This window comes from Taudactylus pleione, unplaced genomic scaffold, assembly GCF_031769625.1.
Source record: "Taudactylus pleione unplaced genomic scaffold, aTauple2 ptg000421l, whole genome shotgun sequence".
In the NCBI taxonomy this organism is placed as follows: domain Eukaryota; kingdom Metazoa; phylum Chordata; class Amphibia; order Anura; family Myobatrachidae; genus Taudactylus; species Taudactylus pleione.
Window position 1 is genome coordinate 734,107 of NW_028284823.1, and position 144,179 is coordinate 878,285.

General features: G+C 45.1%; 2 protein-coding genes across 3 annotated transcripts in view; both read left to right on the plus strand.

Annotated features, from left to right (window-relative positions):
• Positions 1 to 14,778: 14,778 nt before the first annotated feature.
• On the plus strand, positions 14,779 to 71,244 carry QSOX1 (quiescin sulfhydryl oxidase 1). 2 transcript variants are annotated; one of them, XM_088447152.1, is made up of 12 exons: positions 14,779 to 15,147; positions 37,857 to 37,957; positions 38,128 to 38,176; positions 39,463 to 39,562; positions 40,486 to 40,576; positions 51,320 to 51,465; positions 51,540 to 51,668; positions 54,724 to 54,853; positions 61,992 to 62,114; positions 63,874 to 64,024; positions 65,419 to 65,595; positions 70,234 to 71,244. In XM_088447152.1, exons 1-12 carry the CDS (start codon positions 14,904 to 14,906, stop codon positions 71,043 to 71,045), a joined length of 2,253 nt encoding a protein of 750 aa, XP_088303278.1. In that variant the 5' UTR covers positions 14,779 to 14,903; the 3' UTR covers positions 71,046 to 71,244. The 2 variants fall into 2 exon arrangements, with proteins under 2 accessions (XP_088303278.1, XP_088303279.1); XM_088447153.1 differs by having other exon boundaries at positions 14,780 to 15,147; positions 39,466 to 39,562.
• A 65,592-nt stretch (positions 71,245 to 136,836) lies between these two features.
• LHX4 (LIM homeobox 4) overlaps positions 136,837 to 144,179 on the plus strand; it is a 130,789-nt gene continuing 123,446 nt past the window's right edge. The window contains exon 1 of the mRNA XM_088447135.1: positions 136,837 to 136,912. Within this exon, the coding sequence (XP_088303261.1) occupies positions 136,837 to 136,912 (76 nt within the window). The remainder of the gene's footprint in view (positions 136,913 to 144,179) is intronic.

A 144,179-nucleotide genomic window follows, 5' to 3' on the forward strand; every position in this document is an offset into this window, starting at 1 on the left:
TTTTTTTTAAGTCTAATCTGACCTTTCTATTGTTGAGGCTTATGAATGATTTGCCCCGGGTTGGTTTCAAATCCCTACAGGTGAAGGTAAGTAACCTAACCCTCCCATAGTGGTGCCTAACACTAACCTCCCTGGGGGGTGCCTAACCCTAACCTCCCCCTGGTGCTGCCTAACCCTAACCCTCCCCAGGGGGTGCCTAACCCTATTCTCCCCCCCCCCCCCGGGGTCCCTAACCTAACCCCCCCTTTTCCGGGCTAATGCGATCACTTACCCGGATCCTACGTTCGGGATTCCGACAGTAGGGATGCCAACGCTGGTATCCTGATCCCATTCGGGATAGCAGCATCAGCATTTTGCCGGGCAGCAGGATTCCGGCGTTGGTATATCGACGCCTGGCATCCTGTCCACCGCCATATTCACTAGATCCAGTTTGCACCTTGTTGTGATCACTCTGGATTTGCTCTCGGGAAGTCTTCCCTTTATGGTAAACTTGGATAACGATAGCCTACCTCCTGGAGAGTGATCTTCACATGGCTGGATGTTGTGAAGGTTTTTTGTTTTTTTTTACCACGGAAAGGATCCTGCAATCATTCCCCGCTGTTATCTTCTGTGGGCGTCCAGGCCTTTTTGTGTTGCCGAGTTCACCAGTGCATTCTTTATTTCTCAGAATGTACCAAACTGTGGGTTTGGACACTCCTAAGGTTCCCACTATCTTGCTGGTGGATTTTTTTTGTGTTTGCAGCCTAAGTTTGGCCTATGTCACTTACATTGAGAGCTACTTTGACAGCATGTTGTGTGTTTGCAACAACAGCTTCCAAATGCAAATGTCACACTTGCAAACAACTCCAGACCTTTTGCCTGCTTAAATGATAAAGAAATAAAGGAATAGCCCACACCTGTCCATGAGACAGCTTCTGAGTCAATTGTCCAATTACTTTTGGTCCCTTGAAAAAGATGGGGCTACATATTAAACAGTTGTGATTTGTACACCCTTCCCCCAATTTGTATGTGAATACCCTCAAAATATAACTAAGGGGTATATTTACTAAAGTGGAGGAATTTAGAAATGGAGATATTACCCATAGCAACCAATCAGAATCTACTTAACATTTATCTAGCACCTTCTAGAATAGCTAGAATATGATTGGTTGCTATTGGCAACATCTCTACTTCTAAAAACCTGCACATAAATATACCAATAATAGTCTGTACTTTAAAAACATTTGGATTATATAACTGTAACTTGAATATGGTTTGGTAAACAGCTAAATGAACAAAAATTGTGTTAAGGTGCCCATGCATGGTACGTTTTTTTGCATGATGTGTACGATTTCGATTACGATCAATCGTGCACATTGTGTTTTGTTTATGTACGTTTACGATGCCGATGCACGTCCCCGCCGTCGTAGAGCTGGATCGTAGATTTTAAGGCAAAACCGTAAGATTGCGATCTATTGTGTAGCATGTGACACACATCGTATGGTGTTTTGGTGTTTCAAATCCAGAGATTATAAAAACAAGCACAAGAGAGCTTCTGCGATAGATGACATGGTCACCTTCAGCCTGTAGTTTCATGATGAGGCATGACCAAAATCGTTAAAAATCGGATTTCTGAAACCTCAGTAGCCTTCTATGTCAAAGAGAGAAGGAAGGAGAGTGAGTTACGGGCAACAGGAGCGGCTGCACATGAGCTGTACAACAGTACCCTTTGGTATTATCATCTGTTGGAATTCCTCCATGAAGCAGAGCCCCAGAGAACATCTCCAAGCCTGTTAGTGGATACGATCCCCGAAGATGAGGCATTGGAGAACCCTGAGTGAAGCATTATCCAGTTTGGAAGTTGTATTATTGGATACTGTCCTCCTGCCATGGTACTGCCCCCAATCCATTAGAGTAGGCCAGGTATTGCTCCCTGACCTGTTTTGCCAGCGCACTCGCTACTGTCTCCCTCACTGTGGGTGTGGCGTCAGAGGGCATTTGGACACCCTCAAGACCATCGCGACCATCTTCCTGGCCACTCGCTATAGCTGTGGGTGGTCACCCACAGCTATGCGAGCGGCCAGGAGGCCGCTCTAAAAAAACAGAAGGCCGGCCCTGATTCAAAGCGAGCGCTCTGTCAGAGCGTCCAGCTCTGAATCAGGCCCAGACTTCACAATATGTTAATTTCTAAAAATTACATTATTACAGTAACAGACGGTGTTTTGACTCCCAATACCTGCTGCATGGTATGCGTTGCAGATGATGCGGATTGGACAGGGTCACTAAACGCATGGCGCAAGGACAGATTGATGTTTGCGGGGGACTCAATCTGCACTTGCGCCATGTGCTTCTTGATCCTGTTCTAAACGTCATCTGACACAACGCATACCATGCAGCTGGCTATCTATTGGGGGACAAAAAACTGGTTGATATTAGCAGTTATTGATATATTAAAACCATGGCCCGTATTCAATTTGAGGCGAAAAGTCAGTTTCCGCGATACTTTTTCGCCGATGACGTCATTTTCGCCTGTTTTGACTTTCCTCCGTATTCAATTTGGAAGACTTTTCGCCTAGGTGGAAAGTCAATGCAATGTAATAGGTGGAAAAGTTTCACCTATGAGTAGCAGGCGGAAAAAAGTGCAGAATTGAGGTTTTGGGGTGCAACATTGTGGGAACCCCCCTGCAGCCTTCAGACAGTCCTCCAAAGGTAAACTACGTCAAAAAATAATAAAAAAAACACTTAAGGACACCACAAAAAATAACTTTGCATTCGGGGGCGAAAAAAAAAATGTTGGGGGACAAAGATAAAAACTAGCGAACTTGAGTCTGGGGGGGTTCCCAAGTATGCTCCAAGTGTTTTTTACATTGCAGGGGCTTGCGGCAGGTGGATTTTTCACGTTTTTTTCAACTTAACTTTAGCAATTTTAAAATATGCTGGCCCCCATTTTCAAGTACCCCAAACTTGCTGGGATAAGTTATTTTCTGCAAAAAATACTCCTGAATACTATTCTGCACCACGTATACAAAAACGCTATTTAGCAGCTATTGAGCCCGTTTAAAAACACCAAATACCTTCAGCAAGCCAAATGGGGGGGGGGGTACCATAGCTAACCCCCATGTCAGAGCATCTTTTGGGGGGTGTCAGGCTGATTTCCCCAAATCTGACAGTACTTTCCGCCTGTTCAAGTTTTGCCGGGTCCCCTTTTCGCCTACTTTCCAATTGAATACGGGGAACGGGGGCACGCACACAATACTTTTCCGCCTGCAAAACAGGCGAAAAAGTATTGCGGGTCCGCTCAAATTGAATACGGCTCCATGATGGTTTCAGTAAACATGAAAAAGCAGACATGTTGGTTACACTTAAGTTTCTATATTTTCCACATTATTTACAGCCATGTTGGTTGTTGCATTTACCAAATGTGTAAAAAAATATATATATTTTTAACCAAAACAACAAATTTGTGTTTTTACTCACCTTAAAATAGTGAAACTTCAGCACTTTTACAATGGCATCACAGGTGTCCGGGATGATGCAACCCAACGCCTGGAAATAAGGGTCCCAAACTTCAGGTCTCCAAAAGACCGTCCTTTAGCCAGGTATCTCAGTGTCGCAATGAGCCTCTCCTCAGCCGGAATGGCTCTCCTCATAGTGGTGTCCTGTCTCTGGATATAGGGGGTCACCAGACGCAGCAACCCCATCCGCAGGTAGTTGCGAAAATCGTCTGGGTTGTTCTCCCTAATCTCCATCAGCAGGACATATGGGAGCAGGTCTCCCTCCTCATCAGCCACTCCTTGGTCCAGCAATACCGCATCCTCCTCCTCTCCTCAGGTCCTATACCTTTCAGCCTCAGATAGCCATATGCTAGCAGAAGCTTATGGCGTTAGGAGTCCATCAGAAAGCAGAATAATCACACTTTGTAAAGTCAAGCCTTAAAACAAAGCAGAACACGCTAGCAAAGTACAGCATTCAGCAGGGTATAAAACCAAGCCTCACTAGTCACTGAGCAGAGTGTGCACAGACTATTATTACCATTTATTATTATTATCACCATTTATTTATATAGTGCACACATATTCTGCAGCGCTTTGCAGAGAATATTTGGCCACTCAGCGCTCGCGAGCAGGTCTGAATCAGGCCCTATGGCCCTCATTCAGAGCCGCTCGTTAGCGGCAGTACGCTCGTTCCGAGCGATGTTTGCACATCTGCGCATGCGTACGGTTTTTAGTACGCATGCGCGAACCAGTCAGTACAGCCGAAAATCGTTTGTACGCTATATAGCGAGTGCCTGCTATTTTGAGTGACAGAATGAGGCGTATGTGGGTGGTAACAGGGGAAGGTGCTTGAAAATGGGGAGTGGAGATCCGAACGCAGGCGTGCTTAAAGGTCAAAACGGGCGTTTTATGGGTGTGTATATTTAAAACAGCAGCGTCATTGACCACGTCACTGGGTTATTTTATAGCCAGAACTGCTCGCAAATTTGTGGTAGCAAACACCAACCACAAGAATAGCGAGCAGTTCATACGCTGGTCGATGTACTCGATTAATCTAATAAATAGCGGACATGACGTATGGTGCGAGCGGCCAGGGGGCGTTTTTAACAAATAAACGAGCGTATGTTTTGCTCGTTCGTTCAGACTTAGAGGTGTGAACAGACTGCAATGTGCGTACGGATCATTTGAATAGCCACCCCTTGTTTTTAAACGAACGACCGCAAATAGCGAACGGCTCTGAATGAGGGCCTATGTTCCTTATCACATGCGCACACAAATACACTCTAGGGTTAATTTTGTGTTGGGAGCCAATTAACCTACCAGTATATTTTTGGAGTGTGGAAGGAAACCGGAGTACCCGGAGGAAACCCACGCAAGCACAGGGAGAATATACAAACTCCACACAGGTAGGGCCGTAGTGGGAATTGAACCCATGACATCAGTGCTGTGAGGCAGTAATGCTAACCATTACACCGTCTGTGCTGCCCTAGATCTAAAATGGATGCAGCCTTTTATACCCCTTAGATAAGCCCTCTCCTATTCAGATTCCAGCAGATTCATCATGAGATTATGTGCAGTAAACAATCTATCGTTTACAATTTACAATCGTGTAGGACGCATCGAATCGTATGATTGTAACGATCACTCATACTCCATTTGACCACATTGTATGGAGAATTTCAAGGGAATTCGTACAACACATCGTGATGTTTCTTAATCGCACCGTGTATGGCCGGCTTTAGTGTCCAAATATATATGGACCTAACAGTATATATGTGTGTTTTGTATGGAGATCAGTGGGTCTATTATAATTATTATTATCCTTTATTTGGCGCCACAAGTGTTCCGCAGCGCCTTAAAAAGTACATAAATAAGTGAACAAGAAATCAGTGACTTACAGTACAATGCAGAACAAGGACAAGGTTTATATACATTGCTACATTAGTGATCATAACACTCAAATAAACAACCAAGCGATAGGCGTCCTAGTGGGAAGTAAGAAGTAAATGAAAGTATAAGTAAGGCGAAGCACAAGAGGGCAGAGAGCCTTGCTCATGAGAGCTTACATTCTAATGGGGAGGAACAGACAAACATGTGTGACACAGATGGGGTAGACAGGGAGGAAGGAGCATGTAGCAGTGGGTTAGGATGAGAGCTGGAAGGCTTTGATGAAGTAGTGGGTCTTTATAGCCCATTTGAAGATTTGTAGAGTCTGATGGGGAGAGGGAGAGAGTTCCAAAGGTGGGGAGCAGCACGTGCAAAATCTTGGAGGTGGGAGTGGGAGGAAGTAATCAGTAGGCAGGCGAGGCGGCGTGTATTTGTTGAGCGAAGATAACAGTTGGGAGTGTGAAGGGAGATGAGTTCGGAAATGTAAATGGGAGAGGAATTGGGTGAGGGCTTTGTAAGTGAGTGTAAGAACTTTGAATTGGGTTCTGAAGGGAAAGGGGAGACAGAAAGTATTGGAGGTAGGGGGAAGAGGAGTCATGAGAGGAGACAGAGAAGGAACGTCCAGAGAGGTAGGATTACAGCCAGGAGAGGGCAGCGTCACATAGACCAAGGGTGTGAAGGATTTGCAGAAGGAGAGTGTGGTCCACAGTGTTGAAAGCATCAGAGAGGTCGAAGAGAATGAGCATAGAGTAGTGGCCCTTGGATTTGGCAGCAAGGAGGTAATTGCTGACTTTCATGAGGGGCAGATTCAGTGGAGTGGAGAGAATGGAAGCCAGACTGAAATGGGTCAAGCAGGGAATGGGAGGAAAGAAAAAAGGTAAGGTGTTTGTAAACAATACACTCAAGAAGTTTGGAGAGAAAATGGAGGAGAGAGATGGGTCGGTAGTTGTATATAGTGTTAGGATCAAGGTTAGATTTTTTTTTAAGAGTGGGGGAGACAAGGGCATGTTTGAATGCAGAAGGGATAGTGCCAGATGAGGAGACATTGAGATGGGAAGACGGGAACATGCAGGAGAGATGTAGCAGCGGAGATGGGAAGGGATAGTGTCAAGGGGGGAGGTGGAGAGAGGGAGGACCGGATAAGGGCCTTGACTTCCTCTCCAGATACAGGGGAGAAAGATGTCACAGTTGGTAAGATAGATGTGGAGGGGTGGTCGGGAAAAGAGGGGGTGGAGAGCTGAGGGTATGGTGGCATATGATGTCCTGACGTACGGAGTCAATTTTAGATTTAAAGCAGGTGGCAAAGTCAAGGGGGAGAAGAGGACAGGGTGCGCAGAGGAGGGAGTTGAAGGTGGCGAAGAGACGCTGGAGTTTGAGGACTGGGAGATGAAGTTCTTGAAATATGACTGTTTAGAGAGGGAAAGAGCAGCACTTCAGGATGAAAGCATACATTTGAAATGGAGGAAGTCTGCCTTAGAGTGTATTTTTCTCCACTGTCACTCGGCGGTAAGTGAACACTTTTGCACTATCTGGTGCATTTGGAATGCCAGTCAGTTTGTCTCTTTCCTTTGTATACTGTAGGTTGGTCATCATCCATTGATAGTTAGCAACCATCGATGGCTTGATAGCGATGGTGTTTTCATCAATGGAAGGCCACCAATGGTAAACATCTGTGGCTGATCCCCGATGGTGAGTGCTGGCCCCGCTATGCGCATTTGCAAGCGCCATCTGCGCTGAGGCAAATCATCATTGGCTACATACCCATGGTGGACAAACATTGATGGCAGAGCCATTCATGGCCATCTCTACCCTGTATAAATGAATTATTTGAAGGGCAGTCTGTCTGTCTCCCCTGTAGAAATGTATTATATGAAGGGCAGTCGGTTTGTCTCGTATATATGTATTATATGGAAGGCAGTTGAACTGTCTCTCCCCTGCATACATGTATTTGTCATATGGAAGGCAGTTTTTGTCTGTCTCTCCCCTGTATATATGAGTTATATGGAGTGCAGTCGGTGTGTCTCTCCACTGTATATATGTATCTGTTACATGGAAGGCATTTTGTCTGTCTCTCTCTCTCTCTATATATACAGTCAGGTCCATAAATATTGGGACATTGACAGAATTTTCAGATTTTGGCCTCTATTCACCACCACAATGGTTTTGAAATGAAACAAACAAGATGTGCTTTAACTGCAGACTTCCAGATTTAATTTGAGGGTAATTACATCCAAATCAGGTGAACGGTGTAGGAATTACAACGGTTTCTATATATATATACACACACACACACACATAACTCCCAACATGACCCTCTCCAGGAGGGACACAATGCTCTGGTCCTGGACCTCCCTGGTAATTTGATTGGTGGCGGCTCCAGAGGTGGGGCTGCAGTACAGTCCAAGCTTCAAATAGGGGAGTCACACCAACTGCCAGTGAGTCCCAGCCAGTGATGTTTGGCAGTGACCTGCGCTGCAGCCCCACCGCTTACCAGGGAAGTCCAGGACCAGAGCATTTTGTCCCTCCTGGAGCGGGTCATTTTGGGACAAAAGTCCAGGAATGATGATGTTCGTCCGTGCAAGATGACGTTTTGCCTCTTTCTGAGTTCCGTTTTTTTGGAGGGAAAAATCCGAACTCCACGTGCAAACTCAAACCTATCCGAGCCTGCACATCCCTAATATATATATATATATATACACACACATATGCACACACTCACACACACACACACACACAAGTACCAGTCAAAAGTTTGGACACACCTTCTCATGCAATGGTTTTTGTTTATTTAAATTATTTTTTAAATAGTAGATTAATAATAAAGACATCAAAACTATGAAAGAACACATATGGAATTATGTTGTAAACAAAAAAAGTGTTAAACAAATCAAAATATGTTTTATATTTTAGATTCCTCAAAGTAGCCCACTTGTGCTTGGATGATAGCTTTGCATACTCTTGGCATTCTCTCAATCAGCTTTATGAGGTAGTCTCCTGGAATGGTTTTCCAACAATCTTGAAGGAGTTCCCAGAGGTGCTGAGCACTTGTTGGCTGTTTTTCCTTCACTCTTTGGTCCAACTCATCCCAAACCAGCTCAATTGGGTTTAGGTCGGGTGATTGTGGAGACCAGGTCATCTGACGCAGCACGCCATCACTTTCCTTTTTGGTCAAGTAGCCCTTACATAGCCTGGAGGTGTGTTTGGGGTCATTGTCTTATTGAAAAACAAATGGTCTCAGTAAGCGCAAACCAGATGGTATGCATGGCGCTGCAGAATGCTGTGGTAGCCATGCTGGTTAAGTGTGCCTTGAATTTTGAAAAAATCACCAACAGTGTCACCAGCAAAGCAGCCCCACACCATCACACCTCCTCCTGCATGTTTCACAGTGGGAACCACACATGCAGAAACCATCCGCTCACTTTCTCTATGTCTCACAAAGACACGGCGGTTGGAACCAAAAATCTCAAATTTGGACTCATCAAACCAAAGTACAGATTTCCACTCGTCTAATGTCCATTCTTTGTGTTTCTTGGCCCAAGCAATTCTCTTTTTCTTGTTGTTCATCCTCAGTAGTGGCTACTTCGCAGCAATACGACAATGAAGGCCTGATTCATGCAGTCTCCTCTGAACAGTTGATATTGAGATTTGTCTGCTATTTGAACTCTGTGAAGACTTTATATGGTCTCTAATCTGAGGTGCTGTTAAGTAGCGGTTTCTGAGGCTGGTAACTCTAATGAACTTATCCTCTGCAGCAGAGGTAACAATTGGTCTTCCTGTCCTGGGGCGGTCCTCATTAGAGCCAGTTTCATCATAGAGTTTGATGGTTTTTGTAACTGCACTTGAGGATACATTCAAAGTTTTTGAAATTTTCCGTATCGACTGATCTTCATGTCTTAAAGTAATGGACTGTTGTTTCTCTTTACTGAGTTGAGTGTTTGGTGCCATAATATGGATTACAACAGTAGTCAAATAGTGGTGTCCACTGTGTACTAACCCTACCTCTGCACAACACAACTGATAGTCTCAAACACATTAAGAGGGGTATTCAATATGGGAGCGAAAACATCGTTTTTGCGTTAATATCGCACCTATGACGTTATTATCGCAGGTTTTAGTTTTACATTGTATTCAATTTCAAAGACTTTTCGCAGGTTCAAAAAGTCTTTGATACAAAACGAGGATAACTTTTCACCATTGAATAGGTGTCGAAAAAAAGTGCAGAATTGGGGTTTAGGGGTGCAGGCTTAAAAAAAAATAGCCTGCACCCCTGGGAATGACATTTAAAAAAGAACTGTGTCAAAAAAAGTTTTAAAAAAAATAGGGACACCCCAAAAAATAAATTTTAAAAATTGGGGTGCAAAAAAAAAAAATGGGAAAAAATTGTTTAACAATACGGAAATAGATTCAGGGCTATTCTGCAAGTATGCGGCAGATGTTTTTTATAATAGAACTATAGCAGCAGGTGCACAAATGCAGAGTTTTTAAAAACTTACTTTAGGGACATAAAAATATGCTAGTACCCATTTTCATGTACCCCAAATTTGATGGAACCATTTAAAAAAACGAAAAAAATAACCTAAGTGCTCTTCTGCATCGCTTCTTCAATGTCAGAAAAAAACACCTGCTGCGGTTATTTAAATCCCCGACTTTCAATTAAAGGCTAAAACGGTGGTACCCATAGTGTTCCCCCATGTTTTTACTACTTTAGGGGGGTCTTACAATTTTTTAAGGAAAAATTCGTAACTTTACGCAAATCCAACTTTGGAGCTTCCCGTTTTCGTTAATTTTATATTGAATATGGGTATAAGCGGGAGCGCGCCCGATACTTTAACGCAGGTAAAAACTCCGATATGAAACGTTAACTTCGACAGTGAAGTTAACGTTTCATATTGAATACCCCTCTATGAAGGCAAGTAATTCCACAAATTGACTCTTGACAAGGCACACCTGTTAATTCAAAACCATTCCAGCAGACTACCTCATGAAGCTGATTGAGAGAATGCCAAGAGTATGCAAAGCCGTCATCCAAGCAAAAGGGGGCTACTTTGAGGAATCTAAAATATAAAACATATTTTGATTTGTTTAACATTTTTTTGTTTACAACATAATTCCATATGTATTCTTTCATAGTTTTGATGTCTTCAGTATTAATCTACTAAGTTGAAAATAATTTAAATAAACAAAAACCATTGAATGAGAAGGTGTGTCCAAACTTTTGACTGGTACTGTATGTGCATACATAGGCGTCTTTATAATGGGTGCAAGGTGTGCAGCCCACACCTCTCCACAGATTTCAATGTGCTGCTCCATAGCGCCGGACCGATGCTGTAGAGCAGCAAAAAAAAAAAATCTCAGGGAAAATGGCGGCGGACATTTTCCCAGTGATCTGCACACGCGCAGAAATATGTCCCCGGGAAAATAGGCATTGGCACCATTTTCCCAAAGACTCTTGACTTTGGCCATCCTGCTGCTTAGTGTATTTGAGTGTTATCACGGCTGTTGCAGCAATATTTATAAACCTGTACTTGTCCTGCATTGTACTGTAAGTCACTGTTCAACTGTTTAAGTACTTTGTTAGGCGCTATGGAACCCTTGTGGCACCATATAAATGGATAATAACAATAATATGGAGGACATTCAGTGTGTGTCTCCCCTGTATACTCGTATGTACAGTATGTGTTGCATGGAAGGCAGTTGGTCTGTCTCTCCCCTGCATATATGCGTTATATACAGGGCAGTTGGTCTGTTTCTCCTCTGTATATATGGAAGTATCTCCCTTACATATAATATATATGTTATATGAAGTTATATACAGGGAAGTTGGGATGCGGTCATAATCCCAACTGCTAGCATTCCGGCGTTCAGAATATCAACGCGGAATGCCGAAGGTGGGTCGTGGGGTTAGGCTGTGTGTGTGTGTGGGGGGATAGGTTTAGGTTGCGAGGAGGGAGGGTTAGGGGTAGGTTAGGATTACTTACCTGGAGGCGTCGGAATTGTAACCTGGTTGTGATGCCGGTATCGGGATTCTGACTGCCGGGATCCCAAGTGCCAGAATCCCATGCCCATCCCGGCCTGTCTCTCCCCTGCATATATGTATGTGTTATATGGAGAGTAGACGATCTGTCTCTCCTCTGTATGTGTTATATGGAGGGCAGGCGATCTGTCTCTCCTCTGTATGTATGTGTTATATGGAGGGCAGGCGATCTGTCTCTCCCGTGTATGTATGTGCTATATGGAGGGCAGGCGATCTGTCTCTCCTCTGTATGTATGTGTTATATGGAGGGCAGTCTGTCTGTCTCTCCCGTGTATATATGTATGTGTTACATGGAGGGCAGGCAGTCTTTCTCTCCCCTGTATATATGTGTGTGTTATATGGAGGGCAGGCGGTCTGTCTCTCCCTTGTATATATGTGTGTGTTATATGGAGGGCAGGCAGTCTGTCTCTCCCGTGTATATATGTGTGTGTTATATGGAGGGCAGTCTGTCTCTCCCCTGTATATATGAATGTTTTATATGGAGGGCAGTTTGTCTGTCTCTCCCTTGTATATATGTATGTGTTATATGGAGGGCAGGCAGTCTGTCTCTCCCGTGTATATATGTGTGCGTTATATGGACGGCAGGCAGTCTATCTCTCCCGTGTATATATGTGTGTGTTATATGGAGGGCAGTCTGTCTCTCCCCTGTATATATGAATGTTTTATATGGAGGGCACTGTCTGTCTCTCCCTTGTATATATGTATGTGTTATATGGAGGGCAGGCAGTCTGTCTCTCCCCTGTATATATGTATGTGTTATATGGAGGGCAGGCAGTCTGTCTCTCCCCTGTATATATGTGTGTGTTATATGGAGGACAGGCAGTCTGTCTCCCCCCTGTATGTATGTTATATGGAGGGCAGGCAGTCTGTCTCTCCCTTGTATATATGTATGTGTTATATGGAGGGCAGGCAGTCTGTCTCTCCCCTGTATATATGTATATGTTATATGGATGGCAGGCTGTCTGTCTCTCCCCTGTATATATGTGTGTGTAATATGGAGCGCAGGCAGTCTGTCTCTCCCCTGTATATATGTATGTGTTATATGGAGGGCAGGCTGTCTGTCTCTCCCCTGTATATATGTGTGTGTAATATGGAGCGCAGGCAGTCTGTCTCTCCCCTGTATATATGTGTGTGTAATATGGAGCGCAGGCAGTCTGTCTCTCTCCTGTATATATGTATGTTATATGGAGGGCAGGCAGTCTGTCTCTCCCCTGTATATATGTATGTGTTATATGGAGGGCAGGCTGTCTGTCTCTCCCCTGTATATATGTGTGTGTAATATGGAGCGCAGGCAGTCTGTCTCTCCCCTGTATATATGTATGTGTTATATGGAGGGCAGGCTGTCTGTCTCTCCCCTGTATATATGTGTGTGTAATATGGAGCGCAGGCAGTCTGTCTCTCTCCTGTATATATGTATGTGTTATATGGAGGGCAGGCAGTCTGTCTCTCCCCTGTATATATGTATGTGTTATATGGAGGGTAGGCTGTCTGTCTCTCCCCTGTATATATGTGTGTGTAATATGGAGCGCAGGCAGTCTGTCTCTCTCCTGTATATATGTATGTGTTATATGGAGAGCAGGCAGTCGGTCTCTCCCGTGTATATACGTGTGTTATATGGAGGACAGGCAGTCGCTCTCTCCCCTGTATATATGTATGTGTTATATGGAGGGCAGGCAGTCTGTCTCTCCCCTGTATATATGTGTGTGTTATATGGAGGGCAGTCAGCCTGTCTCTCCCGTGTATATATGTGTGTGTAATATGGAGGGCAGGCAGTCTGTCTCTCTCCTGTATATATGTATGTGTTATATGGAGGGCAGGCAGTCTGTCTCCCCCCTGTATATACGTGTTATATGGAGGGCAGGCAGTCTGTCTCTCCCCTGTATATATGAATGTTTTATATGGAGGGCAGTCTGTCTGTCTCTCCCTTGTATATATGTACGTGTTATATGGAGGGCAGGCAGTCTGTCTCTCCTCTGTATATACGTATGTGTTATATGGAGGGCAGGCAGTCTGTCTTTCCCCTGTATATATGTGTGTGTTTTATGGAGGGCAGTTAGTCTGTCTCTCCCCTGTATATATGTATGTGTTAAATGGAGGGCAGACAGTCTGTCTCCCCCCTGTATATACGTGTTATATGGAGGGCAGGCAGTCTGTCTCTCCCCTGTATATATGTGTGTGTTATATGGAGGGCAGTCAGTCTGTCTCTCCCGTGTATATATGTGTGTGTTATATGGAGGGCAGTCTGTCTCTCCCCTGTATATATGTTTTATATGGAGGGCAGTCTGTCTATCTCTCCCTGTATATATGTTTGTGTTATATGGAGGGCAGGCTGTCTGTCTCTCCCCAGGTATATATGTGTGTGTTATATGGAGGGCAGTCTGTCTCTCCCCTGTATATATGTTTTATATGGAGGGCAGTCTGTCTATCTCTCCCTGTATATATGTTTGTGTTATATGGAGGGCAGGCTGTCTGTCTCTCCCCATGTATATATGTGTGTGTTATATGGAGGGAAGTCTGTCTATCTCTCCCTGTATATATGTATGTGTTATATGGAGGGCAGTCTATCTCTCCCTGTATATATGTATGTGTTATATGGAGGGCAGGCAATCTGTCTCCCCCCTGTATATATGTATGTGTTATATGGAGGGCAGTTAGTCTGTCTCTCCCCTGTATATATGTATGTTTTATATGGAGGGCAGTCTGTCTATCTCTCCCTGTATATATGTATGTGTTATATGGAGGGCAGGCAGTCTGTCTCCCCCCTGTATATATGTGTGTGTTATATTGAGGACATGCAGTCTGTCTCCCCCTGTATATATGTGTTATATGGAGGGCAGTCTGTCTATCTCTCCCTGTATATATGTATGTGTTATATGGAGGGCAGGCAGTCTGTCTCTTCCCTGTATATATGTATGTGTTATATGGAGGGCAGGCAGTCTGTCTCTCCCCTGTATATATGTGTGTGTTATATGGAGGGCAGGCAGTCTGTCTCCCCCCTGTATATATGTATGTGTTATATGGAGGGCAGGCAGTCTGTCTCTCCCCTGTATATATGTGTGTTATATGGAGGGCAGGCAGTCTGTCTCTCCCCTGTATATATGTATGTGCTATATGGAGGGCAGTCTGTCTCCCCCTGTATATATGTGTGTTATATGGAGGGCAGGCAGTCTGTCTCTCCCCTGTATATATGTGTGTTTTATATGGAGGGCAGGCAGTCTGTCTCTCCCCTGTATATATATGTATGTGCTATATGGAGGGCAGTCTGTCTGTCTCTCCCCTGTATATATGTATGTTATATGGCGGGCAGGCAGTTGGACTCTCCCCTGTATATGTGTGTGTTATATGGAGGGCAGTCAGTCTGTCTCTCCCCTGTATATATGTATGTGCTATATGGAGGGCAGTCTGTCTGTCTCTCCCGTGTCCTGCCTTCTGCGCTATGTGGGCAGGACCAGCGTCTCCTCCACCCCTGGGATGTCGGGCTCTCTCCGTGGGAATAGTCAGAGGTGATAATGATGATGCCGGTCCCGGTCTGGCTGTGTGTCTCCGGGGTACTCCTGGTTATACTCTGCGCAGCAGCACCGGGCAAGGCCCACATGTTTAGCGCCAGTGACCCGGTCGTATCCCTGGAGAGCGGGGCCAGTACGCTGCTCCTCAACTCCTCCAGCTCCTGGGCCACCCTGTTCTTCGCCAGCTGGTGCGGCCACTGCAGGAAATTCAAGCCGGACTGGTTGAAGTTGGCGCACGATGTGAAGGGTGAGAGCCGGGGCTGCAGTTATCACTGACAGACCCAACAGACATGGGCTGGGACATGTTGGACATGTGTGTAACATTCCTCAGACGCTGCTGTGTACTTACACCATTGAACCCATGCAGTGTATCGTTGCCTCTACTGCCTTCATGGATGTTATCTTGCATTTAACTAGTGCTACTGCCATGGGATCCGTGCAGTGTGTCTCTTCGCCTATTGCTAAATGCTGTCATGTCTACGTGGGTGTTATTTTACATATAACTTGTTCTCATGTAGTGTATCTCCTGCTATTTCTGTCATTTAGTTATGAATGGTATTTTATCTATATCTTCATGTTACCGTTGCTCTTTTACTATGGCTGTCATCTGTTCAGGGATGTTATCTCACATTTAACTCTGGGGTTGATTCTGCTGCTTCAGTATCTGCGACTGTATGCTAATGCTAGTATAAGCCTTTCCCCTGGCGTACAGGCATGCGTCTGAACGTGCAAGGACTGAGACACTCATTGTGACCATCCTTAGGCGCTGTAATACAGCTTGGTGCATCTTTAGATGCTGCAATTGGACGCCCCATTGAAACTTGCTCCTGCCCTTTGCTAGCTGCAGATTCTCTATCAGATTATGTCCTCCAATGTTAGCGATTTAGCATCTGTAGCTAGGTACACACCTGAGCAACCAGCAGACGGTCCTTCCGCTGGTGCAATCGTATGTCCCCACACTGTGCAACCATCGTGAACGACGCCTCTGTGAACTCCACATTGCACATATGCAGCACATCAGATAGGACGATGCGTACAAAAGAAAGATTGAGAGTACACACTACATACGATGGTTGTGTAGAGTGGTCAAAGGTATTATGGCCAGATACACATTAGGACGACCCGTAATCGTGCAGATGGTCGGGGCGGTTTCCCTTTGCCCCAGACCTTCACAGGTTGCCGGTACACTAGACGATTTAATGAGTGACAGAACAATGCCTTATTCCGTCCTTCATTGAGATGCACTGCCGCACACACGATATAGTTTGATTGACCGTGCTGCGCAGTCAATCAAACAATGTCGTAAGTCCAAGGCACTTGTTTTCATGTCTGCTAGTGGATGAGCACCTTAATTGTCACCTTAAAACCTTGACTGTTAAGATGGCCACACATCTAAAGATTATCTGTCCAACCAACCAACTAGTTGATTGGTTGGAATGAAAATCTGGTAAGGTATGAGAGCAAATGACAATCGGCAATTTGCTCCCAAACGCCGGAAAATGGACAAAAATTGTTGTTTGAACAAATTGTTTATATCACACATTTAACAAACTTGCCTGAACGACCATTTTCATCTGTTTTCTGGCATTTAGGAGCAGATTGCTGATCGCCATTTACTCCCATACGTTACCAGATTTTCATTCCAACCAATCAACTAGTTGGCTGGCTGGGCAGATAATCTTTAGATGTGTGGCCAGCTTGTGTGCCTTGAGGACCGTGGTTGGGAATCCATGCACTAGACGATTTGTCATTCCACTATGACAAATTATCCCGATATCGTCCTAGTGTGTATACACCCCATGATTGCATGATAACTTAGTTTTCCTACCATAGGACGTGGCCCTTCTGTTTATTGCTGGCATTTTTAGTGGATGTTATTATAGTGTACCCCTGTCTTTTATTATTGCTATCATGTGTTCATGGATTTTATTTTACATATAATTTAGTGTTCCCATGTAGTGTATTTGTGTATCTCTTATTATTGCTGTCATGCGTTCAGGGATGTTATTTTGCATATAACTTAGTTAACCTACCATATGACCCAAGTAGTGGACCCCTGCCTCTTTTATTATTGCTATCATATGTTCAGGGAGTTTATTTTACATATAACTTAGTGTTCCTACATTTTTGTGTAATATGTGATGTGATTGGCTTTTTTTGCACTATAGTTGTAAAGATGCAACAAGGGTGAGACTTTTATGTAATAAGTTTCTCCTTCATGGGAATTGAGAGGTTAAATAGGTAGTTGCTTCTGTAGCTTTTTTTATTATGCTGTGATACTTATACCCCTTTTACACCAGAGCAAAAACCTGGTTTTTTTCTGGGTCTACCTGGGTCGCAGCTCAGTGTAAAAGGGTCCCTGATAAATTACCCGGGTCAAGTGACCCGGCAATCCAACCCAGGTAGCTACCAGGGTCGGACCCAGGATGGACCTGGGTAATGGTGCAGTGTAAACGGTGCAACCCGGGTTATCCGACCTGGGTCATGACTAAAATTAGCTGATTGGTGGTTGTGGAACAGTCACCTCCCACTTTTTATGACCTTACAAGTTTAGCAGGGCAGATACAGGTTCAGTGTGATCGGGGCTGACCTGGGAATAACCCAGATAGATGGTGCTGTGTAAACAGGGTCTGACCTGGGTTGGAACCATCTCTGAAAACCCAGGTCGGACCTGGGTTTTTGGTGTAAAAGAGGTATTAAGCTGGCCACACATCTAAAGATTATCTGTCCAACCAGCCAACTAGTTGATTGGTTGGAATGAAAATCTGGTAAGGTATACAATCAGCAATTTGCTCCCAAATGCTGGAAAATGGACCAAAACTGTTGTTTGAACAAATAGTTTAGATCAAACATTTAACAAACTTGTCTGAAGACCATTTTCATCTGTTTTCTGGCATTTAGGCGCAAATTGCTGATCATCATTTACTCCCATACGTTACCAAGTTTTCATTCAAGCCAATCAACAAGTTGGCTGGTTGGATGTAAGTTGGTCTAGTGCAGTGATTCCCAACCTCGGTCCTGAAGGCACACTAACAGTCCTGGTTTTAGTGATATCCATGCTTGTGCACAGATGGTTAAATCAATATAACTGAGGTACTAATTAAGTCACCTGTGCTCAACTATGGCTATCCCTAAAACCTGGACTGTTAGTGTGCCTTGAGGACCGTGGTTGGGAACCCCTGGTCTAGTGTGTGGCCAGCTTAAGATAAGTTGCACTGCAATCATAAATGTATGATAATTCACGGTAGTTAACTCTTAAATTAAGATATTCAGCTAAAAATGAGTTGTAACCCATCCATTGGCCGAGGATTACTGGATAAACGACCAAAGCATTACCTAAGGCAGTGGTTTCCAAACATGTAGCCCAATAGTATCAGCATTTTTTCATGGCACCCCTAGGCCAAAAAGTTTCTTATTGAGAGATTCAGCAATAATTATTAAAATAAATTGTACTTACCTGTCACCCTCAGGTTCAGTTATGTGTTGGTGGAAAAGGTTTATCTTCTGTTTGTCCATATTTTTATCATTGGCAGCCACCAGCACTGTTCCCGCTAGGCTGTTTTAGCCCCTTTTGGCGGCACCCCGCTAATACAGCTTTCCGGGTGCCGTCCCCACCTGCGGGCTGCAGTGTCCGGTGGATGGGGAAAACTGCAGTGTAGGGATCATCTGCCGGTGAATAGATGCCGCGAGCATGCGTCTGGCATCTATTCACAGAGAAGGGAGAGCTTGGGGGCAGCCCGGCATGTCCATAAGTACTGGGCACGACCCCAAGAGTGATGACAAGGGGTCGCGTTTTAAAGACACATCCCCTTTTCTCGTGGCCATGCCCCCTTTTTTTTGCGCGCGTGCTGGAGTGCCCTTTTTCTAGTTCCGGTGCCGGACCTAGAGTGAACACCAACGTGGCACTCCTGCAAGTGCTCCGTGGCACCCCAATGTTCAGTCGCCTTTGCATGGCAGTGTAGTCAACTCTTTTGTTTGCAATGTAAATGTTAAGTTTGAGTATGCATTTACAAAGAATAAAAAAAGTTGGTAAAATGCAAACATGCAGATAAATTCAAATAATTATCCTTGTAGTGCACCTGATGTTTGTTTAGCTGCTTCCGTACTTCTTATTGTAAAATAGGAAGTGGCAAAATATATGGTAAGAGGGAAGCGCTTTGTATAAAATTGAAATTCAGAAGTTTATTGTTACGTACTGTAAATGGTGGCTAAAATGTAATGTATTTATATGCGAGAATATCGTGAGTGCTAGTGTGTTTGTACGGACCTGAGATCACTTGGGATAATGATATTAAAACAATTATATGAAGAGGTCCCAGTAAGTGTGTGAATTAAAATATAAAAACCAATAAAAATAAAAAAATAACACTAGTAAGAATGAGCATAAGAATAAGCTATGAGAAAAGAAAATAATAAAAATATACAAAAATAAATAAATATAACAAAACAGAGATGGGAAACTAAATGAGAAAATACAAATATAGCTGGAGTAAAAATAATGATAAATTTAAAAATAAATAATTAAATTAAAGATAAATTCAATGAATCAGCAGTACACATTGGAAATGTTTGAGCTCTTTTGTCGGTAGTAAGGGTGCCCGCTGCCGAGGTGCAATGCTGCAAGCAGCTGTCCTTATCTTGCCCTAATCCTTGTCGGATGTTTGATGTTCTCAGTCTTCGCCTGAACCTTCCGCTGGCTCCGGTGGTATGAGCGATCACCTGTCGGCGCTCAGTTGTGAACGGACGCTTAGCGCTGCGTGCCGTTCTTCTGTGCGGGGGTGGTGGCGTGCTGCTGATGTGTTAGAAACTACCTCCGGCGGCTTCTTTGGCTTGCTGTCCTTATTGGAGCCGTCGGTGGATTGGTTGTAAGGCTCAAACGCGTTTCATCCGTATGCTGGACTTTATCAAGGGGAAGAAAAAAGCCAACATGGTATCCTCGCTCTCTCCGTGTAAAAGCTTTGTCTGCCTTAATGTTGGATATTCCCTGTTTAGTACGCAATGTAATCAATTTGGTGTGGTGTACCTTACATAAAGCAGATCATACTTGAATTCATCTCAAGATCTGGGTTTACTTTTTGTGATAAAGCAAATGGTTCTATAATGAGATGCACGGAAATCGGGCAAATGTGCACTAGAGTAATTGCATACTAGGGGCCTGATTTAGAGATACGCTAATTCCACCGCAGCTGCGAATTTATACGGAGCGGTTGTGCGAAACCACATTGTTTGGCAGTTGCATGTGTGGTTTGTAATCCGTGAGTTTAATGAGGCAAAACTGACTTTTTTTTACACATGTAAATAATAGAAATTGTGCAGTGTATCAAGCTGCAGTTTTCTCTTGAAAAAGCTTCATATGAAAGACGAAACGCGTTGATCTTTAGTGGAGGAAAGGATACACTTACCTATTATCCACTTTTCAGACCTTTTGATTTACGCATCGGCACATGCTTCTTCTGGTCCATTTGCACAGTATATAGCTGCAGCTGCATGTGTACCGGCCAGCGTTCACGATCCAACAGACTGTGTTGTGTATCTACATAGAGAGCCATACAATTCGGTGGTCCCTTGGCCTTTAAGGACTTTTAGATAATATTTGCTGTAAGTACAGCGAAACACATTGGGACTGACTGTTCTAATCCACGTTGGCATGGCATTGATTATTTTATATCTTCAACAGTCCTCTGTGGATCCTATCTCTATTGCTTTGGGACAATCAAAGACCCTCTGCTGTCCAATATATCATGGATTTTTGCCTTACAAGCATTCCTTTCCTCCCTCCCAATGCTCTATATTAGTGTGTTACATGTTTATTGATCCTGTATATTATGGTAGTTACCATTTATATGTGTCGAACAATTATATTTTTTAATGTATTTCTAGCAGGGCCGTAGGTAGGGTGGTGCGGCCGGTGCTGACGCACAGAGCGGAGCAGTCCGGAGGGCGGAACCGGCCGCCCACCGCAATGTTCCCAGTGCCTCCTCTGATACTGGCCATGCTAGCTGAGGGAAAGAAGGGAGGGGACAACCGAAGTTAGGGTGGTGCAGCCAATGACTCAGCCGGACCCACTCACCATGCTTAGCAGCTGCCGCCCCCGCCGCAAGTGGAGTTGTCACGCTGGGCTGGCTGTGACAAGAAGGGGGCGAGGCAAGTGAGGACAGAGACGAGGAGCCATTATTAACAGCAAGCCAAGCAACTTCAAATTATAACTTGCCTCTGGGATGAAGTTATGCCACGGTCTGAGGGCGAGGAGGTCTTTCTCTTGCCGCTGGGGATGAGGTCATGATTTCGGCAGGGTGGATAGGAGCTGACCTGCCTCTGCCTGCAGTGCCAGCCATCTCACAGCCTGATCCGAGCCAGCTACGCTGTTTTGGCATGGGCCCAGGCTCCGACCCTCAGCTGTAAGTAAACCTATGTTTAGTCACACTGTGTAACTGGGTACCCCTGCCTCCTAGCCACCTCACAGCTGAGCCAGCCACGCAGCTATAGTGTAGGCCCAGCTTCCCGGGTACCTCCATCATCTCCCCTTCCTCTGGGCAATGAGCCCTATTTTAATTCATTCAACCCATAGCTCTGGGTCTGAATCTAGCTTTTGGCATAGGGGTGGCGCAGAAAAATTCTGAGACCATGAGGGTGCTATGAACTGAGAAAGTTTGGGAACTACTGCCATAAGTAGTGTTCACCATAAGATTCAATTAGGGTAGGGTGCTGATAATGGAGTGGGCACTTCGGTTTGCGCCCGAAAGGGGGCATGGATTCTCCGGGAGAAGCATTGTGAGACACCTCCCTTTCCATCATTCAATGGGGCTACGCGCAAGCTCTCCCCACACTGTGAACAGATGTGTTTAACCACAACTCCCCCCCCCCCCCTCCAGTGTGACAGTGTGGCCCGCTGTGGTGACTGAGGAAGGACACAGGGAGAGGCACTTCGCCATTATCAGCCTGTGATCAGCGGGGGACCTCCATAAGAGCAGGGTGTGGTGCCCTGCTGAAACAACATAACGGGAACATTACCGAAGTGTTTTTGGGTTCCGTTGTTCCTTAATGTACTGTCATCCATCATACTGTATTATAAGCATATTTCTAAAATATGTTTGTGTAGGAGAGCATTTTAATTTATTACAATGGACAATGACTATCTCTCGCTATTTTTGGGACCTGTCCAGGTTTACTAGAATTTGCTTTCTCCATAAGAGTCACACAATGGTGCTTTTTTGGGAACCAAGTGGAAGCCAAATATACACTTAGGGCCTGATTCAGACCCACTCGCGAGCGGCTGTCCGCTCGCAAGTGGGTCGATGTTATGCACTGAGCATGCGCACGACGGAGGGAGCTCCGTCGTGCGCATGCGCCAGACGCGACGAGCGAAGGAAAGTCCTTCGCTCGTTGTGTCCGATCAAAGGGGGCGTGCTGTCAATGTTGATTGACAGCACGTCCCCTTTGGTGGGCGTGCCGGGGGCGTGCCTCCCTGACGGGGGCGTTCCCACGGGAACGCCTCCCGTCAGAAGCCGGCCCACTGACATCACTAGTGATGTCAGTGGGAGTGATTTTGGCTCTGATAGAGCCAAAATCACTCCGGAGCTTGCGGTTGAAAACCTCAACCGCAGGCTCCGGCTCGCAATTTCGATGGTCGCGATGGTCTCGACCATCGCGGCCATCACAAAGCACGCTCGTATAGCCTGTGGAGGACGCTCCATGAAAATGGAGCCCGGCCCTCATTCAGAGCGTGCGCTCTGCTCAGAGCGTACGGCTCTGAATGAGGGCCTTATTCTGTTATTTTTGTTTAAGTACTTCAGAGGTCTGTATCTTATGTAAATAAGCTTTTATTCTAGTGCCAAAAAAAGGGATAACTGGCACCCATGGGTGTCATAATGTATCGTAAAGCAGTTTTACTAATGCATTATAATGGCATAGAGACCTGGGAGATATTTGTATTAAACCTTGGAGAGATATAAAGTACAAACCAATCAGCTCCTAAGTGTCGTATTTCAAACACAGTCTGTAAAATGACAGAAGTTGAATGGTTGTCTCTCTCCAAGGTTTTATACATCTCCCTATATAAATTCCACATCACAGAGAGTATTTAGCCATTCACATCAGTCCATGCCCTGGTGGAGCTTACAATCTATGTTCCCTACCGCTTGCACACACACACAATACATAAAAGGGTTAATTTTTGTTATTGTTGCTAGCCACTTAACCTAATAGAATATTTTTGTATTGTGGGAGGAAACCGGACTACCCAGAGGAGACCCACGCAAGCACAGGAAGAATATACATACTCCACACAATTAAGGCTATGGTGGAATTTGAACCAAATACCTTTATGAGGCAGTAATGCTAACCGTTACACCATCCGTGCTGCTATATACAAACCTGAAGAGTAATAGAAAATGATGTCCTCACTTTCGAATGGGATGTAGTGAATATGCAGGCGGACGGGATGCCAGCCGTCGATATATACCGACACCGGAATCCTTGCACCCGACAAAATGACGATGCCACTATACCGAGGGGGATCAGGATACTGGCGTCTGCAATGCGAACGAAGGATCCGCAGTAAGTGTGAGCGTTAGCTCGGGGGAAAGGAAGATTAGGTTTAGGGACCCCGGGGGGGGGGGGGCGGTGGGGGCAATTAGGGTGAGGCACCACTAGGGGAGGGTTAGGAGGGGGGGGGGAGAGGGAGAGGGTTAGGATGGGCTAGTCAGCTGCCGGTGTTCATGCCCAACCCCTTTGTAATGTAATGGCAATTGGTATGACCTTTGACCCCTTCGACCTGTGTCAGTGATCTCACTTCTAGAGAGTTCCAGCATAACACACATCTACAGTCTCCAAACACTTCTGTTATTTCCCATAATTAAGCCGGGTACACACTATACAATACATCCTACAATATATTCTGCGACACGGATCGAAACAATATATATTGTGCGGATCGTATAGTGGCCCTGATTCAGAGCCGGACCCTCTGACAGATCGCTCGCTCTGAATCAGGGCGTCTTTTTTATTTTATTTTTTATGGAGCGGCCTCCTGGCCGCTCGCATTGGGCTTGCAACGAGACCCTTGTGGTAGGGTCTTGTGGCTGCAAGCCCCAGAGAGCTTTCGGCTCAAACAGAGCCGAAAGCTCTCCCACTGACATCACTTGTGATGTCAGTGGGGCCGCCCCCCAAATGGTAGGCTGGGCAGCCACCCCCTCGGCCCGCCCACCAAAGGGGGCGTGCTGTCACTCAACATCGACAGCACGCTCCCTTTGGTGCGAGACCCAGAGCGACAGATTGCCCGTCGCTATCCGGGTCTCGCACATGCGCACGACAGAGCCGGCTCCGTCGTGTGCATGCCCTCTGGGCCACCATCGACCCGGTTGTGAGCGCTCAGCGCTTGCGACCGGGTCTGAATCAGGCCCAGAGTGTTCAGTCTATTGCCTGTGCACGCCGTTCGTTCATCGCATCACAGCAGAAGGGACAGTGGGGTGAAAGATGCTATGATGCTAAATGCAGCATGGAACATTATCTTGCATGGTCATACACCGGATCGTGTACTGCATATGGCCGATAATAACAGAAAGAAACATAGATGAGGGGGGAGTGGATGGAGGAGAAAATAGCAGGGGTGTTAAAGGGAGAGAAGAACAAACACCCAGGCAGCCGGTAGGAACAGCTAGTTTATCATATTGTTAGACATGGAAAATGTAAGGCGTTACACAGAAGGAAATCTGTATGCTATATTTGTCACGGTTACTGTAAAAAGACAGTGCTGTAACCCTTATAGACAGATCACTGTCTTAGAAAGATAAATATTTCCTGTGCTGGCTATGAGGGCTCAGACTGCACACGTGGAATGGAACAAGTGGGTCACATACTGTATTTTATGTCGTACTGTACTTGGTAGGAGAGATTTGTTTCTGTAGAAAATATATACTAATATACTGTACTTATGTGGGTGTAATATAACATAAACTGACTGAACTTGACGGAGGCCTAAATCTTCCTTTTTCAAGATTATGTTCAATTTCGGGTTTTAGTGCATGGATCTGGTTCCCCTAACACCACTATAGTGATGTGAGTCTTGTGACAAAATGCACCTCCATACCCCTTATTTTTTTACTTAGATAGTAAGGGGGCAAATCAATCAGAAGCAATGGGAGGAATGGTCGTAGCACTGACACCTCACGGTCACCAACATTGCAAATGTTTTCTCGCACTCCATAAAGGTGCACAGGGCAATGTGGGATAGTCTATCTCGCTGATGTTCTGAGCTGCACATCGCCAAGCACTGAATTGCCCCTAATGCTGGGTATTCATTAGCCGATATGTACCCAGCACGATCTCATAGGCAGAGGGTCCCGGCATCGGCAAGTGCATACACACTTGCCGATGCCGGGAGCGACGGCACAACAGCGGGGGCCATGCTGCATTCGACAACATGGCTCCCACTGATGATATCGCCCGTCGGACCTGCATGCAGGCAATGTCGCTGAAGACGTGCGGGAGCGTTCATCGTCAGCGACATTCAGTAGTGCATAGATACTGCCCAATGTGGATGATATGTCGTCCGATCCGCCGGGTCGGACGACATATCGTCTAGTGTGTACCCGGCTTTAGAGTCTCCTGTTATAGGATAGTGGGCTGCATTTATTAGTCAATATATCTATGAATAATTAATTCTGCACTGTTTATTTCTGTGTATGGTTACATTTATTAATAGGATTAATAGATGACAAACAGTTAAATACACGTTTATGTTGTTGTGCGACAGATTCGCAGTGACTTGCAAATTAATTTGATCATATTTAGTTTCCTGTTATACGCATCAAGCATCGCATCCCACCACTTATCGCATGCATGCTGGCGTTAATAATGCTGCTATGCATGAAGAAAATTGCAAAGGACCACTCTCCCGATAAGACCTGTCCTTTGCCACAGAGGAACTACTGGGTTTATGACGCAGAAGTCCTTATGTACATGTGCAGAATGAAACGTGCACCACAGGGGACGCTGGGAGGATCCCTCTCTGTTCAGAATGTTATAAGAAGCCTATAGGCTTCCGTTGGGCAATGCCAGCTTTGCTTTGCTTTCCCAAGCTTGGTGCATATGAGATATGCAAAAACTGGATTTTTGGGTAGATTCAACCGCATAACGCACAAAAGAGAATGGAATCGGTATGAAATACCGCCGTCCCTCTGGCCGGCAGTTCGAATTCCGGGCGCGGCAGGCCGACAGAAGCAGAGATCTCGGCAGCTGAAGTCCGACAGCGCTGGAAATCCCGATCGTCCGCAGGTAAGTAAAAACTAACCTAACCCTAACCCTCCTTAGGGGTGCCTAACCCTAACCCCCCCCCCCAAGTGCCTAAACCAAACCCCCCCCTATAAGTGCCTAACCTTAACCACCCCCTTCCCCGCTGCCTGAACCTAAGTCCCCCCCGGGGGTGCCTAACCCTCCCTCCCCCTAGCCTAACCCTCCCGGGGGGGTGCCTAACCCTAAGTCCCCCCTGGGTGCCCTAAACCTAACCCAACCCTCCCCCCCTGTCCGCTGACGGCGCCCGGCATCCCTTCGATCGGGATGCCGGGCGCCTGTCTCCCGGCATCGGGAAAATGGCATCCTTATATTGACAGGTGTATGCATTTTCAAAATTATATCCAATCAACTGAATTTACCACAGGGGGACTCCAATTAAGCTGTAGGAACATCTCAAGGATGATCAGTGGAAACAGGATGCACCTGAGCTCAATTTTGAGCTTCATGGCAAAGGCCGTGAATACTTATGTACAAGTGATTTCTTAGTGGTTTTTTTTTTGTTTTGTTTTTAAATTTGCAAAAATCTAAAAAAAAAATGTTGACACATTGTCATTATGTAGTATTGTGTGCAGAATTTTGAGGACAAAAATTAATTTATTCCATTTTGGAATAAGACTGTAACATAACAAAATGTGGAAAAAGTGACGTGTTGTTAATGCTTTCCGGATGCACTGTATAAGTCCCCTTTAAAATATATTTTTAATATACTATCCCTTTAAAAAAAAAAAAAGCATGATAATTATAAAAGATTTTACATCTTCGTGTATAAATAATCAGACCTCAATAGTGCAACTTCAATAGGTTTTCAGTAAAAATAGGCAAAACTTGGAAATAACCTTTATAAATGGCATGTTTTCACTATTACTAAATTTATAACGAAAACTGCTGAAATTAAATCTAGTTGAATGTATTTCTTTGTGGCAAAGCAAATGTTTGCACATGTGTGTGTTCTCTGTGTGTACAAAGAGGGTGGACACGTGTGCTAGGAATCAGAGGAGTTCCCACCAATTATATTTTTAGATGCCAGGATTAAAAAGCAAAGTCCTTCAAATTAGTAATTATTTACAATTCATTTTCAAAGACGTAAAAATATAAAAGAGCTATTGGTAATATTTACAAATATATGTCAGAGTATCAGGAGCTTGTCTGTACATAAGATATTTTACATAACAGTGTGAACACAAACTACCCTTTTTTACAAAGAACTATAGGGATCCTTTAGAAAATGACATGAATTGACACCAGAGAACAGTACCTGGCAACGAAATAGATAACTTGGGGGGGGGGGGGGGGGGGAATTCTTCAAAGCAAAACTTGTAGAGAGAAAGTGCCAAGCAATCGGCTTCAAATATCCCTTTCACACTGCCAGCAATAACTCTGGTTATTGCACGTGAAAGCGCAGCAACCCGGGTTACTGTGCAGTGTGAAAGGGCCAGGTTGAAATAACCCGGGTTGAACCCAGGTAACGATCTCAATCCCAAGCGCCGCCTCGGCATGTGATGGCGGTGACGTCATCAACCTGGCAGTAAGCCGGGTTGGGCCGCTAGTCTGAAAGGGGTCTCACCCGGGTCCCACCCGGGATGGACCCGTGTACAAAATCCCGGGTGCGATCCGGGATAGCGTTGTGAAAGGGGTATAACTCGCTTTACAAGCTACCTTTGAAAAATGGCAGTTAAGAGCTGATTGGTTAGTTTGGTTCAGCATTCAGATATTTGATGTTTATGCTGAATAGAACATGTCAGTAAGCTCACATTAGACTTGAGTTTGTACACTGGCCTGATTCAGAGCCGCTCGTAAGCGGCCGCTCGTTCGCTCCGAGCGATGTTTGCCCAACTGCGCATGCGTACGGATCGTTATACGCATGTGCGAACCAGTCAGTGCGGTCGAAATTCATGTGCTCGCAAAATAGCGAATGCCTGATAATTTGAGTGACAGAATGAGGCGTATGTGGGTGGTAACAGGGGAAGGTGCTTGAAAACGGGGAGTGGAGATCCGAACGCAGGCGTGCTTAAAGGTCAAAACGGGCGTTTTATGGGAGTGCATAATGAAAACAGCAGCGTCATTGACCACGTCACTGGGTTATTTTATAGCCAGAACTGCTCTCAAGATTGTGGTAGCAAAAACCAACCACAAGAATAGCGAGCAGTTCATACGCTGGTCGATGTACTCGATTAATCTAATAAATAGCGGACATGACGTAGGATGCGAGCGGCCAGGGGGCGTATTTATCCAAAAAACGATCGCAAGTTTTGTTCGCTCGTTCAGACCTAGAGGCGTGAACAGACCGCAAAGAGCGAACGGTTCATTTGAATAGCCACCCCTATTTTCTGGACGAGTGAGCGCTAATTGCGTCCGGCTCTGAATCAGGCCCACTGTTCAAATTGTAATTGGGTGTGGTTATGCAAAGTAATGTGTATAGTTTCATACTGGATGTCTGTGTATAATATTTTTAAAAGCATTCATACATACATGTACTTGACAGTATAACACAATAGAGTCGAACACAGTTGTTCACGCAATAAATGTTTATATTCACCCGTATGCTTATTTGTATGGATCTTTGTAGCTGGATCACCCCTATATGTCAGTTTTGGTTTGATCACCATCATCCTCACTGGCACCAGCTCAATCCCTGTTGCAAAGATCTGTCATATTTATGCGTACAATGTGGAATACTGTCTGCAATTGTCCTATATAAAAGATCTAGGCCCTCATTCAGAGCCGCTCGTTAGCGGCAGTACGCTCGTTCCGAGCGATGTTTGCACATCTGCGCATGCGTACGGTTTTTAGTACGCATGCGCGAACCAGTCAGTGCGGCCAAAAATCGTTTGTACGCTATATAGCGAGTGCCTGCTATTTTGAGTGACAGGAGGAGGCGTATGTGGGTGGTAACAGGGGAAGGTGCTTGAAAACGGGGAGTGGAGATCCGAACGCAGGCGTGCTTAAAGGTCAAAACGGGCGTATTATGGGTGTGCATAATTAATACAGCAGCGTCATTGACCACGTCACTGGGTTATTTTATAGCCAGAACTGCTCGCAAATTTGTGGTAGCAAACACCAACCACAAGAATAGCGAGCAGTTCATACGCTGGTCGATGTACTCGATTAATCTAATAAATAGCGGACATGACGTAGGATGCGAGCGGCCAGGGGGCGTTTTTAACAAATAAACGAGCGTATGTTTTGCTCGCTCGTTCAGACTTAGAGGCGTGAACAGACTACAATTTGCGAACGGATCATTTGAATAGCCACCCCTTGTTTTTGAACGAACGACCGCAAATAGCGAACGGCTCTGAATCAGGCCCCTAGTTGCTGACACAAGGTGATCAGGTATCCCTACCCTATTTATTGTACAAATCAAATGGAAATAATTCCTGGCCCCATAAGAACAACATATTTGTAATATTAATGTTAATAATAAGTGGTGTAGTTTGTCAAGTTAGTGTTAAATCAGACACAGTGTCGTATCTATAATGGGTACAGTGTGTGCGGGGCACACGGGCCCCGCACCGCACACACTGCACCCATATTTTTTTTAAACTTACCTGTCCGAGGTCCCGCGTCTGTAATGTCTAAATCCCCTTCACCGAGAGGACCCTGACGTCATCAGCCAGTGTCCAGCGTCATTCCCTGCCATCCAAGTGGGCATAGAGGGGGAATATAATCATGTGGCGAGCGTAGTGAGCCACCGTGCCCAAAGCTTGGCGAGCGCAGCGAGCCCACGAGGGGACAACAAACTTGTGTGAGTGGGGACAAAGTACTTCTGTAGCTGGCACTTCTGCCCTCACGTCACTTCCAGGTCCCTAGCGCGAAGGGGAAATATAGCCTACCGTCCCGCGTCAGGTGTCACTGCTGCTCAGAACACCGGCAAAATGGCCACAGCGGGCATTTTCCGGTGTTCTGCGCATGCGCAGTATACTTCGGGCACTAGAGTGTGCCCAGAGTCTACTGCGCATGCACAGAACGCCAGAAAATGGCCACGGCGGCCATTTTCCCGGCATTCTGCGCACGCGCAGTAGACTCCGGACACACTCTAGTACCCGGAATCTACTAATGCTCCGGTAGCTGGCCAGCCGCGTCAGTCGGCCGCCAGCCACTAGGGAGAGAGGAGGGGGCCCCGCACGAGGAGTGCACACGGGCCCCTTCCTCTCTTAAAACGCCCCTGATCAGACATGAAGATGGATGTTGGTATACAATGTAAATTTCTAAATGCTTGTTTATGGTACGTAAATACTCCACTTATCAACACTGTCTAAGCAGCAAGTACTGTAGGTACAGCAAAGTACAATGTGATAATGAGCTTCTCTATGGTATGTAACACAGGTATTCTGGTATCTGGTTCTCTTTCCTCCTCCTCATTCTTCTGGTTCTCCCTCTTTTCCCAGTGTAGTTTTCTCTATTAACCTCTCTTTCTTGTACTCTCTCCTATTCTATCAGGATCTCTTACTTGAGCTGGGTACACACCTATACAATCGTCAGGCCGTTCTTTCATGTCCCGACCCATTCATACGATATCTTAAAAGTGTGTACGCACCTTCCATTATGATTTCTGGAAGAACATTGGTAGCATCGAAAGGTCGGGTTTTGTAGGTTGTATAGTTTAATTTTCATCCATTTCGATGGTACAATATCGGACAAAAAGTGAAGTGTGTTTGCTCTTTTGACCATTCTGTCCGATCCTTCTGCCCATACCCCTCCAGCAACAGCGACACCTTTGTGTCTTTTCAGTAGATATTTTAGACAGATGAGTTTCCTGGATCATAAGTTAGATTGTAAAGGAGTGTGCGTATGCATTGACACGTTGAGCGGGACGGACTTCTGAACATAAATGTAATTGAAAGTAAAATCGCATCGACAGTATGATTGTATAGTTGTGTACCTAGCTTTACTCCAAAGTTCTAATTATCATTTTCCACTTCTCTGGTTCTTCCTCTCTCTCCCTGTCGGGCTCTCTTCCCCCTATCTGGTAATCACCCACACCCTTTTCTCTTACTTTTTCCCCTCTTTTTTAACTCCTCTCTGGTTCTTTCTCCTCCTTTTGCCGGCGCTCTAGTTTGCACTTCTTTCTGGTTCTTTCCAACCCACTATGGTTATTTCCCTCTCCCCTTTCTTCTATTGCCCATTTATAGTTCTCTCCTCTAGATCCTCGACTCTGAAATATCTCCACCTTCTCTGGTTTTCTCTTCCCCCTCCTATCAGGTACAGGCCTCTCCTCTTCCTTCCTCCTTGCTTCTCTATCAGCCTTTCCCTCACCCTTTTAGTTTTCTCTCCTCCATCCTCCTCTAGTTCTCTTTACTCCACTCCCCTTCTTTTTTTTCTTCCCCCTTTCACTATATCTGTTCTCTCTCCTCCCTTTCCTTCTTTCTGGTTCTCTCCCCCACATCCCTCACTGCATCTTTTTCATTTTTCCTTCCTCTCTGGTTCTGTTCCCACATCTGGGTCTATCTTTTTCCTTCTCTAATAAATACCCCCTTTTTTAGCTGCGGTAATTAATGGGCTCCCAATGTAGCTATGCAATTTGTTTTTGAGAGCTCATTAATTATTGCGCTTGTCATGCCGAATTAGACTGGGCTTAGCCACGTAAAATGGCTAAACCCATCCGAAGTCCCGGTTTGGGCACCCAAACAGACTTATTGCACATTTCTGCTTGCCACCTCAGGAGACTGCGAGGTGAAATTCCGGCATCAGCAGCTATCTTGCCCAAATGGAGTAACAATTGAATTCCTTCCTTACTGTCTGGAGTGGTGTCAGGGTTTGAGACAGGAACAACCAGGGGCGTATCTATAATGGGTGCAGGGTGTGCGGGGAACACGGGCCACTGGGTCCAGGGGGGCCCCACACCTCACACCCTGCACCCATAATAACACTTACCTCTCCGGAGTCCCACGTCTGCGCGGGCGTCCGGCGCTGTAAAACGGCTGAAAAATGCCTGCCGCAGCCGTTTTCCCGGTTACCTGTGCATACACTATAGACTCTGGGCACAGTCTAGTGCTGGCCGCACACAGCTCAGTGCGCTGCCAGGCGGAGAGGAGGGGGTCCCGTGTCGGAGACTGCACACGGGCCCCCTCTCTAGAAACGCCCTTGGGAACAACAATAGTCAATGTACTGTTACTACTTCTATCTAGTCATCATGTACACATTCTCTGAGGAAGCTATCTATCTCTCATTGTGGTAAGTGCAGTCTGGTTGAGGAGCTATGATTGCTCACAGCTGCTTTATTGTTCTAGCTATCTCCTAATTTGACCCAGCTTGTTTTTGACTGTTCTACCTGTAAAGCTGGGTACACACCTAAACAATTATTGGGCCGTTCATCCAATATCGAGAGTACGGCCGTTGGATTGTATAGGTGTGTATGCTGTCCCGATGCAGGATCGTTTGCCGATAAACGGCTTTTAACGCTCCTGCAATGGTTGGGATTGGGAGGTCGCATCTTATGTACGGTTTAATATTTATCGGGTCGACCACCCGATCCCATAGAAGCCCGTACACATTGTGCTAGGTTTGCACATGTGAAGTGACTGACAGGAGGTCACACTGGGGACAGATTGCACGGCTCATCGGGACAGTTTTACCCGATCAGCCTGCAATCGTGTGTGTACTCAGATTTATTCTCCTGACATGAGTTTATGATTATTCTGTCTCATTTGTCCCAGTCGAGATTGTTCATGGACTACTCTCTGTTGCTGCCAGCATTGAACATTGATAGTGTGCCATTTTGCTCCTTAGCCACCTGCCCTGACCATTTTCTTGTTTCACTTTGTGTTTGCCATCTGACTTTTAACTTTGCTCCTTTTCTCACTGTCTATTGTGATGTTATTTTGTCTCATACACATATATCTTTTGTTGAGGGCCTCAGTTTGTTGTAAACTTGTACTACCCACATTAAGTTCTGGGGGCAGCAGAGTACATGTTTGCAGTGGTGGATTTCTCACTAGGAACATGAGGCATGTGCCTAGGGGCGCCACTTACTGGAGGTGGCACAGCATGGGCCCCTGCATCAGACTCCTTGTGGGCCGCTGGCTTGATGGGACCACCTGGGTGATCCTTATTTTGGTAATTTTTTGTGATTTTATTTGTATTTTACAACCGGCTTGGGAGGAGGGGGGGTGGTCATGGGGAGTAGAGGTTGGTGCTGCCTTGGCTGTCCACAGGCATCAGGACAGGTGCTTGGACTTGTACTAAAATGGGCTGGCAATGTGGATTGGGGGAGCAGCTAATAATGTTGTGCCTAGGTGGCCAGACCCCTAAACCCACCCCTGCATGTGATAACATCATGCTCTATGGGAATAGAGGCGGCTATAGGTAAAAATCAGAGGGGGATGCGAGCGTAAATCTGACGAAAGTCTCGGCACGAGGCTGTTTTCTGCCCTTCGCGCCTGGAAAACAGCATCGCGCCAGGAAGTTAGGTCGGGGAATGCCCGTTCTCGCACTTTACACAGGGTGTTTAGTCGCGAGAACGGGCATTCTCCGACTAAACACCGCGCACAATTGAATAGTTCCGGGAGCTATCTCCCGGCGCTATTTACATCGTGGGCTATTGAATCGAGCCCACTGATGTCTGTTATAATCGGCATAGGGTGAAAAGATTCATGATCTCTATGGACATCAAGGATTGCTACTTACATGTTCCTATCTGGCAAGATCACCAGTGCGTTCTCAGATTCGCAGTTCAGGATCTTAGTTTAAAATTTGGGGCTCTGTGTTTAGTGATGGTAACAGTGCAGAGGGTGTTTACAAAGTTCTTTTGTGGTTGTGGCTGCTAATTTGTTCCTTACCTGCATGACGTGCTGATCAAGGCAGTGTCCTTAACATTACTTCAAGCCCATGTACGGGAACTGGCCGAGATCTCAGAGTTACATGGTGGGTTATCAACTACCAAAAATCTGACCTAATACTTGACCAGCGAATTTTTTCCTAGGGCTGCGGTACCACACCTGACAGCAGATGTTACATTAAAGTCTTAATTAGCTCTGGGCCTGATTCAGATATGGATGGTATTGCACAGCTACAAGGAAGCGTCTGTACAATACCGTCCAGAAAATATTTAAATACTACAGGAGACTATCTGTAGGCAGCAAAAGCCTCCTGACGGCAATTGTGGACCGAGTGCATTGTCCGTCGGGTTTCTGTACTAATCTGAATCAGGCCCTCTGTTTTGTTTTGCCTGAATATCTTCAGAAAGATGGTATTTACCTTTGAGATGGTGTAATATGTATGATTCCATACAATGGCATTCAAGATTGAGCTAATATCAAAATGAAACCAGCCATGCATTCACTTGACCAGCCCATTCATCAGATTTTCTGCAAGGGAACGTTAGTCACTTCTCTGGTGACTGAGGGTCAATTGATACTGGCATTCATGGCTGAGCAACCGTAATGTTTCAGAGTTGTTGCCTTTGGACTCAATCAAAACTCTCGATAAATGTTTTAGTACTGAGAGCAGTATTTTAGTGTAAACATTCTATTCAGAAGACAGGGCCATGGTGTTACTGAAGGTCAACATTGCCGTGTAACTGGATCATGTAGCCCAAGAACTTCTGAAATCTGATTGACACAATATGAAATTATGTAGAACCTATCCTTGTGCATCATTGTCTATCATCCTATAGATTGTAAGCTTCCGAGCAAGATTCCCTTCTTTGTATATTACCGAGTCTTGTTTTTTAACAATTTGTAAAGGTATAGGTCTTGTTTCTTTTATTGTTTGCATTAGGGTCCCCGTATTTTTAAAAGCAGCACTGGCTTCAAACTAGCCGGGGTGTAATGCCACAGCCAGGGAACTGTTTCACAGGGTCACCCCTAGCCAAAGCATTAACACCCCAAGCTAGTCAGCCCAGGCCGGAGATCCCAGGGGAGGTGGAGACCCCCCAATAAAGGGGTCCCCTCTCTCCTGAGCACCCCAAGCCTAGGCTGAAGTCCGGGGCTCTTCCCTGTCAGCTGGCCGGTAGGTGTTTTTTACAGTGGGACTGCAGGTGCCAGCGTGCCTGCCCTTTTGGCACTTGTGGAAATACAAGTGACAGCAGGCGGCCGGCACCCGTAACCCCACTGTAAAAAAAAAAATAAAAAAAAAAAAAAACACACTACATACATACTCATCTTGTCCCCTGAATCGGTCCCCTTGTCCAGTAGAAATCCATGGTTATCCCTAAAAAAATGAAATAAAATACTTGCCAACCTCCTGGTGCTGGTTCATAAAATATGGGGAAACCCTACACACTTTGTCCCCCGTATTTTTAGAACCAAGACTGGCTCCTAGAAGTTGGGGGACTGGTTATGCTTTTCGGGGGGGACACGTCGTTTTTTTCTATTTTGTAATAAAAAAATTAACACAAAATACATGCAGTCTCTGGAGCCCTGGACTGGTTATTCACGTGTTTTGGTTTTTTTTTCTTTTAATAATTTAACCCTTTTTGTCTAATTACAGGCAGAAACCTGCACAGATTACACTGATCTGTGTATTTTTCTGCTAAACTCACAGCTCAGGAGGTAGTCTATTTAAAACTTCTATTTAGGAACGAGTTTGTTAAAATTACACCCATGATTATAATCACGATTCTTGGTAAATTCACGAGTTGTATTCATGTCTGTGGAAAGTACCTGTGAGTTTGGCCGATGGTGTATTTGTCCATTTGTGTTTTCACCCAAGTTTTGCAGAGAGTTTGATAATCTTTAACTAGGGTGGTGCGACCAGTGCCATGGCACAGGGCACCGCAGGGCAGGTGGCGCTGTTTGGGCCTGTCAATTTTCCTGTTTATTATCATTCTCACTTGTAGCTTCCGCTTCTTTTATCCCCAGCATCTCCTGGCCACCCCTATCTCTTCCCTGGCCCTTCCCCATGAGGCCATGGCCCTTTTTCAGGTGCACTATCTAATGTCCCTATTTAAAAAATGGGGGGGCTGTGCCAATGCTCTCTGGCACAGGGCACCAAAAAAATCTAGTTACGGCTCTGATTTCTCACCCGAGTTTGCAGAGAGTTTGATTTCTCACCTGTTTGCCCTTAATAAATTTGCAAGTGTTAAAAAAATGGGCAAACACACCAGTGATTGACATCTTGACCAAACTCGAATCTTAGTAAATTTGCCCCAAGAGTGTGTGGAGCTCCTGACATTCCCATGCAAGTCAACATAAGGCTGGTGCCTCTTTGATGGAGGGTGTTGTGGAAAAGGGGTTATGCTTATTTTGAAATTTTTTTATTTTTTTGTTGTTTTACTACTGTATTGGATTGAGAAAGGAAAAAATATATATTTATTATCCTTGTCCGCAAAGCTCAAGTCATTTGTGAAGAGCCCCAGCGCTATTTATTGTTCCATTCACTCGTTGAAGCACCAAATCTGTATTGACCTAACTGTTGCAGTAATCTCCCTGTTTTAGTGGAATCAGGCTTAAGGCGCATATCCACTACACGATAAAAATTACATCTTTATCGTTCAATCGTTCATTAGTCGTGAAGTGAATATGCCGGCAACTACCAGCGATGCAGGCTCCCGCTGGTAGTGGTCGACATCTGTCATCGCCTGAACTTTACTGCCCACCAAGACGATATCGTCAGGTCGTGTATGTTCGGGGATTAGGGAGAGTGTCTGCACTGAAAGACATATCATTCAGTATGGGCACAATTTCCACTGCACAGTATGATGAACTATTACGATGTTGTAATCATTCAGTCATTCATTAGTCGTGTAGTGGATATGTACCTTTAGACTAATGCTGGAGCTGGTTGAAGATTTGGGGAGGTGGGGTGACATGGTCTCCATATTCATTATTTATGAATTTATAATAAACATTGCCATGAGGATTGTTTGAAGTCTTTTTTATCGCAGTAAAGTGTGCCTAGAAATGCACTTCAGCGTCAAATGCAGGTGCAGAACAGGTCTCATTACATTTAAAGGAGAAGTTTTAATCGCCGCCTTCTAAAAATAGAAATATTTGTGCACTTCTCTGTACTGCATGACATACATCTAAAATGCACCCTTCACCTTTTTATCTCACCTTCATGCTTCTCATATGAACATAAAAATGTTGGGCATATTAGTTTCATTAGAAATATTATTTGTATTTGTTGTGAAACTAGGTGTTTCTGAGGTTTTTGGACTTGTGAACCACAGATTAAAAAGCCAACATTTATTAATATAATCTTTTATTTACTTTTATTTACAATATGAGGTTTCAGTTAAATGTAAATAAGGCAGAGGTAGAACTTGCACCCCTCTGACGCACATGCCAATGAAGATGTATGTTATTGGGCACGGTTCTATTCAACGCAAAGTGAATAGCGCCGGGAATGAGCTCCCGGAGCTATTCAATCCATCGCGCTGCTAAGCCCGACTAAGGATTTCATCTCGCATCCCCCCGGGGATGCGAGCAGAAATCCGACAAGTCCAGACGCGATGCTGTTTTCTGCCCTTAGCGGCGGGAAAACAGCATCGCGCCGGGAAGTTTAGTCAGAGAATGCCCGTTCTCGCGCCTAAACACCCTGTTTAAGGCACGAGAACGAGCCTTCCTTGACCTAACATCGCGATGGACTGAATAGCTCCGGAGCTCATTCCCGGTGCTATTCACTTCGCATTTAATTGAAACGTGCCCATTGAATATACTGGCAAAAGGGTCATTTAGAGGATTAAAAGGGACAAAATAATGATGATATGCGTATGTCGTTATACAGATTGGAGGCCTGCAGTGTATCTGGCTGTTTTAGACTGTGGCGATGAATCCAACACCGCAGCTTGCTCCAGCTTTGGTATACAAGGATACCCCACTATTAAGGTAACCATTTGTCCTGTGTTCTTTTGAATTCTCTTATCACTCTCCCTTCGCTCATTAGTAATTTATGTGTTCCTGTTGGTATACAGTATTTATCATTTTTTATTTATCACTGCTTTTCTTTTTGCTCGAAGCAAAGCATGAGTGACCCATGTTGTCTCTTTGTTCTCCAGTTCTTCAATACCTATTCAAAAAGTCCATCGGATGGCATCATTATTCAAAGTACGTGAGCTGTGTCACCTCTCCCAGTCATTGTCTGGCTGTCACTGATAATTTTATGTTTATTTTATGGGCGAGGGAAGAATATGTGCTTCCATTCTTACCAACTCATTCCCCAATCTTTCCTCTAACATTGACTTTTAACTTTAGTGTTTACTTTAAATCAGGCTGTATCTTCACAGCTGTTTTTAAGCTACTGCTGTTATAAAACATTAAATTACGTATGTTCTGTACACAAATCCCAGTGTCATCAGTCTGTGGCCAGAGGCAAGTAATTTAGCTTCCATGTCCCAGCACAAAAACATGGATTTTTAGATTGGACAGGATACGGCAAAGTCAACATGTACAGCACTGCATAAGAATTGTATGTGCTATATAAAGTCAGTGAAATATTATATTTATTTAGTAGGTTGTGTGTAAGCAGACATAAATTTGTCAGTGTTAAATTGTAACTTGAAAGTTTATTCAATAAAAATTACAAACAATCTACAACTACTGCTCACTATATTACCCTACTAGCTCTAAACATCTTACCCTACTAGCTCCAAACCAGAGGAACCTCCACAAACATGATTATAAGACCACCTGTCCAGGTCACGTTCTTATCCACAAGCTCATACATAGTGTTTCTCATGTTTGTTGACCTTCTTGACCACTAGTTTTGTAATTTGATAAACCTAATACATGCTAAAAAGACATTACTGATGGGAGTTTATTTTGTTTTTTTAAACAAGTAACTTGGTTTCAGTCCTACGGTCCCTGCTCTGCTTAGAATGGGCCTATGCTCTGTTCTTTTGTACATGCACAGGGGCTGGTGCATAGCAGGGGTCTTGGAATTATGGAACAGCATCTCTCTTAGGTGTATATTTGCTAAAGTGCAGGTTTTTAGAGGTGGTGTTGCCCATAGCAACCAATCAGATTCTAGCTATTATAATCTAGATGATGCTAGATAAATAAGTAGAATCTGATTGGTTGCTATGGGCAACAACTCCTTTTCTAAAAACCCGCACTTTAGTAAATATACCCCTTACTCAGAAATGGTCAGCATGGTGCTGCAACAGAAATGACCTGTTTAGTGCTGGCGGGAAACCCCTGAAGCATGGTTGACCCTTACTTTTGGAGATTGCTGATTTTCTTTGTGCTGCATGTTGTAAAGATGGGGCTGTTTGCAAGTTTGTCTTTCAAAGTGTATCTTTTGTACCTTACAATAATAGTGGATGTTTTTGCTTATTATCACTGCCCATTATACACTGCTACACTACCCCTAATACTTACACTCCATGTTTCAGCAGGTCGGAATCCAGCGGCGTTGAGACAGAGCATTATTGATGGACTGGAGGCACAAAAAGAGTCTCCACCCCCTGCATGTCCTCCATTGGAGCCAATCAGGTATGACCATGCCACAGGAAGTGATCAAGTCTGTCCTCAAGCTCTTAGAGGTTCTCAAACAAGGGATTGGCTACAAGTATTGCCAGTATCGGACCAAAAAAAATATGTTCTATTCAGGCCCTTTTAAATCTTATTGTGCAAAGCGTCTGATTTACACGTTGTAATTTTTGAGTTCTGCAAGATCTTTGCATGTCATTGCTTCGTTTCCACTTCACTTTGGCTGAGACTTGCAGGCGTGTCTTGAAGAGCATTTACTTTCTCCATAAGTGGATGTTAAATTTTAATGGTTCTTAAAGGGGTTCTCTTTTTAAAAAACTGTTATTGTCAATTGCACCTGCCCATTTGGGACTTCCATAATGGAAAATAACTTTGTACTTACCTAGCCTGCATCAGGTTTGCAGAGTCTGCCCCACCTAACCTAGATGGTAAAAATGAAGGACGGGAGGCTAAAGAATGGCACAGTCCAATATTAATGGGGATCAGCTAATTCCCTTTAGAAAAAATAAATATATATATATATATATATATATATTATAATAAATAATATTTATTTGGTATAATTCATTTAATTGGTATTTTTTGTATATTTTTTCATATGCTAGCGCTCTTTCCTTTTATAACACAGCTAATCTGTATGCTCTTAGCCTGCATGATAATAGATTCCCCAGGTCTGTAGGCCCATGCTTGCATGAAGCTCCCCTGACTACGTAGCACACTGTAACCCACCATATTTGATAGCTCAGTTTAGTTTACATTTCACTATATTTAACGTGTATTAGACAGGACGGTTTGTGGGTTTGTAGAAACAGTTTGGTCATTTGCAATAACATGATTTTGCTGTATTTTTTTTTTCCTTCATTATACTGTACTGTAGGTTTTAGTGCAGTATTGCTTAAAGTACATAATGTATTACTGTCTTTTAGTGGGCCGGAGGTTGAACATTTTTTTGAGAATAACGAAGAAGCATATCTAGCCCTGATTTTTGAAAATCCTAAAATGTACATGGGAAGAGAGGTACGAACTTTGCACATCGGTTCCTTGTTGTGTTTATTTTAAATGTTTTGCCCTTGCCTTGAAAATATACTAGGCTCCAGCTCTATCAGGAGGATTTAACATTACTTAGAATGTTAATGATTCGGATCACACCCTCTCTCTTGTGTCCTCAAGCCAAACAGAGGCACAGAAGAAAAGTGTAGAGTAAAAATGTGGCCTTACAATATATTAGGTTGCAATTTGTTTATTTTATTAATAGTAACTTATTTATGTAGTGCACACATATTCTGCAAGGGATGGGTACAGGATGGCGGCGCAGTGTTTCTGGTGCAGGAATCCTGAGCGCTGGAATCCCCGCGGTTGGGATATTGATCGCATTCCATTCCGCGGTGACATAGAATATTGCTGGTCATTCACATCAGTCATTCAGTAGCAAATATCGCCATTCACATTTCATGTGCTGCAGCTTTTAGTATATTTTGAGTATTGTTATTTGCTATGCTTGGCATATAAGTGCATTGCCTATAATAAAAAAATCACTCACTACAACAAGAATAACTTTTATCGTTACCATAGTTCTGACTATTAGCATTTCTCATTACTTGAATTATTTTAATGCATATCCATCTGGTTTAGGGATGAGTGGGTTCGGATTTCCAAAATCGGAACCCTCCCGAGCCTCCCCGATCCGAGCCAGGATCCTAGTCAGGCTCGGGTTTTCCCACCTGACTCGGATCTGTAAAATGAGGCAAAACGTCATCATCCAGCTGTCGGATTCTCGCGGGTTTTGGATTCTATAAAGGGTCCCGCGATCGCTGCCACTTGTCATTCCGGCTGTGGAGTGTGCACAGGAAGGGAGCTGGGATTTGTTGGTTGCTGCCGATGCTGACTATAGGGACTGGCTGGCTACTGTTGTCCAGTACTGTGCTGCTGTCTGTCAAGGGCTGCTGCCCCGAAAAAAAATAAAGAAACACACCTGTCACTGTCATCGGCGTAGCTGTCGCTGTCACTTTCATAAAAAAAAACACCTGTCACTGTCATCGGTGTAGCTGTCACTGTCATAAAAAGACAGCTATGTTGGTGTTAGACGTGCGTCCGGTATCCACCATTAGTGCAGTGGGATTTAGACAATTGATGGAGGTAGTGTGTCCCCGTTACCAAATCCCATCTAGATTCCACTTCCACTAGGCAGGCGATACCGAGAATGTACAGAGACGTCAGAAAAAGTGTCCTCGGTATCCTAAAAAATGCGGTTTGTACCCAATGTCCACGTAACCACAGACATGTGGACAAGAGGAACAGGGCAGACTAAGGACTATATGACTGTGACAGCCAACTGGGTAGATGTATCGCCTTACGCAGCAACAACAGCAGCGTCACCAGTAGCAGCATCTCAGAAACACCAGCTCGTTCCAAGGCAGGCTACGCTGTGTATCACCGGTTTCAGTAAGAGGCACACTGCCGACAACCTCTTAGAGAAACTGAGGGAAATCATCGCCCAGTGGCTTACCCCACTTAGACTCTCCTGGGGATTTGTGATATCTGACAATGCCACCAATATTGTGCGGGCATTACATCTGGGAAAATACCAGCACGTCCCATGTTTTGCTCACACAATAAATTTGGTGGTGCAGAATTTTCTGAAAAACGACAAGGGCATGCAGGAGACCCGAAAAATTTCTGGCCACTTTCACCATTCAGCGACTGCCTGCTGAAGACTGGAGCACCAGAAAACACTCTTGAACCTGCCGTGCCATCACCTGAAGCAAGAGGTTGTCACACGGTGGAACTCAACCCTCTATATGCTTCAGAGGATGTAGGAGGAGCAAAAGGCCATTCAAGCCTATACATCCACCTATGACATAGGCAAAAGAAGGGGTATGCACCTGACTCAAGCGCAGTGGCGAATATTTTCCGTGTTGTTCAAGGTTCTCCAGCCCTTCGAACGTGCCACATGTGAAGTCAGTTCAGACACTGCCAACTTGAATCAGGTCATTCCACTCATCAGGCTTTTGCAGAAGCAGCTGGAGAGTGTGAAGCAGAAGCTAAGACGGAGCGATTCCGCTCGGTATGTGAGACTTGTGGATGAAGCCCTTCATTCGCTTTGCCAGGATTTCTAGGGTGGTCAATCTGTTGAAATTAGACCACTACATTTTGGCCACCGTGCTCGATCCTAGGTTTAAAGCCTACGCGGTGTCTCTCCTTCCGGCGGACACAAGCCTGCAGGTGAAAACACTGTCAGCTGAAGCGGAACGTGACACGTCAACAGCTCCTTCTTCATTTTCTCCCGCAACTGGGGCTGCCAGGAAACAACTTAGGTATCCTAAGCAACTGGCTGGCGGTGATGCAGGGCAGACAGGGCCAAGTTCAGACATCTGGTCTGGACTGAAGGACCTGCCAACAATTTCTGACATGTCTACTGTCACTGCATATGATACTATCACCATTGACAGAATGGTGGAGGATTACATCGGTGACAGCATCCAAGTAGGCATGTCAGACAGTCCATACCTGTACTGGTAGGAAAAATAGGAAATTTGGAGGCCCCTGTACAAACTGGCTCTGTGGGGTCTATTTACTAAGCAGTGTTAGGAGACAGAGTGAAAAGTGATAAGAAAGTGATAAGGTGCCAGCCAATCAGCTCCCAACTGTCATTTTTCAAATACAGCCTATGAGATGGCAGTTAGGAGCTGATTGGCTGGCACCTTATCACTGACTTATCAATTTTCACTCTGTCTCCTAACACTGCTTAGTACATAGACCCCTATTTTATCTAAGTTGCCCCCCCTCCAGTGTGTACTCCGAAAGAGTTTTTAGTGCAACCGGGAACCTTGTCAGCGAAAGGCGTAGGAGGTTGCTTCCACAAAATGTGGAGAAGATGATGTTCATCAAAATGAATTATCAATTCTTCCAGGAAGACCAGCCTCCAGAGCGTACAGAGTGACCTGTGGTGGTGGATTACAGTAGGGACTAATTAATACTCTGTGAGGATAACACTGAAGAGGGTGAGGAATCAGTGGATGAGGAGGATGAGGACAACATCTTGCCTCCGTAGAGCCAGTTTGTGCAGGGACAGATTAATTGCCAGCTTGTTTTGTGGAGGCCCATACGAACCAATCATTTCAGCCACAGTCTTGTAGCAGACCCTTGCGCTGAAATGATTGGTTTGTTAAAGTGTGCATGTCCTGTTTATTCAACATAAGGGTGGGTGGGAGGGCCAAAGGACAATTCCATCTTGCATCTAATTTTTTTCTTTGAAAAACTAGGCCCCAAACAGTACATACTGCAAACTGCCATCCTGTCTGCCACTGCAGTGCCACTCCTAGATGGGCCACGTGTTTGTGCCGCCCACTTGTGTTGCTTAGCATAGTCATCCAGCTACCTCAGTGCAACCTTTTTGCCTAAAAACAATATTGTGAGGTGTTCAGAATAGACTGAAAATGAGTGGAAATTTAATGTTATTGAGGTTAATAATAGCGTAGGAACAAAAAAAAAAACAAATTCTGTGATTTTAGCTATTTTTATGCTTGTTTTTTAAAAAAATACAGATCGAAAACCCAGAAACCAAAACATGGAAGGGTGCTCACCGCTGATCTGGTTATGATTTAGAGTACTCAATAATAAAAGTTAAGAGTTCTAGCAACTGTAACATATTCTTAACATATACATTTGTATTGGCTTTATACACTTTTGTGTGTATGCACATTTTCTTTTACACTATACCATTTGGGTACACCGAAGAAGAAGAAAAGGGACCTCTCGTCTTTTTGGGGGCACTCTTAATAGAAAATTAAAACTTACTTTTTTTTTTTAAACCATATTAAAAGCAAATTAATTATTTTTTGGCAAGTTGTATTTCGTGTTATTGTTTCTACGGGTGTTCCTCAAGATATTCTTACCCCTTATATCATGTACTTTGGCTGTAATAGATGAAGACACAATTGACAAACACGCTATATGATACACAACCAATTTATGCACGCTTGCTAAGGTATGCAGAGCAAGGGAATGGATGGCGACTAGTGAGCCGAACCTGGAGACTTGGCTTTCCTTGGGTAGTACGGTTGCCGCATGTGAAAAATATGTTTACACTGCTAGAAATACAGTGCAGAAATATTATGATGTATGGGATAGATGGCTAGACTCTCCCTATAACCATCCAAGGGCAGACCTGTCCAGATTTCTTATGTCTATTTCTGGTGAAATATGATGGATATATGTTTCTCTATGTATGCAACAAGATTTATGTCTTTTTCACCTTGAATACCCTTTCTTGGCTGGAAACTCATATATAATGCTGGATTTCTTTATATTATTAATGTTCTAAGTGGCATCCGAATGTTTAAATTGATTGTTAAATCTGTTAAAAAACATTTTCTTGTCTTTCACTGTGCTGTCTAATTTGGTAAGAAGTGAGACCACACGTATTATTTTTGTATCTGTCTTTATTATATTCCATTGTATGCAGTGTTTTACTAGTGCTTTAATTACTAGTATTGTTTGTTTTTGTTTCTTTTTTATATGTATAAAAATGTTCTAAAAAATTATTGGATTAAAAAAAAAAGTAATGACATAAAAGGACATACTCATATAGTATAAGATGAAAACGTATATATCAATAAGTATGTAAGCAGGCAAAATATTAGTACTATAGCAAGAAATATGAAAACATTTTATAGTGAGAATTCACAATTATGAAAGCAGCATTTGCACAATTAATGGGTTGTAATATTCAATAGTGTTCAGCATCCTTATCAATTTTCTTCATCAATATCACTTAATTGTTGGCTTGCTCCATGATTTCAGCATCCCTTGGGTTAGAGAACTCAATTTATTCACAACACTGCTAATGGTAACCCTTAATGAGAGGCTCAAATTGCCTTTATCCAACAACTATATAATGATAGTAGCTCTATACAGATGTGTCCTCATACATCTAGCCTCCTTACACGCTAAAGAGCCCTTCTAGTCACGCCATGCCGTGGCGTGATTCGGTAGCAGAACTTGGGGTCCACGAGGACAGGACACTACCAAGGGACTGTAAATAGGGGAAAAGATACCCCTATTGGACGTTGGGAAATATAGCGAGCTAGCGCTTGATACCAAGGGGCCCATTGAAATGACCACGAGTGCAAGGGAGAGCGGATAAAAGGTCTTTGACACGAGACTTCTGCGCAGTTGTTCCTGAGGTAACCGGGGCTAAGTGACTCTCCGTTACGCTGCAAGTACCTGAAGAAGACGGGAGGCGTAAACAGACTATCCGGAGGCGAGAGGTGACTCCAGCGGCAATATGGAGGCATCGTGGTGGCTGGAGAGGACTAACAGCCGGAACGGAAGCCCTGTCGGGAGAAGACGCGGATGAGGCGGGGTCTTGGAGACTGACACCAAAGTGGAGGCGGGGCTGATCTGGCCCAGTGGAGGCTGCGACTGGCTCTGCAAGGGGAGAGACGGGACGAGGAAGTTCAAAGGTATTCTCGGTGGTAAGAGACTTTGCCACACAACTCCCACTACAGTTACCCGCCAACACACATCTACAGTTAGTTGAGCGTAGCAGCCCCTCCGCACAGTACACAGTAATAAAAAACCTCCTCCGTCATTAGTACAGGGAGCTGTTCTTATCTAATAGGAACTACAAGTTAAAGGAAGATTTACTACCTATTGACACACACTGTCTCAGACTCACTCTAATAAATTACTTGAAAAGGAGAGACAGTATAGGAAATACAGGAACTAGCAGTAATAGTTAAGTAAAATCAGCATACTTTGTCAGCCTCCAGAGAAATCCTCAGCTGTAGTCACATTTGTAGCAAAAATACCTTGCAAACAAGTTAAAGCCCCCATACATCAGCAATTTGAAAACCACAATTGAACAAATTTGAAGATTCATTGCCCGATCTAAGGATTTCCCAATCTAGCAATCTGCGCCCATACATTAAAGATCTTTTTCAGTGATTTGCAGATCGATTGCAGCAAACACAGATCTGACAATCTTGAAAGGCCCATCATTTTACTAGTAACGGTCTGCAAATCTGCTGATCATCTCCATACACTAGCAATCTACAGCCCCAATCCATCTGTGACATCCAACATGTTGGACCATCTGATTTAAAAATTCCAATCACTTTTTGGTTGCAATCTGTGATATGTGAAGCCCATACATTGGCGATTTTTATACACAATCGATTGCCAATTGCAGAATTGCCACAATCAATTGCTGATGTATGGGGGCCTTTTACTCAGATTAGCTTGTTCCATAGCAGTAAACTTGCAACAATAGTAGCAATAGGAAACAGCATTGATTACTTTCATGCTGGCCACACACATATAGCGATCTGCACACGATCAGCCGATGTGCACGATTTGTGTACGATTTCCCAAAATTTTGTCATGGTTACTTGGTAATATAATTTATAATATTATCCCTATGTGATTGAGATAAACTGTTCTGTGAACGTATTGAATGCATTAACATATTAAACCCTATAGGAATTCATCGATCAAAAGAAGGCTATGTTCCAGTATAATAAAAAAATTGCTCTTTGCTTCCAGGAAGGTCATTGTGAAGTGTGATAGTAGTTAAGCATGTTAATAGTATTTCAAAAAGTGTGAATTGACATTGTTTGATTCCTTGTGCTGTAATAAAAAAATACTTAGTACAATTTCTTTCAAAATACTGTGTACTTACCTCCTTACCTCTCTGTAAAGAAGAAGGAACCCAGGTAGTTAACCCCTGTTATAAGTGTTATCAGTTTTGTGGGTGTCACATATATAAAACATAAATGCATTCTGTGTTAGATTTGGGTCCCATTCCCAATATATCTCATTATGGTATGCAAATATTCCAAAATACGGAGTAATCCGATGTCTAAAATTCCCCTGGTCCCAAGCATTATGGATATGGGAGACTCTGTAATATTTCACCTACATACATACTTATTGATATACGTTTTCATCTTATTCTATATGTGTATGTCCTTTATGTCATTTACTTTTTTATTTTTAAACCATATTAAAAGCCAAGTGAATTTTCTATTAAGAGTGCCCCCAACATGTGTATTCATTGAATTTGTACTTTCTGGGGTGCACCTCCACCTGAGTTAATCATTTTTCTCTGATTAGACGCTTATAACCTTCAGATAGTGGACTTTTTACCTATCAAATAGATTAGGATTATTACTAGATCTTTGAATATCTCACTTGTGTTTGGGTTTTTCCATATCCCCCCATCCCAAAAAGAATACTATACCGTTTCACCAATAGAGATTAGTGTTTCCTTACCCCCCACTCTTCCTGTGCTGCCCAGACACAGCAATATCTTCTAAACCCTCCATCTCTTTCTTTCCATTCGACACTAATGACATTTGCCTCTTCCAACTTCTTCAAGTAGCTGCCTTTTTTTGTCTCCCTGGCCTTCGTTCAAAATTCCTCCATCACTTGGCTTCCTGGCTCTTAATCTTCAAATGGGCTCTCAAGACCCATTTCTTCCTCAATACTTTCCAGCGCTCATCCTAACCCACTACTCTATGCTCCTTCCTCACTATCTAGCCCATCTGTGTCACCCCTGTTTGTCTGACCCTCCCCTTAGAATGTAAGCTCTCACGAGCAGGGCCCTCTTCCCTCATGTGCTTCTTCTTGCCTTACTTTTACTTTCATTTACAATGGCACCTAAAACTTGGTTACTGACACCCTGCTGCTTATTTAGGTGTTATGCAGCATTGATTATGAATCATGTACTTGTCCTGCATTGTCTGTACTGTTAATAACTGTTGTCTTGTGTGCTCATTTGTTTCTGTACGATGTAAGGCGCCGTGGAACCCTTGTGGCGCCATATAAATAAAGGATGATAATAATAATATTATCACAGGTGGGCAATTGGCATTTATGTCCAAATGCTTACTGATATGCAGAGTAGGCTTTAGCAGGACCCCAGGACTAGTTACTGAAGATATTAAACATTTTTCCCTCTTATTGGAATTTGCGCTAACATTTCAGTCCCCAAGGGACCTTCCCTGTCTCAGACATTCTCTTTTGCATTCTGTACTTGTTACCTTTTGTATTTCTGATGAGGTTCCTCATTTTATCCAGCAATCAACTTCAGTCAAGATATGGCTGTTTTATTGAGGATTGCATGAATAAATTGATATTTTATTTTGCAATGCATCTCATTTCTACTTCTACTTGCCTAGCCTGCAACACAGCACTGAGTGCATAGATTGCACTCAGCTAGTCTGCCTGACCTCGGCCAGTGTGGTAATGGTCTGTAGGCCCAGGTTTCCTTGCAGCTCTCCAGCTGTTGTTGAACTACAAGTCCCAGCATGCCTTGCAACCGTTTTATCATGGCTAAATAGCAAAACTGTGGCAGGGCATGTTGAGGTGTGTAGTTCTACAACTGCTGGGGAGCTGCTTATTGCCCAACCCTACTCTAATCTGTAATAACTGATAGCTCATTCTAGTCCTAGGTATTAGTATTCATGTATTCATGTGTATTAGACAGGCAGGTTCGTTAATAGGTGATCTACTAGCAATGTCTTTGAGGAATGTCCGGGCATCTGAAGACATCCTGTGGGACATCTACATTGTCATCTTGTATGATTTTAGTTTGTTGTGGTTGGAAGAAAATAAAAAAGCATCCTCTTGAAAGGAGCACAGCCACACAGACAGGAAAATAAATTAAATTGGTAGCTCAGGGACACATACGAGGTCTGTCTAAAAAGTTCGGCGAATGGTCTGATATATCTGTATGCAACACTTGCAACAAGGTCGCTCATGCGCGCTGACATGCATGGACATGTCTGGACCTGCCCCCAGTCGGGGTTTGCCCGAGGCCACCACCGCACTGCCATTGCATTCATTTCAGCAGTGTGTACTGAGCAGTGTGCGTCGAACAGTAATGGAGCTAGTCTTCCACAGATTCCTTGCCACTGCGAAAGCATGCAAACCAATCGTACACACATTTTCTACTCTCAGCATCCTGCCCGTACACTTTCACCAACAATTCGTGCATCTCCATCACCGATTTACCCAAATTGAAGCAGAACTTAATGTTGTGTCGTTTCTCCATTGCTGTTCGATGCACACTGCTCGGGACACTTTATTGAAATGAATGCAATGGCAGTGCGGTGGCTGCCTCGGGCAAACCCCGACAGGGGGCAGGTCCAGACATGTCCATGCATGTCAGTGCGCATGAGCGACCTTGTTGCAAGCGTTGCATACAGATATATCAGACCATTCACCAAACTTTTTAGACAGACCTCGTATTGTACAGCTATTCAGTGGTGTCTACTTATACGCTGAGTTTTATTCTACAATAATTTCCAATTTCAGGGGCTTCAGTTTGGGCTGGTGACCTCACTTTTCACCATGTTCAGCCAAGAAGGCTTATGGTTAGGTGATCAGCCATCAAAAGTCATATCTCTTATTTGGATGTCTTTCCTGGGTCTTTTGTTATGTTCCAGTGAGCAGAAATGCTTCCGTTATTTAATGTGGACACTTTAGATAACAATCTCCTTTATGTTATGTCACTTTGTAGACCCTGCATTGGCTTCTTCTCAAAACCTTAGACAATTCCTCTTTCATCTGTTTCATTCCCTGAGCCTTTCCTCAAACACCAAAAGTTGATGAATGTACATCTTTTAAGGCTTTTCTTAATGTTCAAGAAAAGGAGATAATCTTCAATCCCTGTTTTGGTTGGAGGGAGTCTTTTGGAAACAAGGTTTATCCCTCTATTCTCTGGAAAGTCCAACATCAAAATTCTGCAACTAAAGCCACATTTTGGACACTTCAGTGCTGGAGTCACCTTTTGAGAGCCAAGGTTGTGTCACCATGGTGATTTTCCTAATTCTACGGTGTAGTTTACTTATGGAAAATGCATGTTAGGTTATGGGAAGCAGACACTTTGACTTCCATATCTAGATCAGACTGAGTGATCCTTCATCCAGATGTTTGTTCAATAATTAATTCAAAGGCTCCTTTTTAGTATAAATTTAATGGAATTATGCTTGAATACTATGAGGCCTTGAGCATCAGTCTGGGAGCTAGAACAGTTTACTATAGACATCAGGTTAGTCCTTTGGACTGTGAACTCTAGTTTAGGTTTCTTCCTTTTGTTCTCTTGCATTTCTTTTCTTGGATGTCAAAATCTGTCTCCGAGAAATACCATTACTCTTTCTGGAACCAGACTGGCCACAATGTGTACAGTGGTGCTGAAAAAGGGGGCAGTTGGTTGCCTTGTTAAGGCATGTGGGCTTTGTGAAGGGATCGGACGAAAAGACCTGGGACGCGTTGTTCAAATTTGCTATGGAGCTCCAAGGTATTAGCTACACCGCTAAAACCCATCTTCCAGCAATGGAAGCACTGAACCTTAGCATACATATTTTGAGGAATGTGGGAGATCTTGTGTTTCCTCATCATTTATTATGTAGACGAGAAGGCTATGGATCTTAATACCAAAGTATGTACAGCTTGTTGATCATGGTTTACTTGAGCTTTGTTTGTTGGCTACTTTACTTTTAGTGTTATTTATACCTACCCATTAAGCAATTAGCTAGGCTTAAGTAGATGAATGTGGAGCCACACTTTTACGTTACTGCCCTGACCCCACTACTCATGTTTACGAACCCCACTGTAAAATATTATATATTGCTTATTTTTATGTCCTTTATTTTACTATAAAATATATATGTTACTTTTTCTGATAGAATAGCTAACTCTATGTTGAAAAAAATATTATGATTAACTTAATTGTACTTTTTGTTTTTTTCTCAGGTTGCTCTGGATATGGTTCAATATGAGGGTGTCTCTGTACGTAGGGTCTGTAAGGAACAGTCTGATCTGGTCAATAAATTCCAGGTGTCCTCCTTTCCATCTGGGTTCTTGTTGAGTAGAAATGGATCCATAAGTAAAATTGAGCTGTGAGTATTTCCCCAAACTGACCATGTGCAACCCCATGTTGTTTTCTGTTTGTCAATCCGATTGTCTCTCGCAGGCAGGAGTCTCGTGCTGAATACACAAAGCTCCTGCGTTCTCTTCCTGGGGTGAAGAAAGTTAATATCAATATCATTGGCTGGTCTGCATCTGTTATTGGGGACACCGTTGTAAAGAGGACTGTAAACAGGTACTGTATATAAATTATTAGTGTGGCTTATCTGAAGTCAAGTCCATCTATTCACTGATTTATATTTGTGTTCAGACCCTGGCAGCTAATATTACTATTTGTTTTTAAAGGGAAAGGCAACATATAATTGTATTTAATTGAATTTAAATGTTACTTTAAAAAATTAAATTAAATATAAACAAAAATACAACATAAAAGTAATATTTATTAAAGGTCTACACAGTATAAATGAATTAGCAGAAACTGGCCAATCACATGACAATAGTAAAGAAGCAGACCATTAGTTTGTGTATGTTTGGACAATGGGTAACAATAGCGAGGCTGTATGACCCATTTTGGGAATAAGAAAATAGGTGAGGGAGGAGAAGTAAGAGGAGGGATACAGCGTAGCTAGAACCGTCAACAAAAGAGCGGGAAAGGGAAAGATAGGAGGAAGAGAATAAAGTAAAGGAACATGCATGAAAAAAGGATAGCCAAGGGCTCCAGACTCTGTCAAAGGACCTGGAGGAGTTCTGAAGAATGCTGGTCATGAACTCTGTATGGTGGACGTACCATACCCTACTAATAATTGAATAAAGAGTGAGAAGGGACGACTGCTTTCGGTCAGCATCAAGCTGACAGGTGGCTGCTTAGAGAATGCACCTAATAAGTTGATTTTGGTGGTGGTTGACTACATGGATGGGCAGGGGTAAGAGAAAAAAATTGAGGTTCTAAAGGGTTCGCGAGTTTGAGAATCGCAAAAATCAGGCTTCTGATATCTGTCCAGAAACCAGTAATTTTCGGACGGCTCCACCAAACATGGAGAAATGATCCATCTAATGAGCAGCCATGCCAACATCTGTCCGAGGCAGCGCCTATATTTATTTTACATGGTAAATATGAATTTTGCACAGTATTCTATTGTGTAACTATTGGGCAATGTGACATTTACTACTAACACTGTCAAGCAATATCTATGGCATAAACCAAGCATATAGTCTACTGTTTTATCCTGGCGCAAAACTTTTGGAAAACTTGCTATTTAGCCAGCATTCCCCCCTCAGCCCGTTACAGTCCTTTAGCTGTCCATTTTCCCATCACTCCTAGTCTGCATTATCTTCATTGTCTCCCTGTCCAGCTGTGCTGGCACCCTGCAACGGAGATTTATTTTATTTATTTATTAACAGTTTCTTATATAGCGCAGCATATTCCGTTGCGCTTTACAATTGGAAACATTGATAGAACAAAACAGGGTAATAACAGACAGACATAGAGGTAAGAGGGCCCTGCTTGCAAGCTTACAATCTATAGGATCGCTGTCAGTATGACTGGGAGATTCAAAGCTCCATGGTTTGCAGTATGTACGTATTTCTGACACAATCACTTGCTGCTGGAGAGATGGGGTGCGGGAGGAAAGGGTGTTTTAATGTAGGCCAAGTACTGTAAGGGCATATGTATATACACGATGATGATCACTAGCAATAGAAAATTGATTATGGTTGGCTGATTACAAGTACACCACTGATGGGTATATTGTTTTTGTGTATATAATGTGTGTGTTTTTTTCCTTATACGTGAAGAGCTATACCTGCTGTGTTAGAGAGGTTTCTTAGTCTTATTGAAGCCTAATAGGTAACACCTGGTGCAGACGCTGCTGGTGCCAACATGTTATCTGATCGGTTATGTTTCCTAATTGTGTACATTAAATGACATGCACATGCAGCAACAACTGGGAGATCACAGGTACTGACATTGGGCCTGATTCAGACCCACTCGCAAGCGGCTGTCCGCTTGCAAGTGGGTCGATGGTGTGCATTGCGCATGCGCACGACGGAGGGAGCTCCGTCGTGCGCATGCGCCAGACGCGACGAGCGAAGGACTTTCCTTCGCTCGTTGTGTCTGATCAAAGGGGGCGTGCTGTCGATGTTGATTGACAGCACGCCCCCTTTGGTGGGCGTGCCGAGGGCGTGCCTCCCAGACGGGGGCGTTCCCAAGGGAACGCCTACCGTCAGAAGCCGGCCCACTGACATCACTAATGTGGGAGCCAAAATCACTCCGGGCCTTGCAGTTGAGAAACTCAACCGCAGGCTCCGGCTCGCAGTGGCGATGGTCAAGACCATCGCGGCCATCAACCTGCCCGCTCGTATAGGCTGTGGGTGGTGACCCACAGCTATACGAGCGTCCAGGAGGACGCTCCATAATTATGGAGGACGGCCCTCATTCAGAGCGTGCGCTCTGCTCAGAGTGTCCGGCTCTGAATGAGGGCCATTATTTTCAACTCCTTCAACAAGACTGTCATACCGGGCAATGATGAGGGGCTGGTTTCAGAGATGGGCGCAGTAGCTACAGCTGCTGCGTCTTTGTGCTAAATAGGCTTATGCCGCCAGAGGCCTCCTGCCGGCTTCTGTGATCTGCTGCTGCATCGGAAGACGCAGCAAGGGATCTCTTGCGTGAGCATCAGTCATCCTGAGTAAGTTACTCAGGATGGCCAGAGTTCTCACGCTTCCGGTGCCAGGAACTACTTTGGAAGATGCAGACACTGGCCTCTGCATTGTTTTTGAGAACCTTGTCCGCTGCCTCCCAATCTACACCCACAAACGCCCGCAGCATGTCAATTATACTGAAGCTTAGGGGGCACTGCAAGCAGTCTTGCAGAAGGAGATCTGCACAGGTGCAGATCTCACACCATCTGAGATGTACGTAAACTTGGGATGTGCAGGCTCGGATAGCTTCGAGTTTGCACGCCGAGTTCGGATTTTTCCCGCCAAAAATCGGGTCTCAGAAAGAGGCAAAACGTCATCTTTCATGGACAAACATCCTCATTCCTTGACAAAAGTCCATGGAAGATGATGTTTGTCCATGAAAGATGACGTTTTGCCTCTTTCTGAGACCCGATTTTTGGAGGGAAAAATCCGAACTCGGCGTGCAAATTCGAACCTATCCGAGCCTGCACATCCCTAACGTATACCATCAGGATTGTGCATATCTCTAAGGCCCTATGTCAGCATATCGGTCACTTCTTTACCAGGTTTTGTGGGCAACTTCAATTTCTTTCCTCTTTGTTCTCATGTTGCAGTTCTGTGTTGTACATGGCAGATCTGGAATCATCAATCCACTATTCATTGCGAGTTGAGGTGGCTCGGTTCACCAACTTGGAAGGGGACCGTCTGAAAGCTCTTATCAGCTATGTCACTGTGTTGCAGAAGGTGAGCAGAAATACAGATCTCGAGCATGCCAGCTGTACCTGGAAGATATAATGTTACTTTTAGTTACATGTCGCCTACCTACAGTGCAGGCAGCCATTTTGCTATCTATCAATTCTGAGGCACTATGAAAAAATATTCACGAACTAATGGGTTCGAACTCAGGGCCTGATTCAGAGCCGGACGCAATTAGCGCTCGCTCGTCCAGAAAATAGGGGTGGCAATTCAAATGAACCGTTCGCTCTTTGCGGTCTGTTCACGCCTCTAGGTCTGAACGAGCGAACAAAACTTGTGGTCGTTTTTTGAAAAAATACGCCCCCTGGCCGCTCGCATTCTACGTCATGTCCGCTATTTATTAGATTAATCGAGTACATCGACCAGCGTATGAACTGCTCGCTATTCTTGTGGTTGGTTTTTGCTACCACAATTTTGCGAGCAGTTCTGGCTATAAAATAACCCAGTGACGTGGTCAATGACGCTGCTGTTTTAATTATGCACAACCTTAAAATGCCCGTTTTGACCTTTAAGCACGCCTGCACCTTCCCCCGTTACCACCCACATACGCCTCCTCCTGTCACTCAAATTATCAGGCATTCGCTATTTTGCGAGCACATGAATTTCGACCGCACTGACTGTTTCGCGCATGCGTATAACGATCCGTACGCATGCGCAGTTGGGCAAACATCGCTCGGAGCGAACGAGCGGCCGCTTACGAGCGGCTCTGAATCAGGCCCTCAATGCTGCTGCCGCCAATGTCTGTAGGCCTCAGAAGCGCTTTATGGATATAATGTGCACAGTCTTCTAGTTATTAGATACATTTGTTGCAGGTTACACTAAACAAATTATGTATGTCTATTAATTCAGTATTAAAGAGTGGATTTCTAACATACTACATTATCCTGTTTTCTTCTCTTTTTCTACTTAAAAAACGTGCCCTATGAGCAGGGTGATTGAAAAGGAGCAGCCGTTTATATTTTACAACTTACCTTTTTATGTATATGATCCTTCATATTAATTTAAGATAATGTTTTTAATAGATTTTCGCATAATACCTAGTTTTATATGTAAACTATACTGTATAAGGAATGCACAGAGTGGCCAAGGCACACTCAAAATCTGCTTAGTTGATGTCATGCATTGGGGGGAAAAAAGCTTTTATCTCCCAATTTCAATGGGAAATTCCCGATTTCACTGGATCTTATGATCGATACATTCGACCCAGCTTGTGGGAGGTTGGAAGGTATTGCCCCTGCTCATGCATTTTAGGCAGTCACCTCCTGTCGTGTTAAAATAATATGGTGTTTTTGTATAAAAAACTGTGGCCGGTGGCATAGCCGCGCCCACCATAACATGGTCACACCCCCAGCATGCCACAGCTATGCCCCCATATCCTGGTTCCAATTTCCACAATGTTGGGAGGTATGTAAGTGCATTAATTTGCAGAGCAGCAGCAGTTTGCACAGACCAATAGCAGGAAATGTCCTTTCTCCTCTCAAGTCCGTGTAAGTACAAAGCATACCTGTATGTATCAATGGTATTTAATTTTGGGGAGCTAGATTATTTAAGTGAGGCACTGGGGAAAGAGTGCACCTAGCTGTTGTTTTCTAGCACAGCCTGTAAAATGGCATTTAGGAGCTGATTGGTTGGTACTTTATCTATCTCCACTTTATCTCTCTCCAGGATTTAACAAATCTCTCCCTATGCATTTATATGTACAGGGGAATATACACTGAAATAGCATAAGTCATGGGATAGATGCCTAGTATAGTGTAGGACCACCGCTAGCACGGCAAAGTGCAGCAACTCGAAGTGGCATCGATTCCACAAGTGGACGGAAGACCTCTGGAGAGATGTTGATCCATTGCGTCTGGATAGATAACCACAGCTCCCTGATATTTGCAGGTGCAGGATCTTGCGTCTGAATGGACCGCCCCATAACGTCCCATAAATGCTTGATTGGGTTCATGTCAGGCGAATGTGGTGGCCACACCATTCGTCGCAACTCTCCAGAATGTTCCTCGAACCTATTCTGGACAACTTGGGACCGATGACACTGTGCATTATCCTGCTGGAATATTGTATCGTTGTGGGGGTACATGAAGTCCTTAAAGGGCTGTAAATGGTCATCAAGCAATGCAACATAGCAGCTATTGGTCAATGACGTGTTCAGGTGGACCCAACCGATTCCACGTGAACTCACCCCACACCATTATGAAACCACCACCAGCCTGCACGGTGCTTTGTTGACAACTGGGGTCCATAACCTCATGGGGTGTGCCACACCTGAACCCTACCATCAGCCCAAAACTATTGGAACCATGACTCATCAGACCACGCCACATGTTGCCAGTCCTCCAGGGTCTAGCGATGTCAAGAGCCCAGGTGAGGCACGGTGTCTGGTATCGTAGTGTTAACAGGGACACTCTGGTGGGTCTTCTACTCCCGTAACCCATGGAAGCTAATAAAAACGCTGCTCTGACCTGCTGGATATGCATCTGGAACCTCCTGCATTGAATGTGGATGTGATTTAAGCCAGTGTCGCTTGTCTGTTACCATGGACAATTCTGGCCAAACGCCGCTGCATGATTATTAAGCACCCGTGATCGGCCACTGCGCTTTCTGCGGTGGATGGTAATAACTTCCATGAGATATTTCCAGTACACACGTGACACCGTAGATTGAGGAATGTTGAATATCCGCACAACGTGTCCATCGTCGGGCACCCACTATCATACCCTGTTCGAACTCTGTTAATTCACATCGTCTTGCCATGAGCAGCCTAGCCGGTATTCAAACTGACTCACGAGATGTCAGATTACAACTGATGTAGGTCTGGGCATTTCCAAGATGTCACAGTACGGTGACATCACCTACCATTAGCTTTATATACTGCTATCCCATGACTTTTGGCACTTCAGTGTATAATTACATTAGCCCATGGGACAGAATTCCCGGTTTTATTTGCTCTGCAAAGCAATAACTTCCTCTCTGGTAAGTGACTGCCCCCTCATTGTTATACAAAGGGCCATAACTAGGGGTGTAGGAGCACTGCCATTGCACAGAGTGCAGGCCTCTGTGGTGCGGCACAGTCTCTGTCCCGCAGCCTTGCTTCTGACTAGCAGGGTGCCGCAGCCAGGATCGCTGCTGCAGTGCGTCTGGAGGGTCCTTTGCTGTTACGCCGCTGGATACAGTGGCAAAAGCAGGATTTCTAGAGGGGGGTTTCCACATGTTTGATTTTAGAGTGAGTGTGGTCAATACATAAGTAGGGTAGAATTAGCACTTAACCAGATTTAATATGCGTCATACAAAGTATATTGTGTGTCATAATTACAGCATATAGAGGACCAGGGATCACAGTATGCCATTAGATGCGGCAGTAGGGCCATCCTGCCTGAGCTGAATGTTTTTATTTTAGATGTGGGAACCATTCTAGAGTATTAGAGCAATTCTGGGAGTCTGGGGGAACAGCAGAATAACCTAGCACTGCCCTGGACATATATGTACATATTGGGCTCTATAGCAGCACATCCCTAACAGTGAATGTTATCCAGATCTCCTAGTTGGTGCAAAGGTTATTACTGGATGATACATGTTAAAAGATCCACAGGTGGTGCATATTATTTAATTTGTGATACTGAGCAGAACCTGCAGCACTAGTAAAATTCTATTATATTCCTATTTCTATTGTGATCATGGTGTGGGCTGGGGAGGGGGTTTTCCAGGCAGACGGAAACCCCCCCTGTGTTTGCCTATGGGATATACACAAGTTCACTATAAACATGCATGCACACACTGAAGCCATGTATTCTCTAGTTTACATACTATGTTGTGCCCATATGCCTCCTCTCTTGCCTGGACTATCAACCAAGTACTCAAAGTAAAAGCCAAATCATCCGGATGGTACCCCTAAATAGTGCTGCACAAGCCTTTCCATATTACTGTACAGGTAACTTACTAAGCCCTGCCTCTAATGGATACCATCCGAGGCCTTTCTTTTGTGGCTTTCAATGGGATAAGTACAGGAAAGCAGCTACAATAGGAATTCTCTGGATAATTAAACCTCAGAAGTTATGAGCCAGAATGAAATATTTTGAGACAGCAATTTTATAATGTAAAGTGTCAAACACATTATGGACCTCATTCAGAGTCGGTCGAAGCGGCCGCTCGGTCGTACGGGAAAAGGGGCCGGATATGCAAATTATTCCCTCGCAAGTTGCGTCCCTAAGTTCGGATCGGCAGCTGGCCGACCAAGGGGAGGAAGCGGCCGGAAGACAAAAAAATACGCTTCCTTCTCATACGCATTACACGTCATCTCCGGGCATATAAGTATTAATCGAGACCATCGGGAACCAACGGAACTGGTCGTAGAGCTTAAGGTTGACCATACCCTCTCTTAAGCTCTACGATCATGTCAGTGTAAAAACCTCCCATGTCACATGTGCCATGACGCTACTTTGTTAATTATGCACTCCCATAAACCGTATGCACTCCCATAAAACGCCGTCCGCATAATTAGGCATGCCTGCGTTCGGATCTCCACTCCCCCATTTTCAAGCACCTTCCCCTGTTACCACCCACAAACGCCTCAATATGTCACTCAAACTACCGACCTGGGTGTGTTCAAGGAGAGAGAAATTTCTGATCGTAGCGGCTAGTTTGCGCACACGCATTGCGAACTTTACGCATGCGCAGTATAGCGAACATCGGTGGCGTGCGGCCGCTTCGACCGACTCTGAATGCGGTCCTATGTCCTTACATATTGTGCCACACACCCAATATTTAGTCTGTTGATTTCACAATATTGTAGTCTGGTGATTTCACATATGGTACACAAGCCTTGTGCCCACAAGTAATTCTATCATCCTATGCCACATCTTGTACCAAACTAGTGTCACACACATACCTCTCATGTGCCCACCAGTTATTGAACCAGCCTGTGCCTCACATATATGCCAGTCATGTGCCCACATATCGATTTAACCAGCCTGTGTCACACACATAATATACCAGTCATCTGCCCACATATTATTGGACTAGCCTGTGCATCACACATAATATACCAGTCATGTGCCCTCATAATAACCAGTCATGTGCCTACATATTTAAACAGCCTGTGTCTCACACATAATATACCAGTCATCTGCCCACATATTCTTGGACTAGCCTGTACATCACAAATAATATATGGTCATGTGCCCACATATTCTTTAACTAGCCTGTGTCTCTCACATAATATACCAGTCATCTGCCCACATATTATTGGACTAGCCTGTGAATCACACATAATATAGCAGTCATGGCCCACATATTATTTAACTATCCTGCTCCTCACACATTATATACCAGTTATCTGCCCACAGATTGTTGCCACAATCATTCTACCGACACTTGCCATTCTGTGTCCCACCCATAATACCCTACCTATACCAGCCTGTGCCCATATTCTATCTGCCCCCCCCCCCCCTCCGATGTGCAAGCTCGGCAAAAAAATGGGCGTGGTCACTTAAAAATGGGGCGTGTCAACATGACACACCCCTTTATTTTCACACTGAACATTCCTATCCATATGCACCTTAACCCCAGTAGTGCCCCTTATACAGTACCCCCAGTATGCAGTTGTGGTCCCTCTTATGCAGGCCCATAGTAGTACCCCTTATACAGTATCATCCCCAGTTGTGGTCCCTCTTATGCAGGCCCATAGTAGTCCCCCTTATACAGCCTCCAATTAGTTCCCCTTACTCAGTACCCCCAATAGTGGCCCCCCCAAATGCAGTGCCCCATGTAGTGTTCCCAGTTATGCAGTGCCCCCAGTAGCAGTCCCCACAATGCAGTGCCCCCAGTAGCAGTCCCCACAATGCAGTGCGCCTAATAGCAGTATCCCCCTATGCAGTGCCCTTTATATAGGGTCCCAGTAGTAGTCCCCCCCCCCCCCCCTATGCAGTGCCCTTTATATAGTGCCCCCAGTAGTAGTCCCCCCCATGCAGTTTTCCCAGTAGTGGTCCTCCCGGGCTGGCGCGCTCAGCATTATGGGAGAGACGTCATGATGTCTGTCCCATTACCCACTGCAGGAGCCGGATGGAAGCCCGGCTCTTGCAGTGGGTGCTGCAGCAGTCAATGAGAGTCTATCTGACTCTCATTGGCTGCTGTTTAGCACACGCATCGCCGCCAGCGCTGGCGGCGATGCTTGTGTTATGCACAGCCTTGGCCCGCCTCTTGGTGCTATTGGGCAAGCGCTCAGAGGGAGGGAACGGGCTCAGCTGTGCAGCACAGGACCGGCGCTGGAAGGCTAGCGCCGGTCCTGTGTAAATGTGTAGCGCTGACCGCACTCACTGCGGTCGGCGCTACACTGGCTAACTAGGGCGGGCGGGGGGGCCGGTACCGTGGCTGGCGTTGCCCCACCCGCGCCGCCGGTCCCACAGCGCCCAGGGCACGCACCCCGCTCGCCCTACCCTAGTTACGCCACTGTCCACTATAAGATTGCCCCCTAACACCACAAGTACTGGGAAATATTTAAAACTGGTTCCTTTTTAAACTAGGGGTGTGCGGGCTCGGTTTAGTTCGTATTTTCCCGCCAAGTTCGGATTTTTCCCGCCACGAATCGGGTCTCAGAAAGAGGCAAAACGTCATCTTTCATGGACAAATATCATCTTTCATGGACTTTTGTTTTGCCTCTTTCTGAGACCCGATTTTTGGCAGGGAAAATCGGAACTAATCCGAGCCTGCACATCCCTAGTTTAAACAGAGTAATTCAGTCAATTTAGATATCTATGTACATATCTATGTTGTATTTATATGTTTTATAGGTTTTCATTGTCTATCAAATAACCACGTGATTTATGTAGTAATGTAGATGGCTCATTATTTTACATAGACTAGCCACAAGAGGGAGCCAACTTAATACTTTTGCATTATACAGTAGCCTCACTTGTAGTTTTTCTCCTCCTGCCGTCACTATATCTTGTGTGATTTTAAAACTGAATTATTTATTTTTTTTATTTGCACTGCATGTTATTTTATGTAAAATATGCTGAATAGTTTTAGTTTCTATTACTTTCATTTTCGTTGTGACCAAAATCAATTTTATTCGGAGTCGCTCCTTAGTGAATTAAACCAGGAAAATGTGAGTATGTTTCTGTTGCAGTACTTTCCCGGCCGCCCCCTCCTCCGCACACTTCTGGATTCTATCCACACTTGGCTAAGTGGAAAGTCAGAGGAGGTGGTGCTGTACAAGGACTTTGCCGACATTTTAAACAACAAGGATCAAGTGAGTTAATTTAATGTGTCCCCCATGCTATACAATGAGGCATGTCTGCCGGGTATGCCTAGCTAGTGCTGCTGGTAATCATCATCATTGTGTCCCATTGCAAAAGCCCTCCAGCACCCACATGAGATACACCCTCCCTGCAGATGTATCTGCATCCAAGTCGCTATTAAATGACTTCTACCTGTCACATCTCTCCCTGATTGCACATCTCCAGTATTATTATCATTATTATTTATATATTCATAGCAGAAGGACTACTTTTATGAGTGACATATCTATGATGCCGTTGTCTGAGCAGGGCACATCATATACCAAATTAAAGGTCTTGTTCTGTAGATTTGCAGAAAAATATTGGCGTTGTAATTGGTTACTTCGTTTCAGAGTTATGTGACAAAACGTCCACCCCCCATTTACAATGCATTACCATTGTGTTCTGGAAAATGTGACAGTTGGTGAACTCTCTCTGTGCACCTGCTGGGTGAACTGGAACATGTGACCTGCTGGGTAGTCTGGAAACTTATTTGCAGGCACATATATCAGCACATCTTGCAGGGACCTCAGTTACCGACTACTGTATTCATGGGCAAGGGGTGCAGCTACTAGATCTGAGGGGGGACCCATCCTCTTTGTCAAAGTTATATGTGTTATATACACTTTCACTATTTGGTGGTACATAGGGGCCCTTAAAAACTTTTGCTATGGGGCCTTCAAATAGTTAGTTATGGCCCTGGCTGTATTATTTCATTATTCACTTCTCCTTGCATTGTTTACATCAAACATGCCTAGAGGCCGGCCTCAAGGATGTCAATGTGGTAGAACCCTTACATGTTGCCCAGAGCGCACGGTTTAAAGATCTTAAACAACGTATAACAAGAATAACTGATACGCCGCTTGCATTGGACATGACATATCGCCACAATACTACTCCTTTGGGTCCTATGGATGCATGCAGTGTGTGAACTGTGGTGCCCTACACTTCTTGGTAGAGGAGAATAATGTCCATTTTTCAGACTGCTGTCATAAATGGAAAGGTTTCGTTGCCCAATGTGGTTGTCCCACCATATTTAGCAGAATAAATAATTATCTCCATAATATCCTCAGTAACCAATATCCATAATATCCTCCATAACTAAGGCGGTTACACCGGGATCCCCTAGTTGTTATTTATTATTATTAAATTGTATTTATAATGTAGCACAGTGTATGTAGTACCATACAAGGTATACAGAGAAAACAGTAAGGCCCTGATTCAGACCCGCTTGCTGCCGGTGGCAGCTCGCAGGTCTGAAGGGCGTTTTATTTATTTTTTTTGCTAAGATGGGTGACTGCCTACAGCTTTTGCGAGCGGCCAGGTGATGATCGCGATGGTCGCAACTATCGGGCTTGCGACGAGACCCTTGTGTTTCTTCGGGAATGTCTCCGTTTGGCAAGCCACCCCCCCCGACCCGCCTTGCAAAACGGTTCAAGCTGTCAATCAACATCGACAGCCACCCCGTTGTAGCGAGCTTCGGAGCAAGTGAATTTCTCACTCGCTCCGGGGCTCACGCTCGCACTGCCAAGCCATCGACCCGCTTGTGAGCGGGTCTGAATCAGGCCTTAATTGTAGGATGCACCAAAATCTGCATTTGGATGTTTTGCACATGCACAGTAATAATTTGCATATTCATACACTAATAAAACAGACGGCTTTATTTGAGTTATATGTAATACAAGTGCATCTGCCTCTTCACTTGGTGACTCCTTGTCTGTCCGCCCCAAGGTTCAGGATGCTGTGCTCGCTCCGCATGTCAACTACGTTTGGTGTCAGGGATCCAAGCCTGAGTTTCGAGGCTTTCCGTGTTCCGTCTGGTCGCTTTTCCACCTTTTGACTGTCAGAGCTGCTGCAGTGAAATCTGACAATGAAAAATCCTGTGAGTACTAGTATGATACTAACTGCCTTGGTTATAAAAAAAAAAAAATTTAAGCCACAAACCTAAAGTACCTAGTAATTGTTGCAGGAAGGAACGACAAGCTAGTAGATTAAATTTGACTACAGTTGGAACCACCCTTTTAAAGTAGTCTTGCCTTTGACAAAACCCATGATGGTCCAAGTGCCCCCTGGGATTCTGCAGATATTTGTCCTGCCGGTTTACATTTTCATGTTGCAGTGTTTGTCAGCGGTGCGGACATGTTGTGTATTGGGCTCTTTTGTACACTAATTTTCCTATTAAAGTCATGGCTTTTGTCACTGAAAATTTAGGGGTCGATTCCATTAAGGGTGATGCGCAGTTCCCTGAACATGTCAACGCGTCCTCTTTTTCCTCGCACTTTATCGATGTGCGCAGGAAAAATAGTGATGTAGATGGTACCGTAATTGGCAAACATGTGCACAGTTGTTCATCGAAGATGTAACCTCATCGCTACTTCAATTGACCCCTTAAAGGGAAATGATCATGAATGTGGTATCCCTGTGATTCTGCTAGTTGGGTGAGGGGTTCAGTCTTTTAATTCTGATTTATTTACTCACAGTACTTCAATTTTGTGAGAATTAAACAGACATATTTCTACAATAAATTAAGTAGGCCAACTTTTTAGTGCCCATTATTGTGCCAGTATGCACTTGCACACCAGTACATGCAGTGCCACCACAGCAGACAATATATTTAACATCATTACCATGGTATTCACTGACCAGGGGCTCCAGCAGGGGCCCAGTACTATTCAGCATTGGGCTGGGCTTCTCTAGGTACAGGCCCATTAGATATGTTTTGGTTCCCCCACTAGAGAACCAGGTCTGCTGCTGGATAGCACTGAGCTGTTGCTATATTAACATGGTAAAATTAGATGCTTTCCATTTGGTTTTACCATGTGAGTTAAACTACATGTGATTTAGGGGTTTTAAAACCACAAACATCGTAAGTTTCAGCCTCCAATTGACAAAATAGTAAATCTGTTGTGGGCATAAAACCTACACACGACCACATTTAGATAAATTTACCCCCAAGATTCCTCCTGTAAGCAAGGGCAGCAGCATATATAATGATACACATAATCACCACTATCAGCTTACATTCACCAGTAATACAGACTTCTAGGCCATTGTGTTCCCTAAATTGTATGTAATAGACCCATAGGGTCTATTTTGCTAATCCAAGCCCCTATCGCATTGTATAGATACAATTTAGCAGAGGCTATGCACCTGACACTGAAGAAATTCTGGTACTTTGTTTGATGTCAGTGGTTTTGAACATTCAAAAAGCTATTTGCTGGGAGCATCTTCATAACATAGACTAAATTTAACGTCTTTTCTTCTCTTGTGCTTCAGCCCCACAGGAGGTCTTGCAGGCAATGCGTGATTATGTCGAATACTTCTTTGGCTGCAGAGAATGTGCTCGACACTTTAAGAATATGGCTGAGGAGTCCATGGACAGTGTTCGGGATCTGGATGCAGCCATCGCATGGTTGTGGATACATCATAACGTGGTCAACAAAAGGCTTGCAGGTGAGTGATATAATGTGGGTGGGAGCTGCCATGCCAATTGTTCTTGGTTATTATTAAGGCAAATCACCTCTTTGACATACAGGGCCACACATATCTCATTGTGAGCCTCTTCTGCTGCCAGCAGCACACGTCTAATATCCCTAACTGCCCCACGCTTAGGTGGCCAGTGAGTTAGTCCTTTGTCCTCCTACAGCAGCATGAATATGGTTTTTAATTGCATTGTAGTTATTATGGTTAAGAAATTTAGATACAAGCCAGCTCCCATACAGAATAGGGTTAGTGCCGTTAGCAAGACCCACTTTGTCCCAGATCGCAGTTCTCAGCGATCTCTATTATGTCACTGTGCACTAAGCAGCCTAGTTACTAGTTATTTCTGGGACCACCTGGACCTCAGTGACATACTCCGAAGGGTTATCCTGCATTTGGTAACAGTTCTTGTTCTTTTAAATCACAGATTATTTTTCCTACAGCTTCTATTAGTCCTAATATATTTGTTTACAATTTGTTAAATAAACTTAGATGTAATTTTGGGTCATTTATGAAAAGCAGTTGAAGTTTCTGAACAAGCTCAGTTAGGGCCCCTTCCTGATCGTGCAGAATCACGTTCCGCGAAGTGACATTTCTTTCTTGCAGATGCACACAGTCCGTCTCATTACTGCACCCATTTGCCGTAATGAGGAATCGTAGCATTATCAAATATAGTTTCATTGTGACACAGCTCTATATGCGAGCCTCTTGAAATAACATGCCTTTTGCGATTTCTCCCTATTGCTGTTTTTATTACTGTTAACATTTAATTATGTAGTGCCAACATATGGACAGCAAAGTGATTACATTTACTGCCACACTGCCCAGAGGTCATGGGATTGATTCCAACCAGGGTCATTGTGTGTGGAGTTTGTATGTTCTCCCTGTGCTTGCGTAGGTTTCCTCCGGTAGTTCCAGTTTCCTCCCATACTCCAAAAACATACTTGCAGGTTATACATTGTGTGTGTGTGTGTGTGTGTGTATGTATGTATGTGTCTGTGTGAGCTCCACTGGTACTGGGACTGAATGGGAATTACCAAATATTTTATGTAAAGCACTGTAATGTAATATGTGTGTGTTATAGAACAAATTGATAACTAACAAATAACATACTCTAGAGAACTTTACAATAGGGAAAACAATAAAGCAGGAATAAGTGTTAGCAAACAAGGTGGTAAAGGTCCCTATCAGGGCCGGCAACAGAACTCATGGGGCCTGGTACACCCATTTTTTTAGGGGCCCCCCCATCCCATGGTCCCAGGCAGGTACAGGCCAGTCGCTCGAGAGTCTGCCTTACCTACATGTGGTTTCTCTGGGGAGCCTCTGAGCCCCCACAGTCTCCCTACATGCCTTCACACTGTCCCTCCATGCCTACACACTGTCCCTCCATGCCTACACACTGTCCCTCCATGCATTCACAGTGTCCCTCCATGCCTTCACACTGTCCCTCCATGCCCTACACTTACCTTATTGGTCTGCCTACCGTGGCATCTCTGCTTGGGGGTCTTTTCTTTGGGTCAGCGCCACTCCTCAGCTCGCCGGACTTAAGGTTTTTTTGTAATATGGAACTTTAAATACAAGCATCTTCACATAAGCCCCGGAGTGCCGCCTCATTTTTACATATATATTATACAGCTGCAATAATTGGCACTCCTGTATATATGTAATTCCTGCCCAGGTGCCAGCCCAAAAAACGATCAGTACATAGATCAGAACAAGGGGCACTCCTAGGTCTGTGTTGCAGCGTTAAATGACAGTCAAAAAGCCATAGATGTGAGCCTACGTTTCAGGTTTTATTTAACCCTTTTTCCTTAACCATTGTTCCTTGAGAAAGGCTTAATTATAAACCGAAATGTAGGCTCACATGTATGGCTCTTTGGCTGTCATTTAACGCTGCAACGCAGACCCAGCAGTTCCGCTTGTTCTGAAAAATATACATATATAATATAATCTGGAAGCCTATATGGTATATTCTTTATTCGCTTAAATGTATTAATAAAAATTTGCCGGGATGGCGTTCGCACACGCCGACAAAATCTTGTCACCATAGAAAACTATGGGGTTGGTTGCTGCTGCGTTGGCTGGCGGATATTATATTAGTACATTCCAGTGACACTTAATACTGCCCTTAAACATGATGGAACAGCAGGGGATATGGACAGTATCCCAGCAAAGGGGATGCCGGCGCTTAGAATACCGGCGCTGGAATCCCGAACACCTGTCAGAATCCCAGCGCCAGCATCCCAAAGATAAGTAGCGGGGTTAGGGGGGAGAGTTAGCGTAAGGGTTAGGCATTAGGGGGAGGGACAGAGTGCGGGGAGGTTAGGCACTAGGGGGGGTTTATGCACCGGGGGGGGATTAGGAGGAGGGTTAGGGTACCTACCAACAGGTGCCTGTATCCTAACCCTGTCGGGATGCCGGCGTCAGGATTTTGACCACCAGGATCCTGAGCGCCGGTTTCCCGCACCCAATCCAACATCAGTTTCTACTAACTATTTTCAGGGAAGAATTGGTTAATAAATATGCCCCTATGTCATGTTAACACATGATGTATTTATAAAAAAAAAGTCAGGTTACTGTTCCCTCAAATAGAGATTAAATTAATAAAATAACTGGCAGACATTGTATGTATCATTTTTATTATGGTCCTTATGCCTAGAGCAAACATGTATACTGTACACATATATTCGAATTAGCAGGATAAATTGTGTTTGTATTTGTAGGGTTATACTAGATACTACTTCTATCCCCATATGTAATCTAATAATGCATATCTGACGATTGTGTACGGGCTGTCGGGTGGTATGTCCTGTTGTGTATAGGGAAATGCAGCTGTAATTTAAGGGGGTTGGAGACGGGAAAAGCTTGAGAAGCACTAGGAACCTCCCCTTAGACATGACATGCTCCAACATGGTGCAGCCATGCCTCCAAGATGGTGGCCTCACCCGCACTGTACCCAGGGACACAGATAAGATGTTGGGGGTATGTGGAATGTATTAAGCCGTATATGAGGGAAAATACCACAGGCTATACAAGTGCAATCTAAACATTCTATAGACTATAGTGCTGGAGTTCTCTTCTAAGCTAGATGGTTGTGACATGTTCACTAATTGAATTTAAAATGGATTGGATGCCTTTTATTACAATAAATTATATTTGTAAGTATAATTAGTAAATGGCATAATTGTGGTGATTGATTCAGTAAATTAATCTGATTGCCATGTTGTCGGTCAGGGAAGAACTGAAGGATTAATGGGCCACAGTAACAATGTATATTTTGTGCAGAAAGGTTTATTGTATTAAAGTTGCCATTTCAGTGACAGCAATTGTTCTTCAAAAAGTCAAGATACTTGGGCAATACATTTTATATCTTATCTACTTGGTGCATTTAACTAGAGTGTACACCTTATTCTATTCAACCTTAAATTCCTGCCTATCTGAGATGTCCTTCATTTCACAGTGGGTGGGGATAGAACAACCGATAGTCAGCTGATTAGTATGGTCAGAGCAGTAGATGAGTGTGCTGATATTAGAGGAGGCAGTGACCTGTCCACTTGTGCCAGTGATGCCAGGGCTCCATACGACCGGGCCAGTGAGCCTGATTGAGAAATGGACGCAATATTGATGTTTGATGTAGCGGAGAGATTTTTTTTTTCTCCCACTGTGCATGCGTCAAAGTCTCACTGCATAAGCACGGCGATGGAGGTCACAAGGATTTATGTGTAAGTGAGTGACAGGTAGGCAGCATTTGGGGGAGGTAATGAGGGTGGTTTGAAAAATGTGGGCGTGTCAGGACCATTTTATGGATGTGCTCTAGTGAGGCTCTGAACAGGCTTACTCAGAAGTTCAATGTGCATCCGATGCTTCTGATGATTCCTCGTTTGTAAGGGGAACGGCAGATGTCAGGCGCCGTAGGTGGGCTTCTCAGTGCACAAGATGGTGGCTGAGATATTAGCATATTTTTACAAGTCCACTACGTACAGAATCGCTGTTGCTATGGGATTTGCATCAATCTCTGAATCAGTCCCAGCATCATTATTAGGAGGTGATACTGGAGGTGAGCCGCAAGTCACCGTCTTATTGCTACATAGTGGTAAGAACATGGTCTCCTAACAGCACAGTGAAATTACGGGTGGCTCTTGTAAGACTGGTGTAGGAAATCTGTGGTGTCAAATGCATCTCCTATACGAAGCTGAATTTACACATCAAACTTGTAATTTTTCTAAATATTACCTAGATCTACAGTTCTGAGATTCAAATATTTGGAGCTGAAATGAAGTGTAAGCTGTATTTTTGGAAGCTTGTACATCCGGTCTGAGCTGTGATTAGTGTTTAGCGAATGCACCTTCAACAGTACCTCAACTTTGGCTCAGTGAACTTCATGTAGAAAGTTTTAACAGTACAGAAGAGTAATCTTAGTTGCCAGAGCACAGACCTAAGACAATAGGCCATGCTGCATCCGTGTCTGTCTAATGGCTCTTATGTAATGTTGGACCTTTCTTGATGAATGTATCTGTCCAAGCCATTATGATTATAATTTGTGCCTCAGTAACTGTTAGCAGTGTTTCACTATGTGACTGATAAGTTACCTTCATTTGTTTGATTTTTTAGGCCAAGAAAGTGACGATCCTGAGTTTCCAAAGATGCAGTGGCCCCCCGTACAGCTTTGTCCCAAGTGCCGCAAGCAACTAGGGGTTTATACTGCCTGGAATAGGGCTGCTGTTCTCTCTTTTATGAAGTCACATTACGCAGAAAGCAATTTATCCTATGAGTTTTTGGAAGATGAGTCCGTGCTGCTGGAAAACCAGAAAAAAGCTGCCAGCACGGTAAGAGGTAAAAGGGAGGCCAAAGGTGAGGAGGAGGAGGAACAACGGGAAGCCCAAAGCAGATATGAACCTTCTAACACACCACTCAAAGCTGAAGAGAATTCAGACTTACTTGCAGTTTCTAAAGGACAACAGATTCCACACCACAGACCCACCATCATAAAAATGAAATCTAGTAGGGGTATTCATGAGGAGGCCCAAGAAGAGCAGAAGATTGTGGACTTAGATGCCTATGAAAGCCATATTTTCCAACGTAGAACGTTACAGGACTCCAATTACGAACAGAATAATCAGGTTCTCCATGCAGAAAGACTGATGGATCCCCAAGATGCAGAGTTTGACCATGTTGCAGTGAGGGATCGCTTACTTCAGAGGGGGATCGACACAAAATATCTGATGGGGGTGATGGTAGAGAATGGGGAGTTGAACTGGAAGGGGCGCTGGGTGAAGCTGTTGGAAGTCGGATTTTCTCGCCTGGACATCAGCCTCTGCGTCATTCTTTATTTCCTTACCAGCATGTGCCTGCTTGCAATGTACCTGTACCTAAGTCTCCGGACACGGTTCCTTCGACAACGGCGTTGGTCTCCACAAGTATGACCCAAGCATCTCCTAGTGCGACAGACCTGAAGAACCATACATTGCGGAGTGAACTGTGCATTTCATAAGTGACCAATGTCATTTTTTTTCTTTTAACTCATTGAAAGTTTGTACTAACAACCACTCAAAACCAAAGCTAAGCTCATCACAGATGTATCTTATTGACTGAAGTGTTTTAAAAATAAAAGTAGACTATTAAAAAAAAAAAAAATGTTTGCAGTTTTATTGAATGCATTCAAGGTACAACCAGGGTCAGATTGCACATAAAACAGAATAAGTACATAAAAGGATGATGAAGGAAGTACAGACGTGAGACAAAGGGAGAAGGTTTTCATTAGTATCAAAAACAGATGCATCCACAAATAAACACAATAACAAACAAAAACAAAAAATCTCTGTCATGTACCAGTTTAGACAGCCAGTCATAAAATACAGTATAATTGTGACCTGTAGAGTAATGGAAAACACAATTTATTAGCCATCAAATTTAGGTCCTGATTACCCATCAAATTTAGGTCTGAGTCGCACACAATGCCGATGGTCATGTAAACCTGCATGGCACTTGCACCACAGCGGTCACAGCAGAGTGTGACTCAGAATCGGACCCTTAGTGCGTCTACACCATAGTCGCCAGTCCATATTTGGGCACTTTATAGGGTTCTTTATCAGACTTATTTTAAGGTTCCATGCTTAGAACACCTGGATCATTTGCTATGGGGCCATGTTGTTCTTTCTCCAGTGCAAGGTCTTTCTGCAATCAATATATTACTCCTGTACCTGTGCCTTGGGACAAAAGGCACACTACTCACACTATTGGGTCCAAATGAACGTCCGTTTCAATTTTCGACTTTCTGTCCTTTTTTTTTTTTTTTTATCAAGTCTTCTTTTTTATTTAAGGAGTTTTATAAAATTTGTAGCATACAAACATAACATAGAAAAGGAATCCCCAACTAAAGACTATCATGGGTACAGTGCTATACTATAACATTATGCAAAAGATTTCTGTATCATTTCTAAACATTATCCAATTATCCATATATTAACAAAAAGGATACTAGTGTCAATATAACAGTAGCATAATATTCTAAGTAATGTTAGTAGAGGACATACTACAAACAGAATAATGCACATAATATAGTAAAGATTTCTGGCACCCCCTGTGGCACATGCGTTACCCCGTCTGTACGCACAAATGCGTTGTTGCGTACGTGATCGCTGGTATCAGAATTGGTGAGGGAAAACCATGGGCTTCCTTGCTGTTGACTGGGAGGTGGCCTGAAGTGTACGCAAAAAAATCTGTGGCGTGTTATGGGAGTATCATGGGCGTTATGGGAGTGTTGTGGGTATGTCCGTGAATGCAGCTGCGTTCTCTGACGCTGAGCCGCAGAGGCCATGTTCAGCCGGAGACACTGCACCCACTATAGGACAGGTGTAAGTGACAATGGTGGAGAGTCTTGAATCAATGGCACTTAGGTGCACGCTAGTACACACGGGGTAGGCGTTTGCATGTTATCGCCGCTGCGGCTCCACAAAAAGACGCAGCCGCAATGGTGACTCTGTGCACCTCTGAATTAGGCCCTGTGTGTTTTTCTTTTTTTACTTTTTTTTTTTCTTTTTTTATTTTAGTTTGTTAAATATATTATTGTGAAATTCCTAAAATTGCTGCAACCAATCAGACATTTGCTTTCAACTCTGAAATGTAATTGTATACCAGAGAAATAACCATTATACTATAAGTGCTTGCCGCTTTCCATTCCACTAATATACCTAAATAGTTCCCACCCTATTTGTTTTTTTTTCCGCTTACACGTGTATGACAACCTGCTGATTTGTGTGTTCATAATTCTTTTGAATTTTAGTTAAACACTTGAAAGATATCCAAGTCCTTGTGTGTCTGACCAGATTAAGGACGGCACCTACTTAAAAATATTGCTCGCTTTTATGTACAGTAAATTCAATAAGTAGCCAAATAGAATTAGGCAAAGGACGGTTGTACCATGGAGCATGAATTATATGTGACTCTGTACAAAAGTCTAAAACACATTAGTTCCATTTAAGGGTAATTGAATTACGTTTAGGTCGTGTTCTCATCTTCCACTTGTCTTGCACTCGGCTCACACCCATAATGTCTTGCTACTTTTGTATTTATTTACTTTTACTTTATTTTTTTAAAGTAGGTTTTGTGTCTATAGTAAAATCTATTCATGGTAAAGTCCAGCCAAATTAAAAAGTATTGGGTGGAATTTGTGAAGGTAAGAGACCTTAAACACAATGGGTTCTCCGTAATCTGCAACTGTAAAATGCTACAATTCTCTCTTCCCATGAATCTCCCAATTGATACATATCAATGAACCTGTTAGAATCAGGCAAATACAGTAATAGCAGGAGAGGATTACAGGACTGTACAATTGGAGAATTTTGGGGGAATTCAATTGATCGCGATGTTGAATATCCCCGGGAAGCAGTTCCCGGAGCTATTCAATTGACCGCGATATTAAGCTGACTAAGGAGGATTTCTGCCCGAATTCTCCTAAGGCGAGAGCGGAAATTCTACTAAAGTATCGGCTGCGATGGTGTTTTACATCTTAGCGCTGCAGTAACAGCATCCCAGCTGGCATTTAAGTCGGAAAATGCCCCTACTGGCGACTAAACACCCTATTTGCCATTCTCCGACTTAAGTGCTTCCGGTTGGACTTAACAGCGCGCTGTTAAGTCTGACTTGAAGCACTTAAGTTGGCGGATTGAAAAGTTCCAGGACTCTTTCTCTGGGCTATTTAACATTGCGATCAATTTCCCTTTTAGGGGAACCTTCACTGTGTTGGAGTACATAAAACTGGTTATTTTCCCTTATGCTCTGTTACCTGTAGCTCTGTATCTTATGTCATATTAGTACATACTATGCCAAACATCGCTTAAAATATAATCTTCTCCAACAACAAATGGGATTTTTATTCTTTTAAAGGGCATCTTTCCTCCCTCCACAATGATGTTTTGCTTATTTAAAGGTTAGTTCAGTGATCTAAAAAAAAACAATAGCTGTACTGTCCTGGCTTCGGCATCTCTCTAATGGCAGCCCATCTCTCAGTGTACGGCAGCAATCTGAGGATGTCTCAAGGCAGATTACCTAGACATTAATACAGGTAAGTGTTTCTTTCTGTACTTTCCAATGTGTGCCTAGTTGCTATATTGTACACTACTACATAGCAATATCTCCCCACCAGCCTTGATTCCGGGAGTAAACAGATAAGGTAACTCAGTGTCCTCCCACTCCCCCTCACCCCCACAGTTTTAAAGTGGCAAACAAGCTATTTGCTGTCTCTACTTCAGAATCGGCAACATCCAGGGAAAACAACTGCGTGTAGCAGGCCCAGGGCACTTAGATACATTAATGCACAAATAGCAACATAATATCCAAGGACCAGAAATGTTTTGATAGACAATATCAATCAACACATATAAGACAGACACAAATGTTTAGAGCTCTTTTGTAAAAATTAAAATGTACTGGGCTGAATCCCCGTCACCTGCAATCTGATATATACAGAAACATGTGCAAAAATGAATAAGGGATATGCCGGATGCTTACCCTATCTTTCCCTATTGGTATCGTTCTCCATGTTCCACTCATGTACCGGGTGTGCGCTGGATCCGTGGGCTGTAAGTGATCTCTGTCTGGCTGCCACTCAATCTGTGGTCAGCGCACCCGGATGTCCTGCCTCAGTAGCTGCTGGAGCTCATTCCGGCAGTGTTGAGCGCTCTCCGTCTGAGTGCCGCTCGTGGATGGAGACCGCGTCTACAGATTATGTCAGGGAGGTGGGGTCCAATGGTCACCAGCATGTTTCAACACTATCGACTTTTTCAGGGTCGAAACTCGTTGGTGACCATTGGACTACCCCCCCCCCCCTGATGTCATCTCTAGGTGGACGTGGTCAGGGGGGTAGTCCAATGGCAACCCACGCGTTTCGACCTTGAAAAAGTTGATAGTGTTGAAACGTGTTGGTGACCATTGGACTATTGGACCCCCCTAACGTAATCTGTAGGCGGACGTGGTCTCCATCCACACGAACTGCACTCAGACGGAGAGCGCTCAACACTGCCGGAACAAGCTGCAGCAGCTACTGAAGCGGGACATCCGGGTGCGCTGACCACAGACCCGGCGCACACCCGCTACATAAGTGAAACATGGAGAATGATACCAATAGGGAAAGATAGGGTAAGCGTCAGGCATATCCCTTATTTATTTTTGCACATGTTTCTGCATATATCGGATTGAAGGTGACGGGGATTCAGGGCCTGATTCAGAGCCGGACCCTCTGAAAGAGCGCTCGCTCTGAATCAGGGCTTTTTTTTTCTTTATTTGTGCAGCCTCCTTGCCGCTCACTTAGCTGTGGGTGACCACAGCTATTGCGAGTTGCCAGGTGATGGTTGCGATGGTCTCGACCATCGGGGCTTGCGACGAGACCCTTGTGGTAGGGTCTCGTTCCCGCAAGCCCCAGTGAGCTTTCGGCTCTATTAGAGCCGGAAGCTCATCCACTGGCCGCCCCCAAACGGTAGGCATTCCTTCGGGAACGCCTCCATTTGGCCAGCCACCCCCCCTGCCCGCCTCCAAAATGGTGCAAGCTGTCAATCAAAATCGACAGCTGCCCCGCTTTGGTGCGAGACCCGTAGCGACGGAGCGTCCATCGCTAGCCGGGTCTCGCGCATGCGCACGTCGGAGCCGGCTCCAGCGTGTACATGCGCAGTGGCCAAACATCGACCCACTCGCGAGCACATAGCGCTTGCGAGCGGGTCTGAATCAGGCCCTCAGTACAGAACAGTACATTTTCATTTTCACAAAAGAGCTCTAAACATTTGTGTCTGTCTTATATGTGTTGATTGATATTGTCTGTCAAAACTGGTCCTTAGATACATTACTGCACAAATAGCAACATAATGGATACATTATTACAAGCGCTTCTACCAAACGTAATACTTCTAACCTTTCCCTGCCAAACTGGGCTGGGAGTGCGCACACTAAGGTACATTTCCAGATCTACTCTGTCACTTTTAGGGTTTTCAGATCCGAGTCAGAACCCTTGGACCGGGTTGACAAATCATAGCAGGAATAGCGGTAACTGAATCTACTCATAGGTGTGACCCATGTGGCAAATGCCTGGTACCTTCAGAGAGGTCAGTGACACCTGGAAGGCTCCCAGTGTGTCCCTGGAACAATTGACTGGAACTCAACCCCTTATTCTGAATACAGGTATAAGGGTCCGGAACCAGTGTTTGAGAACTCAGGACAGAGCAGCGAATAATACAGGTAACCAGTAGCCTGCCTGGAATATGCTAGTGGATACTGCAAGCCGATTACCAGAGCTGGGTCGCTGGAGCCTAGACCCTCAAAGAGAAATTTAGATCTAGTCCCCAACAACCGGAGTGAACGCTAAAGCAGTGACTCAGCATGAACCCTAAAAGTCAAGCGGAGAACCCTCAGGACAACAACCACCATCAACAGTGGTACTGATAGTATGGGGAGTACAGACTCCCAAGTCAGAGGCTTTGATTGCAATTGCAAAGTAATCTTAAGTGCAGTGTAGGGTAAGTCCACTCGACCCTGCAATAAGCAGGAGTGGTACTGTGAGAACTTGTTTGAAGTCAGGATCACTGTAGGCTGAAGACTAGGCAATTGAAGCATTAGAAACATCTATGGCATGCCCAGGAAGCTTCAGACTATTGTGCAGGCTGAGACCAAAATGTAACGCATAGACTTCGACTAAACTGGATTGAGAACGGAAGTTACAGTAGTACATGGGTTCAGGGTCGCTGAGAGCCGTGGCGTGCCCCGGTAATAGGGGGCGTGGCCTAATAGCGGTAGGTGTGGCCACGCCCCCTTGCCGAGAGGAAAAAAAAGAAAAAGATTTGCAGCGGCGCTGCTGTGTGCTGGGCTGCTGTGAGGGGGGGAGTGGCGCCGGACCCCTCAGGAAGCCCGGGTAATCTGTACCCGCACCCCCCCCTCTCGGCGCCCCTGCATGGGTTCTCAAACTCTGTCCTCAGGAACCCACACAGGTCACATTTTTCAGGTCCCCCAGCAGGTGCACAGGTGTAGTCATTACTCACTGACCAGAGTGTGGAGCTAATTATTTCACTTGTGATTTTGTGAGGAGATCTGGAAAACATGACCTGTTTGGGGTCCTGAGGACCGAGTTTGAGAACCTGTTGTCGAAGTCAGAAAATATTTACATACACTACAAAATAACTCATATCCCAGACATTAACATTAACTGGCGTATTCTCATGACATATTTCAAAAAGCCATAACCTGTGTGTATTTCTGTGATCTATACACATATACCACTTTCTTTTAAGGAACCTTATTCCATTCTATTGAAGTAACATGTTCCAAGGTTTCGTAAACAATAAGGCTTGTTGTTCCCCCCCAGCAGACAGGGTGTCATAAAAGGTGGTATTTATTCATCAGTTATCCTCCTTTGGTTGCGTTTAATGTGTAAATAGGTATGTCATGCCTGGGGTCTTAATATCAATATATATGACCTCTTGTCTGTTGTTGTCATGCCTCCTCTTTTGACCCATACTGGACAATGGACATGTCAGTTTGATTGCCAAGGGTACAATATTTTGATCCTGATTAGAATGGTAAGCATACACCTATGCATACCGCTATCTGTGTGCATTTTAAATGATCTAAGCAGTAAAAAACTGTTTCTTATAACAATGACCCATAGTCTCAGTGTAAAACAAATACCTCTACATCCATGCTACTAAACATTTATACAGTCAAACCTATTTAATCTATTTCTCCTTTTAAAATATATATGTGCAGTGTATCTAAAGTAACAATGATGTTTTCAATTTAGGCAATGTCTCTCATCCTCATATTCCTAAGGTATATTTAATTTACAATTGTTTGCTAGCTAGCTGCGGTGACAAGTTCCGCCTTGTGGCCGTGAGAGATTAATTTGATTGGCCACACATTAATCTAACGTAATTGCTCCCAATGCATTTTTAGGCATTTCTTGTAAGCAAACTTTCCTTTCATAATCATTATTTTACTATAACCATTGTACCACTGTAATGGTTGCATATTTCCTCTGAGATGACACAAAAAAATACAAATATATTTTGAAGAGAAGAAAACCAGCAATACATAGTCCAGGAACGGGATCACATATTAACATCGTGTTTGGGGTCATAATGTTCAGAATTGTGTTAGCAGTAATCCAGTGATTGCGAATAGATCATCGCAAGCAGATATTAGCAATGCCGGATTTATGTTTAATATAGCATGTAACAACGGTTGATTTGAACTAGCTTTTTGGAGGGAACCCATAGGTGAACATCTGTAACAGCAACCTAAGCCTAGGCATCGCCCACTGCTCGAGCCAACCAATGACCCTCAGTGAACTGGAAACGTCCCACCCCTGGACCAATGGAAGGAGACACAACTTGCCATTATACACACCCATAATTTAACTGTATAAAATAAGGCTCCCCTGATCCAGAGTCCAGTAGCTGTATTCTACCAGTCATCTGGTGACGACTGCACTCTGGATCCAGGGAGCGCATGCGAACGTATGTATACTGGTTTGTAAACTCTTACCTTTTGTTGCTTGAACTATATTGTACCTCTGTATAACTTGTAATAATTAATGTTATATATACTTTCAATACAATATTTACTTTTGTGCGTTGGACCACAGAAATTGGTGTGTGTGTGCTCACTTGCTTTCACAATAAGGTTAATATACTAAGATATATATATATATATATATATATATATATATATAATCCAACGGAAGAAAGGGCACTCAGAGACAACGATGGGTACAAAAATCCGTGTATAAACGTTCAAACGTTTTCAGGGCTAGTTTGGGGACTATCTTACATAGCTGTATCCATCAGCCGTTTGTGTTGTAGCGACCCCGCGGCGGTAGGCTACTGTGATTGCACGTGTGGCACGCATGCAGTTAGCCGATGGAATGCACTCATGTGGTTCCCATGGCTACTTCTGTAGCGCAACCCGGATGTGCGTCAGTGCCTGATGCCGGTGGGAGGCGGCTACACGCGACGCGAGCTGTGAAGAAGCGCTGTGGATGGCACTCTTGAGGGGTATATATCGGTGGTGGTAAGTGTGTTTCATTTGCTGTATGTGTATGTTCCTGATGACGGGGCTGTGTCCCTGAAAATGTTTGAATGTTTATACCCGGATTTTCGTACCCATCGTTGTCTCTGAGTGCCCTTTCTTCCGTTGGATTGTATTTTCTCTATTGGGAGCACCGGAGCAAGTTGCTCAGATTGAGTGCCGGCAGACTGTGTTACATATATATATATATATATATATATATATATATATATATATATATATAGCACTGTAATTCTCATTGTATTTTGATATTAGGATTGCAACTATTATGCAACTATACTATTGGTGTTACAATAAGGGAAGGTATTGTGTATGCATCACACGTTGCGTACACTGGCCCTCATTCAGAGGCGGTCGCAAGAAGCAGTCACTCTCTGAATGAGGGCAGCCGCTTGACTTTTTAAGTGTGGCCTTGCGATGAGACCCTAAGGTTGGGTCTTGGCAGCCGCAAGGCCCAGGGAGCTTCCTGCTCTGATCAAGCAGGAAGCTCCCCACTGACATCACTGCTGATGTCAGTGCGGCCGCCAACAAAATGGCAGGCGTTCCGTCAGGAATGCCTCCGTTTGTGTAGCCACCCCCCCGCCCCGCCTACAAAACGGAGTGAGCTGTCGATCAACATCGACAGCCGCCCCTTTTGTAGTGAGCTCGCTCCGGGGTTTGCGCACGTGTAGTGTGGCTGCTGCGCGTGCGCAGGGCCTTAACATCGACCCGGTTGCGAGTTCTCAGTGCTTGCGACTGGGTCTGAATGAGACCCACTGTGTATTCACATTTGCGTATCGCCTTACGCAAGGTGCATCCACATGGCGTCAACAGCCGTAATGAGATTTAAAGTAGGATTTCACACTGTACAGTAGTAGAACCGGAATGTAACCAGAGGCTTGAACTGGACTGGGACCGGAGGTAAAAGCAACAGAACCAGACTGGGACCAGAGACTTGAACTGAGTAGGGACCGATGATAGCAGTAATAGAACTGGAATGAAACCGGAGGCTTGAATCTGGCTGGGACCGGTAATAGCAGCAGTTTGAACACAGGCTAGTAAGGTGCAGACTGGAGTCTGGTCACAGAGCAGGACTGCAGAGTAGACGAAGCAAAAACAATGGCTTGCAGAAATCCAGTAGACAGCATCACAGGTTCAGGCAGCGTATCAGGTGGCAGATGTACACTGGTGAGTGAGCACGCAGAGAGGTAACGAACCACTGCTCTGACAATGTGCTAGTGGCAGGTGCAGTCTTAAATAGGGCTCTCTTGAAAGGGATAGGAAGAGGCGGTAATGTAAGCACAGCAGGTTGGGTACGGGATGCAGGCGCTCGGGATCCCGGTGGTCAGAATCTAGACGCTGGCATCCAGACAGGGTTAGGATACCAACACCTATTGGTAGATATCCTACCCCTACACCTTTCTCCCCGCACCCTAAACCTAACCTCCCCCCTAGTGCCTAAACCTAATCCCCCCCCCCCCTTCCGCAGCCTAGTCCTAACCCTTTAGTGCCTAACCCCACTGCTTACCATTGGGAAGCGGAGCCGGGATTGTGACTGTTGTCGGGATTCTGGTGTCTGCATTCTGAGCAACGGCATCTCGCATACCAGGATTATGACTACATCCCGAGCGCAGCAGATAGGTAGAGACTGGTTACTAGCGCTCACCTGATCAGGGTCAACAAGGCTGCGTCCATTACCCTCAGGAATGTAGTGACAGTGCTCTGGGACTGAGTGGCCCACCTTGTTGAAGCACCACCGGACAGGATAAGTACAGTCCCGGTTTTGTGACATGTTCAATTTCATCTCCTCAGTCCAGATTTTACAGATACCTTAAGGTAAGGCTTAGTCTACAGTACACTCGTTATTGGGCTTCCAAGCTACACAAAAGATATATTCTCCTTTTATCTAAATATATTGACCAAACTTCCTACAAGAGGCTCTATTTCCTCCTGGTATAATACTCATTGTCACCATGTATCTTCAGAAACCCTACTTTATCTGAAGCCTAGTAGCTGTATGTGCAGTATCACATTAGCCCGTATGAGTGCTCTTGCCTGTTCTTTTCTATGTGGTCCTTCTCTCGCTGTGCTAATTATCTAAAGTATCTATGCCAGTGGTTCCCAAACTCGGTCCTCAAGGCACCCTAACAGTCCAGATTTTCAGGATGTCCATTCTTAAGCACAGGTGACTTAATAGTCAGTTTAATTATACCATCTATGCATAAGCATGTATATCCTTAAAACCTCTACTGTTAGGGTACCTAAGAGGACCAAGGGCCTGATTCAGCAAGGAATGCAGTTGCTAATACGCACGGAATCAGACGATTGTTGCGTTCTGCGTATGCATCGCAGTGCGCAAACTAGCTATTGGGAGGACTACGCAGACCCATCGCAGAGTGATTGACAGGAAGTGCCGTTTGTGTGTGGTGACGGCGGGGTGGTAGGGCAAACGCAGGCATGCTAGTGCGTTTCAACGCAGTTGTAGGGGTGTGCATAAATTACCCACTGTGATGGCCTTCGCAGTGTGAGCGTGCGTGGTTGTTACCAATTTCTGAGTAAGGTCAGACCTTATGCTAGTGTGCGTGAGGCTGCGATGGTACTTGATTGTACCGATGGTTTTGCAGTCTTGCTAAACATTACGGATGTGTGGTAAGTAAAGTGGGCGTCCTTGTGTAGTGCTGTGAGGGAATAGGGATCTCAATGGATTAGCATACTATCGCAGTTGAACTGCGTGCGTAATCGCTGTTGCATACGCAGTTGCGTACGGTAGTGAATTAGGCCCTGAGTTTGGGAATCCCTGAGCTATACAGTTTACTGTATAGGACATGCTCCTGAGCAGAACAAGACACATCACTGTTTGTTTCCCAAACTCATTCCTCAGTGATCACTAATACCCCTTTAACGTCCCGGGTCTGACCCGGGATTTGGAACACCTTTCCAACCCGGATCAGACCCATGACAGACCCCCTTTTACACCGCGTCGCTGACCCGGGCATCATTCACACCAGAGCCAGGTCAGCACTGACCCGGCACAGGTGAGCAGCGCTTCTTCCCCTCCCTCTCCCTCCACGACCCTATTACCTGACTCCACAGTGGTCCGAAAGCAGGGAGGGTGGGGCCATTCTGGTTGGGTAGGGCCGGCCCTGGTTGCAGTGGACGCTTGGAGATGTCATCTCCAAGCACCATTGAAGCCGGCCAATCAGGCAGCATGCAGCACGATCCAGGTCATCGTGATCCGGATCGCTACGTTTACACTGCAGGGTGACACTGCAACGACCCGTGCTCAATCCGGCAAGTTACCCGAGTTGGATCCCCGGGTCCCTGGACTCTGGTGGATCCATTTACACTGACAAAAATCCCAGGTTGATACACGTTCATCAACCCGGGATTTTATGTCTGTAAAAGGGGTATAACAGTGCATGGTTTCCATATTTCCAAGTTGGTTCACAGGTGTATTCATTACTGGCTGACACATTTTAAAAGAGCCACAGGGGGAGCAAATTATTTCACTTTTGATTCTGTGAGGAGACATGGAAAACATGCATTGTTAGTGCTCCCTGAGGAATGAGTTTGTGAAAAACTAGACTAGGGGATACCTTACCTCTGACTTAATATAATATTCCATGAGCATTCTCCCCCATGCTGGAGAGGTTTGCTGCGCAAGAGCTAACTTGCTCCATATCTTTACTTGAAATACACCCAACCAGAGTTTTGGGGTATTACAGAGTGTCCAAATTGGTGCACCTAACTGGGATTAATACAAATTAATAAAGAAAGTGTCAGGAATCTTTTGGAGACTTAGGGACCTGTGTATCATTAAATATTTTGCAGGACATTCCCCGAAAATCGTTGTTTTAGGATGTATCCAAAAATATTACGGATCCTCTAGATGTACTATGGAGGGATCGTTGGAGATATCTCCAATATCTGCCATGGTACCACCATTTTAGTTTGCAAATGGAGCCACCATAGGTTTTTATGGGGGCTGCTGTGCTGCAGGATTTACCAAGCTCCGGAATACGATGCCTGATAGGATAACGCCATCTCCAGTTGGTGTTATCCTATAGTAACCTATGGGCTACTATTTCTCAAATTTTTTGGAGACTGATCCCTCTCCGGCATTCCCCGGTGTCGCGTGCTCCTTCCGACAGCCGTCAGTGTGCGCCGACTTCCCAAACCTGGAAGCAATTTGATAGCTTTACACTATCGCACTGCTCCAGATCTTCGTCAGGACGAGCTCTTATAGGAGCCTGTCTCCTGGCAAGAGAAAAATGGTAACTTTGCATGAAAATATAAATTTTCACGTTGCGTAGCCAATTACACAAAAAAATATCACATCTGCATCCTTAGTCATATTTGTCAATTTTTTTAAATAATTTCGGGGAAGTATCACCTAGTATTTATAGTATGTGATAGCACCAAAGGAGGCATGCCCTGCTCTGCCAATGTGATGCGTCTTGTTCTGCTCAGGAGCATGTCCAGCACCACCTGGTGGGAACCGATGGTACTTCTTGCTATCACAGGGGGTTTGTGTACTGGTGGCACACTGCCAAAGGTGTAGTTCTGCAAGGTTAAAGAGAAGGTTACGTTCATTTAACTATAAACCTTATGACAACGCTATAGCCAAGCAGCAGTGAAATTACTGCTTGGTATTAAATAATATCACCCATGCAGAAGTATGGGGGCCCAGTTATCAAAAACCAAATCTTAACAAACCCAGTTTGGGCTTCTAATATACATGTCACGCCATCACGTGCATGGACAGTGTTCGGGAGGCACAATTGGCATCTGTGAGGGTAGCCTACCTTCATGTGAGTTTGGGAGGTCATCCTATATGCGGGAGTCTTCCTTGTATGTGACTTTAGCTCAAATATTGTCCAGATTATTCCCTGCAGTTACTTTAAATTGTTAACAAATTCCTATTATTGTCATGCCTTTTATTATTGTCATGCCTTTTATTATTGTCATGCTTTCCACATTTTATTTGTCTCTTTAAATCAGACTTCATATGAAAGCTGTAAAAATAACGGCTAATGCCTGCCTTCAAGTAGGTGACACAGTAATTCTTTGTTCAATCCCCACTTGTTATTGTGTAGAGACCATAATCCAGACCTGATACAAGCATGACATGAACTCTTTACCAAAACACTGATAACTTCTTTCTTAGATATTTTTTTCTCCTTCCATATATAAATAAAAGATTGACAAATGCCCATCACTAATACGGGTGCTGGTGTACAGGATATACTGTAGCATTGTGTTATGCTACTGGATCTATAAGAACTTATTTGAAATATTTTTCCTTTTTTTTTCAGTAACACATTATAAGATGCTTTTACTACAGGTTACAACAAAGGGGAATCCGGTCATTATACCGATGGTCAGGATGCTGGCGCTTAGAATGCCAGAGCCGGAAGCCCGATACCTGTCATAATCCCAGCACCGGCATCCCAACCACTGGCATACTGATGGTAAGTACTGGGGTTAGGCACTAGGGGGCGGGTTTAGGCACATAGGGGGGGAGGGTTATATTTAGGGTGCAGGGAGGGGAGGTGAGGTTTAGGCACTGGGGGGAGGTTAGGTTTAGGCACTGGGAAGAGAGGGGGAGGGTTTGAATACTGTCCGACAAGTGTCGGTATCCTTGCCCTGTCGGGATGCCGGCATCGATATTCTGACCGCCGGTATCCCGTACCCAACCCCAACAAAGGATACTCTGACTTATACGAGTATGGAACAGTGGGCCTGATTCAGACCCGCTTGCGAGCGCTGAGTGCTCGCAAGCAGGTCGATGTTGGCCCAGTGCGCATGTGCACGATGGAGGCGGCTCCGTCGTGCGCATGCGCGAGACTCGGATAGCGACGGGCAAACCGTCGCTCCGGATCTCGTACCAAAGGGGGCGTGCTGTTGATGTTGAGTGACAGCACGCCCCCTTTGGTGGGCGGGCCAGGGGCATGGGTACCCACAGCTATGCGAGCGGCCAGGAGGCCGCTCTAAAAATACAATAGGCGGGCACTAATTCAGAGCGAGCGCTCTGAAAGAGCGTCCGGATCTGAATCAGGCCCAGTGTCTGGTATATTATATAGATATTCAGAATGTTGACAGTATAATGTCCACATGGTCTGAATGTCGACGTTCACAATGTCAACATTTAACATTTGGGATTTTACATTCATCCTTACCCTAATTGCAGCCTGTGATATTCTAGCTGTCGACATTCTCAATGTCGACATTTTGAACTTTATGATATTCTGAATGTCCAAATTCAAACCAGAGTGACATTATCGTGTCGACATAATGGATGTTGACATGTCTGCATATCATGAGCTCTTTATATTAAACAGGAGCACACTTAGGGGGGTTCCTATTGCCTCAACCTCCATCTTCTGCACTGCACTATAGACTGTGGTGCAGGTGAGGTGGTATGGCTAGGATGTTGCACCACCTCCTTGTCCAGACCCCAACCCCCACAGCCAGAGACCAATCTCCCTGCAACATTATTTTTAGGAGCCAGACATGCACTTAGAGGGTTTGTCATGAAGTATGAGAAAAGCAATGAGGATGGCCATTAGACAGGAGACTGGGCAATAAGTATGGCAATTAGACAGTAGAAAGTTAATGAGGATGGCAATTAGACGGTGGAAAGGCAACGAGGATAGCAATTAGACGGTGGAAAGGCAGAGTGGATGGCAGCTAGGCACTGTAATAGCACTGAGACTAAGGTCCGTATTCAATATTGGAGCGAAAAGTCCATGCTGGACTTTTCGCTCCACATCAGAGCTTTTCTGGGGATAAAGTATCCGGCGTGTGCCCGCTTTATCCCCGTATTCAGTTTGGAGCCGGTGAAAACAGGAGCCTGCGAAAAGGTATCGGGAAAAATAGGGGAATTTTCTGGAATTAGCCCCCTAATGATGTCCAGACTTAGTGAATCACTGTGGGTACCCCCGTTTAGCCCTGCAGAATGTCTTCTGCATATTTAAATAGCCGCTGCAGGTGTTTCTTTCCCGACATTAAATAAGTGATGCAGAAGAGCACTTGGGTTTTTTTTTTCGTTTTAAAAAGTGGTCCCACCAAATTTGGGGTACATGGAAATGGGTATTAGCATATTTTTAAGTACCTAAACTATTTTTTTTTAAATTCTGCAAAAATGCACCTGCCACTAATAGCCTATTCTACAAAACACCTGCCGTATACTTACAGAATACCCCCGAACCTATTTCCCTTTTTTTAAACACTGTTCCCCATTTTTCTTTTAAACCCCAAAATAAAAATAATTTTTTGGGATGTCCCTATTTTTTTTTTTTTTTTTACGTTTTTAGGGGCTATTCCCAAGGGTGCAAAATATTTTTTAAGCCTGCACCCCTAAACCCCTATTGTGCACTTTTTTTCGCCATCTAAAACATGGTGAAAACATATCCCCGTTTTTTTACAAAGACTTTTCGAACCGGCGAAAAGTCTTTGTGATTGAATACGGGGATAATTGAAACATGCAAAAATGACGTAATCAGCGAAAATGTATTGAAGATTCTGACTTTTCGCACCCTAAATATGGCAATGACCGATCTGACAATGTGAGATGTGATAGAGAGCAATGAGAGACATGATGGGGCAATATGGCAGATAGCCCCATCATGGGGAAGCCGTGCTGTAATATGCAGGAGGGATTTGGGTATACTGCATCCAGAGATGTAGGAAGAAAAGAGAGACCATTTAAAAGCTGCTCTGCAAGACCGCTCATGAGTGAGTGGCTACTAGGGAGGTTGTAGGGGGGGGGTGGAGGCAGAATAGTTCCCTCAAGCATATAGAAATTCCCCTCTACAAATCCTGCGTTTACCTCCCACTATTTAATGTTAACTCTTAACACAACATTATCATTATTACTCTTGTCCTTTATTTATAGGGTGCCACAGAGATCCGCAGCTCTGTACAGAGTGCAGGGCCAGCTCCAGGGTTCAGAGCACCCTGTGCCAGCAAATCAAAGAGTTCCAAAAATGGTGGCGTGGCCTGACTACCATAGGCCATGCCGCCTATGTGACATTCTTTTGAGGCCTCCAAATAACATCAGGCTGGGGGGAGCCTCACTAGCTCGGCTTCCCTCAGCCCTCTCCCGTCACTGAATGGATGCCGCGTGCATGCCCGCAGCATCCTTTCAGACTCCAGGGTCTGGCACGGTCCCCAACCTCCCGATTTCACCACCCGCGGGCCACTTTGGCTCACAGGTGGAACTGCGGGACTGTATTGTCCTGCTGAAATCGGGATTTTGGGGATGAGTACGCCCTCTATGGGTGGCGCCCCTGTTTGACGCACTGGTCGAACACCCCTAGAGCCGGTCCTGACAGAGTGTATACTAAAGTACAACTTCAAATAAAGCAGGGGTGTAAATGCAGGAGTTAATGGAAGGTGGTGGCCACTGACCTTCTCAATTGATGCTGGTTCTTTATGCACCCCAGAGCAGTAAGGATACTGATGATATACCTTCCTACCTATACCGTCTAAAACCTGCCTATAACCTCTAAGATTTACGCTATTTGCGTACGCAGTCATACAGTAAAATAAAGACCTTAGACCTTGAACATGTGTTTCCAAAGCACAAAGTATTATTCAACCAAAGTACAGATCATACACGCTGTGATCTAAGTACAATTTAGTGCAAAGAAATTATACAGACCCAAGATACAGTTATACATACGCAAGCGCTCTGGGACCAGATTCCGGCATCAGCAAGAGACCTCCGTCAATCAGCAGAATAGACTAGAAACCCAGGGTCAGAGCACACATATTTATACCCCCCCAGAAATAAGCTGAACAAAAGAGAGGTCTTGTTGCGATTCCATTGGCTCTCCTTCACGGTGCGTTTGTTACAAGGCACTTAACAGGTTGATTCAAATGGCCACAGTCCAGCCTCTAACAGCTGGTTGCCTTCGTTTTCCCACCTCATGCTAATCTAGACTGTTGGTTTTACAAAGTACATGTTGGTTCTTTATGTCTTTACGGTCCATAAGTTGCGAACGCATGTTCCGATCTTCACACTGATGATACCGGAAAGCTGTGGATAAAGTGCAGATCAGTATAATACCAAACACGGTTTATTTATCATGTATTAAACCTTAGATACCAAATAGTCTTTATTTCACAGCATTTGTAATAAATGAATAAAACTTGGATCTTTTACTTTATAGCTATGGAACCTTTTGTGTAAGTGTGCATTATGTAAGTATTAGGTATATGAGAAAAGACTCTAGTTTGCTATGTGATTGCGCACGCATTCAGCTACTAAACAGCGTTTGCATGTAGGCTATTATGTATTCACTAATGTGCGACATATTAACAGCGCAAACTGTGTGTATTAATGTGTGTATGAGGTATGGTAAAATATGCGATCGCATGATGCTAATAGTAGCATCGCCATATGTACTTAAGTGTGAGTTTAGCTAAAATGGCGCTGGGCAGTCATTCGCAAATTGGTATCTTGCAGATTCTTGTTTCTACAATGGAGTCTAGCTGCCATTCGCAAGATGGCGTCGCGCACGCTAATTTTTACGCTGATTCTGTCTCAGCCACTAATCCAGCTTCGACAGTAGTAATAAGCAGGGAGCCCAGGGGCATGTGCTGTGGTCCTCCCTCTACCAGGGCCCCACCCTGAAGCCTGGTCTTTAGGGATGGAACTCTAGCCAGGAAACCACACCAATGTACATAAAAGGGGCAGGTCAGAGCCTGGAGTCCCTCCATTGTTGGTTCTAACGATACTGAATTAGAACCTCTATATACCCCTGCCTATACCTTCTAATGTCCTACCTATAAACCTCTAAGGATGATGCTAATTTGCATACACAGTAAATAAAGACTCCAGACTTGGAACGTGTGGTTCCAAAGCACAAAGTATTATTCAAGTAAAAGTACAGTCAGTTACACGCTATTGGCACAAAGTATTATTCAAGTAAAAGTACAGTCAGTTACACGCTATTGATCCATACACAATTCGGTGCAAAGGAATTATACAGACCCAAGTACAGTATACATACGCAGCGCTTCCGGACTGGATGTTAGGCATCAGCAAGAAACCCTTCGTCAATTGGCATTCAGTACGAAGACTAAGACCCAGTGTTGGAGCACACATATTTATACCCCCCAGAAATAGACAACACAATAGAGAAGTTTGTTGCTGATGCCATTGGTCCTCAAGGGGGATGTATCTGTTACAGAGCATTTAACAGGCTGATTCAAATAGACACAACCCAGCCTCCAACAACCGAGGGTGTCTGGTTTCCCGCCCCATGCAACATCCTAACAGTTGTTCATATAATATACATTTTTTTGCTTGAAGTCTCTGCAGTCCATAAGTTGAGAATGCATGATGCGATCTCCACACCGATAATACCAGAATTCTGTTGAAAGAGTACGCATCAGTACAAAACTAAACACGGCTTACTTATCATGTATAAAACCTTAGTTACCAAATAATCTTTATTTCACAGCATTTATACTAAATGAACAAACTTAAATCTTATACCTTAAAGCTTATGGAACCTTGTATGTGAATATTTAATGTGTGAGTATACGGGGTTTGATATAAAGACGCTAGTTAACTTGGAGCAGATGCGTGCGCATAAAGCTAATGAACAGCGTTTTCATATAGGATCTTATGCATTCACTAATATGCGATTAGTTACCAGCGCAGTTGTGCGTATTAATGTGTGTATAAGAAATAGTGCACTTAAATCTCACTTAAACTAAGTGAACACCAAGCAGTGTGGAATGCTGAGCCTTATAGTTCAACACGCCCCCTCTCTCAGCAGCCCCCACCCTTCCCAGGCTCAAAAGTAAAGTCCTTTGTTCTCCCAGGCTCTTGTGTAAATGCAAATTAGCACAGCTACAAGACCCAAACCTAGGATAACACTCTTGGCTTTGAAGGTATTTTATTGCAGGAAGCCTGCTAATGTATGGTGTGTATTCGAGCAGGGCCACCTGGAGTGAGAGCAGACATTATATCCAGGAAGCTTGTCTACACAGGCTAGTTGTCACGTGGCCATTTGCTCTGTTTAGCTAATGCAATCCAACTTTGACATACTGTACAGCCATTTCTGAAATATATCCTTTAGGGGAATTATAATAATACACACACTTTATCCAGAGCACCCAAACTACGTAAAGTCATGAAATGGGCTTTTGGTGAATCGCCGTAACTTATGGCGATGGTCACAGATGCATTCGCATGATGCTAATAGTAATATCGCCACATGTACTAAAGTGTGAGTTTATCTAAAATGGCGCTTAGGCGGCCATTCGCAAAATGGCATCTTGCGATCTCATTTCCAAGATGGCGTCTTGCGACCAGTCACAAGATGGTGTCGCTGCGATTCAATTTTAAACTGATCTTGTCTCAGCCAATAATCCAGCTTCGACAGTTCTTCCGCTTCACACATGTGGGACCTGCTTCCTCTGCTGTTGCTGTCGGAGTAGCAAATAGCAAGAACAGAAGATGCTGATCAGCAACAGGTAGGGTTTGTGTGCTGGGTTGTTAGTAGTTAATTGGGGAGGAGTGTGTATCTGGGTGCTGCTGCTGGGATGTTGGCAGTGAATGCAGGGGGAGGAGAAAGTGTGTCTGGTTGCTGCTGGGGTGTTAAGTGAATGTGGAAGGGAGTGAGGGAGCACAGTGGGTGCTACTAAATGAATGCAGGGGGAGGTGAGTGTGTGGCTGGGTGCTGCTGGGGCTTTGGAAGTGAATGCCGGTGCTTTGGTTAGTAGGCCTGCATTGTGTGCTAGTAAGTGGGCATTGAGCTATAGAATAAATGCAGTGTGACTGTGCTTAGTAAGTAATACACAGTGTTATTTGTAATGATCTTACAATGCCTGCAACATTCTCCACATGAGTATATGTGGTATTCACACAACTATAAGATCCAGTTATGTTTTTTTTTTTTTTTTTAAATAATAAAAGTCTAATAAAATGGGACCATTTCATCCTCTGCGACTTTTTCAAGGGTGCCCCATGTGTTGTTTCAGAGTTGTAAGCTTTTAGCATTGCTGCTGCGTCTTTGGATACAGCAGCAATGCTAAACTATGCTAATGCAGCATGAGGGGTCTTGTATAATTTGATATACAATAATTATATGTTTCTGCTTTCCTTGTTGTAAAACACCTTGGGCTTTATTTATGAAGCAAAAAACGCTGCTTCCCAGCGGGTTCCAGGTGAAAATTGAAAATGGCATGGCAGTCAATGTAAAGCCCAGCGTGACTGAGGGCGCGTAAATCAAGCACCTTGTATGAAATTCAGCAACTGAAAGACAAGAACACAGTAGCCCAGTGGTTCCCAAACTTTTTTGAAACACGGTAACCTACAGTATCAGAATTGTTTTCACGGCACCCCTAAGCCAAAAGTCTGTTATTGAGAAACTCAGAAAAAAAATGCTATACTCTACTATACTATTATAACAAAGTAGATAAATTGTATTTAGTGTTTCTCCACCCAATTGTTCTTCGGATCCCAACACGTCATTGTCTTATGTGACCTGTTTTTCTGAATCGCCATGTTGTTCTTCAGCTGTCCTTTATGCTTAGGTGTTCTCTGCTGTACTTTCAGTTGTTGGACTGTCGTCATTTTTTCATTTGGCATCATCCTATTCTCCAGTGCCTCCTGGATCTTTTTCAGAATCAGATTTATTATGTTAGTATCCTGGAGATTATTACTCTCTAGCTCTGACAATTATCAGCAAGTTTTAGAAGATGTCTGGTTGTTGCTAGTGCTGTAAGTCCTTGTTCATCTACTCAGGGCCAGCTCCAGGGGTACCTGCGCCCTGTGCCGGCCCGGTGTTATGTGCCTTTAGTCGCATGCGACTGAAAATGGGGGCGTGTCCTAATTACCATAGGCCATGCCCCCTAAGTGGAGTCACTTGGGGGCGTGCGCACACGGCATGCCTCCCGTGTAACGTCAGGCTGGGGGAGAGCCAAGCACTCTCGGCACTGAATGGATGCCGCGCACATGCGTGCAGCATCCATTCAGCTATTTCGGGGTCCTGCACCACCGCTGCTGCTGCGGTGGGGGTTCCCAACCTCTCGATTTGACAACCCACGGGACATCGTTCCACGGGTGGACGCTGAAATCGAGATGTTGGGAGGGGTGCGCCCTCCATTGGGTGGCGCCCCTGTTCGACCGCTCTGGTTGAACACCCCAAGAGCCGGCCCTGCATCTACTCATGAGCCTCTGTGCAGGACTATAGTTCAATACTAGTGCTGGTGCATTTCGGGGGCTCCTACATTCTTGGACGAAGCGGGCTGCTCGTGCCCGTCCACAGTCCCAGTGCTGCACAATAGATCTGGCAGGCTCCGGTACCCATGCATGACCACAAACACTGGCTTCTAGGGACTGTATCAGCTACAACCCCTAGAAGCCAAGCCTGTCCTGTGTGTGATTGGCAGGTAGCGCTCCCAATGGGAAGCCACTGCCAGTGAAGCCAGTGCATGGTCTCACTGGGTCACTGGGGGTGGTGGATCTTACTGGGGAGAGTTCTCACAGACAATAGCACCCTATGATATAGAAAGCATTAGGAAGTCCAAAGATGGGGTTTCTAATGCCCAAATCTCACAAATCCTGACATCAATAAACACAGGGGTCCCCTCTTTTCATACAGGAGCTTGTGTCATTATTATTCAAACAAGTAACACTGGAAAGAAAAATATGCTATATAATTTTTAAGTGCAGAATTTATTATGAAAACCTACATGTATTATTCCAATTTTTGCTGTTTTGGAATGGCTGAACCAAGAGCCATGAAATATTTGATGCTGGTGATTACAAAAAACAAGCAAAAACAAAACCATAAAAATAAAATTACACATGATTGCTTTTAGTGTACTTTCTTGCAATTGCAACAAAAAAAATAATTAAAAAAAACAAAATTTTTGGGGGGACTTTTTGCTGTTAAATGTATTTGCCTTGTTAGGAGAAATGAGCATACTAATGGGAATTTCAGAAAATTCATAGTCTTCTGAAAAAAAAACCCGAATAATTTGTGTGGGTCCTTCAGAAATAATAACTGATATTGATGTTGGAATGTGACCAGCCCAAAAAGTGCCAACATAGACTCAGCAGTGAAGAGGTTAATAGAAGCACTTATCTCCTAACTCACTTTTTACATGGTTTCTTGTTAAATACCGTTTCTCCCAGCAAGGTGGCCCCTATCCTTTTACCTGTCAGGCAGATGAGAAAATTAGTTGAACTTTCAAATATGCTGTTTTAGGTTACATTAATTCCACACTGCCGTGAGTCTTGGACAAGTATTCTAGGTGATTCTGGCCAGCATTGATCAGAATTAGTAGGACGTCCAGTCAGGCAATGCTTGTCATAACCTTATTGTAGTAACTGGTCACATGTCGTCATCTGGTGCTGGACGTACTATTGCAGTTTTTGTAGTCAAACCTCTGAAAATTATGTATTTGGAGGTTTGGTCACTTACCACATATGCACCAACAGGAGCTGTGCCCTGTGTGGCGAGGGACCCAGACGCCCAACCAAAAAGGGAGTGTGGCCTAATTACCATAGGTCACGCTCCTAAATGACGCTATTTGGGTCGTGTCCGAATGGCACGCCTCCCATTTAACGTCAGGCTGGGGGTGAGCCCAGTACTCCGTCACTAGCTGGGCTCCCCCCAACCCTCTCCCGCCGCTGAATGAATGCCGCACGCATGCGTGCGGCATCCATTCTTGCTCCCAGGGGCTGGCAACGCCGCACACTTCGTCCTGCGGGTGGAACAGCGGGACAGTGCCCGAAAAATGGGACTGTCCTGCTGAAATCGGGAATGGCTGGGAGAGGTGCGCCCTCTATGGGGTGGCGTCCCATGTATGACCGCACTGGTCGAACATGCCTCGAGCCGGCCCCCGTGCACCAAGCTCCAGAATGCGATATATTCTGGGACTTGGATGCAGTGGCATCTTTAGATGGTGTTGCAGAATAGAAGCCTTTGGGCTTCTATTCACAAAGTGCTGTGAAAGGGATCCAGTCATATCCCTCCCAGCCCCCCCTCCCCCCCAACCCACGACACGTGCGTCACTTGAAGAGCTTATGGGTCATAAACTCTTACTGGGAGAGCTGTCCTTTGTGACTTTTTTTTTCATGCATACCAGCATTATTTACGTCGGCATACATGCAATGATTGGCGGGATGCATCGCATGCCAATTGCAATGCGTCATGCATCCCGCCCCTGGTCACAATACGACTCATTCCATTCAATCTGGTCTGCCATCCAACCACATCTGTGCCTGTATGAACATCTTAGCCTGTCCTTTGTGCACTAGTTGTATATAGGGATTCCCTTCATTTGCACCTTTTACTGGTTATTAATTGATTGACATTATTGCTTTTTTTTTTAATGTTCCAACTTTGCCTTCTGCCTACCCCATATTCTGTCCTCCTTCAATTACCACAGTCTGATCATAAGCCATAGCATGAAGTGCAGCATTAATCACATGCAGTAAGTTTTATTACAATGAATTGTGGCACAACACACAGGGCCTGATTCAGACTTGGAAATAGAGGGCCAGATTCACTACGAATTGCTATTGCAGTTGCAGCTGTGATTACGCACGCAGTTCTGCGAAAATATGCTAATGTCTGCAACTGCTCACCATAGACGCCCAGTACCGCTTTATCACATCCGTAAGACCTCGCAGTCCTGCGTATACATCGGTAACATCGGACCATCACGCAGAATTATAGCAGGTCTGACGTGACTCAGAAATTGCAACTGTCGTCACGCAGTGAGTACACAAGCTGCGTATGCAGTCGCAGTGGCTAATTTATGCACGCACAGGAAATGGCGATTAAGCAGACAGGCATGCTTGCATTTCTCCAACCATTCCCCTGTCACCACCCCCCAAGCGCTGATGTCCTGTCACTCTGTGATGGCTTTGTACCTACGTACGTAATCGCAGTGCGATCACAATACTGGCCGGTGCACAAGCACTGCAGTGCATGTGCAGTATGCACCATCGGTCGATCTGTGTACGCTGTAACAGTTGCAATCCGTGATGAATCAGGCGTAATCAGAGTACGAAAGAGCCAGTAACTGTGACCTTGGTAAAACCATGCTGCACTGCAGGTGGGGCAGATGTAAAATGTGCAGAGAGTTTTAGATTTGGGAGGGTGTGTCCTAATGGACATCTAAATTGCAGTGTAAAAATAAAGCTGTGCAGCATTTGTGGGCTACATGCAAAAGCAGCCAGTATTTACCCCATACTTGCCAACAATCAGCTCCAGCCTTCCGGGAGGGAGCTGATTGTTGGCAAATAGCGGGGGGCGGGGGCGGCCATTGGGGGCCGGGGCAGAGCGGCCATTTTGTGTCACACTGGGGGCGGAGCCGGGGGCAGAGCCGCACAATTGCGTCATCGTGACTCCGCCCCCTCTTCACAATGCCATGATTTTCGGCATTGTGAAGCAGGGGACGGGGCCACGATGACGCGATTCTCCACGAATCGCATCACCGAGCCCCCCGCTGCGGGTATTTGTTTTTTTTAGGGGGAGGGGGGGAGGGTCGGAGACTTCCGGGAGGTTTGCCTGCCTTTCCGGGGGGCCGGGAGCGGCACCTGAAAATCGGGAGGCTCCCGGCCAAATTGGGAGGGTAGGCAAGCCTGATTTACCCTACATGCAAATAAATGTATGTATTTACACCCCTTGCATTGCAGCATGGTTTATCCAGGTGCACAGTTACTGCTCTATCTTACTCTATTCCCAAGTCTGAATCTGGCCCGCAGTATGTAAGGTTTGTATCAGTGGTATACAGCACACAGATCTTTTGTGTTATCCTTGTGTGTACCTGAAGCAGTATGTATAATGTACAGTTCATGTGTCTCCATGACATTTCGTCAGCTTCCCTGCAGCGCACGTGTTCCTCTAATGAGGATGGGAGCCTATTTTTATTTTTGCGCAATCTGTGTTACTTGTGCTGGTGAAGCCCCTTATGTCACGGTGCCAGCTGTCTATACTAGTCATATCTCTGGCTCCAGATAATCTGGGTACTGGGGGATCCGATGTTTGCACTCACAGGGGAACCCATCTGTTAAATCCTCATGTAACCAATTGGATGGTATTATGGAACAAGTTATCCTGGGTAATCCTTCTCCTACCCTGCTGTGGATTCATAGGGATAACCGAGCGGCTGCTAATCAACTCTATTAAGAGCTGGAGAGTGCAATCCGATTTTATCTGCAGTGTACGGATTTCATTCTGGGGCAGAAGAACAGCAAACCGTTCCCTGTACACATTAACTGACAGTGCAATATGGACAGTGTGCTCTGCTGTGTACTGTTACAAACTACGCACACGATTATAAACTCATAGAATTAACCAACTGTTTTTCTATACTGTTAATAGCAGGATGGCTCACAGCAATTGTTTCATGTTACTAAAAGTATTTCATGGTGTAATGGTTACCATTACTGCCTCACAACACTGAGGACATGGGTTCAATTCCCACCATGGCCCTAACTGTGTGGAGTTTGTATATTCTCCCTGTGCTTGCGTGGGTTTTCTCCCACACTCTAAATGTATACTGGTAGGTTAATTGGTTCCCAACAAAAAAAATAACATGTGTGTGTGGGACATCGATTGTAAGCTCCGGTGGGGAAGCAACTGATGTGAATGGCTAAATATTATCTGTAAAGTGCTGCAGTATATGTGTGCACTATACAGTATAAATAACTGGTAATAAGTCCCTGTTTTCCCTCTTTCTTTTATCTCATGTTTCTCCATCTCTCCCCACCAGCTCTCTCTCACTCTGGGCCTGATTCAGAGCCGGACGCTCTGAATCAGGGCGTGTTTTTTTTTTTTTTTGTTCGGCCTCCTGGCCGGTAGCATAGCTGTAGGTGACCACCCACAGCTACAGCGAGCGGCCAGGTTGATGGTCGCGATGGTCAAGACCATCGGGCTTGCGACGAGACTCTTGTGGTAAAGTCTCGTGGCCGCAAGCCCCAGAGAGCTTTCGGCTCTAACAGAGCTGGAAGCTCACCACTGACATCACTTTTGATGTCAGTGGGGCCGCCCCCAAATGGCAAGCGTTCCGTCGGGAAAGCCTCCGTTTGGCCGGCCACCCCCCCGGCCCGCCCACCAAATGGGGCGAGCTGTCACTCACCATCGACAGCTCGCCCCCTTTGGTGCGAGACCTGGAGCGACGGAGCACCTGTCGCTAGCCGGGTCTCGCGCATGTGCCACGATGGAGCCGGCTCCGTCGTGCGCATGCCCAGTGGGCAAACATCGACCCGGTTGCGAGCGCTCAGCATTTGCAACCGTGTCTGAATCAGGCCCTCTGTTCTCCATCTCTTTCACTGTCTGTCCTCCATCTCTCTCTGTCTCTCACACACACACACTATGGGGGTCATTCAGAGTCGGTCACAAGCACTGAGCGCTCGCAACCGGCTCAATGTTGCCCCACTGGGCATGCGCACTACGGAGCCAGCTCCGTTGTGCGCATGCGCGAGACCCGGCTAGCGACGTTCGCTGCGTCGCTAGGGGTCTCACAGCAGACGGGGCGAGCTGTCGATGGTGAGTGACAGCTCGTCCCGTTTGGGAGGCGGGCAGGAGGCGTTCCCGCCGGAACGCTTGCCGTTTGGGGGCGGCCCCACTGACATCATTGCTGATGTCAGAGGGCAGCTACCTGCTCGATCAGAGCAGGAAGCTTCCTGGGGCTTACGAGTGCCCAGACCCAACCTTAGGGTCTGGTCGTAAGCCACGATGGTCACGATGGTCTTGACCATTGCAACCATCAACCATGTCGGTTGCTAGAGCTGTGGGTGTTAACCCACAGCTTAGCGATCGACAAGGAGGCGGTCGTTCAGGATGCAAGCGGCCGTCCTGATTCAGAGCGACCGCTTGCAACTAACGACCGCCTCTGAATGAGGTCTTCTGTGCTCCATCTCTCTCTCACACTCACACACACACACTCTGGGCCTGATTCAGAGCCGCACGTTCTGAATCAGGGCTTTTTTTGTTTGTTTCAGCCTCCTGACCACTCGCTAAGCTGTGGCCACCCACAGCTTTTGCGAGTGGCCTGGTAATGATTGCGACCATCGGGCTTGCGACGAGACCCTTGTGGTAGGGACTCGTCCATCGCAAGCCCCAGTGGACTTCCTGCTCTAATACAGCAGGAAGTCCACCTACTGACATGATTAGTAATATCAGTAGGGCCGCCCTCGGGAACACCTCAGTTTGTCCAGCCACCCCTCCTGCCCGCCTCCAAAATGGGGCAAGCTGTCAATCACAATCGACAGCCGCCCCGTTTTGGCGTGAGATCCGTAGCGACGGAGCGCCCGTCGCTGGTCGGGTCTCGCACATGCGCACGACAGAGGCGGCGCATGCGCAGGGGGCAAACATCGACCTGCTTCCGAGGCATATCGCTTGCGAGTGGGTCTGAATCAGCCCCTCTGTCCTCCAGCTCTCTCTCTCTCACACACACACACAAACACACTCACACACACTCTGTCCTCCATCTCTCTCTCTCTCACACACACAAACACACTCACACACACACACACACTCTGTCCTCCATCTCTCTCTCTCTCACACACACAAACACACTCACACACACACACTCTGTCCTCCATCTCTCTCTCTCTCACACACACAAACACACTCACACACACACACTCTGTCCTCCATCTCTCTCTCACACACACACACAAACACACTCACACACACACACACTCTGTCCTCCATCTCTCTCACACAATCTCTGGGCCTGATTCAGTGCACTGCTGAACGCAGATTCTCGATGTGCGGGAATCTGCGCAGGCGCCAGACCCGTTCTGCGCATATGCAGAACGGGTCTACGAGTATACTTGCAAACTGGCAGCAGACTGTCAATGAGTGACAGTCTGCTGCCGCATGTCGCCGCCGTTGGGGGGGAGGGAAGAGGCCAGGATTGCCGTCGGGTGCCGGAGATTTCCTGGCCTATTCCTGGGTCACCGCAGCCGACCGATGGTACGCAGATTAACTGATGCTGCGTTGAACAACGCAGCTGGGATAAGTAATGCACAGGAGACATGATGCCTCCTGCTGCATTACCATATCTGCAAGGATCGCAATTGCAAAGCTGCCTGAGTGTCTATTGGAATCGCAGCATTAAGACCCGCCCCCTCGTGGGAATTCACCGTGATTATGCAGATTTCAACTAGGGGGCAGGTCCAAATGACGAAATTCTCATAGAATCGCGCCATTAAGCCCCTCCCCCCAATGCTCAGAACCGCCGATCCCCGCTAACATTCTCCCCTTTCTGCCCACTTCACTAGAAAGTGGGCAGAATGCGGGAGATGTGCCTACCCTTCCAGGGGTGCAGGGGTTACCCAAAAAATCAGGAGCCTCCCACGAAAACTGGGAGGGTAGGCATGAATGATCCAATTGGATCCCTCCCAGCTCCCCCCATGGCACGTGCTTCCCTCTGCACAAGCGCAGAAGGACGTGGGTTTGTATATACGGCCTTAACTGTGTGGAGTTTGTATATTCTCCACACAGTTAAGGCCGTAGGCCGGGACTTATGTGAATGGTAAGATATTCTCTGTAAAGTGCTGCGGAATGTGTGCGCTATATAAATAACTGGTAATAAGTTATAAATAAATAAGGACGACAGAGGGGCTTCTGGGTTTTAAACTCGGAAATCCCTCTAACCGAGGCTATCGCAAAGGACAGTGGCCCTCATTCAGAGGCGGTCGTAAGAAGCGAGCGCTCGCTCTGCATGTGGGCGGCCGCTTGACTTTTCAAGTGCATCCTCCTGGTCGGTAGCTAAGCTGTGAGTTAACATCGCGACCATCGGGGCTTGCGACGAGACCCTAAGGTTGGGTCTCGGCAATCGCAAGCCCCAGGGAGCTTCCTGCTCTGATCGAGCAGGAAGCTCCTCATTGACATCACTGCTGATGTCAGTGCAGCCGCCCACAAAACGGCAGGCGTTCTTTAAGGAACGCCTCCGTTTGTGAAACCACCCCCCCGCCATGCCTACAAAACGGGTCGAGCTGTCGATCAACATCGACAGCCGCCCCTTTTGTAGTGAGCTCCGGAGCGATCAGCGCTTGCGACCGGGTCTGAATGAGGTCCAATGTCTCTCTATCTCTCTGGGCCTGATTCAGACCCGGACGCTATTTGCGGCCGCTCGCTCTCAAAAAGGGGCCGAATATTTAAATTGAGCGCTCGCTCTTTGCGGATTGAGGACGCCTCTATGTCTGTGCGAGTGTCCGCTAAATGCGCTCGCTATTTTTTCAAGACGCACCTTTGCCGTTCGCAAATCACGTCATCTCCTGTTTTTATTAGATTAATTGGGAACATCGAACGGCATCTGAACTGCTCGCAGCGCTTGAGGTAGGAATTACATCCCGTAATCACTGCGAGCAGTTCAGGCTAAAAGACAACCAAGTGACGTGATCGATGACGCTCCTTTGCTAATTATGCACTCCCATTAAACGCCCTTTGGACCATTGGGAACGCCTGCGTTCGCACAACCACTCCCCCGTTTTCAAGCACCTTCCCCCGTTACCACCCACAAACGCCTCATTCTGTCACTCAAACTACCGACCTGGCTGTGTTCAAGGAGAGAGAAATTTCTGATCGTAGCAGCTAGTTTGCGCACGCGTATTGCGAACTTTATGCATGCGCAGTTTAGCGAACATCCGTGGCGTACGACCGTGCGGCCACAACGACCGACTCTGAATGAGCTCCTCTGTCACTCAAAATAGCAGCCCCTCTGTGTTTTACGAGTGCACGATTTCCGACTGCAATGATTGGTTTGCGCATGTGCATTGCGAACCATACGCATGCGCAGTTGTGCAACCATCGCTCAGAGCGAGCGTGCGGACGCTTACGAGCAGGTCTGAATCAGACCCTCTGTCCTTTCTCTCTCTCTCTCCTTTCTGTTTCTATATTGTTCTCACTTTTGCGACCCAAATATAATTGCATTATCGGATGGGAGAGAGGTGGGGTTATGTTTCCCAAGGCTGCACATCTCACACAGCCCAAACCACCAGAGTTCAAGGTTGTCTCTCTGTGACCTTGAGGATATACTAACAGCGCCAGAGCCAAATGTCAAAAGTAGGTCTGAATCTCAGAGCAGAGACACTTTCCAATCTTCCTGAGAGCATGTACTTATGGGGTCTATTCATAAAGCAGTGAAAAGTCCTGTTTAGCTGAAAAGAGAGCTGTTCACTGCTTTCGCCGATTCATAGAGGGGTTTAGCGTGGAGAAGGTTCTTCCAGCGGCACACCCACTTCGTGTATGTATTGCGTCACCATACTTTTGTATATTGAGTGCAATTCATAAAGGAACGGAAAGCTCAGCTTCCATTCCTCTGCTGCGTACAGATTCGTCATCTGAGAATGGCGTAATGTGTACCGCAAGCCAAACAGATCAGGGAGGCTGCATACTTCCCTGCCCTCTGCCCGGCGCTAGCTCCACCACCTTTTACCCACTATATATGGCATTGATGTGTTGCGATATACTGTATAGTGATATTTATCATGAGCCACTTAGGGCTCTATTTATAAAGAACATTATGTTTCCAGCATTTTAGGGTGAAAGAGTAACTGTCAGTTGTTTTGTCACAGTTCAGTCTATTACAGATGCCAGTGCCCATCTGCAGAGCTGCACAAAGGACAACAGTATTTAGACAGATTAATCCCAGTACTACAATGGTTGCATATGGATTTCAGCAGGTTGTTTAGTGTTATCCTTTACAAAACACATATCAAAATGTTACTCGTCATTACACAGTGTTATGATGCGTACACACGGTACGATCAGTCAGCGATAACGATATCGCTGACTGATCATCCTGCACCTTCCTGGTGTGCTGGATGATCATTATCGTTCATCCTGCACACCACCAACGATGTGCCAGCATCACATGTCCCTATGTAACCTGGTCGATATCGACCAGGTTGGCCTGCATGCACGGGCGATGGTTGGTATCGCTATCATCCATACGTGCCCGCGCATCGCAGGTCGTTGCATGGTTGGAAGGGTACAAAAAATGCACGATATGAACGATAACGAAATTAGCAATATCGTTATCGTTCATATCGTGCATTTTTATCATACCGTGTGTACATAGGGCCTGATTCAGACCCACTCGCGAGCGGCTGTCCGCTCGCAAGTGGGTCGATGTTATGGACTGAGCATGCGCACGACGGAGGGAGCTCCGTCGTGCGCATGCGCCAGACGCGACGAGCGAAGGAAAGTCCTTCGCTCGTTGTGTCCGATCAAAGGGGGCGTGCTGTCAATGTTGATTGACAGCACGCCCCCTTTGGTGGGCGTGCCGGGGCGTACCTCCCTGACGGGGGCGTTCCCACGGGAACGCCTCCCGTCAAAAGCCGGCCAACTGACATCACTAGTGATGTCAGTGGGAGTGATTTTGGCTCTGATAGAGCCAAAATCACTCCGGAGCTTGCGGTTGAAAACCTCAACCGCAGGCTCCGGCTCGCAAATTCGATGGTCGCGATGGTCTCGACCATCGTGACCATCACAATGCACGCTCGTATAGCCTGTGGGTGGTGACCCACAGCTATACGAGCGTCCAGGAGGACGCTCCATGAAAATGGAGCCCGGCCCTCATTCAGAGCGTGCGCTCTGCTCAGAGCGTACGGCTCTGAATGAGGGCCATAAGTACGTACCATTACTTTCTGCTTGGAGGAATGCATGTCACCAGATGTCTTTTACTCTAAAGTCATTATATTCTAAATGTATTATGGAGATGCTTTAAAAAAAATATTTTCGCTATTTAATTCAGTATAGGTGCATAGCTATTATTCTGTATTTCTTATTTTATTATGAACCCCTCTCTATTTTTGGTATGTTATGGACTTGCCCCTTCTCACCTGAAGGTGTCTCTGTTGTTATTCCTGTCTATGAAAATTTTACTTTTCATTCATCTAGCCCCTGTAAATAGTAATGCATTGCTTTTCAGTTATACGGAATTGGCGGAGGATATATATACAGTCAGGTCCATAAATATTGGGACATTGGCCCTCATTCAGAGCCGCTCGTTAGCGGCAGTATGCTCGTTCCGAGCGATGTTTGCACATCTGCGCATGCGTACGGTTTTTAGTACGCATGCGCGAACCAGTCAGTGCGGCCGAAAATCGTTGGTACGCAATATAGCGAGGGCCTGCTATTTTGAGTGACACAATGAGGCGTATGTGGGTGGTAACAGGGGAAGGAGCTTGAAAATGGGGAGTGGAGATCCGAACGCAGGCGTGCTTAAAGGTCAAAACGGGCGTTTTATGGGTGTGTATATTTAAAACAGCAGCGTCATTGACCACGTCACTGGGTTATTTTATAGCCAGAACTGCTCGCAAATTTGTGGTAGCAAACACCAACCACAAGAATAGCGAGCAGTTCATACGCTGGTCGATGTACTCGATTAATCTAATAAATAGCGGACATGACGTAGGATGCGAGAGGCCAGGGGGCGTTTTTAACAAATAAACGAGCGTATGTTTTGCTCGCTCGTTCAGACTTAGAGGTGTGAACAGACTGCAATGTGCGTACGGATCATTTGAATAGCCACCCCTTGTTTTTAAACGAACGACCACAAATAGCGAACGGCTCTGAATCAGGCCCATTGACAGAATTTTCATATTTTGGCCTCTATTCACCACCACAATGGCTTTGAAATGAAACAAACAAGATGTGCTTTAACTGCAGACTTCCAGATTTAATTTGAGGGTAATTACATCCAAATCAGGTGAACGGTGTAGGACTTACAACGGTTTCTATATGTGCCTTTTTAAGGGGCCAAAAGTAATGGGACAAACTAAACAATCCTAAATCTTACTTTCACTTTTTAATACTTTGTTGCAAATCCTTTGCAGGCAATTACAGCCTGAAGTCTGGAACGCATAGACATCACCAGACGCTGGGTTTCATCCCTGGTGATGCTCTGCCAGGCCTCTACTGCAAATGTCTTTAGTTCCTGCTTGTTCTTGGGGCATTTTCCCTTTAGTTTTGTCTTCATCAAGTGAAATGCATCCTCAATCGGATTCAGGTCAGGGGATTGACTTGGCCATTGCATAACATTCCACTTTTTAGCCTTAAAAAACTCTTTGGTTGCTTTTGCAGTATGCTTCGGGTCATTGTCCATCTGCACTGTGAAGCACCGTCCAATGAGTTCTGAAGCATTTGACTGAATATGAGCATATAATATTGACCGAAACACTTCAGAATTCATTCTGCTGCTTTTGTCAGCAGTCACATCATCAATAAATACAAGGGAACCGGTTCCATTGGCAGCCATACATGCCCACGCCATGACACTACCACCACCATGCTTCACTGATGAGGTGGTATGTTTTGGATCATGAGCAGTTCCTTTCCTTCTCCATACTCTTCTCTTCACTCTGGTACAAGTTGATCTTTGTCTCATCTGTCCATAGGATGTTGTTCCAGAACTGTAATGGCTTTTTTAGATGTTGTTTGGCAAACTCTAATCTGGTCTTCCTGTTTTTGTGGCTCACCAATGGTTTACATCTTGTGGTGAACCCTCTATATTCACTCTTGTGAAGTCTTCTCTTGATTGTTGACTTTGACACATATACACCTACCTCCTGGAGAGTGTTCTTGATTTGGCCAACTGTTGTGAAGGTTTTTTTTTCACCAGAGAAATAATTCTTTTGTCATCCACCACAGTTGTTTTCCGTGGTCTTCCGGGTCTTTTGGTGTTGCTGAGCTCTCCGGTGCGTTCTTTCTTTTTAAGAATGTTCCAAACAGTTGATTTGGCCACACCTAATGTTTTTGCTATCTCTCTGATGGGTTTGTTTTGATTTTTCAGCCTAATGATGGCTTGCTTCACTGATAGTGACAGCTCTTTAGATCTCATATTGAGAGTCGACAGCAACTGATTCCAAATGCAAATGTCACACCTAGAATCAACTCCAGACCTTTTACCTGCTTAATTGATAATGAAATAACGAGGGAATAGCTCACACCTGTCCATGAAATAGCTTTTGAGTTGATAGTCCCATTACTTTTGGCCCCTTAAAAAGTGGGAGGCACATATAGAAACCGTTGTAATTCCTACACCGTTCACCTGATTTGGATGTAATTACCCTCAAATTAAATCTGAAAGTCTGCAGTTAAAGCACATCTTGTTTGTTTCATTTCAAAGCCATTGTGGTGGTGAATAGAGGCCAAAATATGAGAATTCTGTCAATGTCCCAATATTTACGCACCTGACTGTGTATATATATATATATTTATATATAAATATAAACAACAATGATCCGGCACTCACTATGGATGAAGCTACTTGCTCCGGTGCCTTCCTTACAGGGAGCGGCGTCCCCACAATATAGAAACACACGAGGCGGCACTCGGAGACAGTCCACGTGGAATAAATAAGCAATGTGGTTTATTGCTTAAACACCAACGATACGGGACAACACGCGCCCCTTCATCAGGACATACTGATGAAGGGGCGTGTTGCCCAGTGGCGTATCCATAATGGGTGCAGGGGGGCCCCGCACTGCACCCATATTATTTTAGATTCACCTGTCCGTGGTCCCATATCGGGTGTCTGCGCTGCTCAGAACACCGGAAAATGGCCGGCACTAGAGTGTGCCCGGACTCTACTGTGCATGCACATAACGCCGGAAAAATGGCAACCACGGAGTCTGCTAAGGCTCCGGTGGCTGGCTAACCGCGTCAGTCGGCTGCCGGCCACCTGGGAGAGAGGAAGGGGCCCAGCACAGGGAGTACATACGGGCCCCCTCCTCTCTCAAGACGCCCCTGGTGTTGCCCCAAAACGTTGGTGATTATGCAATAAACCACATTGCTTATTTATTTCATGTGGACTGTCTCCGAGTGCCGCCTCGTGTGTTTCTATCTATATGTATGTATATATATACACGAGGGTTGTTCAAAAAGTAATGCCTAAATGCTCACAACTCAAATTTTATTATAGATACAGATTTGAAAATTTGCAGTAAAATACTTTGGAGTCTTAGTAACAGAATGACTCTACTCAAAAAATTCACCATCTGCCCTCAAACATTGATGTTTGACCCAGGAACGTATGGCGTTTTTTAACAACCTCTATGTCTTCAAAATGTTGACCCCGGAGACAGTATTTGAGCGGGCCAAACAGATGAAAGTCAGAATGGGCCAAATTAGGACTGTATGGGGTAGATGTGGCATTATAGCCCACCCCATTTTGGCAATGACCACAGATGTTGCCATCGAAGTGTGAGGTCTGGCATTGTCATGGTGTAAGATGACATTTGACAGTGGAATTGTTGATTTGTTTTTTTGCGGATGACTTCCTTCAGCTTCTTAAGTGTAATAATGTATCGATCACTGTTGATTGATTGGTTTGGTTCCAAGTAATTGATGAGAATAACACCTCGGCAATCCCAGAAGAATGTGGCCATGACTTTGTTTACGGTTCGCTGTGATTTAAAAAATTTTTTGCCTAGGGGAATTTGGGTGTTTCCATTGCTTTGATTGGACCTTTGTTTCTGGGTCATAAAGGAATACCCAGGTCTCCTCTCCTGTAATGACATTTTCCAAAAACATCTCAGGGTTGGCTTCAAAGTTGGTCAAAAGGTGATTGCACACTTCAACCCTCTGGGTCTTATGATCCCTGGTTAATTGCTTTGGAACCCATTTATCACACACTTTACGATATCCCAAATCATTGATTAGTGTTTTTACAGTGCAATGACTACATTCAAGTTCATCATTGATATCTCTGATGGTCACACGACGTTTTTTCTGAATCATGGCATCGACTTTGTGTCGGTTCTCTGCTGTCACTGCAGTTGATGGTCTGCCATCACGAGGTTTGTTGCACACGGACGATTTTCCCGATTGAAGACACTTCATCCACCTTCTTACATTGCTATAGTCAATTGTACGCTCACCATACACTTTTTTCAGTCTTCTGTGGATTTCTGTAGCACTGCAGCCTTCTTTTTCCAGAAATTCAATGACTGCTCTTTGTTTCATTTTGGATTCCATGGTATTTCTTGGACTACCTAAACAAAACTACATATATAGTTACCAGACATATTAAACTACAAACTGACAAAGTTTCAAATAAATATTGCATATTATTTCAGAGTTTTGAGCAGTTAGGCATTACTTTTTGAAAAACCCTCGTGTATGTATACAGTATATATATGTATATATCTTGATGTCTCGGTGTACAGTGAAAATAAAGACTTAGAACAAAGTAACAATAAACAATTGATGATCAAAACTAAATCATAAAAAGATTTTGTTTTAGCTAAATGTAATAAAATTTTTTGACTACTTAAAGGAGCTACCATTGGCATATATAACCGCCGAACACACTCTTGGAGCTTTCTGTAAGGGAAATGTAATAATGTTCGGGACTGACACGGGGCGTGACTCAGATGTGGATGCAGAATACACAGTAGTTACGTCTTTGGACGCAGCTGCTGTAAGTAAATATTAAGGAAATAGACAGCATGGCATTGTAGGAGTGTTGCGTCCAAAGATGCAGCGTCGGATCACCATTGCGACCATCGCAGAGTCTGGCCTCAGCACTCCCAGAAATCGGGAGCCACATGCCCCAATATCTGGGAACATAGGCTGGAGTCAGCTTCTCCCTACCCCTAAGCGGCTGCAGCATGTCTATCAGGGCACTGCGTGCGTGATGGCAGGACTCATTATGCACATGTGCAGTTCACCCACTAAACCATCGGGTTACGTACTAACCTGAATCAGGCCAACTGTTGCAAAAGTTGCACTTGTAGGTTGCATAGCGTTCACCCCTCTGTGCAAGTCGCCAGCTCGGGATCCAGCAAAAGAGCCTTAGACCATCACGCTTCCTCCTCCATGTTTAACAGTTGGTGTCACAGGCTTATTTACTAAAGGGCAGCTTGCTAAAGCTCCCACTTCCTGGTGTGTTTAAGCCCAAAACATGGGATGTTTTGCATTTAAAAGCATTGCCAGTAGCGGTGGCTTCTACCTCCGTTTAGTAAATAAACCCTACACGCTGAGGGACCATACTTTTGCCTACTCGACTGCATATAAACACCCTGCGTGATGCACCAAAAAATGTAACGTTTGAAGTAATCAGTCCATAAGACCCTTTTCTAGTGTCTAGCAGTACATTGATAGTGCATCAGGGCACAGGCAAGCTGTAAGTTCTTAACCCATTACTCGTTCCCTGACAAAGGCCCTTTTTAGAACTGTGACTGGACTTGAATTGGTTAAATTTAAAAACTAGTAAAATTAGGGTTTTCTAAAACTTTACACCAGCAGTGTATGTCTATATACTGCACTGCAGGCATGGAACTGCTAAGTAATGACTTACTTACCTACTTTTGAAAAGGCACCTTCAGGGAGATTGTGAAGGCAACAACTATGTGTGCAGCGCTGAAGAGGGCGTGTATACTCAGGGGCGCCAAGAGGGGGGTACTACTTGCCAGGGCTTGCTGGAAGGGCCTGACGCAGCCCCTCCTCCCTCTTACCTCACAGTAGCAGTCTTCTATGCCTGTGGGGGTGAGCGATCACAATGAACGCCCCCCCCCTGGCTTTGTGCCGGTCTGAGGGGCTCTCAGCACCTCCCTCCCCAGCGCTTAGTGCCACTATGCGGCATGCAAAAATCTCACAATTAGGCCACGTCCCCTTTTTCCGGGCCCCGTGCGGCTCTCAGCACCCCTGTGTATACTGTTCTGTCTGAGAGGCTTGTCACAAAATTGCCTTACATCTAACAATACATGACACACACACACGTATACACACACTATGGGTGGGATGTACTAAAGGTAAAACTGCAGTAAACCCCCTGAAAATGCAGTTTTCGTGGGTTTTACCGCATTGCCCGAATGTACTAAGCACCAGAATGCAACGCCCTGTTAGGTAACGCCACCTTCAGGTGGCGTTTTCCAATAGAAGCCTATGGGCTTCTTATCGAGACGCTCCTGGCTGAGAGAGCCTGGAAGTCCCTCTGCCCGGCAGCAAGGACATGTCGGGAGAGCTGTCCTTTGCAAAATCCTTGGTACATACCGCAGTAATGAACCGCGGTATGTACCCGAAGTCAGGGGGATGTACCGCATCGTGGAAGCGATGCTTAGTACATCCCGCCCTATTAGCTATGATGTTTCTTTATTTTCCAAGTTATATCAGTTAGATAATATGGGTGCAAACGTTATAGGATGCTATGCTTTAAACCAAGCATTTAAGTTTTGCATAACATCAGCTGTTAGCCAGGCCTAGGAGCGGATTGGACCACAGGGAGCATGGGACAGTACCTTCTGGTCCAGTACTTGTTGTCTCCTCGAGGGCATGCCACAGCCCCCCCAGGTCGATTTACATGCCTTGTGACAGGGACATGTACGGGGTACGGAGAGACCAGTGACCTTTTTTTTCCAAGGCTTCTGGCATCAGTGGCCGGTGCAAAAATGTTTTGGGAGCATCATGTGTGACATCATGAAGTCACATCACGCCACACCTCTGATAGGCAGAGGAGCCATGGTGCGATGAGGAGTAGCCAGCCCAGAAGACACAGGGATGTAGGGGCCTGGAGAGACATTGGGGAAGTGGAGAGACACTACGGGGCTGGAGAAACAGAAGGGGGCTGTAGCTGGAGAGACAGAAGGACCATGTGATCTCTTACGTTAATAGTGAATACCAACTTAAGTCACCATCTGCCCTGGGAGGATCAATTTCTTCAGATCCCATGATAGGGGATGTGAGGGAAAAGCTGTTGGGCAAAGAGACATGTAAAGGAAAAGCGACATGTTACACGGTTCTGGTGGGCTGCAAAAAGTGTGAGGGTTTCATCCAGCAATTCAATGGAATGCGGATATGGTCTAGTGCAGCACTGCCTAACCATGTACTACATGGATCGCTATTGCAGCTGCGATTACGCACACAGGTCTGCTGCGAAAATATGCTAATGAAAGCAATCACAAAGCCGTCGCACAGCCAGCATAGAGACACCCACTACCGCTATCTCACATCCATAATACCTTGCAGTCCTGCATATCAGGGCCGGATTAACAATGGGGCTGATGGAGCGGCAGCTTCCAGGCCCACCATCAAAATAGGCCCCACAGCAGCATGACAGAATAATTTTTTTCTTACTGTTACAGAATACTACAGTTGGCCGCCCGAGGCCCCGCTCCTCACGGCTGCGGGTCGCATGCCGCCAGCATAGCAGCGGTGCAGTGGAAGGCTTCATTAGCCCTCCATGCACCGCATACAGACAGTCACTGTTACTGACTCAGCAGTCAGCACCTCCTACGCGCCGCGAGATGTCATGGTGTTCGACGTCATGGACGTGCTGCCATCCCACCACCGTGCTTTTGAAGAAGCAGCCCGGCTATGTCCACAGTCCGACCAGCACAGGACAGCAGTTCCGCGAATGCAGCCCAGCAGCCTATCTGATCCTCCTCATACACGCATGCGGGGGGGGAGGTCATGAGAAGGAGCAGCCGGAGGTCAGACAACTGTGTCGCTGGCTGGAAGAAGGCTGCCTGCACAGCGCCCACATTGACATACACCAGGTCCAGCCATCGCGGAGGAGAATAGAAAGGCAGAAAAGCAGGGTGGGAGTAGCTCCTCCCACCCTGCTCCTTCTGCCATTCTGTTCTCCTCCGCGAGGGACAAACTGCATGAAAGCAGATAGCCTGAAGCAAAAGGTCAGTCATTGTACAGGGGCTACTGTACTGGATTACACAGGGTTAAGCTGCACGGGGCAGGGGAGATTCTCACCTCCACCATATGGGTCCAGGGCACATGAAGATACATGAGTAGCTGATGCAGTGACTGCACACTGTGGAGTCCTCTGTAGAGCTCCTCCCTGCTGCTGCCTGGCTGTGTTACAGAACGGGCTGCTCTGCCTCTGGAGGCAGCAAATGTAAGTGAAATGTACAAATAAAAGGCTTGTAATTTTATTGTTCCAGTAGCTGCTCCTAATGCACAGGGGAGGCACAGTATGTAACTATGTATGCACAGGCACTAGCAGGAATCCCCCATTCCTACACAATCAGATGCAGACCCCTCCTCCCAGCCTGTCACCAAATGCAGAGCAGCAACAGGTACCTGGAGCCTTCTCCCAGCAGTCTCAGCCCCATTCATGATGTAGAATTAATTCCAGTCCAAACTGTTCCCCATTCAATTGTTCACTCTCCCACCCCCTGCCCTTCTCTGCATCACTTCCCTGACTCCTTCATGCCCTCTACTACCTCTCTTCACTACCCCCTGACCCCTCCATGCCCACCACTACATCTCTGCATTACCTCCCTGACCCACTACTACTACACTGCACTACCCCCTGACGCCTCCATGCCAACCTCTAACACACTGCCCTGACCTCTCCATTCCCACCACTACCTCTATGCATTACCCCCTGGGCCCTAACCCCACTATACCCAGCACTACTTCTCTGTATTACATAATTGATTTTTCCCTAACTAGCACTATATCACGTAGCCCTAAATAATTGACCCTCCATACCTAGCACTACAACACAGATCACTATAATAGCATGCAGTGCACTTTCTCCTTCCACTTTTATATAGTGTGTGTGTGGGGGGGGTAGCGGGTCTCTTTCCAAAGGGGGCGAGCTGTCGATGTTGATTGACAGCTCGCCCCGTTTGGAAGGCGGGCCGGGGGGTTGGCAGGCCAAATGGAGGCGTTCCCATGGGAACGCCTGCCGTTTGGGGAAGGCCCCACTGACATCACTAGTGATGTCAGTGGAGGGCTTCCGGCTCTGACAGAGCCAGAAGCTCTCTGGGGCTTACGACAAGTGAGACCCTACCGTAGGGCCTCGTCGTAAGCCCCGATGGTCGCGATGGTCTTGACCATCGCGACCATCACCCTTGTCGGTCGTTAGAGCTGTGGGTGTAAACCCACAGCCTAACGACTGTCATGGAGGCGGCTGTTCAGGATGCAAGCGACCGCTTGCATCCTACGACCGCCTCTGAATGAGGCCCATAGTGTGGGAAGGCTGTGCAGTGATATAGTGCAGGAATGTATAATAGTGATGTAATGTGGACAGGGCCGACGCCACCATTAGGCATCTGCCTAGGGGCGCTGGCCACTGGAGGGCGCCGCTCGCCGTCCTGTCATGTTACTGAGTAGTGACAGACCCCTTGCCGTGGCAATTGTAAAGCCAGTAGTGACAGACCTCCTGTCATGTCACTACTGTGTACAGTCTGAGCGGCGGCCGCGTCACTTGTAAAGCCAGCCGTGGCCACCGCTCTGTCAGTGACAGCAGCGCTTTACACTGTCTCCTCATTTCCCACCCCCCTAGCTCTCTATACTTCCCCCTTTGCTCCTCTTCTCTCAGAGATGAGGAGCAGGGAACAGATGCCACCCGCGTGGGACTGTATTTGAGTGAACTCGTGTAATTAGCATATATGTTTTGTAATTATATATATATATATATATATATATATATATATACACACACAAGCAATAGGCTGCCTGATAGTAGACTGCGCAATATATATATATATATATATATATATAAACATGTATGATGCATATTACATAACATAAATCATCCTTGCATCGGTCCTAAATGTAGAGAGGTAGTGATGTAGTGTAGAGAGGTAGTGTAGTGATGTAGTGTGGAGAGGTAGCGTAGTGATGTAGTGTAGAGAGGTAGTATAGTGATGTAGTGTGGAGAGGTAGTGCAGTGATGTAGTGTAGAGAGGTAGCATAGTGATGTAGTGTGAAGAGGTAGCGTAGTGATGTAGTGTGGAGAGGTAGCGTAGTGATGTAGTGTGGAAAAGTAGCGTAGTGATGTAGTGTGGAGAGGTAGCGTAGTGATGTAGTGTAGAGAGGTAGCGTGGTGATGTAGTGTAGAGAGGTAGCATAGTGATGTAGTGTGGAGAGGTAGCGTAGTGATGTAGTTTGGAGAGGTAGCATAGTGATGTAGTGTAGAGAGGTAGCGTAGTGATGTAGTTTGGAGAGGTAGCGTAGTGATGTAGTGTGGAGAGGTAGCGTAGTGATGTAGTGTGGAGAGGTAGCGCAGTGATGTAGTTTGGAGAGGTAGCACAGTGATGTAGTGTGGAGAGGTAGCGCAGTGATGTAGTTTGGAGAGGTAGCATAGTGACGTAGTGTGGAGAGGTAGCGTAGTGATGTAGTGTGGAGAGGTAGCGCAGTGATGTAGTTTGGAAATTATTTGTATATGTATTTCCACCTTTATAGTTTATTTAATTATGTGCCCATGCGGCCTCTATTACATAGGCAAAACCACAAGATCCATGAGGGAGCGCATGGCCCTCCACCGGTCAGCCATTAAAGCGGCCCTATCTGGCAAACTATCGGACCAACCAGTGGCCAGACATTTTGCTGACAATAAACATTCCCTCTCCACGTTAAGACACATGGTCATTGACCACATTCCGAAGTCTATCAGGGGTGGAGACCGAGCAGGAGACCTCCTACGGAAGGAAGCTTGGTGGATTTTTAATCTTAACACCACTAGCCCGCATGGATTGAATGAGATAATTTTGTGGAATGTCTTCAATTAGTTCTACACCTAAATGTCTAAATGTATCCATCATGACATCTATCCTTCCTCTGGTTTTCATCTTACATCAAGCATTAACCCGTGAAGGACAGTTCCCATGCAATGCCCTCAGCATATACAGTCACTAATTTCCTTATCCACTCTTTCTAGACATTGGAGTTTCACTCTCATGTCCTTTTGATGTTTGAGGGAGCACGCTAGCCATTTCCTTTCTTGCTTTATTAGGTAACGGTATAGTCTTTCTTTTCTACGATAGGTTTATGTATAGCCCTTAGTCCATTTAGCCTCTTTAACATTTTGTGGATCAGTGACATAAGCTTTTTACTATATGTGTCTTTCCGCTCTTTATTTTTTACACTGCACAATGCCGGTGTACTGTTTCCCTACATCACATGTCCTTTTCATCTGCCACTTGAATCCTTTTCACACTTCAGCGGCCGGACCTCAGGGACGCGTCAAGCCGGGCGTCTTGGTTGTCTTCGACTACCAATCGACGCCCGACATTCTGACATCATCTCTGCGGGACTGGGCGTTCACGCGGCAGGTCCCGGACAGCGTCCAGCCGCTAGCACAGGGCGGGTGTCTTTCTGTTTCCTCTGTTTAAGGTAAGGTTCTCTTCATGCACTATTTTACTCACCTTGACAAAGGGACTTGTGTGTCCCGAAATGTTGGTATATGGTAATGTGACCTTTTCACAGTAAATACTTTTTTACTAATCGCTGAACGACTCCGAGTGCCACTGCTTGCTGTCTGCTGGAATTTGTTTATTCAGAGGGCATCGGAGCAAGTAGACGTACCTTCACAGAGTGCCAGTCTTCTATTGTCATTTATATATATATATATATAAACATGTATGATGCATATTACATAACATAAATTATCCTTGCATCGATCCTAAATGTAGAGAGGTAGTGTAGTGATGTAGTGTAGAGAGGTAGTTTAGTGATGTAGTGTGGAGAGGTAGCGTAGTGATGTAGTGTATAGAGGTAGCATAGTGATGTAGTGTGGAGAGGTAGTGTAGTGATGTAGTGTGGAGAGGTAGCGTACTGATGTAGTGTGGAGAGGTAGCGTAGTGATGTAGTGTAAAGAGGTAGCGTAGTGATGTAGTGTAGAGAGGTAGCGTAGTGATGTAGTGTGGAGAGGTAGCGTAGTGATGTAGTGTGGAGAGGTAGAGTAGTGATGTAGTGTAGAGAGGTAGCGTAGTGATGTAGTGTAGAGAGGTAGCGTAGTGATGTAGTGTGGAGAGGTAGCGTAGTGATGTAGTGTAAAGAGGTAGCATAGTGATGTAGTGTGAAAAAGTAGCGTAGTGATGTAGTGTGGAGAGGTAGCGTAGTGATGTAGTGTGGAGAGGTAGAGTAGTGATGTAGTGTAGAGAGGTAGCGTAGTGATGTAGTGTAGAGAGGTAGCGTAGTGATGTAGTGTAGAGAGGTAGCGTAGTGATGTAGTGTGGAGAGGTAGCGTAGTGATGTAGTGTGGAGAGGTAGCATAGTGATGTAGTGTGGAGAGGTAGTGTAGTGATGTAGTGTGGAGAGGTAGCGCAGTGATGTAGTGTAGAGAGGTAGTTGGAGAGGTAGCGTAGTGATGTAGTGTGGAGAGGTAGCATAGTGATGTAGTGTGAAAAAGTAGCGTAGTGATGTAGTGTGGAGAGGTAGCGTAGTGATGTAGTGTAGAGAGGTAGCGTGGTGATGTAGTGTAGAGAGGTAGCATAGTGATGTAGTGTGGAGAGGTAGCGTAGTGATGTAGTTTGGAGAGGTAGCGTAGTGATGTAGTGTGGAGAGTTAGCGTAGTGATGTAGTTTGGAGAGGTAGCGTAGTGATGTAGTGTGGAGAGGTAGCGCAGTGATGTAGTTTGGAGAGGTAGCGCAGTGATGTAGTTTGGAGAGGTAGCATAGTGATGTAGTGTGGAGAGGTAGCGTAGTGATGTAGTGTGGAGAGGTAGCGCAGTGATGTAGTTTGGAGAGGTAGCGTAGTGATGTAGTGTGGAGAGGTAGCGTAGTGATGTACTGTGGAGAGGTAGAGTAGTGTGCCACCACACCCCCACTGCTCGCCCGGGAGAACTTCTCTGCAGTGTTGATCACACCCTTTGCAGTGTCACACAGTAGGGCCTTGATAAATTTCAGCTCCAGGCCCATATGGACCTTAATCTGGCACTGCTGCATATACATCGGTAACATCGAGTAACATCGGCCTCTGAAGCACAATTACAACAGGTCTGACCTTACTCATAAATCTCTAACCTCGTTGCACGCAGTGAGTACCCAAGCTACGTATGTAGTCGCACTGGCTAATTTATGCACACCCTTTTAATGGTGTTCAAATGTACGGCATGTTTACGTTTCTCCGACCACTCCCCCGCCACCACCCCAAAGGCTGACATCCTGTCCCTTGATCTCCAATAGCTTTTTATCTGTGTAGGTGATCGCAGTGTGATCACAATGCCAACTCACGTACGCACACTGCAGTGCATACGTATGCGCAGTACGCACCATCGTACGCTGTTGCAATTGCAATCCGTGATGAATTAGGCCCAATGAATTTCAAGACCTATTCACTGGAAGAGTGGTGGGACTAGCTAGACAGATATCAGGATGGTAAGGGGAAATACCCGCAGTTTAGGAGGCATCTGGACCTGCTGGTCTGCACAATAGTGGTAGGTGAAGTATCTACGGGTAATAAGCACACATGATGGAGGTCATTTCCTCTGTCATGGCATTGCATTTGCATAAATTAGGTTTTAATTCATGGCTACATTTTTAAAAGGTGCTTGAAAGCTTTGGACTAGGAGGTGTCAAAATTTTAACCCATTCCTTTATGATAGGAACAGCAACATAAGCCACGAGAGAAGGGAGCTCAGAGGTTGCATAGTATAGTATGTTTGGCCCTTAGGGGCTCATTTATCAAAGGGAATTTGAGGTAAATTCCCCGAAAACACCTGTTTTCGGGGGTTTATCTCAAATACTAAGTATCCCCCGGATGTATGAAGGAGAGATCACAGCAGGTATCTCCGCTACCTGCTGCGATCCCTCCATTGCCGCTGGCAGCCGCCTCCCCCATAGGTTTCTATGGGGGATGCGATGCTGCCAAATGTATCAATATCAGGAATGAGAAGAACTCCCGATATTGTCCATCTAAAGATAGCGTTAGCCGCTGTAGCCTATGGGGACTTACCGCATGTCAGCCGGCGGAGGGATCTCCCAGATCCCTCCACCGGCAATAGGCGCCGCTCATGTGCAGTCCGCAGGACTGCGCATGCGCAGCAGCCTCCGGCCACATCGCAGAAACGGGCTTCTTTCGGAGCCCGTCACCCTGCATGTGCCGGATAATATATCCGGACGCTATGATCGCATTTTGAAATGCGATCATGGGCAGTACTGCATGCCCTGATCGCATTGCAAAATGCTATCATTAATAAATGGGCCCCTAAGTAAGCTATGATGGCTGATTGATCTTTTCTCACTACCTTCACTCCTCCCCCATCCTCAACAGTTTGCGATAGGATAAAGCCAGTCATACAAACATCAACTGGGACTACCACAGGGTAGGCACAACACACCAATGTTTTCTGGGTTTTTATTTCTGCGCACTGGAAACATCTTGGAGGGTTTACACTACTAATCCATTGAGTAAGAAGCATTTAATAGGCTGGGATGTGAATATGCTTGCGGACTCCAGGGAGTATATTTACTGAAAATCGATTTCTGATTCTGTGCGATTTGCCGTTCGATTTCCATTCAATTTTGATATCGGAGATTTACTAAAGCCAAAATCAAATCTCAATGGAACAGAAAACGGAATTTCACTCAAATCGAATATATGGCAAAACATCGATATGTTCCCATAGTCAAATTTAAGATCTATTCATTTACTAACATTTGATTTGCAAATCGAACGTAAATCGAGCTCAAAATTGAAATCCCAAAATTAATAGAATGAGGAGAGAGAGTTGATAGTGATGCCTTTCAAAGTTCCCAAAAGTATGTGGGGCAGTCTGGCTGTATGAATAATGGCTGCTCAAGGCTATGCTGTGCACCCACCTACGGTATCAGGGGCGTAACTAGCTTTTTGGGGACCCCATAGCAAAGGTGAATATAGCCCCCCCCCTTCATGGTGGGGTTCAGCTGACATAGCCAAAGGAACAAAAAAATAAATAAAAAAATAAAAAAAAGATGTATATACACATATATACAGTATATTTATCCATATAAATGTGTGTGTTCCCTTGAGGAAAACCAATTAGGATTTGGTTGAAGCGGTCGTTGGGCGGGCTGCTGCTGCTGCTCACTATTGGACGCTGTATTTTTCATATGTGACCTTCACAATAAATCTACTAAACGTGACTGCTGGCTCTTTGTTGCTTTTTTTTTTTCCAGATTTTATATTTACCAGGCACCGCATCGTTAAAGAACTTTTTTCAGGAGTGCTGTCTTATCTCAAAGTGATTTTATAACATAAGGGATGTGCGCCGGACCATTTTTGCTGGATTTGGCTCTGATTCGTCGTTAGGATTTGGATCTGCCAAACCTGCCGTGACTGGATTTGGATTTGGATTTTTTACAAAAATTGCCAAAAAAAGCTAAAATCACATAATTTGTTTTTTTTCTCCCTAGAGTATTATTTACCTCAATAACATGAATTTCCAGTCATTTGCAGTCAATTTAAACCACCTCACAGCTTACAATATTGTTTTCACCATTATTGGCCAAAGGCTGCAGTGAGCTGGCTGGTTACTAAGCGATAAAGCAGCGGCACAGACACCACAGTTTAAAGCACATTTATGAAACATTGCCACACAACAGTGGCAGAAATGAAAGGTAGTGCAAGATGGAATTGTCCTTGGAACTGGAGTACGGCCAGCAGAGTCACGGTGCTCATACACACAGATGGCTATTGCCCAAGGAGTCATGGTGCGGACACATACAGATGGCTATTGAACAAGGAGTCATGGTGCTTGTATACACAGATGGCTATTGCCCAAGGAGTCATGGTGCTTATACACACAGATTGCTATTGCCCAAGGAGTCGTGCTTGTGTACACAGAGGGCTATTTCCCAAGGAGTCATAGGGGCATATTCAATTAGTCGTGGGGTTTCATTTAGCGGGGATTCCACGCGCGGGTGTCCCTGAGACCCTGCGTGCGAGTCCCTTGCTGTTTGATTTTACCTCGCACCTCAGGTAGGTGCGAGGTAAAATCAGCGTGAGGCCGCCCTATTCGGCCTCGCGCGAGCATGAATAACACAGATTCCGCAGTTCTCGCGGAATCAGTGTGTTCTCGCGTGAAAGTCCTGTTTTTTGACGCAGGGAAAAAGCTATTCTATTGAATAGCTTAACCCTGCGCCGCGGGACTTTCACCCCTCATTTACTCGCGGGAGAAGTCCTGCGGGTAATTGAATATGCCCCATAGTGTTTGTATACACAGAGGGCTATTGCCCAAGGAGTCACAGTGCTTATACACACAGAGGGCTACTGCCCAAGGAGTCATGGTGCTTATACATACAGAGGGCTATTGCCCAAGCAGTCACAGTGCTTATACACACAGAGGGCTATTGCCCAAGGAGTCACAGTGCTTATACACACAGAGGGCTACTGCCCAATGAGTCACGGTGCTTGTATACACAGAGGGCTATTGCCCAAGGAGTCACGGTGCTTGTATACACAGAGGGCTATTGCCCAAGGAGTCACAGTGCTTATACACACAGACGGCTATTGCCCAAGGAGTCATGGTGCTTATACACACAGATGGCTATTGTCCAAGGAGTCACGGTGCTTGTAAACACAGAGGGCTATTGCCCAAGGAGTCACGGTGCTTATACACACAGATGGCTATTGTCCAAGGAGTCACAGTGCTTATAGCCTTATACACACAGAGGGCTACTGCCCAAGGTGTCACGGTGCTTCTATACACAGAGGTCTACTGCCCAATGTATCACAGTGCTTGTATACACAGAGGGCTATTGCCCAAGGAGTCACGGTGCTTATACACACAGATGGCTATTGTCCTAGGAGTCATGGTGCTTATATACACAGATGGCTATTGTCCAAGGAGTCACGGTGCTTGTATACACAGAGGGCTATTGCCCAAGGGGTCACGGTGCTTATACACACAGATGGCTATTGTCCAAGGAGTCACGGTGCTTATAGCCTTATACACACAGAGGGCTACTGCCTAAGGAGTCACGGTGCTTGTATACACAGAGGGCTACTGCCCAAGGTGTCACGGTGCTTATACACACAGATGGCTATTGTCCAAGGAGTCATGGTGCTTATAGCCTTATACACACAGAGGGCTACTGCCCAAGGAGTCACAGTGCTTGTATACACAGAGGGCTATTGCCCAAGGAGTCACAGTGCTTGTATACACAGAGGGCTATTGCCCAAAGAGTCACTGTGCTTGTATACACAGAGGGCTACTGCCCAAGGTGTCACAGTGCTTGTATACACAGAGGGCTACTGCCCAATGTATCACAGTGCTTGTACACACAGAGGGCTATTGCCCAAGAAGTCATGGTGCTTATACATACAGAGGGCTATTGCCCAAGGAGTCACAGTGCTTATATACACATAGGGCTATTGCCCAACAGTGGCGTAATTGGGGGTCAAGCAGGGTGCGTGTCCTGGGTGCCGTGGGACCGTTGGCATGGGGGGGCGCCACGGGCCCCGGTCCGGCCCACCCTAGATAGCCACCAGTGTAGCGCCGACCGCAGTGAGTGCGGTCAGCGCTACACATTTACACAGGACCGGTGCTAGGCTTCCAGCGCCAGTCCTGTGCTAGGAGGCGGGCTCAGGCTGTGCATAACACATGCATCTCTGGCGGCGATGCGTGTGTTAAACAGTAGCCAATGAGAGTCAGATAGACTCTCATTGACTGCTGCAGCACGCACTGCAAGAGCCGGGCTTCCGTACGGCTCCTGCAGTGGGTAATGGGACAGACGTCATGACATCATGACGTCTCTCCCATAATGCTGAGCGCGCCAGCCCGGGAGGACTGGCGGGTGGCGGCGGGAGAGGTGTCGCGGACCGGAGCAGCAGCGTGGATTCAGGTAAGTATATATTTAAATATATTTTTTTAAACCTGTCAGCACTACTGGGGGCACAACGTGACCACGCCCATTTTTTTTGTCGCGCGCGCCGACGGTGCGCGCTCATCGGGGGAGAGGGGGGGCTCCCTTTTCAAATTTGCCCTGGGCTCCAAATACCCTAGTTACGCCACTGTTGCCCAAGGAGTCACAGTGCTTGTATACACTGAGGGCTATTGCGCAAGGAGTCACGGTGCTTGTATACACAGAGGGCTACTGCCCAAGGTGTCACGGTGCTTGTATACACAGAGGGCTACTGCCCAATGTATCACAGTGCTTGTATACACAGAGGGCTATTGCCCAAGAAGTCATGGTGCTTATACATACAGAGGGCTATTGCCCAAGGAGTGACGGTGATTGTATACACAGAGGGCTATTGCCCAAGGAGTCATGGTGCTTATACACACAGAGGGCTATTGCCCAAGGAGTCATGGTGCTTGTATACACAGAGGGCTACTGCCCAAGGAGTCACGGTGCTTGTATACACAGAGGGCTATTGCCCAAGGAGTCACAGTGCTTATATACACAGAGGGCTATTGCCCAAGGAGTCACAGTGCTTGTATACACAGAGGGCTATTGCCCAAGGAGTTACAGTGCTTGTATACACAGAGGGCTATTGCCCAAGGAGTCACGGTGCTTGTATACACAGAGGGCTACTGCCCAAGGTGTCACGGTGCTTGTATACACAGAGGGCTACTGCCCAATGTATCACGGTGCTTGTATACACAGAGGGCTATTGCCCAAGGAGTCACAGTGCTTGTATACACAGAGGGCTATTGCCCAAGAAATCATGGTGCTTATACATACAGAGGGCTATTGCCCAAGGAGTCATGGTGCTTGTATACACAGAGGGCTATTGCCCAAGGAGTCACAGTGCTTATATACACAGAGGGCTATTGCCCAAGGAGTCAGTGCTTGTATACACAGAGGGCTATTGCCCAAGGAGTCACGGTGCTTATACACACAGATGGCTATTGCCCAAGGAGTCACGGTGCTTGTATACACAGAGGGCTACTGCCCATGGAGTCACAGTGCTTGTATACACAGAGGGCTATTGCCCAAGGAGTCACAGTGCTTGTATACACAGAGGGCTATTGCCTAAGGAGTCACGGTGCTTGTATACACAGAGAGCTACTGCCCAAGGTGTCATGGTGCTTGTATACACAGAGGGCTACTGCCCAATGTATCAGTGCTTGTATACACAGAGGGCTATTGCCCAAGGAGTCACAGTGCTTATGCACACAGAGGGCTATTGCCCAAGGAGTCATGGTGCTTATACATACAGAGGGCTATTGCCCAAAGAGTCACGGTGCTTCTATACACAGAGGGCTATTGCCGAAGGAGTCACAGTGCTTATATACACAGAGGGCTATTGCCCAAGGAGTCACAGTGCTTGTATACACAGAGGGCTATTGCCCAAGGAGTCACAGTGCTTATACACACAGAGGGCTATTGCCCAAGGAGTCCCGGTGCTTGTATACACAGAGGGCTACTGCCCAAGGTGTCATGGTGCTTGTATACACAGAGGGCTACTGCCCAATGTATCACAGTGCTTGTATACACAGAGGGCTATTGCCCAAGGAGTCACAGTGCTTGTATACACAGAGGGCTATTGCCCAAGAAGTCATGGTGCTTATACATACAGAGGGCTATTGCCCGAGGAGTCACAGTGCTTGTATAAACAAAGGGCTACTGTCCAAGGAGTCACAGGGCTTGTATACACAGAGGGCTACTGTCCAAGGGGTCACAGGGTTTGTATACACAGAGGGCTACTGCACTGCCCAAGGAGGCACTTTAATTAGCAGAGTAGCGCAGCATCAGCGTGCCGTGTGCCCCCCTATAGTCACTTAACAGCACAGCCAGTAGCCACTAGTCTGGAGTCTGGACACAGCCAACTTCCTTGCAGAGCTCTGCGCAGCTTGTGTGCCGAGTGACAAATGGCGCTAAGTCCCGCTCACGCAGCACCTTCTGAACATCATCGCAAGAATCTGACATGGGGGGATGACGTTTGGTCTCAAAGTGGGATCTGAGTCAGACGGGAACACCCGAGCCGCGGCTCCGGTGGACTTGGATCCCCGGTGTTCAGAGCGGTTCGGATTCCACAGAATCCGAACCGCTCATCTCTAATATATATATTAGCCCCATAGTGCATCAAAAGATAAATTTAATAAGCGATTGGAAAATCGAATATTAGTAAATTAGGGCTTTGTTAAGGGATTTTATAGATTAATAAAATCGAATACGAAATTGAACTTAGTAAATTTATCCCCAGGTGCAAAACACACACAAAAGTTTTTGTAAAGATGCTTTCTTCCAGAATAACTGTATTTGTGTACCATTTTATATATATACTGTATAATTGATGCAAATGTAAGTCTACATTGAAACAATAAAATAATTTTCAAATTATAATTTATTTTCAAAATATGAACTTTTTTGAACTTGAGAGAGTAAAAAAACCTGACTTGATTGAGCAAAATGAGTTATATTTTTGAATTCACCATGCACTAATTATAAAAGATCACCTATGAAAACCTTAACTTCAAAAATGACGCAGACCAGTGTAGTGTAATAATCTTATGTGCCTTCTCAGATATTCCGGTATATTTATCAAAATGTGACAATAGCAAAGATATTTTTATCAACGGTTATCCCAGAAATATAATATATAATAATCGAAAGGGGACGGTCCAATCTCCAAATTCGTTCTGCGCCTCAGAACGATAATCATCGGGGAACTCGGACGCATGTGCAGACTGAAAACATCGGTTGCTTGCGTCTGACATCACCACTGCACCTCTGTATCAGGCCCTTAAGGTGGGTACACACCAGGCGACCTGTGTACCTGGCCGTCGGCAGATGCGACGGAATGACCTATCGTGCGGTCTGTACACACCACACGATTTGGTGAATGACCGCACGATATTCTCGTACCCCCGCCGCATCCAAATGTATGGGGTTGTCAGTCAAATTCTTAGATTGAGCAGCAGGTACGGCAGATCTGAAGATACGATGGATGACCCAGCGAGAGCGCGCATAGTGCGTACGCACTGGACGATTTTTCTTGCCGATCCATCGGAATTGACAAATCATTTACAATATCGTCTAACGGGTACCCAGCTTTAGAGTGATTTCTCCTATGTTGTACAGTGCAAAACTACACTTTAAGAATGTTCTCCACCATTCAGCACAATGCAGAGAGTTCACTTATGAGGAAAGAGATTGATCCCTTATTGTATATTGTTAATTTACTATATTTGTCTTTTCTCTTTCTGTTCTGCATGCTGTGGATATTGTTGATGACTTCAGTTTTTAAAAACAGTTTGGACTAAATTTAATAAGCATTGGTTATACTGGCGTTTTGAAAACCGTCTCAGTCTACCGTGGATCGATGGTGATTTAGAGGTCAAAATATCTGAATTTACTAAAGGGTAGTTTGACTTTCTAAACTTAAATCGCCGCTGATGCCTGTCTGTTTAAAAATTTCTATTGAAGCATTACACAAAACAGAAGAATACAATGTGCATTACCAGTAGTACAGACATTAACATGAAGAGTCTGAGAGAACATTGTGTGATACAAAGGATATTAAAGTAAATGAAAATAATGGAACATAATCAAGTGCAGTCTTAAATTAAAATTAAACAGAAACTCTACACATTTAAATCATTTTCTCTTATCTTAATATATAAAAATAAACGTCCCGATTCACTGACTCCTCAATGCCCAAACCCCTGGACCCAGAAACATGTAATTCGTGAAATAAATGCCTTCGATGAAGTAAGTACCCACTAAGTAGAGATTATTTGAAACTCCTAAGGGGGTGAAAAGGGTTAAAATGTTTCCTCCCCCTGTGCAATGTCCTGCCTGACTGACTCATCTACGCCCAGCCCAAAAACCTGGACCGAGAAACGTTAAATTTGGAGCGTGTATTCCATCAAGCGGGGATTTTTCAAAATTCGATTCATAATGGGCTGAAAGGGGGTAAAATGTTTCTTCTCAACAGAGGCGAATGAGTGACAAAGCAACATGACCCACGTGCTGTGGGACTGCAAGCTCATTGTCTGGTTTGAGTGGAGGCTCCAGAAATGTGGCTGTGATGTTTGGCAGCATTTGGGGTGACAGTTGGTGTGACAGTTGGGGTGGCAGTTGGTGTGGCTTCCCTATTTGAATATTGGACTTCTCTGCAGCCACACCTCTGGAGCGGCTACTGCTATGGACTTAACACTTTGACTAGGTGTTTTCTTTTTAGAAAATTCACTTGATTTGAATTTGGATATTTAAAACTTACCTTAATTTGGATTGTAATACGGTACTTGACTTGATTTGCAATTTAGATTTCAAACATGGCAACTGAGTGTTTGCATGTTAATGGGGAGATGGTGCCTCACACCATTGTCCCCATCACAGGAGATGAAGCCTGCCTGTTCCGGTCCCTTTCCTATCTCATGTATGGCACTCAGCAAATAGCTACCCGGGTGAAATTGAGAACATCAGCTAGTTAATAATGTAATTGCTAATAATTACTAACTTTTCTACTGTCTGGAAAAATACAGTCTCATTGACCAGTTATATTTGACCTGTCTTTAAGCAGGCTAATTCAGGTGTTTCAAAATTCGAACGTCAACATCTAAATACATTATTTGCATCCAGTAAACCACACAGAGCTGCCATCAGAAATGCACGATCACGCTGGTCGTTTCCGACATCAATCATCGCCCGAACATGCTCCAATAGATTGTAAGCTTGCGAGCAGGGCCTTCCTACCTATATATCTGTCTGTTATTACCCAGTTTTGTTCTATTAATGTTTCCAATTGTAAAGCGCAACGGAATATGCTTCGCTGTATAAGAAACTGTTATTAAATAAAATAAATGCTGGTCAATCTGCCAATAACGACAGATCGACCATGTTTGGGGATGATGGAGGGTGCCTACACTGAACGACTGATCGTTCAGTGTAGGCACTGCAGGGGATGGGGAACGACTGTACGATTACAATGTCGTAATCGCACTGTCTTCCCTGGGTCGGGTAGTGGATGTGCAGCATTAGACACGATTTTAGACCCACAGGGCCATTTCCTACTAGTTGATATTCATATCTCTGACACTCGGTATACATTACTCAATGTTTATGCCTCTAACGTTCGCTCTCAGGACTTATCTCAAATTTGATTGTTGGAGGTGAATTCAATATTGTGGATAATCTTTGGATTGACAGGTCTCCACCCTCTGGGACTGATTACCGCTCACCTGTTTCCTGTCTTATGGCTGTGCATGGTCTTTGGGTTCCATGGAGACTGTTCAATACGACCAGTCAATCCTGGCCTCCATATAGAAGTTCCTTCTCAAGAATAGATTATTTATTGATATTTGATTCCTTAATTCCTGAGGTTATGAGATGGAAAATTGGAGATAAGTTGTATCAAACCTTAGAGAGAGATAAAGTGGAGAATGTAGAAACCTGAACACAGCCTGTAAAATGACAGAAGCTGATTGGATTGTCCTTATTTTCTCTCCACTTTATCTCTTCAAAGTGTGATCTCCCCTATAGTTATATCAAACCAAGGGGTCTAAGTACAAAGGCTTGGAGACAGATAAAGTGGATGGAGATAAAATACCAACTAGTCAGCTCCTAACTGACACATTATAGGCTGTATTTGAAAAATGACGGTTAAGAGCTGATTGGTTGGTACTTTGGACTTGCTCTGAATGAGGGCGGCCACTTTTCTTTTGAAAGGCCACCCACAGCTTTAGCGAGAGACTAGGTGATGGTCGCGATGGTCGAGACCATCGTGACCATCGGGGCTTGCGACGAGACCCTTGCGGTACCGTCTACCACAAGCCCCAGGCAGCTTCCTGCTCTAACAGAGCAGGAAGCACCCTACTGACATCACTGGTGATGTCAGTAGGGCCGCCTACAAATGGCAGGCGTTCCTTCAGGAACGCCTCCGTTTGTCTGGCCACCCCCTCTCCATGCCTACAAAATGGGGCGAGCTGTCGATCAACATCGACAGCCGCCCCTTTGTAGCGAGCCCCGGAGTGAGAGAATTTCTCTCTCGTTCTGGGGCTTGCGCACGTGCCGTGCCCTACCTGCCCAACCATCGACCCGCTTGCGAGCGCATACGCGCTTGCCAGCGGGTCTGAATGAGGTCCTTTGTCTCCATCCACTTTATCTCTCTCCAAGGCTTTAATACACAGCCCCCCAAGTCTTGGTTTCTCTCACTATCTGAATGCCCCTGCAAAATTTGCCGTGTAGGTTTTGGAGATTGCTATAATTTCTATATAACTCAAAGCATTTCAGGCTTATATCAAACATTCTTGGCTGGATTTTTGGATAACAATATCGAGCACTGGGAAAATCCAATCCTGTTTTGGGAGACATCTAAGACAGTCCCTAGGGGCGCAATCATTCTTTATGTGGTACAGGAGCCAACATCCGTGTGAGCAACACTATCATCAACAGACACTAGAGAGCTTCTTACTGGTCCAAGTACAGGTCAATCCAAGACTACATGTAGATTTTAAAATTCTGGATAAAATTCTGGCTTATGTCTGCAATCCATCCTTCTGGCACTCTTGACAGATCATCAACTTGGGTTTGTGCGTGGTAATCACTTGGTCAAAGGTATTAGAACTCGGATTGCAGCGATAGCTGCTCCTCTGCAGCTCCTAACTCCCAATATACAACTGAGCCTTGATGACATAAGGCTTTCTCTACAGTCACTTGCGCATTTTTATTGAAAGTATTGATGGTTCAGGACTGTGGAGCCAATTTTATGACTATTACTAAATACTTTTACTCTAATCCCTCTAATTTGTTGCTCATCAACAGCTCCTGTGGTCGCCCAATTGAAATTACTCCAGGCAATAGGCAGGACTGTCCTCTATCTCCCCTCTTATTTAATTTTGCCTCAGATCACATGCTACGAGTGTTACAGAATTGGCTAACACTCCAGAGCATTCAGATAGGGAAGAAATCGGCCCAAATCTCTGCTACCTCTTTGGATCTACTTATGGCGATGATTGCAGAGTTTTAACTGGTTTCCGGCTTTCAGGTTAAATTTGACAAATCTTCGGCTATGTTCCTGAGATTGGGAACCCATAAACTCTCCTGGGCTATGAATACTCCCTTACAAAGGACATCTCAGTCCATAACCTATCTGGGCATGGACATCTTTGCTAACCTTTATCATTGTAATATTACTCCAGCAATTCGTGCCATTAAATTGGTGAAGGTCTTCCATTCATGAGTCAAATTGTTACTTGGCTCCATGTATGTGGAACGGTTTCTAAATATCTTCCATAGAGCATATCTCTCACTCCATAGACATCATATTATCGGCCTCTTTACTTACTCAGCTTGATCTAATTGTGGGAAACTAGAGGTTGATCCATTTCATTGCTTCTTATTCAAGCTTTTTGTGTGGAGGTTTGTTACTCAGGAACCACTTATGTCCATCTTAACCCAGAGTGGGCCACATAAGGTACGATAGCTCAGGGGTCTAAATTATCTAAGCGAGTGATTTTCAAACTGGGTCCTCAGGACAACACACAGTTCACATTTTCCAGGTTACCCAGCAGGTGCACAGGTGTATTCATTACTCACTGACACATTTTAAAAGATCCACAAGTGGAGCTTATTATTTCACTTGTGATTCTGTGTGGAGACATGGAAAACATGCACTGTTTGGGGTCCTGAGGACCGAGTTTGAGAGTCTGTGGTCTAAGGCTTCTCAGAAATTGATTATGACAATTTCTGCAGCTGCTAGAAAGGGCAAATTCTACATCTGAATCCAACCAAGCCCTCCCTCCTTGAACATTATTGAGTAGAAAGTATTCTTTTTAATGAGAATGGATTGGTTGGAGGCTACACTTCATAAAGACAAGAATACAGAACACTTTTTTAATACATAGGAGAGTTTAATTGATACTCCGCCAACTCATATTAAGGTATATGTTTGGAAATGGTTTCATACTAGCCTCTGCTATAAAATACGGGTTTATAATATACAGTAGATGATCCACCAATTACTTTCTGACGATTACAGTATGGGTCCACCTATTGACCTCTGTGTGTCCTCTATAGCTATATAGACTTTCGTTGGGCTCGATATGTATTATAATGATACACTGTTGCCATTTCATGTTCCATCCTCATTGGGTTTTTTTTGAATAACACGGCAATATCCATGCTATTGTCCTACATTTCATGCTGTCTCTCATTCTATTTTATATATTGTATGTCAATGCATCTATTGTTATCTGTCTAATTTTTGTTTCCATAACTCCAATGAAGAAAATGTATTAAAAAAAAAATGTAACCAAAAAAACACAGGACTCTCCTTTCCTCCACCTGTCCTGTCCTGTTAGGCTGAGGCAGCTGTCACAGAGTCTGACAGCCAAACTCACTGTCCGTGTGCTTCATCGGTATCCTCATGGTGGCTGCTCCTCTGCTCCAGTCAGGCCAGATCCTATTCACACTGTTCCCCCAGTATGCATGACATGATGTCATTACATTCTCAACTTACCTCGAGAAAGGCCACCGAGCAGAGCCCCTGGGAGGCAGAGCTACTTGGCCAGGCCTCTTAATATGTCAGTTAGGGCAGTGACACACAGGGCTGCCATCAGAAATTGTGGGGCCTGGGACTGACAAAATAGATAGAATCCCCCCATGTTTCTGCAACTCCAGGCCTGCAGTGTCCCTCCAGCTCCAGCCAGCTCCCTTCTGTCTCCCCACCAAGCCCCCTTCAGTCTCACCAACCATGCCCCCCTTCTGTGTCTCCGTCCAGCCCCCCTTCTATCTCTCTAGCCAGCCCCTCTTCTATGTCTCCTGCCAGCCCCCCTTCTGTGTATCCTGCCAGACCCCCTTCTGTAACTCTTCCAGACCCCATTCTTTCTCCCCAGCCAGCCCCACTACTATATCTCCAGCCAGCCCTCCTTCTGTGTCTCTAGCCAGCCCCCGTCTATCTCTCTATGGTAGGAGTTGGGTATATTAAGGGCAGTCCTTCCAAAGGGTTGGGTATTATATCTCGACAGTCATAATCTCAACAACCATCATGTCGACATGTGGACCATATTTAAAATTCAGAATGTAGACAGTGATGAAATGTTGACATGTTAGAATTTCAGCATATCGTCCCTGGTAGCCCAGCAGTGACTTGCTTGCTCCTAACAGCTGCAGCGGCTCTAGCAGGGTTTTCTAGGTCCCGCTGGTCGGTATGCAATCGGGAAGCCGGCAAATGTAAGCCCGACAGCCGGCTTCCCGACTTCTTTATCCCGGCGAGGGTTAAATGACAGGTGTCTAATTCTACACGCCTGTCATTTTATCGACACCGGGAGACCGCTGCCCGGCATCCCGATCGAAGTGATGCCAGTTGCCGCTGTGGACAGTCGCGCGGGGGGGAGTAGGTTTAGGGCACCCGGGGGGGACTTAGGGTTAGGCATCCCCCCGGGAGGTTAGGGTTAGGCTAGGGGGAGGGAGGGTTAGGGTTAGGCACCCCCGGGGGGGGACTTAGGGTTAGGCACCCCCCCAGGGGACTTAGGTTTAGGTGGCGGGGAAGGGGGGGTTAGGTTTAGGCACTTAGAGGGGGGATTAGGGTTAGGCACTGGGGGGAAGGTTAGGGTTAGGCACCCCTAAGGAGGGTTAGGGTTAGGGGGGTTAGGTTACGTTAGTTCATACTTACCTGTGGACGATCGGGATTTTCAGCCATGTCGGCCTGCCGCTGTCGGGATTTGAACCGCCTGACTTGTGTCCGTGATCCTTACCCCTTATCCTCCACCTAATGCCTAACACCCCCAGGGAAGCGGGTACAATGCCGCCCCACCCCTCTTACTTGTCAGCAGCCCAGCACACGCTGCTGTGTGCTGGGTTGCAGTGAAAGACCAGGGAGACTGCTCACTGCCGCTAAGCAGCAGCGGCAGTCTCCTCTGTCTGTGGGAAGAAGTGATCACACTGATCGCACCCCTGTCTGGATTTGCACCAGGCTAAGGGCTCACAGCGACCCTCTCCCTAGAAAATAGGTTCTTTAGCTTTATTTTCTAAGGAGGTGTGGCCTCGCCTCCCGCGATTAGGTTGTGCCCCCTTCTAATTAGAGATGTGCACACAGACTCCTATGTTTTTGTTTTGGATCAGGATTCATCTTGGTGTTTGGTTTTGCACAACAGCCCTCACGTGTTTTGGTTAGCAATTCCTGAGTAAGGTCTGCAAGTGTGCGTGAGACTACGATTGTACTCACTGATAACGATGGTTTTGCAGTCTTTCTAAACATTACGGATATGTGTAAGGTAAGGTGGGAATCCTTGTGCAGTGCTGCGATGGCATAGCGATCGCAGTGGATTAGCATACTATCAAAGTTGTACTGCATGCATAATCACAGCCGTAGTCACAGTTGTGATCCGTAATGAATCAGGCCCCTTCTGAATATCAAAATGGGGAATCAGGGACTGATTCAGAGGTGCACGCTATCTGCGTGCGCTCGCTCTGAATCAGGACGTTTTTTTTAGTTTCAGGCCCTCAGTTCGACTCGGTACCACAAAGTGTTTCCAAACTGGTACTTGGTTCGACTCGGAACCCATAAATTCAGTTGTTGTTGGTTCTCTGGTTACTGAAGCCGCAAAATCTCTTATATATATATATATATATATATATATATATATATTGGTCTAAGCCAGATGTGGAAACATCTCAGTATTGTGTAGCTATACCTTATAAAAAGGCCACTTAGTGCAGGGCTGCATGTAAGAGTTTGTTAAAAAAAATAGTGCAGGGCTGCATGCAAGAGTTTGGTAAAAAAAAATATATTACTCTCTCTATAGGACACGTTTTTACTCTCTCTATAGGACACCTTGTTACTCTCTCTATAGGACACCTTGTTACTCTCTCTATAAGACTCATTGTTACTCTCTCTATAGGTCACCTGGTTACTCTCTCTATAGGACACCTTGTTACTCTCTCTATAAGACTCATTGTTACTCTCTCTATATGACACCTTGTTACTCTCTCTATAGGACACCTTGTTACTCTCTCTATAAGACTCATTGTTACTCTCTCTATAGGACACCTGGTTACTCTCTCTATAGGACACCTTGTTACTCTCTATAAGACTCCTTGTTACTCTCTCTATAGGACACCTTGTTACTCTCTCTATAGGACACCTTGTTACTCTCTCTATAGGACATATTGTTACTCTCTCTGTAGGACATATTGTTGTTATTCTCTCTATAGGACACCTTGTTACTTTCTCTATAGGACACCTTGTTACTCTCTCTATAGGACACCTTGTTACTCTCTCTATAGGACACCTTGTTACTCTCTCTATAAGACACCTTGTTACTCTCTCTATAGGACACCTAGTTACTCTCTCTATTTGGACACGTTGTTACTCTCTATTTGGACATGTTGTTACTCTCTCTATAGGACACCTTGTTACTCTCTCTCTATAGGACACGTTACTCTCTCTATAGGACACGTTGTTACTCTCTCTATAGGACAGATTGTTGTTACTCTCTCTATAGGACCCCTTGTTACTCTCTATAGGACACATTGTTACTCTCTCTATAGGACACCTTGTTACTCTTTCACTATAAGACACCTTGTTGTTATTCTCTCTATAGGACACCTTGTTGTTACTCTCTCTATAGGACATCTTGTTGTTACTCTCTCTATAGGACACCTTGTTACTCTCTCTATATGACACCTTGTTACTCACTCACTATAAGACACCTTGTTGTTACTCTCTCTATAGGACACCTTGTTACTTTCTCTATAGGACACCTTGTTACTCTCTCTCTTTCTCTCTATAGGACACCTTGTTGTTACACTCTCTGTAGGACACCTTTTTACTCTCTCTATAAGACTCCTTGTTACTTTCTCTGTAGGACACCTTGTTGCTCTCTCTATAGGATACCTTGTTAATCTCGCTCTATAAGACACCTTGTTGTTACTCTCTCTATAGGACACCTAGTTACTCTCTCTATAGGACCCCTTGTTACTCTCTCTCTCTAAGACACCTTGTTGTTATTCTCTCTATAGGACACCTTGTTACTCTCTCTCTATAGGACACATTACTCTCTCTATAGGACACGTTGTTACTCTCTCTATAGGACACATTGTTACTCTCTCTATAGGACACCTTGTTAATCTCTCAATAGGACACCTTGTTACTCTCTCTATAGGACACATTGTTACTCTCTCTATAGGACACCTTGTTACTCTCTCTATAGGACACCTTGTTACCCTCTCTTTAGGACATCTTGTTGTTACTCTCTCTATAAGACACATTGTTGAGTCTATACCTCAATAAAATCAGTCTGTCATAAACCAGATATGGGAACAGGTCTATTGGGCACCTGTGTCTTCTAAAAAGGCCACTTAGTACAGGGCTGCATGCAAGATTTTGTTAAACATGTCAATGCATTCTAAAAATAATTAATCCTTACTGCTGCCGTCAGGATTATATGATTTAAAAAAAAACAACAACACATTTTAAATGAAGCCAGCAGACAAAGGAATACAATGTATGGCACATTGTTGTCTTATAAGATGGGAGGTATAAAATACTATATTGAGCTGATGCCTCTTTTAACTTGGCACAAGAAATAATGGAGCCCAATACTGTCTTTTTACTGACATCCTTAATAAAATGAAAACAATTCTCACATGTGCTATATCATACTATGTAATATGCATCTCAAACATGCTACATTATTTGAATGCATATCTGTATCAGGTACATGAATGTATTAATACAATAGCAGCTGTTAAACAGGGATGTTTGATTAATTATAGCAAGAAATGGCTGAATAGAAACAAATCATTTCACAAATAATTAAAGAGTGGAACCAGGAATAAGGTTGGGATGTAATCAAATCTGGATTAGCACTTAGAACATGATATTTCTTCCATTAAGGACAAATGTCCTTTAGAATGTAATATTGCAAGCAGTACCCTCTTACTTTTATGGGGCCCATTTATCCTTAAATATTTGCAGCTTAAACCACAAATATTTAGTATCCCCCATGTATGAAGGAGATATCTCTCTATACCCGCTGCAATCCCTCCATTAACACCAGCAGCCGCAGCCCCCATAGGTTCTATGAGTTATGCGATGCTGCCAGATTTACCATTTCCGGAAGGCAATGCAGTACATCCATCGCATAAAAGGCTGGCAGAGGGTTCCCCTGGAACTCTCCCCGGCAGTGGAGGCCGTGCATGTGCAGTCAGTGGCAGTAGTCCCGGCAGCACTCCGGGCACATCGCAGGGACAGGCTCATTTCGGAACCCCTGTCCTTACGGGTGCCAGATAATACCGGAGCTATAATATCTTGCCCAAATCGCACTGCAAATTCAATAATTAATAAATGGGCTCCTATGTGTCTGTTATTACCCCGTCTTGTTTTATTACTGTTTGTTCCTAATCGTAAAGCGCAATGGAATAAGCTGGAGCTATATAAGTAACTGTAAGGTGCTTATTTATTAATGATGGCATTTGCAATGCGATCTGGACATGGCATTACCACCCATGATTGCATTGCAAGATGCACTCATACCAGTGGAATGTATCATCCGGCACACACAGTGACAGTGGTTCTGAAAGGAGCCATCCCTGCGATGTACTCCCGGATAATTATGCTAATTATCTTCAGATGGCGTTGCATTTCGTAAGTTGGTCAATTTGGCAGTATCGCATCGTCCATAAAAACCTATGGAGGAAGCAGCTGCCAGCGGGAATAGAGGGATTGTAGCAGGTATCGGATATATCTGCTGCAGTCCCTCTGTCATACATCTGAGGGAAACTTAATATTTACAGTTATCCCCTGAAAACGGGTGATTAAACCGCAAATATACAATGATAAATGTGTCACTATATAATAAATAACTTAATGGGTGGGATGCAGCAAAGGGAGAAATGCGGCCAAACCCTGAAAATGCGAATTTGACCGCATTTCTCATATGCACCAATCCCCGGAATGTGATGCACTCTGGGGCTTGGTTGCGGTGGGTAACGCCATCTCTTTATTGGCGTTACCCTACAAAAACCTATGGGATTCTATCGGTATAGTGCTGTAAAAGGGATCTAATCGGATCTCTCCCAGCTCCCTCCTGTGGCGCATGCATCCTTCTGTGCATGTGCAGAAGGACGCCAGAGGGGCTTCTGGGTCATAGACCCAGAAATCCCACCATCACAAAAGGCCGTTCTTACCAAGAAAGCGGTCCTCTGTCTGCGGTGTTCTTCATGCATGCCGGCGTTGCTAACACTGGTATGCATGCGAAGGGTGGCGGCATGCATCGTAGCCCGAATGCAATGCGTCATGCATCCCGCCCAATAAATGTAGAATGTGCATTTTATTTTTATACTTTTTGGGGGCGATTCAAATGTTCTGCCGGCGCCTTATTTATTTTTAAGATGCCCGACAGAGCAATTCAATTGTTGCGCTGTCAGGGTGCGATAGCCGCTGACGCAGGCATTTCTGCACGCACTCCGGAGGGTGCAAGCAGAAATGTATGTGAAACCTCCTGGTTAGGGCACGCTAACCGCAGTTAGCGCGCCCTAACTAGAATTTTAGACGGGTTTAGCCATTTTACATGGCTAAACCTCGTCTCATAGGCGGAGAAGAGGGCGATAATTAATGAGCCCCTAGAACAAATGAATAGCAAACTGGGCGCTTATTAATTATCACGGCCTAAAAAACATTTGCATCGCCCCCTTTCAAATCAACTGAGACCATGAACTTTGACCGATCCCCAAAACATAGTTTTAGGTGCAAATCATTGATTTATCACAGGGCAAAAAGCCCTTCTTCATAGGAAAACAGATACTAATGTCAGTGAAAAGTTAGTTTTTATCTATCCATCTTTGCCCTATATATTAATGGGGTTATCACCTACAAATAAAATTTGTCATCGAGTCAATCAATACACCTTATCCTGTTAATGCCATATCGATTGTCTGATCAGCAACAGGTTGCTCTCTCCCTACCTACTTCAGTAATAGGACCTATCATAAGGCAGCCTGAGGCAGGACTCAGAGACAAAGAATAGAAACAATAAGGTGCTCTAGTCAGGGGTTCTCAAACTCGATGCTCAGGACCCCAAACAGGTCACTTTTCCAGGTCACCCAGCAGGAGCACAGGTGTATTCATTACTCACTGACATTTTAAAAGATCCACAGGTGGAGATAATTATTTCAACTGAGGTTCTTTGGGGAGACCTGGAAAACATGCACTATTTGGGGTCCTGAGGACCGAGTTTGAGAACCTGTGCTTCTCACAAACGAATATTTATAACAAAACCTATTGTAGACATCCTTTTTAAATGTTACAGGTGAGCAACTCTCAGCAACAATCTATCTAGACATATAATATATAAATATTATATAACTGCGTCAGGTGAACTGCTGTAAAAGGTATAAGCTAGCTATAGCCTGTATTTAAGTGATGTTTTTTAGGCAATGTGTAAATAAATACAAAATCCGATTGTCACACTAAAGAACCAACGGCGCATGGATGGCAGCCTTTCACCATAGATGTTTAACCCTCTCATCCCCAGCACAGCTTACATTTACATATGCTATAGATGAGCAGAAGTCTGATATCACCACCTATAGCAAAAGCACAGTGCCAGCCGGGGTCTGTGGGTGCCCGGAGCGAGGCTATGGCACCTGCCGCTGCTGCACCTGTACCTGAAGCCCGTGGGGGTGTGGCGAACAAAAACCACGCCCAGGTACAGTAATCTCACGCCCACCCTTAGCACTCATTTATGGAGAGCAGCCACGCCCCTCTGTGTCTGATTGGTGGGCGGGCGTGGTGACCCGGCGGGCGGTGACGTCAGAGCAGCTCCTGCAGTGTGAATGAATCAAACTGGCCGGGGTGTAAGCGGCACTCAGCCTGGGACCTGCTGCAGCATCACTCAGCCCGGGACCTGCTGCAGCATCACTCAGCCGGGCCAGCATCACTCAGACGGGACACCAGCTCCAGGCCCGCAGCAGCCACCTGTCAGCCACACTCATGCCTGCTGTCCTGGAGGAGCTCATCCCCCCATGCACTGCTCAGTAGCACAGCAGCCTCCTCATTATTATCATCTCCTGTCTGATCCCTATTTCTCCAGCCGCGTTCCCATAACATGATGCAAAGCTCAGCACTCGCCACAGACGCTTCTGTCAAGGGGCTTCCAGAAATCCTTGGGCTGCCAATGCAACGTAAGACGTTTTATTCTCCCATTGATTTAATAATAAAGGAATCTGGCAGTATGGAGGGCCGGGATGGTGCAGGGAGGGTGATGCACGGCACTGGGACATGATGGGATGGGAAGATGCAGCTTTCCCTTCTGCAGATGCCCACCACAAACCTCTCAAATACCCTTACTGGTGTAGCTTGTCAGTAACAGGGGTCAGGGGGTGCTGAGGATGGGGGGTGGGGGATGGGTGGAGGTTATATAAGTAATCCCATGCCCCTTTTATCTACCAGGGTCAGGGGAAGGGTCTCCACAAATACCTTATCCCCAAAAAAGTTTATTGCAAACTTTCCTGGTCACCTCTCACCTGCTGCACTATCCAGCCCACTGCTCCCCCGCAGCATCACACACTCCTCTCTGCATCCAGTAATAAACCTTCTCCTAATTATCACATAATCACTGACAGCATATTAAAAAAAAAAAAGTCATTGGTGTTGAAATATAGATAGATTTCATTTCTATTTGTTTCTTCGTTGTTGTTTTTTTATTTTCGTTTCTCGAAATAATTGTTTGTGTCTGACAGATGGGAATTATTATTCTTATTATCCTGTATTTATATGAAGTGGGCATCAGATCTATTTGATTTATACGATTTCATGGGCATTCCAAAGGTCACGAATTGCTTTGCCTTCCCTGGGGGTGATAGGGTTAAGTGGAGGTGTTGACAATAGTGTCTGTTGTCCCTTAAAGTATAACCTGTTGGAGTAATTGAATTCTGCCTATTTGTGTGCGCCGCATCCTCGCTGTGACTGTAATAATAGGGACATCATTTACGAATAAGAAGGGCATTCTAGAGAATGATTTTACTGAGCTCCACAGGAAGCTTTATCTTTCCTTGTCCATTAGTTCCTGTAGCTGACAAGGAAACGAAAATCATGTCACTATAGTATGTACTGCAACTCCCACCATTGCCCCTGATTCCAATCTGGTTGGTAAATAACGGGAGCTGTATTTCACAATAATTCGTGTGGTATTTATAAATAAATATATATATATATATATATAGATATTACTTTGTGTGTATGTATATATATATATATATATATATATATATACATACTGAAGTGATGATTATACTTAAATCTTCTAATATCCACAGTACATTTGTGACTATGTCTTTGTAACTTTGCCGTTCTGTGAGCACAGAATGACAGCTGCATTGTTAATCCTACTCATTCATCTGTATTATAACAGCACAAAATACACTATCTATAGTGTTATTATCTATATTCGTTGTAGAATGCTAAAACAGTCAGACTGCAGATATATGACATATACATTAATCCATTAGATATGATTAGCTTTTCGGCTGTGTCATTAAAAATGATGTTTGGAAAGAAAAATAAATGTGTGTGGGAATAATATTATTGTGTAATGCTAAGGAGATAGGTCTAGCCGTATTACCATATTAGCTTTAAAAATGTCGGTAAAAGAAGAGTGTGTGTGTGTGTGTGTTGTGTAACGAGAAGAAATAAATATTTTTAGTGTGAAATGAAGGTAGATGGTTGCTATATACTTTATACAATCTATTAATGTTAACCCCTTCAGTGCATTGATGGCCTATGACTATTATACTAATAATTCTCGCCGGTAAATGTCTGCCTTGTTGATGACCAGGAGCTATAGGAGTTTGGTTACCACCTCTCCTTTCCCTGTGACAACTTTGACAAATGGAGGATTTTCTAGCGGAGTTGAGTGGAAATGAGTTTCTGGGAGTCCCGACCATCAGATTCTCTCCTATTTCCGTGGATAGTAACCCGGAGGTGCAGGGCAGAGAGCTCCATCATATATCACATAACCCTGTCTCACAGTGCTCAGTGTCTGTTGTAGATGGCTTACACTGCTGGATTACCTCCTAATATCCCTTATTCTGCATCCTGACGCTACACATATATTATTTTACAAAGCCAATAAACATACTGTAATGTGTGCTTTGTATTGAATATATTTGTATTACATCAGGAACTCATGAACTTTGTATTTAAATTCTATTCATCTATCTATCTATCTATCTATCTATCTATCATCTATTTGTCTATCTATCTACAAACACATACACACACGTTTATATATATATATATATATACATATATATATATATATATATATATATATATATATATATATATATTATTATTTATTTTTTTTATTTTATTTTTTTTATTATTTTGCATATCTGGAAAATCATCATGGCTAGTTTTAGTTTGATAATTAACCGATAGATAGATAGATAGATAGATAGATAGATAGATAGATAGATAGATAGATAGATAGATAGATGATACTGTTTACTTTATCTGATAATAAGTTTATCTCTTTCATAAGACAAAAGATAGAAGTACAGCTTCTTATTTTCTTAATTATTATCTATTCAATCTATCAACAGAATTTACTGCTTATAAAGTGTTGTGGTTATTTTTTTTTATTTGTCAGTCTTTCCCGTTTTTGCTATTTTTCTACAGAACCATAATCTACAAGTATTAGCTATATAGTTGTTGGATGTATTTTTTCAAATGTTTACCAAGCTATATTAATGTTTAATTTGCTTAATGTCACAGCGTGTATATTAGAATTTATATTAGACTTTGCGTATTCGAATGTTGGCTTTTCAGTACTTAAACATAATATATGCTGCTGGTGTTAGATTAGATATTATCACTTATACATAATTCATCTGAATTAGTTGTTTGTGAGGGGGAAAGATAGATAGATAGATAGATAGATAGATAGATAGATAGATAGATAGATAGATAGATAGATAGATAGATAGATAGACAGAACTAGGTCAGAGGACTTCCTTGTACATAAGTGGATTAGTAAATATATTTGCTGCTTAGAAAATCAGCATTAATACTCGGAAGGCTATCACCCAGTCCTCCTGCCGGTATATATACTGTATATACCGCTGACTATTATGGTGGTGTATGTTTGTGTATATATATATATATATATATATATATATATTATGGTGGTGGTGTATACATATACATAATATGGTGGTATATAAATATATATATATATTCACACACACCACCATATTAGTCAGCGCTGTACAGAGAACCTTACTGGAGTTTATTACCGTCTAAATTCAATTAGCACACACTAGGGTCCATTCTTGTCTGTATCCAATTAATCAACCAGTACGGTCTTTAGTCTGTGTATAAGATAGATAGATAGATAGATAGATAGATAGATAGATAGATAGATGATACTGTTTACTGCATATGATAATAAGTTTATTACTTTCATGCCACAAAAGATTGAGTATTGCTTCTTATTTTCTTAAGTATGTCTAATTTTCTTAATTATTATCTATTCATATATGTAATTGTTAGTTAGCCCATTAATCGATCTCTTCGTTTATGTAATCAATAACCCAGCCATTACCTTCTCTATTCATTAATATTTCTGTGTTGCATATTTACTAAATGTCCCTATTTATCTAATGGTCTTGCACTGACTATTGGGAGCAGTTACTGAGGATCTACCAATCCCATTTCCTGGGCACATCTTAGTAATGACAATATTTGGTTGTGTGTATGTGGACGTCCATCAGTCTCTGTCTGCCTCTCCTCATCAGACAATAGTACAATATGTCATCCTATTGCTAAGGACAGGGCTTATTATGAATATGGGTTTCAGTTATTAATATACAAGATTCATCTACTTTCATCCTAAATTGTCAGAGAGGAGAAGAAAATGAAGTGTACACAAGTGACATATGGACATTGCTACCAGTAGTCAGACTTAAACTTTGTGGGAATACACGTTACAGCATGAGGCGTACAGGAGTTGATGAGACTTGTAGTTCCACACACGTGGGCTCATACGGCTTAATGGTTATGATGTTACCTTGTGATTCCCTGTTATTAGTCGCGTCTGTAGCAGACATGCAGGATTATTGTTCGTGTTATACGTGAGCTCAGCCTTTGTTCATGCTTGTACCTTCTTCTATACATACATGATAGTCCTATAGCTGTCATATAACATGGGCACTATTGCTCTTTTTGGCTATGTGTTAGGGCTGGGGGTTAGAGATCTATCTCGGACATGACCCCAAGTAACCATAGCACCATACATTAATTATGTAATGTTATTATATAGCTGATATGGGCTCTCTCAGCTTTGTGATGATTGTGTTCGAAGTCGAATGTATTATGCACTGAGTCTATAATAATAATACAACATAAATGTGCATAGCGCGCTCATCCTTATTACATGTGTGAGCCATGACCTGGGATAAAGAGATAATACACATACTGTAGCTACGAAATATATATTAGATTACTATGTATATTGCAGACATGTCATGGAATTGTAAATATATGTATTATAGGCATGATATAAATATGAGAGATGTGTACAGAGATAAGACATGGACAGATATTTTTTATTCAGACAAAATCCCACACTAGTCAGAGATTGATGTATCAGCCCCGGCTCTGTGACAGTCTCACATCAGCCCTAGTAATTAGTTGATTGTATTATCTGTTCTAGTTCAGTGTCCCCGGCTACAGATATCCAGAGAGAGTATTCTGGGTCCCAAGTCACAGAGCATGTAGCACAACAGCCACTGCACTACCATCCCGTACACTACAACCACTGCCACCATCCCTACACCACAGCCACTATCATCCCTACAACACAGCCACTAATATCCCGTACACTACAACCATTGCCACCATCCCTACACCACAGCCACTATCATCCCTACACTACAGCCACTACCATCCCGTACACTACAACCACTGCCACCATCCCTACACTACAGCCACTATCATCCCTACACTACAGCCACTACCATCCCGTACACTACAGCCACTAATATCCCGTACACTACTACAGCCACTGCACTACCATCCCGTACACTGCAGCCACTGCCACCATCCCTACACCACAGCCACTAATATCCCGTACACTACAACCATTGCCACCATCCCGTACACTACAGCCACTACCATCCCTACACCACAGCCACTACCATCCCGTACACTACAGCCACTAATATCCCGTACACTACAGCCACTAATATCCCGTACACTACTACAGCCCCTGCACTACCATCCCTGCGCTACAGCCACTACCATCCCGTACACTACAGCCACTGCATTACCATCCCATACTACAGCCACTACCATCCCTACACTACAGCCACTAATATCCCATACACTATAACCATTGCCACCATCCCGTACACTACAGCCACTACCATCCCTACACCACAGCCACTACCATCCCGTACACTACAGCCACTGCACTACCATCCCTACACTACAGCCACTGCACTACCATCCCTACACTACAGCCACTTATATCCCGTACACTACTACAGCCCCTGCACTACCATCCCGTTCACTACAACCACTGCACTACCATCCCTGCGCTACAGCCACTACCATCCCTACGCTACAGCCAATACCATCCCGTACACTACAGCCACTGCACTACCATCCCTACACTACAGCCACTACCATCCCATACACTACAGCCACTAATATCCCGTACACTACTATAGCCCCTGCACTACCATCCCTACACTATAGCCACTGCACTACCATCCCTACACCATAGCCACTACCATCCCTACACCACAGCCACTACCATCACGTACACTACAGCCACTAATATCCCGTAAACTACTACAGCCACTGCACTACCATCCCTACACCACAGCCACTGCACTACCATCAATACACCACAGCCACTGCACTACCATCCCGTACACTACAGCCACTAATATCCCGTACACTACTACAGCCCCTGCACTACCATCCCGTTCACTACAACCACTGCACTACCATCCCTGCGCTACAGCCACTACCATCCCTACGCTACAGCCACTACCATCCCGTACACTACAGCCACTGCATTACCATCCCATACTACAGCCACTACCATCCCTACACTACAGCCACTAATATCCCATACACTATAACCATTGCCACCATCCCGTACACTACAGCCACTACCATCCCTACACCACAGCCACTACCATCCCGTACACTACAGCCACTGCACTACCATCCCTACACTACAGCCACTGCACTACCATCCCTACACTACAGCCACTTATATCCCGTACACTACTACAGCCCCTGCACTACCATCCCGTTCACTACAACCACTGCACTACCATCCCTGCGCTACAGCCACTACCATCCCTACGCTACAGCCAATACTATCCCGTACACTACAGCCACTGCACTACCATCCCTACACTACAGCCACTGCACTACCATCCCTACACTACAGCCACTACCATCCCTACACTACAGCCACTACCATCCCATACACTACAGCCACTAATATCCCGTACACTACTATAGCCCCTGCACTACCATCCCTACACTATAGCCACTGCACTACCATCCCTACACCATAGCCACTACCATCCCTACACCACAGCCACTACCATCACGTACACTACAGCCACTAATATCCCGTAAACTACTACAGCCACTGCACTACCATCCCTACACCACAGCCACTGCACTACCATCAATACACCACAGCCACTGCACTACCATCCCGTACACTACAGCCACTAATATCCCGTACACTACTACAGCCCCTGCACTACCATCCCGTTCACTACAACCACTGCACTACCATCCCTGCGCTACAGCCACTACCATCCCTACGCTACAGCCAATACCATCCCGTACACTACAGCCACTGCACTACCATCCCTACACTACAGCCACTGCACTACCATCCCTACACTACAGCCACTACCATCCCATACACTACAGCCACTAATATCCCGTACACTACTACAGCCCCTGCACTACCATCCCTACACTACAGCCACTGCACTACCATCCCTACACCATAGCCACTACCATCCCTACACCACAGCCACTACCATCACGTACACTACAGCCACTAATATCCCGTAAACTACTACAGCCACTGCATTACCATCCCTACACCACAGCCATTGCACTACCATCAATACACCACAGCCACTGCACTACCATCCCGTACACTACAGCCACTAATATCCCGTATACTACTACAGCCCCTGCACTACCATCCCTACACTACAGCCACTGCACTACCATCCCTACACCATAGCCACTACCATCCCTACACCACAGCCACTACCATCACGTACACTACAGCCACTAATATCCCGTAAACTACTACAGCCACTGCACTACCATCCCTACACCACAGCCACTGCACTACCATCAATACACCACAGCCACTGCACTACCATCCCGTACACT

Coding starts and splice junctions, on each gene's coding strand:
- QSOX1 (XM_088447152.1), top strand. CDS start 14,904: ATGATGATGCCGGTCCCGGTCTGGCTGTGTGTCTCCGGGGTACTCCTG. Junction 51,466..51,539: donor TCCATAAGTAAAATTGAGCT/GTGAGTATTTCC, acceptor TGTCTCTCGCAG/GCAGGAGTCTCGTGCTGAAT. Junction 62,115..63,873: donor TTTTAAACAACAAGGATCAA/GTGAGTTAATTT, acceptor GTCCGCCCCAAG/GTTCAGGATGCTGTGCTCGC.